Raw genomic sequence first — 144,179 nt, 5'->3', positions numbered from 1 at the left:
TAAAGTTATCCCACATTCATTTTAATTACTTTTTGGAGTGGAAATTAATGATGTAATCAGTGTTGCATCTTTCCGTCTCATTTTTTCTGCTGCATTTGCGTGTGCTGCCCATTGCTGAGTCTTACAGACAGTCGAGGAGGATATGAGATACGTGAGAATCTCCATCTCCTTTTGAATATAATTTTTTAATAACAGTAATAGGCAATTGTAAATGGTATGATCATTTCCATACCGTGGTATACTGTGATACCGGTATACCACGGCTGCAACTCTACCAGCGGTTCGTTTTCCTAACAATAGTGCCGTCTTTAGCTCCTGTGATTCCATTAAGACTGGGATGTGAATATTAATAGATGTTTTAAGCTGGCAAGCTGACAAGGAGAGACTAATGTATTCTGCTAATGATACAGAGTTTGCTGCTTTCACTGAGTGACTGTGAGGGTGGAGTATCAGAGAAAATTAAATGTTTGTTGGCTGGCGTTCAAATTAACTCACCTCATAGTATACACACACTCTCTCTCACAAACACACACACGCACGTCAGTGAACACAGATGTGCACCAGTTTCAGTGAGCATGCGGTGCCAAGACTGACAAACAAGATGTGGTGACAGTCAGATGATAGCAGATGTGATGGCGTGTTTCTCACCTCACCAGACTGACTTTAATGTGGAAGAGACAACATAACTAACACACGCACGCACGCAATTCAGTAGGCCTCCCGTCCAAAGCTGCAAAAAGACTACATTTATTACAAATCCCAAAATCACTAAAGGAGACAGAGGATAAACTAAACACCTGACACACAGAGCAGCAGAGACACGTAGAGGCAGATAGAGAAGCCACCGCTAACTGCTAAACTAGCGGACCTGACATAACATGTTGAGTAAATTTGCAATACAGATTGAGTAAAGAAAACGTGTGTTACAAATCAAAACTGGCCAGAGTACAGACAGCAAAAATGTATGAGCTAAAATGAATCCATGAAGAGCAGCACAGCACAGTGTGTTCGCAACAGGAAGTGACACTTATTACAATGTCTGACATGACATTTCATATGAAGTGAAAAATAATTCATAGTTCCGCCCCGTGATTCAGATCCTTTCCAAAATCTTAATGGGTTCTTCCTTGGCTGATGCATGTTTCTGTGGTGGCAAATGGCATCCTAAGACAGTGCATACGTGTCTGCTTATATTGTTAAATGATATGAAAACATTTCTTTCGCAAAACTCATTAAGAAAGTAAAATGTTAATAAAAAGGTACAAATATAACAATAATATTTTTTTCCTCCTAATTTCAATGATCATCTTTTTTAGTTGTTTCCCTGTTAAATCACCATAATACAGCTACACTAAACTAATAATTATTTCACTAATTTCATCTGAGTTGCAATCAATTCAGTGAAATGGATATTGAATTGAACCAAATTGAAGTGAATTGAATTGAAAGTCTTTCCAGGGTTGCAGTGTCAACAATAGTTTATCCTCTGCAGAAACAACTGACAGAAAGACTTGTTATTACAGAGCAATACAAAGGGATTGAGTGTCTCTTTCTATCCTCTATTTCTCACTCTGTCTTCACTTCCTTTTATTATTTCCTCTCTGTCCATTTCTCTCTCTCCGTCTCTCTCACTGCCCGGCTCCTTGAATTAAATGTGCTATTAATCAAAACTCCAGAAGAGCCGTCGTCTGCCCTGCACACTTTGATTGGGATGGACAAAAAATGAAGGCACAGAGAAGAGGAAGGAAGAAAAAGTGCTGCCAGCTGCAGGTTGCTTACAAAAGAAATAGCACTTTAAACTTTTCTTGTTTCACACGATCCAGGGATAAGATGTGATAGGTTCAAAGCAAAGGATCAGAACTTTAGCAGTCCCACTGGTTTGCAGTCACACGGCATTTCACGTGAAAGGAGAAAACCGAGAAGCACCAAAGACAGTCATCCCGATCTGTACACAGAATTCACAGTGACTGACTTTCCGATGTTACATTATTGTTTGTGAATTGTGACAGCTGCATCTGTTGTAGCAACGCACCAGTCCAAACCTTGATAAAGGCTAACTTTAGCATGTTTAAGGTAACTTAGCTGTGATGGAAATCATGATGCTGATACTCTTACAGGAAGAAGTCTCAGGAAACACACATGATGACTTCAAACAACAATATTTACTGACATGCTCAGCCAAGCAGAGACAAAATGACTGGAAGTCATGGGACTTGCTGTTCCTATTATGAGGTACCTTCAATCGTCTTCCCTTTATTATAGATTTTGCATATTTCCCCATAAAGATAGTTTATCTAGGAACACCACTATCGCCATCCACACTCTTAACTGCCTTGCATAGTAGACCTGCAACCCAAAGTTCATAACGTAATTGTGAGGATCACCTTTTTCCACTGAATTAGAAGAACTTGAGGAAACAGAAAAGCTGATTGACAAAAATTCCTTCACAGTTGTGATGGCTCATAATGAGAACTCAGTGCTGCTCATAACGTAATGTAAGGAAATGTTTCAGTATGTCAAAGTGTAACGTTGAGCATGCTGTATGTGTGGTTACTGATAGAAGCTACCAAATTTCTGGTATTGTGACATTGGCTTTTACCTTGCTGGACTCTTTGGAATAGTATTACCTGCTGGCGCGGATGTTTGAAAATTGAGCTGAGTAATGTGACTGATAGGATAATAACTAATCACCATACCTGAAAATGTATATTTCACGCCACCTTTATCCACACAGCGACCGCCATGTACATGAGTAAAAATAGCCAGTTTTTTTCCACCCCTTCACTATCCCTACATGTATGACCAGGCCCTTAGAGCATGATTTAGGTGCCCTTATTAAAATGGAACCACTAACAACTCTAAAATTCCACACAAAAAAAAAGCACAGTATGCACATGCTCTTGCTCACACCAGCAAAACTGCTCCTTTTGATTTAATGAGAGAAGACTTGAAACTCTGCTTAAAACATCACAAGAAGCAACCCCAAGGCTAAACAACCCCCCCCCCCTACACGCACATACACACACACACATTCAAATTACTTCCCTCTCTGTCCTCGTGCTCATGGTGTCACTCATAATGAAGTATATTTTGCATCATGAAAAAACGACTCCTATATCACAGGAGACTTCCAAATTCATAAAGTCTATACACACGCAAATCACATTACACTGTCTGCGGGAGGAGAGGCCTACAAGCCATGTGTATTTAATGAGAAAAGCAGACAGTGGGATGAGGGAATCTCCTGCCTCCTCTTTTCATGCCAGCTCGCATATTAAAGCAGGCAGCTGCGTAAAGCTACCAGCTTCTCCTCGCTTTCACACATATCAAGCAGAATTTAATCATACATAATACTGCATGTGCACAGATTAAACACAACTTACTGGCACATTAAGAAGTGAACTGCTCGAGGGTCTGCGAGTGTTTATATGTGTGCATATACATTGTGTACGAGAGGCAATCAAAAAGTTGAGAGACTGCTCCTGTTGCACTTGAAAGAACCACAGCACCATGGTGTGCACAGACCAGGTGGAAGCCATAACCTTTGAGAGTTAGTACTACAAGTAGTATCCCTTGATCAACATCAGCACCTGAGTTCACACATTTTTGTAACCACTGGTCGTGGTGCGTCTGCAATGTCTCAATGGACCTGAAACCTTTGTGTCAAATTTTTGGGGAACAGAAAGAACTAACAGGGAGCCAAATCTGGTGAGTAAAGGTGGTGGGGAGCTACGATTATGTTTTCAACACACTGTCAGCGGACGTATTGTCATGTTGAAGAACCAAAGTGCCATCGTGCCACAGTTTAGGTCATTTGCACCAAATGATTTCCGCCAGACGCCTCAGAACATAACAGTAGAGCTCTGTGTTGACAACCTGACCCTGGGGGATGAATTCATTGTGCACAACTCTACAATATCAAAGAAAATCCACCAGGTTGCGCTGCTGACCAGATGCGCCTTCTTTGGTCTTCGACAGTGACATTCTGGCCCCTCTGTAAACATAAATGTTACTCAAAAGACCTCTCCCAGCTCAGTGCTTCACTCTGACATCACAAATGCGCAAACGTCAGTTGTCACAAAAACACCTGTAACTCAGGTACTGATGTTGCTCGGGACTCTGAAAACATATTCATGAAGGTGATAGCTTCCATCTGTTCTGTGCATATCATGGTGCTGCGTCTTGTTCACATGCAACAGGAGCAGTCTGTCTGATTGCCCTCGTATTTGTGCTTGCCATCTTTTGTTGTGGTATGTGTTACCACTATTGTCTCACTAAAGAAGTAAGGTGGTCACAGGAGAAATGATGCCAAATACTACAAAAAAAAACTTTTTCAAAACAGATTTCTTATCTGAGAGAACCAAGGCGAAGAAGGAGAAGGGGAGGAACGCAGCAAAGGAATAAAATCTGGGGTGCAGGGAGCTATGGGGTAAAGTAAATGTGAAAGGAAGAGGCAGAGGATGAAGGGATGGTGAGATAACTCGGGGGAAGGATGCAAAAGAGGAGTTTTATCGTTCCACTGGGTCTCATTAATTCTGCCTAATCAGATAATAAATTGCTGAGGAAACACTGATATCCTGCACAACACGTGGTACACATGCAAGTGTGTACATGTGTGAATTTATTATGAGCTACCCACAGCCTAGTTATGTTTTTTTCTTTTTTTGCAGTTTCCTGTGCAGTGAGGGGCAGGATGGAGGCCTGAGTTCAATTATTCTCAACAGGATTTCCTTTTGTGAGATAAAGTGAGTCACGGCTGTTCTGTTTGTGTTTTGCCTGTGGGTAGAACAAGACAGTCTGGATGACCCTCTGAACACAGTCCTCTCACTGTCTAGATAATCTGTCTGAAAACATCCTGCCCAATCCTGACCGTGGAGGCAACGCTGTCCGAGTAAGACAAAGAGCAAAATAAGAAGAAAAAGGCAGGCAGAGGTCCAGATATTGGGAGACAAAGGAAACAGAGTTCTTCTTGGAAGTCTAACTCGCACTGATCCTTCTTTGTAAAAAAAAATCTTTCTCTGTTTTTCCTTCTTGTCTGACATAAACACATGTAATATTCCTGAAGAGGCCATGCAAGGCCAAAGAAGAGGCAGTAGCGCTAAAGATCGTCACAGATTTCCACGTTAAATACACACTACTCTCCTTCCTGTGAAACAAGCCCACCGAGACACAAGCAAACAAGCAGACACACAAACGTGCAGAAGCTTATATATTGAATTTACACTCACACACGCACACACGCACACACACACACACACACACACACACACACACACACACACACACACACACACACACACACACACACACCACTCTTTGTTCTTCCGAGGCTGTACCCTTTCATGTCAGAATGGTTGGCCTTATTTGTGGGGAGTAAGACTCCTTGCTGAAGCTGACTTGGACTGAACCAATCCAGGAAGGTGGTTGGTGTGTGTGTGTGTGTGTGTGTGTGTGTGTGTGTGTGTGTGTGTGTGTGTGTGTGTGTGTGTGTGTGTGTGTGTGTGTGTGTGAGGGAGGGAAGGATGGCGGGGGGGATTCTTGATGACAGATGAGGGATGCACACTGATACCCATTTGTGGAGAAGGAAAGACTGTGTAGACGGGAGAACTTGGGGTTAATGAGCTGGAGCAGAGAGAGGAACAAGGCAAGGATGGAGTTGGGGGATGTGGAGCAGACTCGGCACCCGACTGATTCACTGAACACACTGGGGAATGAATGACCCTTTAATTCTAAGCCAACATTTAGCCTGGTACACACACTATAACCATGGGCACATATGTGAGAGCCAAGATTGATATTCTACATCTGTCTGCAGAAATTCTGATGAGAGTATACAGACAGTCAAAATAAAACACCAAACCTTGCAAATTAATATAACATCAAAGTATGAGGATGTTAAAAATCACAATAAAAATATTAATTTGCAACAACAATTCTCTAAAGAATCGAGAAACTTATTGCAAAAACAAAATGTAAATCGTAGCCTACAAACCCACATCCACTCAGTCTAGGCTTAGAGGGCATGAAATAGTTGAAAGATGACCCAATTAATAATGACACACGCACGCATACACCTACACACATGCACACAAATGTATGTTTAGCAGGCATGTAAGTGTTCAGAGCACACCCTATTAATTCAGCTCATTTAGCCCCAGTCCAGCCATTAAATATAAGCCTGCCCCAAAGCTCACAATGCAACACCACAGCTCAACCCCCACAGCTTTATCTTTATTCTCTCTCGCGCGTGCGCTCTCACACACACACACACACACACACACACACACGCTGACTCTTTCTTTCTTTATGTGGTTATTTGTCGGCAGCACACCCGCTTTTTTTCTGTGCTTTAATAAATGAGTAAAATTCCAGTAAGGGGTCAGAAGACTAGGGCGCGAGATGGTATGGTTTTTTTAAGGCTGACGTCAGGCAGAAATCAATCTGAATGTGCCCTATGGCTAAACAAAAATGCCAGAGTGTAATGTCACCGGATTCTGTTTAATACGGCGGCCACAATACAAGGGCACACAGCCAGAATCGCAGCTTACATTAGTCATCATTCAGCAAAGGATGTGAGGAGGATAAGTCATTAATATTTCCAAACCACTGGTCCACTTGCAAGTAAAATTTTGGATTTGTGATGGAAAGAAAATGTTGCTCAGTTTAATAGCTGACCAATTCAAAAAGGAAATGAGAGATATAAAGAGACAGGAAGGGTGAGTGACAGTGGAGGGCGGCAGCAGTAGACAAAATTAGGATTAGAGTTGTGTTCATCCCTCCTTTTACGCTGTTTCATTAACACACCTCTGAGGTGCTTTTAGAGGCTGTTGGAAATAAGCCGATTTCCCTGCTCAGGAGGGCTCACCCACTATGCATCAACAGGACTCAGTGTGTCACACAAGAACACACACATATATATATATACACACACACACACACACACACACACACACACACACACACACACACACACACACACACAATTTACTCTCGCTGTCAATCGTGGTGCAGTAAGCGGTAAAATCAGCATACGGAGCCAATGGCTGAATGGAAGCTGGTAGAAAAACAAAACAAAACAAAAGCCAAATGTCACAAGGGGTTGAGTTTTATTTTGATGCAGAGCAACTGATGTCAATTCAATTAGTGTGAAAGGAGACAAGAGCATGTCAGTCTTATCTATGGCCTTTAGACTATCTATAGGCTTTAGTCAGATAGCGCTGGTGAAAAGGGAGTGAATGGATTAATATGTGGAGGCTTGATAGCGAAAGGCAGTCGAGCTATGAAACCCAGATAGTCGTGGAGATAAACTAATAACTAAGATAAGAGCCACCCATACAATAAGTCAGAAGCTCGTACAGTTCACAGGCAGCTACTGGCAGGCTACAGTTAGGGCATCACATTCATCTGCCCCACACAATCAAGAGAATTAAAGAGGAGAGAGGAAAAGACAGAGTGAACGTTCAAGCAAGGGGCTAGGGACAGTCTGATGTCCTCATCTTTTCATTAAGCCTTGGTTAAAGAGGTAGGCAATAATGAAATCTCTTCTTCTAGTAGCCCCGAGGAGAGCCAGTGAGAGAGAGGAGTGGGAGAAGGCAGGGAGAGTGCGATAAAGACGCAGGATGAAATGTGTGGGTGCAGAAGACAGTATAGACCAGATGAAAAGCCGACTACAGTCGACGTACACAGAAGGCCGGAGGCAGAGGACACTGTGAGCCACTTATGATAAAGTGGCTCTGCAGGACTGAGCTGTATACCGGCGTAAAAGCTAAAAGCTGTCTCCAGTCTGTGCCGAGCAGCAGGCCTGACCTAAAGTCTGCCAGTGGGAGGACGCACCGGGAGGAGGCAGTTCAAAGTCACTCTGAAGATACACAACAAAGGAGCGACTGAACAGAAAATACGACAACACAGATCAGGCTGCAGCAGCATCGAGACATCTGTGGATATTTATTCATTACTACCAAATAACCTGCAGTATTCAGTCAAATGCAGCTGAATTAGACACAAGTACAACGCACAGTCTGTGTGATTCAGCACCATGGACAGCTCAATCCTCATGGGGAGATCACAGTACAGACTTTCTCAAATAACTTCTGACTCTAATCCAGCTTTACCTTCATTTAGGCTTAATGACTGCTTGCACATTACAAACAGATTTACCTGAATATAGCAACAATGGGATAACGAGTACAGTTCTAACTTGGATCAGGAGCGCAACTTTAAACAAACAAGTTGCTTGATAGAGCTCCAAGAACACTGGGTCAACACTTACAGTTATATATTTATGTATGCCGACTTTATCATTCACTTTAAGAATATACAATCAAGGCTGGAGAGTTAGCGTGGGAAATATTTAAAATGACATCAACGTTTTTTGTATTTGTCCCTAAAGTAAGTATATATGTGTGAAGAGTGTGATTGTTAACCGGCAGTATTTTCCAATAGTGTCATAAGGGATTGTGTATGCCTTCACCCAACGTATGAAAAGACATATTCTCGTGCTAATATATAAGCATATGCGAACATGTGTGTGTCTTTGTATGCCTATGTGAACTGTTTGTGTTAGAACATAATTACCCGATGCTGGGCATCATCTGACTAGAGATACCAATTTGAGGAGAGGCTAGGACTTTATGAGAGGAGTGCCCAACTGCCCAGACAATCTAAAATGATAAATGTGTGTAAGTTAGTGTCTTCGTGTGCATGGAGGTATGGAATCAGGCAGAAGGACGAGGCAGACAGACAGAATTAGCAGATAGATGAGGAGCAAAATCCTCTCTCACACTCTCACACTCACACGCACACACACACACACACACACACACACACACACACACACACACACACACACACAAACCCCTTACACATGCACAGGGCTGGAGGTGTCGGTCGCCATCAACGGGCTCCACACAGTTGGACAGCAGGCACTGGCTCTACCTCAGCTGTAATCACACAATAGATGGAAATCAAACTGTTAATAACCTGCAAACCTCCATCCAAACACAGATATTAATGCTCAAGGAGAAACAAACATGAAGTGAGAGGAAGAGGGAGATCAGAATGTAAGAAACAAGGAAGCAGAATAACGACAGTGAGGTATTACTATTTTATAGCCTTGTTTCCCTCAAACCTCAACAATTTGCTTGTCTTTCCTCACTGCTGTCTTAGTTTTGAACTGCATGTTGAAAGAGTTGTCTCTTATTTTCAACAACTCGACCAAAAAAATCCACAATAAAACCATTCATTTTTTATTTTCTCATGACGAGCAAAGATCTCTGTCTCACCTCTTAAAAAAAAGTCCACAGAATCAACTGTTATTGGTGCCGTCGGACAACTAAATTTCAGCCCAGCCACAGCATCTCTCTACTGTTCAAAATTAAGCACAGATCTTCATTTTTAGGCAGTTTTAAGTCTGGATGTTAATTATGAGCCTTACTGTAGATCATCAGGCAGGACCCCTATAGCTTATGTACAAAGGTGAGTACACATTTGTCAGAGACCTGGGAACTCCGTCAGATAAAGACAGCAGAATGTGGAGTATCTTTTCATCACTTCTTAAAGCTTGAATTCATAGACTTACACTGTGATCTGTTGTCTCCTTTTAACCTCCTGTCTTAATTTTGATCCCTTTATCTTGTCTGTATTGATTTACTTTTCCTGTTATACCCTGTTAAATTTTTTTATAACTCCATTTTAGCTGAGCAGTGTCCTCTTATTGTGTCTGTACACACTGCAAAAGTCCACTATAAATTACATTATCATTTCTAATTCACTAAACTAGTTGTAACTGAGCAGCACTCATGCACTCATGTAAGTGTGTGTGTGTGTGTGTGTGTGTGTGTGTGTGTGTGTGTGTGTGTGTGTGTGTGTGTGTGTGTGTGTGTGTGTGAGGGGGGGGGGGGCTTCTGGTGTGAAAATGTCTTCGATCAATTCAAACTCCACATTTACAGTGCAGAACTTCCTGTTTAACTAGTCCAATAGAGAAGGAATAAGACAGGGCTATCAGAAAGACACACAGAGCGATGGCAGCTCACCATAAAGGCTTAAAGAAATAGTAAAGGAGCACGGTGTCTGATAATGCAAACCCTCACTGGGGTCTTTAGTAATCAAACATAATTATCCTTGTCACAGTGTTCTCAAACACACTGCTAATCATATTCCTGTCCATGCTCAAACACACACACAGTAATCATGGAAGCCTAGATGGGGATCTTTCTATTGATTCTGTTGCTCTCTGTTATTAAAATGCATGCCTCTGAGAGCCGGTTGACTTTAGAGTAAATGTCCCACTCGTGCAATACCCTGCCCTGCCCTGTCCCAGCTGCCCTTTGTGCCCTTTATTCCTGCTCCTATCTCCCACTTCCATGTGCCTCCCCGCCCCGCTCCTCACTTTCCATCTCCATACATTCACAACTCCCTTTTCCCCATATCTGCTCTATTGATTGTGCTTTCTCCCAGCTCTTCTAACCACCCACTCCCCTCCAACCTACTTTGTCTCCCTCTTTCTTCCCCACTAAAGTCCCATTTTCTATTTCCCAAATCTATCTTTCATCCACCGCCTCTTCCTCCTCCTCCCTCTCCATACATTTAGCGTCTCGCCCGGTCTGTGAGTCGACGAGTCAGTAACCGGCGAGTGGAACGGTAAAGTACCTGCTCAAATGTCATCAGCATCAAGTCTGAATCTCAATCACCTTAAACAGGATGAAAGCAGGGGCTTGTAGAGGAGGGGGGTACGGGGTTGGAGCTCTGAGATAAAGCTGACAGCACATTTCATTGGAGGAGGGGAGTGGTGGTGAATTAGATTACATTTTCTCCATGTCATTTCATTTTCTTCTACCTCCTCCTCCTCCTCTTCCTCCTCGTCTCCCCGCAATCTTATTGTAGATATTAACTAAAAAGCGCCTGGGTGTCTCGCCTGGAGCGCAGCCCGGTCCGGGTGACATTTTGACAGCGTGGCCTCGGGCTTGTTGTGCTAAAGTTTGCCGCAGCTCTGTGCCTACACAGATGGGATCTATAATTGTGGTGAGCTAGCCAGTTAGCTCTCGCTTGAGCCTGTCAAGAAGCACGAAAGACACTTCTGAAGCTGAGTGTCTGCTCTAAGACCCATTGTCTGGTATTATAGCTGGAGGTGACAGGGCTATTAAAATGCACAGAGTCTGAGCACCCGTGTGTGTGTGTGACTCGCAGTGATGGGTGGAGAGAGGTGTCTTTGGTATAATCCACTCTGTGACACAAACCTGAGTGTTCTCTCTTCCTCCTCCTCTGCCTCTAGTCTTCCTCACTCTACCATCCGGCCCTCCCCCCTTCGTCTCCCCAGAATAAATCTTTAATGGAGGTTTCATTGTCCCCGATCAGCATTCAGCATTCAGCACTATGCATGTTTATGCAGGTTTATCACTCACTCTCACACACACACACACACACACACACACACACACACACACACACACACACACACACACACACACACACATACACACACACACCTTACCTGTCCCTCCTTCTGACTTGATTGTCCCAATTTCATATTCTTGCTCTCAACATCTTTCTCATCCATTATTTTCTTCTTTTATCACATTCACAAATCAATTTAACCTCACAAAGAACGCATATGTATTTCTCCAGTTCATCACTTGTTTTCTTACTGTAATTGCATGGAAGAAACGCCACTGTACGTTATTTTTCTCTTTTTGTTAAAAGAGTGCTGTTGTGTTTTTTTTTATTCCCAGTGGGAAGGAGTGTGTTTGGGAGCAGAAAGGTGCTATGCTGTGAATGTAAATCCTGATTGGGGTCTTTATTCGGTGGGCCAGGAGAAGGATGTTTGTATAAGCGACAACACAGACAATGACAGGTGAGCCTGGAGCTATGATTGATGTGCATCCAACTCAAGTGTGCATCTACATGGCCGTGTGTATGCGTGTGTATGCGTGTGTGTGTTACGTGCGTATTAAAGAATCAAAGGTAAAATAGTGGCAATGCGGCTCCTCTGTTCACAGCAGGACAGCTGGGGAATTACGATATCGCTATCCCGCAGTTTACGTGCACGCGCACACGCTCACACACATACACAGCCAACTAAAAGTGCAGTGCTGGATGTACATCAAAGCATTACAAGGACAAAATGTCCCTGTGTGCTATTGAAAATGAAGAATGTTTTGTGTCTTTATACACTCCTGTACACAGTATGTGACACTGAGACAACATATACAACAGTGAATGACTTTACAGCTTTTAAATGTATAAGCGTGTGCATTTGTTTGTGTGTATGTGCGTGTGTGTGTATTGCACTGTGCGCGATTCGTTTTGTCCTCTAACAAAAGCCAGCGTATCTATACATTACAATCAGTGTCGTTTCCCCACAGACGTACACAAAGTCACAGTTGCACACATTCAAGCACAAAAACATGAGCTTAGGCACACACGACACACACCACGACAGATATACACACTCCCACTTTATATTCTGAAGTTACAACCACTGGCTTCACCAGAGACCTGCCTTCAAAAAATTCATTCGGGTAGCATGTGCTCGCTGTGTGTGTGTGTGTTGTGTGTGTGTGTGTGTGTGTGTGTGTGTGTGTGTGTGTGTGTGTGTGTGTGTGTGTGTGTTTCTGTGTGTATGAGAGACAAAAAAAATCTGTTTACACAGGCACATCGTGGGGACTCACCTTCTTTAAGCAAGTCCCCATAATGTAAACCATTAAATATTAGTTCAAAGACTTGGTAATGCAAGTAGTGGTTATGGTTAAGATTAGTATCAAGGAAATAAATAAGTCAATGTCATGTCCTCTGTGGTGAAGGAAACATGAACGAGTGAGTGAGTGAGTGAGTGAGTGAGTGAGTGAGTGAGTGAGTGAGTGAGTGAGTGAGTGAGTGAGTGAGTGAGTGAGAGAGCGAGAGAGAGAGAGAATCATGAAAACTATAAATTTTTCACAGATATGGCCTGAGATGTACTGATGTAGGGAGGACAGGAGAGGAGAGGGGAAGGAGCGACCTTGCTGCAGGGAAAACTTCTCCACAAAGGCTCCCTGTCCACCACACGTCAATACCCCAAGGCTACATACTCACACACACAACAGTAATATATACACATGTAGTCGCACACGGATAGGCAAATTCAGATTTAAGCGGGGCAGAGAAGAAACAGAGGGACCTGAGGGCAACGTCTCCTTCTCTCTCCCTCGATAGAGTTACAGTATTAAAGAGACATTTCATCACTTTAAGCAGTTTAGCGGTTAAGCAGCGATATTCGTGTATGGAAGCAGAGGTAGAAAGACAACAGAAGACAACATACCACAGAGATCTGGTGGTGTTCCTGCTAATCCAACTGAGGAACAAAACTTTTAATGAAGAGAGTGGGGCCTGTTGATGCCAGACTTGGAAACTCTCCATGTATCCATGGATGAGAGTAAAGCCGCTGTATAACAAAATAATCTGATAAACACTGTTGTCTTGGAGCAGCTATCCTCAGCCTCACAAATGTAAACACACTTCCGTGTGTGGATGAATGTGCCGGCTAACCTGACGCAGGGCGATTATGTCAGTCTGCAAGTTGTCCCTGATGGACATCTCAAAAATTCAGCTGGCAAGATGGCTTTTCTCAGGCGGCTAATCACCATTTTTACTTTCAGTCAGAATATAAAGCAAACATCCAGCAATGTAATAAAAAAAAAAATCAGATTAGGTGTAGCATCTGAGGTAACTTTTCTTTGATAAAGACAGAAATGTTGAAATTGTGCTGCACCTTATTATAACCATGTGCACAAAGCCCTGTAAGAGCTGCAAGTCTTAAAATGTGCAGACTATAGGTCTGCAACTATTCATTTATTTTGTGATCAGGTCATCTGCCCAATACAAATAAGTAAATTAAAGTAATTAATTAATCACTTGGCCTTTAAAAAGTTGAGGACAATTGTAAATGTTTGCCCCGATTATCGGCAACCCAACGTTACATCATAAAAGACAAATACAATAAAACAAGGAGATGTTGGAAAATCGTTATATCACGTTTGGTAGGTTTCCTCAAAAAGTGCCAAAGTGTCCTTGAGCAGGACACTGAACCCTAAGTTGCTCCCGATGGCGTACCATCAGTGTGTGAATATGTGTGAATGTACTCCTGATGGCAAGCACCTTGCATGGCAGCTCAGTCTCATTAGTGTGTGAATGTGTGTGTGAATGGAAAACTGTGTAAAAGCGCTTTGAGACCGTATGGTGATAAAGTGTGATATAGGAGTTTTTTCCCTCCCAGCTTATGTGGGAATTGTTGAATTGTTGGGTTTCTCTGTATAATATTGTAAAGTCTTGCTGTAAGGACTTTAATGTGTTAAGTGCCATGAAATAGCCTATGTTGTGATTTGGCACTATATAAATAAAATTGCATTGAATTGAATTGAAAGTGCCGTACAAGTGCAGACCATTTACCATTTAATCAGCTATCAATTTCTCAACTAATTGTTTCAGCAGTGACGGAGATGTACCATATCACACTGTAGTGTTTTTTGCCTTTACCTCATCTACTATATTCATATGTATGAATGTATATTACAAGCATCTTTATGAAGTACAGCATAGGAATAAGGGCTATATTACCAACCTTGCAGCGTGGGCAACTGCCTATAGAGGCCCCAGACCTCCAAGGGCCCCATAAACCCCAGATTTATCTGGCGGTGTCTATTTTAGGTAATTCCATCAACTGCACAAGAATTTGAAGCACTCAATTACAATATGAACTGAAGTGGGCCCTGTTGCTAGCTAGTTCGCTAATTGCATGTCTGTTTGAAAGGCCGTGTGCTCACATACTTCTAAAGAGTCAAATTATCACATTAGGGGACAGCAGAAAGCTTCTGCCCAGGAACTCCAAAAACAGGTTGATCCCAACAATACTGCCTCAATTTTGAATTAAAAATGGGTAAACTTTAAAGCCAAACTACTTTTTTAAAGCAGCAGCACATCTACACAGCATTAGCATAGAAATCTACATGCATGTACTGCAGTTATGCAAGTTTCTGTGTGCACAACACACACACACACACTTGCAGATGCAAACACCTTGGCACATATACACTGCGAGTACAATACCCATTCACACCTTAACTGGGTCAATTCACCATCTACTCTGCTGGGGGAGGGAGGAGACATGGGTTTTGCTGAAATGGAGGAGGCAAACACCAGAAAAAGCAGGCTCACTGGGAACGACTCTGCTGCCGGTAAATCTAGGACAGCTGTATGAAGGAGGGAGGATGGAAGGAAGGAAGGAAGGAAGGGAGGAAACTAAACGAGAACGGGTGCCATGGTACCACGAGGATGTAAGAAAGAATAGAAAGTAAAAGGATACAAGCACAAGGAGGGCAAATGATGAGATGGTAGAGGCCAGAATGAGAGACAAGAGGGAAGAAAGAGGCTGTGGAGAGGACAGGAGTTTCATTAGTGAGATTGATTAGATGAATGGAGAAGCTAACAGCCTCTCTGCTCTTTAGCTAAATGCCATCTCTGGGCCTATCAGCACCAGCTCAAACAACAACATATAAATTAGAGAGAGTGAGTGAGAAAGAGAAAGAGTAAGATAGAGAGAGAGAGAGAGACAGAGAGAGAGAGAGAGAAAGAGAAACAAATAGTGAGCGAGCATAATCATCATCACAAAACACAGCAGTGTGCCTGCAGAGGTCTGGGATCACAAACAATAGCAAATGGCTCATCACCTCATTTCATCGCAGGAGTGTAAGCAACAGCGTGGGGATGTATTCTGTTCGTGAGTTTGCATGTGTGTGTCCGAGTGTGTGTAGGAGAGGCCCCTGATTTCATTCACTTTACTAATCTACCATATGTACTATCCGCCCCCCCCCACACACACACACACAATTACTAATGACATTCACCCATCCTGAGGGCTTCTTTCTAAAATGTTGCCTTTTACATGGAAACTTAACAAGTGTGAAATTAGAAAGGTTACCAAATAATTCACACGCGCACAATAACAAAGCGAGTGGCAGGGATTGGAGCTCAGATGGGGGGGAAGTCCTAATTGAAAAAGCTTCTTCCTTCCAGGAGTTTGCTGCCGAGAAAAGACAGCACAATAAGGTAATTAAAAAAGGACTGTGTGATGCGCTACGGTTTATCTCAGGATTGTCACACATTGACTGATAGGAATTTACATAAACAAATCATATTTTCTGCCTTATTAACTGCATGTGGGAATGGGCTTGTGTTTGTAGAGTATCAGAAGGGGAGCAAAGTACTAAGAACTACAATTACCGTATAAAATAGTCCCATGCATTTCATCTTTTAGTTCTGTGTCAGTAAACACCCATCCTGCTGAAGTGTCAAGGAGTACAACTGCTGATATATCAGGGCTAACTGCTGTTCAATTGGCTTAATGCAACATGTCATTAACCATTTCCTTTACTGGTCTTCCTAAAAGGGTAAAAATCCTGCTTCTGTGATTTACAGTTGATAAGGTCGATCCTAATATTAGAATTGTAATCCTTTGTAGGCAAAATATAACAATATAGGTCACATATATTTTTTCCCCCTGTGCAGCAGTGTGCATATGCTGCCTTCAAATGGGGTCGTGTTTACAGAGTTCAGGAAAAGAGTCCATATGAACGCCTTCCTCTTGGGGTATTCACAACTTCGGACCTTGACAATTTTTGGAGAGCTCCAAGACCCCGTCGCGACACACTTGCTGACATTTTCAGAAATGGCAGAGGATCTAGAAATGCATTTTTCGTTGGATGGTCATTTATTATATTGTAATTTTAGTTGTATAGACTTCTTTTTCGTAATGTAGTAATAGGTCTGAGGAAAATGTTGATGTTCACAACTGCCTCATCTTTTATTATGCCTTTGCAATTCCTACATTATGTTACGTGCCTGCAAGCTTACAAAATTGTTAGCATGTGTGGCTTCCAGTTGCTGTCCCTGTTGCCATCCAGCGATGATCTCAAGACTTTAACACTTTAACACCAAACAAACTGCACATGACTTCCCATGTTGCAATGGTGAGCTCATGAGTTCAATTTGAGAGCAGCAATGGACTCCTTTTACAGAAGATATACTGACTTATTAAATCAGGAAATACAAAGTGTGAATAAGAGATCACAATCTGCAACTATGAAACTATCTCAGCTAAAACTAATGAACCAAACATTAATGTTATTGATATAATTTGTGCCTTTCTTGTTTTGGTCAAAGTGTCTGCCATGAAAAGTTTCAACCTTACTGATTATAGTCCCCTGCACTCTCTTGAAATATCATTGTTCCACATTTTCCACCATAATCCCTGCTTTCTTATCAACACTGTTTATACAGTGTTATACACATTACACTGTTTGACCCTCCTTGTCTATCTGCCATTTGACTGGTCTCAGTCTGTCAACCTTGTAATTTCTGCAACTTTTAGAAACTAGCCAGCTCACCCACTTTAAGCACAGACTGACCTTTTGTTTACAACTATTCCTCTCACTGTCAGCTTGTACAATCAAGTGTTTGAGGAGTGACGGTCATTTTGAACAGACCCGTTGCTTCCATCCAAGAATTTGGCTCATGAGAAATGGTGTTTATTAAAGCCTGCTGCCAATGATTAAAATAAAGAACAATTAAATAAATATCATCTTTGTTTCCCCCCTGTGGACAAATGGAGTGGATTTAATGGCAGACTGTTGAAGAATTTGTGTTAACATAACCTTGCATTAGAATCAGAACCCAAAGGTTCACTTTAGCTTTCTATAAGCTATGAAATTATTATCTGTATTTTTCAAGAATATGGTTAATTTTGGAGCTGCATCGGCTGGGTGGGAGGCAGGGGATATACTCTAACAGCTGCTGGGAGGCACACACAGTCACCAGCAGACTGACTCTCTCCAGCTATCTTCACCTTTCCTCATCCCCCCCCTCATCATTTTCACTCTGGATGGAGCACAGTTTGCTCTATTAAATCTGTAATGATATGCAAATGAGATGCAAATCCCTCCCAGAGCAGTGGACTGCTGGAGGGAGCTATCTGATGTCAGCGTTCAAGAGAGAACCACTGCCTCAGGAAGAAAGAAAGGAGAAAGTGTGTGCGTGTGTCTTAAGAGTGTATGCGTGTGTGTGTGTGTATGTGTGTGTGTGTGTGTGTAAGTGTAAGAGAGAGTGGAAAAAGGCAGAGCTAGCTGTTGAATAGGGGCTCGGGCATTGATTGCAGCTGTAGAAAAATGTTTTTGATTTATCTTGGACACATGAGCAGAATAGGACCTTCAGTATCACCGCGTGGCAGAAAAACTCAGTCGAAGAAAAATAATACCCTCAATCTGTCCTCTGTACCGCTCCAGACAGGAGGCAGGGAGAGGGAGAGAAGGAGGGAGGCAAAGACAGAAAGGAACCAGAGAAATGGGAGAAAAAAGATGGAGATTGGGAGGGGGAGTCAAGGAGAGGCTGATGCAGCCATGGCTGTTGACAAGAGAAAAATACACCTTTCACATAGAAATAAAGCTTCACCTCCCTCACTGCTGCATTCCCTCTGACATAGCAACTCATCTGGCCTCGCCTCGCTCAAACTGCAGAGAGAGAGGGGAGGAGGGGGGAGCGAAAGGCATGAAAAAAAAGAGAAGGAAACTACATCAATCTGCTTTTCTGACATCAGCGGTGAAACTACAGTGGTGTGAAAAAGTGTTTGCCCCCTTCCTGATTTCTTATTTTTTTTGCATGTCTGTCACACTTAAATGTTTCAGATCATCAAACAAATTTAAATATTAGTCAAAGATAACACAAGTAAACACAAAATGCAGTTTTTAAATGAAGGTTTTTATTATTAAGGGAGAAAAAAAATCCAAACCCACATGGCCTTGTGTGAAAAAGTGTTTGCCCCCTAAACCTAATAACTGGTTGGGCCACCCTTAGCAGCAACAACTGCAATCAAGCGTTTGCGATAACTTGCAATGAGTCTTTTACAGCGCTGTGGAGGAATTTTGGCCCACTCATCTTTGTAGAGTTGTTGTAATTCAGCCACATTGGAGGCTTTTCCAGCACAAACCACCGTTTTAAGGTCATGCCACAGCATCTCAATAGGATTCAGGTCAGGACTTTGACTAGGCCACTCCAAAGTCTTCATTTTGTTTTTCTTCAGCCATTCAGAGGTGGACTTGCTGGCGTGTTTTGGATCATTGTCCTGCTGCAGAACCCAAGTTGGCTTCAGCTTGAGGTCACGAACAGACGGCCGGACATTCTCCTTCAGGATTTTTTTGGTAGACAGTAGAATTCATGGTTCCATTTATCACAGCAAGTCTTCCAGGTCCTGAAGCAGCAAAACAGCCTCAGACCATCACACTACCACCACCATATTTTACTGTTGGTATGATGTTCTTTTTCTGAAATGCGGTGTTACTTTTACACCAGATGTAACGGGACACACACCTTCCAAAAAGTTCAACTTTTGTCTCGTCAGTCCACAGAGTATTTTCCCAAAAGTCTTGGGGATCATCAAGTTGTTTTCTGGAAAAAAATGAGACGAGCCTTAATGTTCTTTTTGCTCAGCGGTGGTTTTCGTCTTGGAACTCTGTCATGCAGGCCATTTCTGCCGAGTCTCTTTCTTATGGTGGAGTCATGAACACTGACCTTAACTGAGGCAAGTGAGGCCTGCAGTTCTTTGGGTGTTGTTGTGGGGTCTTTTGTGACCTCTCGGATGAGTCGTCACTGCGCTCTTGGGGTAATTTTGGTCGGCCGGCCGCTCCTGGGAAGGTTCACCGCTGTTCCATGTTTTCTCCATTTGTGGATAATGGCTCTCACTGTGGTTCGCTGGAGTCCCAAAGCTTTAGAAATGGCTTTACAACCTTTTCCAGACTGATAGATCTCAATTACTTTCTTTCTCATTTGTTCCTGAATTTCTTCGGATCTCAGCATGATGTCTAGCTTTTGAGGATCTTCTGGTCTACTTCACTTTGTCAGGCAGGTCCTATTTAAGTGATTTCTTGATTGAGAACAGGTGTGGCAGTAATCAGGCCTGGGTGTGGCTAGAGAAATTGAACTCAGGTGTGATAAACCACAGTTAAGTTATGTTTTAACAGGAGGGGGCAAACACTTTTTCACACAGGGCTATGTGGGTTTGGATTTTTTTTTTTCTCCCTTAATAATAAAAACCTTCATTTAAAAACTGCATTTTGTGTTTACTTGTGTTATCTTTGACTAATATTTAAATTTGTTTGATGATCTGAAACATTTAAGTGTGACAGACATGCAAAAAAAATTGGAAATCAGGAAGGGGGCAAACACTTTTTCACGCCACTGTATGTCTGTAGTTTATTTCTTTCGCGCATGCACGCACACACCTTGTTCCCTCAACATGTACGGTGCTCCATTGCACATGGACCTACTGCGTCTACGTTTGTCAGACATACACACCTTGAGCCAGGCTCTTGGCATCGGTCTTGTGCATGTGCTCTCCTTCATCCAACTCTGTCCGACTGTCAACCTTTTTTTTTTTCCTTCGTCCTAATTCAAGCTCAGCTGAGGCTTCGAGATAAATGCATAAAGTTGGAGCTGGGTACAAAATGCAGTGCCCATTTCTCTCATCTTTGCTCAGTTTCTACAAACAAACACACCAGGGACCATGAGATGGTCATAAACCTGCGCTATTTTTAGCTGAAAACAAAGATAGCAAGTCAAAGCTCCCCAAATTCCACCAGGACTGTAACACTGTAGGTTGTAAGCTTCACTGACCCACTGTGCATGTGAAAGTTGATGCTTTTGGAACTGGCAGCCATTCATTAGCACCTCACCAGCTTCCTGCACTTAACAAAAATAACACTGCACCAGTCAACCAATGAAATCAGAGGTGTGACATCCTGGATAGGCTGGAGATATTACAGCCACATACTCAATATTCATTTCATTGACTATTTGTTCCCCACTGAAATATACAACCTAGACAGACTGGTACTTTTCAGTAATGCCCTGATTCATTACAGGCTACTATTTTGCATTTGTCGATAGTTGTATGTCTAATGTTCAACTATAAACTAAAAAATATTGTTGTGCTCCGTTTGTATAGTTAATCTATATACAGACCTTAACTGTATGCTCACAGGCATGATAAAGGAGAAGTTACACCAAGTATGGTACGAGTAGTCAGGGTGATGTTTGTTTTTGAATGTAGGATCATATATTTCTTTCAAGACCTTAAAAATGGAAATCACATTTACTTCTCTGTCTTCCGACTCACAACTGTCCCACGGTCATTATGGCCACAGCACTAAGTCCAGGTGCAGCGCACACAACTCTTAGACCGGTATGTGGCTAAAAATGTGTTTGAAAAGTCTGAAATAAGGTGTTCCATAGTAAGATTGAGCTACCAAAGTTAAACCTTAGAAATTTTAGGGTGGGCCGCCCAAGCAGAGCCTATGAATGAGATTGGCTCACTGATGAAATTTCCTCCTACATAAATGTCGCAAAAATATGTTTTAAAATAAAAAGTGCGGAGGTAGCCTCAGTATTACAATTTGGCACCAGATGACAAGGCCTTTTTCTGTAATAGAATGTATTGAAGCAATTTGGTCAATGCCGTAAAAGTATCAAAATTTGGTATTCAGACCTACACAGCACTATAGTGTATCAAAGCCATACCGTACCAGCAGCTCATCCTCCATCATCTCAGACCCACATCCGCCTCTCTCTTCCTCCCCTCATAAATATTCAGTATCTCTGATGCAAAGAAAGGGTTTGTATGGATGTTAATTATTCTATTCCCCACTGACAAGAATTTAAACAGTATAAGTGGGGTCACGAGGCAGCCAATCAGTTCTTAAACAGACTGAAATCATGTTGGTAGATCAACAGGGTGGCAGTAGTAAAAGCAGGGGAAGTCAAGTGACTGCTGAGAGAATTAGCAGTGATGCTAGCTCGGGGGTACATATCAGCAAATATTAGCACCAGCAGTAGGGAATGGACAGTGAAGGACGTGGAGAAAGTGTGCGTGTGTATTCAGCTCATTTAACATCTTAAATGAAGCATTTTGTTTTGGACAAAACATTTTTTGTTGAGTGTTAATAGCTATTGATTGGTTAAGTAATTTAGTAATGGTAATTGTGTCTATGATGCTGATTGTGATGATAAGTGTGGCACTGAGCCAAAAATAGTAATACTGAAGCCCTATATATATATATATATATATACTAAGGGGTTGGCAAAGAAATAATATATTAATCATGACAAATTAGCTTGTGCTTGTGTCATATTTTCAGCATTAATGCAGAGATACAGCTGAGGGTGAAATACTGATCACTTTATTCTCAACGTACCTGTTTGGTATAAGTGCCTTCGTTATCAAATCTTGTAAGGAATAGTTGTATATTCGAGGCACATAATCTGCTGCGCTACATTGCACTGCATTGCAACGGACAAGTCACAGAGCCAGAACGGTGCTGTCAGACATGACATCGCAGACAGCACAAAATGCAAAATACAGAACCACTGTACGAGTACACAGTTTCACAAACACACCAACATCCATAAACATAAGTGTAGACAGCTGATAACTGGAACTATTGTGTGTAGCAAAAACTCTTTGCTTCACTTTAGTACTGCGCTATATACTGAAATTACATTTCATATATTTCTGTATTGGCAAGGTAATGCTCCATAATGAGTTTGTGATTCTACAATTATAAACTAAATATGCGAAAACACTCACTCGACAGGGTCTCACTGAGTTCAAACACTGAAAACAGAGTAAGACAATGAAATAACACTCCAGTATCACACTTTTAATGACACATCTAATGTTGCCCTGTTCCTCCCTCTCTTTTATTTCCACTCTCCCCTATCAGCAGTAATGAAAACCCATTAAAATGCTTTGGACTGCGGGCTCTTCCTTTTTTCTGGGAGGATAAAAAAGCTGCACCACTGTGAGGTAGTCCCAGGGTCCATGGTCGAGTGAGCTGCACTCAGACACCTGCTGCTCATTATCCGCAACAGGGAAAGGTGACCACTTCAATCAAGATATTAAGCAAGGAGATGAAATGGACGGAGAGGAGAGGAGAGGAGAGGAGAGGAGAGGAGAGGAGAGGAGAGGAGAGGAGAGGAGAGGAGAGGAGAGGAGAGGATTGAGTGTTATTCTTTGGCTTTACGCCCAGATGTAGTGTTGTGTCCCTCAACCTTCGCATGGCTGCAAATTTCCCAGAGCTCAGGTGTGTGTGCGGGCCTCTGCCCTGTCCACCTGACATCTCTTAACAGTAATAATGTATTCCCTCCTATTAATATGTTATGGATCACAGAGTATATTATCAATCCACCAGCTCAGCCATATTGTTACCCCGGTCCGCTTCGGTTACTGCTTTCTCACTGAGGACTCTCCCATTTAAAACTCCTGATAGACATCCCTTATATTAGAAAGCTCCTCTCTCTTTCTCCCTTTACCTTGTTCCTGTCTTGACGTGGATCTGCACAGTATATTGCTCCCCTATCCTCTTACATTCCCACTCAATGTATATTAATACTATATGAGCCTGCAAGGAGTTCACAAAAAAACGATTAATGAATCAAAATATAGGACATTTTTCAATGGTAAAGATTTACTGTTTCCAGCTGATCAAATGGAAGGATCTAGTGCTTTTCTTTGTTTTTTTTTAAATAATTTTTGATTGAATATCTTTGTTTTATTGACTGCAGTTTGGACAAGACAGCAACATAAAGACATCACTTTGAGTTCTGGATTGTTGTTTCATAGACTGAACAGTTAATTGGAAGGAAATTTCATTAAGTGTCAAAAGCATTGTTAAATTAAAATGTTTAATCCAAAAGATACAGTTTATTTAACGTTTATACTAATCAACCAGTGCATCATACCGGTCATGACATATGCCTCAGAAACATGGACACTGACAACTAAAATGGAAAAGAAACTCTCCTCAGCTCAACACAATATGGAACGCAGCATACTAAATATCACATACAAAGATAGAAAAACAAACAGGTGGATAAGGGAACAAACTAAAGTGGAAGACATCAAGGAAACCATCAAAAACAGAAAGTGGACTTGGGCAGGTCATTTGGCCAGGCGAACAGATGGAAGATGGAGTACAGAAATCACTACATGGACACCAATAGAAGGTAAATGAACTAGAGGAAGACAGCGGAAGAGATGGCGAGATGAAATCCAACACTACTGGGGCACCGCCAACTGGTATAATTTCGCAAGGGACATAAAAGTTGTGGAAACTCCATGTTGAGGCCTTCGTCCTGCAGTGGACTGACAACGGCTGAACATGATGATACTAATCTTTGGCCAAACACCTGTTGGAGTTGCATGCACTGCAGGATCTGGAGGCTTCTCTGTGCGCCGACGGCTAGCGAGCGCCGACAGATCGCTAGCTGTAGCTTGCATGTGAAGCGCTTAGGGGAGATGTGTAAATGGTGGTGTAGCAGGACTGATGTAGCTCCCAGTTATTGAGGCTTTTATTTGACATGGCTGTCCACTCCCCCTGGTATCACTCCCTCCCGTGCACCTACCTGCCTTTCCATATAAGGAAAACGCCAACAGGTTGGCGAGTAATTGGCATCTCTGCACCCCCTTTAAACAGCCAGCTGATCACTGACAGGGAGAGCTGTCATTCTGAGATCTGTCTGTCGGTTGTCGGGATTGCACCAGGAGTCCCCAAAATGTAGCCCACCGGCAGAAAGGAGGACGTGTGGATAATCCCTCTGAGAGGTATGACCTGAGCACGCAGCGCGCAATCAAAGTATCAAATGTTTATGGTTTACTAAAATACAATCTTAATTATGAATGCCAGGTACCAATAGCCCCCGCATTAAGTTGATTGGCAGTTGAGGGAGACAAAAGATCCCATCGGAAGAGGTATGCGCACAAAATCATTTATTATTTGAATTTACTGTGATCAGATGCAGAAATTACAAGCTTTTGTTACGGCACAGGTGAACAGCACTGTGGCTTCTACGCTGGCTGATCATACTGGAGGACAGTTTACTCCTGTTTTGCTTAGGGCTATTAATCGCAACCTTTTTAATCCATAAATTTAGCATTTCCATGTTTTAGCATCACAATCTGTAATTGTTTCATTCATTAAAGGGCATTGTCTTGTTCGATGTATTTCACTGTGTTAAAAAGATTTTAATGCTGGTTCTGCGCTTCCTTTGTTGAGCACCTGGCGGATGTGTTGGGGGCCGGCCAGTTAGTTTGCGGGCTACTGCATGAGGAGAGTGCGCAGCACCGGGGTGGTTGTTTGCTCTGTGTGTGTGTGTGTGTGTGTTGTTTTTACAATGGATGTCATAAAACTGGGACAGAAAAAGTATTGTTCAGGAACTGGTATCAAAGTCAAGGTATTGGTACTGATATCGCACATTTTTTAATGATATCCATGCACTACAGTTTATAGACAAATTGATTGAGAAAATAATCAGCAGGTTAATCAATACAATAATAAGGGTTAGTTGCAGCCCTACATTCATTATTTATCAGCACCAACAAAATCATAAAAAAGAGAAAAATGTTGGTCTAAAAATAATTGCTGTAAGTGTAGATATTGCCTTTCCTCAAAGACGATACTGTGTGTGTTTACCGACAAAATGAACCGTGCCATACTCCATCACCATAATTGATGTTTAAGTTTTTGCTGCATTGCATTTCACTTACAACAGTGTCTTGGATCAGTCTGGGGGAAAAACAGTGACTGTGCACTTTGTTGCTGCACCCACATTATTTCTGAACTTGTCTCTCGGAGGGAGGCCAACCTGCTCTGTTGCAAAGGGGCTTTGTTTAACTTTACAGTAGCTTTCTATAGCACAAAATGTCCCGAGTTCAATTTATTCAACTTCCAACAAGTACACAGAAACCGTGATTAGACAACAATACAATTTAAAAAAAGATAAATAAGTCGTGGAAACTGACAATATGTCCAGACATTCAGCAGCACTTATAACCAAGCTGCCAGACAGCAACAGTGTCACTCACACACGCACGCACGCGTCCACGCACCCAAAAATACGTAGCAGAGCCCATGACATTCATAAGAGGAAATGAAAAAGAGAATTGTCCTGTCCTGGGCACAGGCATGCAAGACAGTGATTGTGTTGAGTCAATGTGATTACCTGGTAGTCACTCTGGAGGCAAACGCTGCTCACTTATCACAGTGTTATTATTCCCAAACTAATATCACAGCCTGCCAATCACTTACAATGCATTTCTTAACCACATGCTGCCTAGTGTGGTGGTACACACATACTGGAGGAGAGGCATACACACACAGAAGTACATCGAGACAGTAACACTACCACGTAGCTCTACACTCACGTTTACACATGTAGAGAAGTCAACAAATGCACACAGAATGAATGACTGAATATACACACACACACACGCACACACACACGCACGCACGCACACACACCACACGCACGTACGCACACACACACATACACTAAACCAAACAGACTGCAAGCCAGCAGCAGACATTCACACACACACACACACACACACACACACACACACACACACACACACACACACACACACACACACACACACACACACACACACACACACAGAAGTACACTGAGACAGTAACACTCCTACATAGATCTACACTCACGTTTACACATGTAGAGAAGTCATCAAATGCACACACAATGAATGACTGAATATACACACACGGACACACTTAACCAAACAGGCTACAAGCCAGCAGCAGACATTGACACACACAGACTTCCTCAGAGGGCCCCACGGCGAGGGGAATCGTCCTCTTTATCTGAAGTAGAGAGGAAGCCCATTGGCCAAATTAGATTGTGCCATTTACTGACGGAGTTCAGCATCAATCTGCAGCACTGTGCCGTGATTCGCAGTGACCTTGGCCTATCACAGCGCAGCGTCTGGGAATGCTCAGAGAGGCTCTTAATCAGACCTGGAGGACATGAGGCCTATGATGACATTACTCAGCTTTTATCTCTCTACACACGTCCCTCTGTTTCTCTGTGTCTGTCTTCCAATCTGCCCTTCTCCTCTTCCATTCACTCTCTCGTAGCTCCGGGGAGAGGAGGTGGCTCCACAGCTCAAATGGATGCTTACTTAACCCGACCTCTGGATGTAATCCATGTTCATTGATCCAATTCTGCGCCGACAGTTGGCCCTCACGATGCTGACCAAACACACAAAACATGGCCCTTTTGTATCAAACGTGACCCGTTTTCACTCACTCTACTCAACAGGTACTTCAACAGGTCAGTTTCTGCATCTCTGATTGCATTCGGGCATCCATCCTCGTGCAATGCACACTTATCCCCTAAACAATATCCACTCATCCTCATTCCAGAGCTACTGCAGTTCTGATGTGAATGATGAGATTGGGCTGAGATGGAGATAAATGAGCCTTCATTACAGCCATGATAGCACCAAGCAGCACCAGAGAGAGGGATGAGAGGAAGAAACGCTCTCCTCCTTTCTTTCCCTCCGTCCCTCATTTACCATGTCCAAGGGTTCTTAACGCAGAAAGGACACAAAAGGACAATGTACATAGTGCGGGCATTTAATAAATATGTGCATTTATATAGCCTGCACTTATATATACATACACACACGCACACACACCACATCAAAGAAATATGTGCATTTATATTGCTCATTCACACACACACATCTACAGAGTGCTTGGAACCAAACTCCAGGCTGTATAGAAAACACCTACATAGATAATGGAATTCTCTGTCAGGATCTATCAAGGAAAAGCTTTTACCTCCACACGGATAACACTTATCTGGAAACATACACACACATTTGTGCACACATAACTTTCTCAGTCCCAGAGCCGCAATGACTGCCAAATGAATACAGTAAAAGCATACCGTTTTAGGTGCATTTGGCCCATCTGATGATTGAAAGAGATTTGTAAAATCAAAGACATAAAGAGCCTGTCTCATTGTTGGCAGACGGTGGAGGGAGAGTGTAATTGGATTTTTCCCCTCTAGGTTTAACAGATGATGTTCTGCTGTGCGGAGGCTAGAAAGTTATGAGTGCGGCACTGCACCTGTACACACATTCAAACACACTCGTATACAGCATATGTACAGCAAACAATGTGGTATTACAATTGCCACTGTGATACAGTAGACCTTATTTCCACAAAAAAAAGTAATATTACCACTCATATCCACTCTATAGCAGTGCCCCTATTCACAGTCAATATTCTGTGCTATAGCAATACAGAAGCAAGACCAGAATTTCAAGAACTTCAAGTCGAGCAAAAACCAGCATGTGTGTATGTGTGAGTGTACAATATATGTGTGTATGAGCCTGCTGCCGAGTCACACAGGGTCCAGAATGAATTGGCCTGACTTAGGCTTAATTCTCAGTTGGTCAATGCCTTGATGTTACCTCAGGAAGATATGATGTGATGTCATGGGAAAAAGGTAACCATACAACAGAGAGAGAGAGAGAGAGAGAGAGAAAGAGAGAGAGAGAGAGAGAGAGAGAGAGAGAGAGAGACCGACCACTCTGACAGCATGCAACCCAAACCCTGACTTGACTCACAAACACACAGTATATTTTCTTCTTTGGCTGTCAAACAAACCAATGCCCACAAACATGTAGACACACCAGCATTCAGAGGCACTCAATTGGCTCAAAGCCATCGTAATGACTTGCAGGTTTCGTCTTAGACATTTTAATTGCTTTCCCATTTTCCTGTCCATTCATCCTCCCACATCCCCGTGTTCTCTACCTTGCTGTCAGTGGTACACACATTCCAGCACGACGGATTATAGACTGATGAGTGTGTCTAAAATGACTAATTTAACCTCTAGAAAATAAGAAAATCTGGTTTCCCAACATATACTAGACAGAATTCATCCTGCTGAGGTGCCCTTAAGCACACAATTTACAAACATGACAAAAGGTGATAGCAGGAAGGTTTAGCAAGAGAGCAATACCACCTGAAGCTATTCACAGTCTGCTTAAGGCTACCTCTTATCTGTCATGTAAAACAGATAGGTCATGATTTTCAAATAGTCTAATAGTTTATGCATCTATTGCCTTCTTTACAAACAATGGCCTTCATCTCAAAGATGACATCTAAATACATACTTCCCATTGGCTTTGGCCAAGGTGAGGGTTTTTAAAGTTTGATGGAATTTGTTGTCCCCAAACTTACAGTATGATTGTGTCTCTCTCTTTGTGTGTGCAAATAATAATCAAACAGTTCAAATAGTATTGTTTGCTTTAAATGCCCCTTCTGGCTGAGTATCAGTCCACCTGCTCAACGGATTTGTTTCAACCTTTGGCAAAAAAATAGTCTGTCTCGTGGCAACAAGTGCTGCATGTAGTGAGGCAGTGTGATATCCTGTAATACATACAGGCGTGGATGGACAGTACGTCACAAAACTACATGCTGCAACTTCCACCTGACCTGCAGGCCAGCTCCTCTGACCACAAACAAAGGACTCCAGCCCATCAGTGCCAGTAAAGAATACACTAATATGATGTAATCCCACACAAGGACAACATGCATTCATTGAAAGACTCAAGGAGATAAAAACACAGAGATTCTCTCAGATATCCGAGAGCACACTTGAGCAACCTTGAGGCACCGCCCAGCCCACAGTGATTGATACTCCAACACAGACATTTGTCTTGCCAAGTCCAAGTCAGTGAGAAAATACACACACAAACATGTCTGTCATCCTCGCTGAGCTCCAGCCGGCACAACATACATCTCCCTGTCTCTCCTGCTCCATCCATCTACAGTATTCTCCATTTATATTTCCTCTCGCTCTCTTCATATCAGCATCTCTATATCTAGCTTATGTGAGGATGTATTCATCTACATGTCATAGAAGAATATCTCTCTCCTGCTTATCGACTTCTCTTACAACTCCTCTCGCTCAGCTTTCTACTTCGTATTTAACTTCAACACTTGCTGTGGATTACAGTATGAAATTACATGTTGCAAAGCATTCAAGTCTGTTCCTCGAACACGTTTCACGACTTCAAGTCAAGCATCCTTCCTACTGTATCCCGCACAGCCACTGAATACAAATTCACAGCAGACTCACTCGTTCTCATCCATTTAAGTGCTGACACACACCTGATGGATCCTACGCTTGTTCCCGTTCCTCCTCCTCTGCTTTGCCACCACGCCACGAAGGTCACTCCTGGCCCGCTGTCGCTCTTCCTTTCCTTTCCTTTCCTTTCCTTTCCTCTCCTTTCCTTTCCTTTCCTTTCCTTTACTCCCCTCTTACTATGTGTGCCTCTCTTTCTCTCTCTGCTTTGGTCAGAAAGAGAGAGAATCCTTCCAGGGGCAGGAAATCCTCAGCTACAGACAGAGACACTTCAAAGAGTGCAGACCCCAGCTGCTGGTGGAACACACTGGAGTTGCCGGCTGACTGAGCAGTGGAAGTAGTGGAGGGAGGCTAACGTGGCTAGGCTATGGTCTGCACCACAGCAGCCTGACAGACACACGCACAACCAGAGAAAGGTTGGAGAGTCGCTAGCTCAAAGCTCGCCGCAGCACAGCTCAGAGTCAGCAACCTAGCCCCCCCCTCCCCGCCCAGCTCTATCTTCCTCTCACTCTGCCTCTACCCCCTCCTCTCCTCTTGCAGTTACCACATTACACCTAATAGCAGAATCCTGTCTCTCTTAACTAAAGCATACATCACTGGCATCCTCAGCTCAGTGATTCCCTTCAATCAGGCACGGAAATGTTGCAGCTGAGATGTCAGGTACACCCTCATCTTCTCACCAATGTGTTCTGTCTCTTCAACGTGAGACCATGTTTGCACACCTGGGAAAGAAAAGAAAGCTTTAAAAGCTTATTCGAGTTTCATACATATTAACATGCAACTACCAACCAACCATCTAATGTGTGTTGTCTGCAAGACCAGTTTCACTTTAGGGAAAATAATACATTTAAAGATGCAGTTAAAACAGGTTTTCATTCAAAGTGGTCACCTTTTCAAGTGAAGTGCTTTTGCCCTCTTCTTAAGTAGTGCTTGCTCGTGGTTGGAATAAAAACCTGCACAATGTTGGCTGTCGATGCCACATATTTGGCCACCCACGACTTAATGGAATCTAGTCCTGCAGGTAGTTTTGGTAATATTTCCCCAGGTTTTGAAATATCTATTTCTGGGATTTTTCGTTTCCACCCTGATAAAATGAAGGTGAATGGAGTTAGGTTAGCACTGCTCAAAGCATGGAAAAATTACATTTGACACAAATTTCACTGCTTTTTAATCAAAACAAGAAATTTCTGCCCAAAAAAACCTCATAAAACTTAACTAACATAGTATGTGTGCTTAGATACCAGAAACAGTAAATACCATGTGTTTTAGCATTTTGATTGAACACACCCTTTAATGTATAAAGGGGCATACAAATCACAGAAATGCACTTATGACAGCACGTGAGACAGAATTGTAAGAGGGACAGAGGTATGAGGATGAATCCAAATCCACCACCTTCACTATTTATCATTTAATGTATTCATCCTCTCCAAACCTAATGCCCTGACAAAGACAGGCTTATTCAGCCCTCCCTAACACTCAGATTAGCCCCAGACAGACTACACACACACACACACACACACACACACACACACACACACACACGCACGCACGCACGCACGCACGCACGCACGCACGCACACACGCGCACCGAGGAGAGGGAAGAGATGAACGCATAAACAGTGGGAAGGGAACTCAAGTGGAGCGTCGCCCATTGGGAGAAGAGAGCAACCCAGGAAATAGAAGAGACTGCAGTAACTGTATCAGACAGGCTTATGTTGGAAAATCATTAACTGAAATCCTAACATGATCCAAAAGTTGAGATGAGGGCTGGGCGATGTGGCCACAAGAGCACTAAACACATTTGATACAATTAATGAGGGAGGAAAGGCATTCAGTCAACCTAAACGATAAAGCGTTTTCAGACAAATAACACTGAATGTAAACATAACCTGTTTGTTTACAAGGAAACACCACAGCGAATCTTTTAATGTAATCCCTCCGCGCCGGCTGCAGGCGTGAGTGGACGCACCACGTTTTCAGGTATTCCGTCCGTCTGTTCCAGGCTCGTGAACACAACACGTATCTTTAAATTTAGCACCAACATTCACTTGGTCCCAAGGATGAACTGATCAGATTGTGAGAGTCAGAGGTCACTGAACTCGCATTTCTACCGTGCTCATAAACGTGATATCTCAGGAATGCCTACAGTCTGGACAGACATGTATACTAACTGAACATTGACTAGTGAACAGTAAGGGCGATGATTCTAGTAATTTCCTTATTTTGGTGCAACATGTGTCCGATATGTAACTCTGCTGCAGTGGCCCAATAAGGTGATTGTGCAAATGAGGGCTAACCTAAATGCAGAACAGATATTTTTATTGAGTTACTCAGTTTATCAATGTAAGGGGATTGTTTTGTTGTAATTAACAAGATTACGTTAATCACCCAGCCCAAGTAAAGATTAAGTGTTATCTGAAAAGATGAACAGCCCTTCTCTACTGTTGTTGCATTGGTATCACACAGTCTCTCCTCATGAAACACCACCAGTGGGTAAAGCCACCGTTCAAGGGGGCAGAGAGAAAATAAACTCAGAGTCTGTCACAGGGCTCCACCAGCTTGTAGAACAAACAGCTAAAAGGATATGAGAGAAAGCCTCCGCTCACTCTTCTCAAAAATGTCTTCCACCCGTCCCTTCTCTCTCTCGCTCTCTCCATCCCTCAGTCTCACTGCGCTTTCAGCCCTCGCTCTCCTCTCTCATCTGAACAAGGACGTGACCACCATCACCACTTTAAAAAAAAAAAAAAAAAAAAAAAAAAAAAAAGTCATCTCCATCCCCACTCATGGCTGTTGCTATGGCCACAGCAATAAACCTGACAGTGCTGCTTCACTCCAAACTAAACGAGTGCCTCTATAGGATGTATTGGATGTGCTTGTGTACTTACATGCTCGCTGTGTCAAATCTATGAGGAAACACACAAACATCTGGCTGATTCCTCACTGCAAACCCGATATACTGTAGTTTTCAACACATCTTTGCAGGAGGATTAACACGAGCACGGGGACATCATTTCATCCAGGAAATTAGTTTCTTCATGAATACGGTTCCCATCTACTTCCTGGTGATTAAGCTGTTATGAGGAGCCACTTGAGCAAACTATTGACAGCTGTCGAGTGTGGCCATAGGGGCAGATTGATAAGCAACTGTGTTAACTGTCATTTGACAAAGAGGAGATGGATTACATTTAGGTAATGACTGTCTGAACGGTATTTAGATGGGAATGCTGTTCCATCTCCCTGCCACTGTCATATGCTCATTAAGACCATCAGAGCATGTCATTAACATACACGCATACGCTCACTAAAGCGTATCATTAAATAGATTTAATTATCTAACTTTCTGAGTCTCTGAATAACGACAACAAGTGAACAGTGCATTCAACTTCCAAACAAATGACTCGTCAGTACATTTCTAATTAGTGCAGAGAAGAGGAAAAAGATTGGTATTAACCTGGGCTTACTCAGTCGGTGTGTGTTTAAGTGCCTGTGTGTGTGTGTGTGTGTGTGTGTGTGTGTGTGTGTGTGTGTGTGTGTGTGTATGTGTGTGTGTGTGTGTGTGTATTCATTCTCAAGTAATTATATTTCCAGGCAGTGCTGAGCAGAGAGGGGCAGGCCTATATTCCATTCGGCTTATCAGACGTGTCCAATCCTGAGGCAGATCAGATCGAACTGTAAAAGCTCATTAATTACGGATGGTTGCTGAGCGACGGAGAAAAAAGGGGGAGGAAGGCTGGAAAGGGTGAGGTGAGGGGACAGATGGGTGAATAAATGGATGAGGTGCCTTATTGGAATGCTGAAGCTGGGAAATAATAATAATATTAAATCATGGTCTCATCGCCCTGCAGCTTGTATTTGTGAAGTAAGCTGTCAGCAAGCACAGCTTTGAAGATCAAAGGTTAAATGTTGTTGACCTTCTCTGCTGATGGAAGCTCACACTGTCTTTCACATACTGCATACACAAAAAGAATACACAGGGTGACTTTAAAAACACACTTTGTCATAACTGTTATTATTATTATATCAAAATAAAATCTGTGGGGGCTATGCTTATAATTAAATAATTGCTGAGTTACACTCCAAAGATTCTGTCTTCATGATTATCCTTCTGCAAAGTCATGCAATTAGCAATAAAGTGTTAATCAGAGTCTTGTTGTGATGCCACAGATGAAGTTAATTTCCTCAAAATAAAAAAAAAGTCATAAGTCCGATGAATAATCGGTTGGTGTGGTACCACTAATTGAGCACTTTGTAAAGCATCTATTACACACAGATCAAAATGTGGACCATCTCCATCTGACCCTGACATCTGGAAACAAAACGGCAAACTCCCCCCACGAAAATCAACAAAAAGTCACATTATGATAAAATCTTAAAGGCCATGTGAAGCAAATTACGAGATGTGTTTCTAAATACATTATATATGTGTGAAATGAGTTGCTGAAAGCCAGCAGTTCACCATCCAGCGCAAGTTCTGTGTGCTTGTGTTATAACTATAGTAGATAACTTTTCCAGTGTTAACTCTGTTACATTTAGTCGGCGGTGCAAACCCCTAATGTGATTTTACTCTGTGTAGAATAACCGTTATTTTCATGAAATGGGAGCTAATGTGCTAATTAGCTTCTATTGAGCTCGTAGCCGAGCAGAGTTCAGAGGAAAATGCTCCGATAACAGCTCCACTGCTGATTTTTTTTTTATCTGTGTCAATATAGCTACGATAAGGAACGATAATGTATGTAACTGCATGTTACATGTCGGGGTGATGGTAAACATGGACCAGAGGAGATCTAGTCTTCCCGATTAATGAGGGTGTTTTTTTTTAGTACTCCAGTGTAACGTTACAATCACCGACCCTCTCGGTTACACCTACCTCGGTCCGGATAAACGAGCCCACCTACATGTGCAGGAGGTTACAGAGAGCAGGTGGAGGTGGTGGAGGAGAAAGACTGTCAGCTCAACCTGAGCAGGTTCAAAGTTTGAACATGACATGTGATATAATGCAGCGTCGTGCATACATGTTGCAGTCATTACAAAACTAAATCAACTCCTCCGCTCTTATTATCTCCACTATTGTAATGCAGGTGCATTAGAAGTAGTTGGAGACTCACTGTCTGCTGTCTCTGGTGTCCAGTTTGACTCCTGTGTTACAGCTCAGGGGGACAAGCTGGATTTGATTGCATCTGTATGTTTCACTCATTGGACAAATAAATTCTGATTCTATTCTGTTTTCCCAAAGCAGGCTGCTCCGTCCACCAGAGAGACAGAGAGACAGAGTACCAGTGTGACATCATCTATAAAATCACCCGAGAGGTTGGATGTCAGACGGACCGCTTAGTGGGGAAAAGAACTGAAGACACACAACTATCATACAGAACACTGAGCAACAGGAATAATGCAGGTATGTGACATGAAACTTTCTTAGTTTGTCTTTATAAATATCTCTCTGATGATAAATATAAGATTGTAGGTACAATCAAGTTGTTGAAGGAAAACACTGCTGAAAGTTGTTGAAAAAATTACAGGTCATCTGTACCAATGTCAGAATATTTTATTATATTGATAAAAAAAAAAAAATTACCAAAAAATAAAATTCTTATGTTTCTTACTGGCAAAGTGGCAAAGAAAAATAATTGCGCTTAGCACACTTATGGATTGTACCTCATGCTGATGTTATTGTTGTAGTTAGAGCCATGAACCTAATAATTATTCATTTACCACAGACTATAAGTTAAAGGACTCCCATACACATACATATGACTGCCTTGCACTTGAGGCACCATACTCAATTCCTAAGATGTAAGTAGTGGCAAAAGAAAAACAATTGAATTATTCTTTTTTTTTTGTAATCAATCTAAATGGGTGGTTTAAATCCACTAGACTCCCCATCTTCATCAGGGTACTCTTGGTGAATGCAGAGCATGACACAAGGGAATGACAACCCGATCGTGCTTTCCCAGATATCCCAGCACCATGATACAAAACATCTGTAGGCCGGGTAGGGAGCACGCCTGTAATGACAAAATAACAGAAACATGTCATCATTTTTGATTTATCCAGGTTTGGCTTTGGAAGGGGGAGGGTGTCTTACATTAATAGATATATTGTTCATCGATAAATTTGTAGAAGACATTGACCTCAAAAAAAGCCTCAGACTTGATTTTGCTCTTTATTTTGGAAATTGTTTGTCAGATGTTGAGTTATTCCTCTGCCTCGGTGAGATTATTGTAAATCCTTGCTGTCAGGATGTCCCAATTACTCTTTGCAGTTCTCCTCACTCATGTAGTTGTGTGCTTGTTTTTTTCCGGTATCCTGGAGCTGCATGTCTCTGCTCTGAAATTACTGCACCCACCAACAGATTGTCTTGGATCACCATGCAGTTCTTTTCTGTCTTCATCTTCCCTCACCCCAAAGGTCAAGGCAGATGTTTATTGAATATTGAATAAAAAACCTATGCGCACCCTCAGTTCTTGGCCTCTACTTATCAGGTCTTATACCTGTTGTATTATATTTACTAGTGGTTCTTTTACAACACCTTATGCATGTACTGTTTAGGCTTTATCAAACAGTGTTAATTGACCAAGTGAAGGCATCTTATCATATTTCAGACTGCTGGTCTGCATTGTGTAATATAAAAGCAACACATGAATATAGTGGTTTTGGTGTGTATTAATCCATAAACTAGAGTAATGAAGTGAGTCATCTAATACTTTATTTTTTATACAGATTATGTGTGGTGATTAATCAGCAACACAAATATGATTGTGTAAACAGTGCGACTTGGTTTTGAGTCATAAACCTTACGAATTTTTAAAAGACAGTCATAGTGTTTCATCAACAAAAATAGAATTTTGACACGTTCAAAATCAATTACGAAATCGCTTTATTAACAAACTTACGCAGTCCTTTCCTTCATCTCGAGCGGCCCGTGTTCTGCCTGGTAGATGTTCAGAGCATCCTGCAGGGAGGTGGGTTCAGGTAGAATACTTCTAGTCCTGGATGGAGTCATGCATCGTGGTGCTTCTGGAAGCTGTGCACATCTATTTAAAGCCCGTTACAAAATAAGTTGTTTCAGTGGAGGCATCTCGTACTCTACTGGTTGTAAATGATCATTGTGGAATATGTGGGTTTTTTTGGGTTTTTTTTTACATACAGCATTAATCTCTGCAGCAGATATTCTCTTCCTCTGTGGCCGACGTCCTGCATTCCCCATCGGTCCACCTGTACATGTACAGTTCAATTAATGGTGTGACTAAAAATACTGTTAACTATTTAATTTATCAATTCTTTATCATGAACAACTAGTCAATAAAGGTATGTAGTTGGTTGACGGCATTGTGTTACTCTCGCTGGTATGATGCAAAGAGAAAGCAATTAACACATAAAACACTCAAGACCTGCAGGTAGGTGTAGTTGAATGAAACTAAGTGTGGAAGATGACTGCAAACTGGATCTCTGACCATGCAGACAATTAAAATGATATGGAATAATGTTAAAATACAGTCTGTTTATTGATATCCTAACTTGATTTAGCTAGTTTATGCTTGTCAGTACTGTTGTTGCTAACTTCAATAAATGAGAGAAATAAATTACCATTCTGTTGAAGACTGAGAAGAACCACATTGGTTTCCAGGTTGGTCCTGCTCAAAACTTGATTCAAGTTCTGGTGCCTCAAACATATCAGGCTGAACGAGTCCTATTTCATTGTTTGAAGAAGCGTCCATTTGTCCAGGTCGTAGGTACTTGAGGGAGCCCACAATTTCCTGCGAGTGGGCGGAGTTTCAGGCCCTTCACACAACACGCCCCCAGGCCACGCCCCCCCAGTCTCTGAACAGAGGAGACTGCTCATTTTTTGACGATTTCAAAGCCTAATTTAACATACTTGTCTGTGTTTTTATTTGTTCAAATTTGGATGGGTGTTATCACACATTTTTCTGTGGTGTGATGAACTTAAAACTCATTTTCATTTTTACTTTACACGCTCTTTAAGCTGTCTGTACTGTTATTTAATTTGATTTCAACAGAGTGGGCATTGATGCAGGCAGTGCCAGTTTACACTAAAGCAAATTGACGAGGGCGTAAGATCTCAGAGCAACGACTCTGTACTTCCGTTTTAACTGTTGGTTTCTCAGACTTCTCGCAGCTGGATATATTTCTTTAGCATCTTAAAACGTGGATGAGGATAGTCATGGTGAGTTACTTGCATCACTTGTGTCACGGCTGTTCCTCAAATAAATTAATGAGGCAATTCTCTCTTTCTTCTGTCAAAATTCTGCCATTTCCATCAGCTGACAGTTTGTTACTGTGACCAGCTAACTTTTCTACAAGCTGTCAAAAGAGGTGACGTGCCCAATTGCGACATAACACTTTGAGATGTTGGCTCATCTAAAAATATATGCTGCATTTAAGTGGATTGTTTTATGTCAGAAATTGTTTCCGTTTAAGATTGACACATTCTCGAAAGGAAAGTTCTTGATTTTGAAGGCCCAGACCTTCTGGGCTAGCAAACACCCCCTCCTAAAGCATATCTACCAAATTTATATAGTTTAACATAACTCAGCACTATGGGTTTCACATTTCAATTAAACTATCCAATGGTGGCCCTTCGCTTACTTTACCCAAGTCAGGATGTCCCTCTGGAAAAAGATGTAAATGGAAAAATGCTGAAATGAATGCTTTATAGATCAGCAATTAGCCATGAGAAATGGAATTACATCTTTGTGGTTAGCAGACTGGTAAAAACCCTCTTGGCTGGTATACTGTATATCCAGACTGTCTTTTCAGAGTTTAAAATGATATTTATTATTAATGTTTTGTAATTTAGAACAAGTGATTCTTTGATAACGTACTGAATGTAGTTCTAAACAGAAATGGTCAAAGTGGACCATTCTAGGATATTAGCCAAAATACTGTAGCTCCTCCGCCTTCCTGCGATAATTTTGTACTCGTGTCTAAATCGTGAATTTAGTGCAGGGTGGAGGACTTTCAGTGATTAAATTCCATAGAAATGAGAAGCAACCTTTAAGCTGTCTCTGCTTCACCATTAGCTGTCACCAGTCTCTGTGCAGTACATACACATGCTCACACCACTGTATACCTCTCTCCTCTCCTCAGTTTCCTTTTTTTGTTTTACACTCCACTCCTCCACTGCTATGGGTTACCTACCAATTCTCCCCAAACAGCTTACAGAGCTCCTATTGTGTATGCACAGTTAATCACAGTAGAGCAGTAGCAGTAAAGACCCAACCAGTTTGACTTAAGCTCCAACCTCACTAATATGTTTTCATTTTAAAAAGCATAACTTTTGCTCCGTTTACGCCAAGCGTCCACACAACTGCAGCATTTTATAACCCCTAAAAATAGACACTTTTGCAAATGCTGGTGACTGATGCAGACACCCACATTTGCTTCCTGATTGGGTCTTATCAGTCTTGACATGTCCTTCCCTGATTCATCCTGCCTAAATCATGTAGCCCGTTTCCAAAAGGAAACGAACAACATCAGCGTTGAACTTGCCTAAGCTGGCCACCGTTGTGCAGTTAAATTCAGCATTTTATAATGCTGCTACTGCCTACGTACAAAAGAGGACACCTACTATTTGAATGATATTTCTGGCAGCGTCATCAGCCCAAGATGGAGAGAAGGGTTTGGGGTAGGCTGGGAAGAACTAATGCCTGGTGGGATAATTTTATCTATGAAGTTGTGGTCCGAGGAATGACGTGTCAACTTTTTAATGTTCAGATCGGCCCTCATCAACCTCAGCGAAAGACTCTGTCCGCATGTGGGAGGAGCAACAACAAAAACACAGGCTGGTGGGTGTACTCACAAAAGGGTGTGCGCTTGTATTATCCGAGTGATGAGCGAAAAACCACTAATGCATTTGGACTCTCCCGACAAGTTGCTTTCAATCATCTTTGACAAGTCTGTAAGGCTGTCACCACCCTTTTGGCTCTAGATTACAACAAAACATAGAATACAGAGCCTGACATTAAAGATCTTGTCAACTTCTACCAAACACATGGTATGCCACAATGCTGCACACATCAGAGTAAAACAACCCCAGATAACAGTAACTATATCAACACAAAGGGAAGGATTATTTGAATGTACAAACACTGCTTCATGGATGTTGTAAATGTAAAATGATCTGTGTTTTCAGGTGTTAGTATGGTCGGAGATTAGTTCTCAAATGGTGCTAAAACGCTTGTGTGGTTTGAGACCGCTTTCATTTTTTAAATGGCATTTTTAAACAAAAGCGTATTAGTGCGGATGCAGACGCACACACACACACACACACACACACACACACACACACACACACACACACACACACACACACACACACACACACAGCCATGTACAAACACACATGCATCTGCACTCATGCACCTCCTTTTTCCATTAGCTGGTGACAGACTCCCAGATGAATAAAACATAGCAGATGATCATGCTGCAGCCTTCCGATTAGAGCGATCGCATACATACATGCAAACACACAGACATTGTACAATCACATTTATGGCAGCAGATGAGAAACCAATTCCTATTCGTCACACCCACCTACGGGTCAGAGATAATCATAAAAAGTAATTGGTACACACTTTTGAATATATTAGTGTTTGATTCAGGTTCCATCGACCTCCCACGTGTTCATTTTCTAGACTGGAAATATGGCATCGAGTGTTAATCAAGATTATCCTCTTCTCCCAAGATTTTCTAAATTATTTCTTTATGGCAAAAAGATGCCTGAACTGTTCTGTGATTCTGTGTATCACTACTCTGATTAGTCACATATAGAAATGATATGACATTGATAAAGTGTCATGTTTTAGATTGATGTTGTACATATTAGCTATGCACCATAATACATATGATGGTTATCCTGCATAACTTGAATTTCTTTGGAGTGTCGATTGTACACTTTGTCTCCATCTGTTATTGATGCTTACATTTAGCTTTAAAGAGAAAGGCCGGTTGTCGCTGCCTCCACTTTATCTGCCAAGATCTTAACATTAGCTTCCTCAAATATCAGCATGTGTGTGGTAAATGGCAACCAGCAGTGATGTCACCCAACAGCCATTATGAAGCCTCGAGTTTAGATTTTGGCCGTCACGATTTTGCTAGTTTGGAGCGGTGTTGAGCCAGAGGTGACCATATTTAGATTTAGGCTGGGGGAGGAGCGAGTGGTGGATCTGACTCTATCTGACTGGAAACCCTATGATACTATGACCCGCCCACCGATCGCCGTGACCTGACTGCACCACATGCCTGTCAAACAGACACTTCCCCAAAAACACTGCTTTTTGAGGCACAACCTTCCCCCTTTATATTAGGTTGTCAACCACTTAACCAATGTTCAAAAGCGGTTTAAAAACGTATTTATTTTCACTGGCCTGTCCACTTTGACCTCTACTTGGTACTTTTGTGTGATTTGTGTTAGTTTGTCTTGATTTTGATGTTACTTATTTCTATTAATTTCAATACATGACTATTTGTCTATGTGCAGCACTTTGGGCAACCTTTGTTTTGTTTTAAATGTGCTATACAAATAAATTTTGACTTGCCAATTTAAATAGGACTGGAGGATTTTGGAGCCAACCCCTAGTCACACTCGGTGGTATTGCAGCTTAAGGCACTTCTGTATCGGCCTCATTTTCAGACCCAGAAGCTACGTCCACTTTTATATGCAGTCTATGGTGCGTACACCGTCTAAAATCTCAAGTTCTCAAGAATAATATTTTAGGCCAGATTTGATAAAGCCCTTATACTGTACAGCAGTGGTTCTCAACTAGAATAGCCTCAGGACCCACATTACTCCTCAACCACTATATTACCAACCCACTCTCGATTCTTTTTCTTGAGGAAACTTCAATCCTTTAATGTGTGCAGCGAGATGTTGGAGATGTTCTACCATCTGTTGTGGCCAGTGAACTGTACTTCTCCGTAGTCTGCTGGGGGAGCAGCATTGGAGCCGGAGACACCAACAGACTTAACAAACTGGTTAAGAAGGCCGGCTCCATCATTGGCTGCAAACTGGACAGCCTGGAAAAGGTGGTGGAGAGGAAGACACTGAACAAACTGTTATTCATATTGGATAATCCGGTCCACCCTCTCCACCACCTGCTGCAGGGACAGAGGACCACTTTCTCCAACAGACTCATTCAGCCCCGCTGTCACAGGGACCGATGCAGAGATCATTCCTGATACAGGAGATCATTCCTGATACAGGAGATCATTCCTGATACAGGAGCTCATTCCTGCCCACTGAGATCAGACTGTACAATAAATCACCTCCTGTCAAATCCATCACCAAACAATAACACCGCTGGTTGTTTGTTTGCTTGTTTGTTTAAATCCTTGCACTATTGTTTCGTTAGTTTAATATTATTCTATTTTATTGTATATAATGTGCATTTTTATATTTCATATTTTTTACTCTGTTATTTCTATTGCTTTACCTATATTTATAATGCTGCTGTAGAAAAAAAATTCCTTGTGGGATCAATAAAGTATCTATCGATCATCTATCCATCCATCTATCTATTGAACAGTAGTCTGTGTTACCCCAGTGAAGTGAAATGCCTTACAGAATGCCAAGTTGGTATTTTGATACCAAATAGGTCTGAACAGGCCGACAAGGCAGTTTTAGTTCAAAGGTTTCTCAAAACACAGACGTGTATTGCTTGAATTTGGAGGACCTACACTAGCCTGGCGTAACCAGACCCAAATTCACTGAGTGGATATATGAGTCTGGGTAATCGCCGTTTGCAGTCGTTCCACCCTACTGGGCGTAGACCTCAGCATGCAGCGAAACCCACTAACACACCACTGCTACCTAGGACCCATGTCCACCTAAGTGTTTTCCCTGTATATATACACACACAACAAATTTTTACACAAAGCATGTTGTAGTTCTAATAATAAAGTATATTTTCCATGTGTGCTGCATGCAGAATGCTAAATAGATAAATATGCACCACATTAATTCTGAGACAGAATGTCCTCATCAGCTTCTAATGTCCTCTGCACGTTATGCTTTGTAGCATCAAGTCCGATTTTGCAGGGAACGAACAGAATCGCAGCACAAAGGGGGCAGAAAGAAGGAAGCAAAGATTTGAGGGAAATGTGTTCGTATTTTGAGAAACACTAGCATTTACAATAGCTCCCATTTATTCATGTCAATTCTACCAAGCCATCATAACACATTTTCCAATGATATATTGATATTTTAAAATGCTATGTGCAGCAGATTTAAGTACCTCTCAGCAATAACTCCCCAAAAGAGCATCTCTGTTTCCCTCTATCTAATCTCTTCCTTCCTTCCCCCTCTTCTTCTTCCCAGTGCCTTCTGCAATGTCTGGGTGTCATTAATCTGATGGTAGTGGAGTGGTACCCATTACAGTCGCACATCCTAAATCAATGACTGATACATGTGGGTGTATGTGTGTCTGCATAGCTGAATATCCCGGTGAAGAATTGGTGATGTTCTTTCTCCTCCACTTTGCACCGTCTTTTGATTCCTCTGCTTGCATACTGCTGATGATCTTACTCTACAGGAGGGCCTAATGAGATGATGTGCCTTCATGAATAAAGAGAGAGAAAGCCCACATAGACATGTGTGCGCACACACACAAACACACAAATGACTCAGACTGTTTGTTTTAAAGAGTGAACAGTGTGATAAATCACAAATGCTAGTTAGAAGTAAATATTTGCATGTGCTAATTGGACTCATTAATGACAGAGATATGAGTGGGGGTGGGGAGGGAAAAGAGATGAGTGACTACTTAAATATACACCACTGATCAGCTATCTAATTGGAGCTTTGTAATGCACATGCACACACTCAGCACAGTTTGTGTATTGGTGTGCTGGGTTGTGGGAGAGGAATGATTAATACCTTTCTTAGACACACATGCTGATGCACCCACTCACACATGCACTCAGGCAAAGACTCCTCACTGAAACCCCCCCTACCCCCCCCCATCTCCAAAGAGGCTTTCAACTAAATTGAGTTTGGGTTTAGGGTCCTGTTTATATTAATGAGTCCACTGCCGGTTGAGTTAGGCCCAGTGCTGTGTGTTATTACCTGCTTGATAATGAATGCCAGCTTGACTAGTAGCAAATGGAGGCTGCCTCACACAGCAGATACTGCTGCAACTTGCCACTGGCCTGCAAGAATAGATTAACTGTGATCTCCCTAGTCTAGAAAATGATAGAAAAAGGCAAGTGCAGAAAGAAACTGTGACGGACCTTGCAGCTCAAAAAGACTTTCACAGTTACAATATACCAGACCTTGATCAAACTGCATTAGGAAATAATTGAACGCATTTGTTTAAGCCTTCCTGGAACAGCAGATTGGTGTCATTTCTCAAACAGGACAATACAATCAGTGCTTGGAGGTAATTTGATAAACAGTTTGGTGACTAACTTATCCCATGGACCGCCTTTCACATCTGTGGTACAAATAAACTATACAGCAGCATTATCAATACCATTAGGGCTGCACCCAAATAGTCAACTAAGCCCCAGTTGATGAGAAAGGTTTTAATCAACCAAGTTTTCATTCAACAACAAACCCTGAAACTGCACCTTGTGAGACATTACAAATAACTTTTGTCACCAACCAAGTCTTCCCCTTTAAAAAAGGTAGACTTGTGTGTCACGTATGACGTATGTCCAGTGGGCCCTTGTTGTGGGAAGTGAGTAACTCTCGCATGAGAAGTAACGTTAGCAGCATGTAGTCCCAGCCACTGTGAAGTGCATGCTGACAGCGATATTTAAGTTTCTGTAATCGTTATCATAGACATAATTCTTGACAAATGGTGAAAGCTGGGTGTTTTTAACCTGCAATGCAGCAGTGACCAATATTGCAAATAGCAGGTGTATGGAGCGGCATGTTTGAGAAGACCACTATATCATGTGACTGGCTATGAGGATGGCACTTAAAAGAACTCAGCTGATCATCAGCTCATTTAAGTGGCACAAATGACTCCATGTTGCTGCCTAAGACTCACACTGTGAGCTCCATTTCAGCAACTTAATTAAACCACTGGGCACGATAAACCGGGCCTCTATTCTCTCGGTGCTTACCATTTCTCAACTGGAAAAATGGACTACAACAGTATGCAGCAGTATATAGCAGAATAGTAATTGCGTTGTCCACCCACATGTTTATAGCACAGAGAAGCCTTTTCTCCCAGTATGGCCAAATGTTATTCAAGGGGAAAAAAAGAAGAAATAATTGACTGAAATTGAACCTGAAACTCCAGGAATTACATAAAATAACATTTTCCACAACAACATACAGTTTATTAGGACAGCTGAGCCTGTGAGAAAACAACTACATCAGTACCTCCAGTGAGGGGCTACAAATACTGCACAGGTACTTTTTTTTTCTGGATTTTAGAGACTGCTAAAAGTCAAAATTGTGCCATGAAATATGCCTTCATGCCCTCAGGGGCAAGGCTGTGTTGTTCTGAGAAGGCAGTTAAGTTCGCAAGTGAACCAAAAGCCAAGGTAAACTACGACAGCAGAGAGTAATGACTCAAAACATGTCAAAACATTACACATGACAAACACAACGGCTTTAATCCACACTTCAGCTGCTGTTATAAACCACGCTAAGAATTATCACTATGTATAGTTCGGAAGAGCATGTCAGAAACACATTTTATGAAAATAGGCAGTGTGAAGGACAAATAGGTTGGTGAGTGTCATTCTTCTACGCACTACATCATTTCACATCTATATTATTCACAGCCAATGCCCATGTTTCACCATACCAGTTTTTACAGAGATAGGTTGCATCCAAGAACTATTTTGTCTTTTATTTTCCATCAACTGTTCATCTAAAAAAAATGCCATCAGAATAAATCTTTAAAAGGTTACAGAGTGCAAGGAAGCAGCAGTTCTTCATAAATCTTGTCTGATTGTGTAGCTGGTTTCAGCCTACAAGCTGCAAATGCAGGTGGGATGATGAATTTTCTTTCTGCCGTAGTGAGCTGTAGTAAGAGTAGCCTATAGCTGGATGTTTTTGAAAGGCGACGGCAGCCCATCTGCAGCTGCAAACAGTGAAATCCACAAGCTTTGCTCAGCATGAACAGTCAACATTCTTCATGTGCAGCGATTGTGAGTACAGTACCCTGTGGGTATTACATTGAACTGGCCTCTCAGTGTGTATGTGTGCATGTGTGTGTTGTGGTGTCTCAGCGGTCTGTTGCTTCTCTATGAGTGAAGCTTCAGCAAGCTTTAATAATTCACCAGTCTCTTTTAGCTCCCAGACAAACTGAGTTTTCACCAACAAGGGATTCAAGGAGCAAGCACAGATGCAGCTTTGATTTAGCTAGAGTCCAGTCTCTCTCTCTCTTACACACACACACACACACACACACACACACACACACACACACACACACACACACAGGTTTGAAACAGTTCTGATATGCTCCCACAAATACTTCCTTGAACAATAGTCCGTGTTACCCCAGTGACGTAAAATGCCTTACAGAATGCCAAGTTGATACCAAATAGATCAGAACAAGCTGACAAGGCGGTTCTAGTTCAAAGGTTTCTCAAAACACAGACGTGTATTGCTTGAATTTGGAGGACTTACACTAGCCTGGCGTAACCAGACCCAAATTCACTGAGTGGATATATGAGTCTGGGTAATCTCTGTTTGCAGTCGTTCCACCCTACTGGGCGTAGACCTCAGCATGCAATGAAACCCGCCAACACACCACTGCTACCTAGGACCCATGTCCACCTAAGTGTTTTCCCTGAGCACAGCGTATTTCTTTGAATTGTTTTTAATGGGAGCACTGCAGGTTTTTTCTAAATCGTTGGTTTCTACTACTATGCATGTGGGCTATGCATCCTTCAAATAGGCACCCAGAGTGCTCGGGAGCTGCCGTGGGGAAAAAAAGGAGCTAACAATCAGGTTTTCATGGTGCAGGGCCGCACTTCCATGTCATTGAGCCTCGCCTCCAATACGGCAAATAAACTATATTATTAAATGTACCATTATTACTAAAGGAAATGTAAAAACGAAACCTAAGACGCACGGAGCAGGAGAGAACAGGAGAGCGTGCGGGAGAAAGAGAAGTCATCACTAACTGCTAAGCTGAAGTACCTAGGAGAGCTGAACAGCTTTTAAAATCAACTGTGGGGTCCGCAAGAAAATCGCTAAAAGAAGGAGAGCTGTGAGAGCTTCAACAGAGCAACAGTTTCCTCAAACTGTTGCTCTGTTGAAGTAAGTAATGGAGAATCCAGCAAATTACCTGGGTTGAGACAGAGCAGCAAAACCACGAGCAGTAACATAGAAATATTGAAATGAGACGGTATGCTTACTGCATCACGTAAGTCTGTTATTGATGTTCAGGACAACCTAAGGAACGTTCTCAGAGATGTACCGATTTTATAACATTTTCATTCCTTATGCTTTGCAGCTATATATTTTCTAATATGGATGGAAATCCCCTCTTTGCATTTAATTTCAAATCAGTTTTAATAAAAGAGCTTGTCCCCGCTCACGTGGCTTCGAACTTCAAAAGAGCATTTAGCCCACTTCATTGGAAATACAAAGATATATATGGTGTATCGGCATTCAGCCAATATATATCAAAGTACGATTTTTGGTCTATATTGCCTAGCCCCAGTTTACATAGTGTTCTTTCTTTTCGTACGTCTTTATAATTTAACTCTTAAAAGTGGCACTGTGTTCCCAATCATGTATACTGGCAACAAACATAGCCCAGCTCTCAAAATCAAAGACACATATGTTAGAAAGAGAAGAAAGAGAAGAGAAGTTCTGTCACATATCTCCCAGTGATCACAGCTTGTACATAAGGATTGGTCCTGAATTTTGAATACTCAAATAGTCGTTTTAATCTCCAAAATTGATTAGTACACACGACTTTCGTTCTTCCCTATTTCCCCTAGCTAGCATACACGCCTTCCACTTCTAAGCACACTCATTAGAGTGAAGCACCGAGCAAACTCCTTATATTGGTGTGCGTGCGTGCGTGCGTGCGTGTTGGACACCAAGAAAAATCCAATAGTGCAGAGCAAATTTCAAATAGGAGTTTTGTTTAAAATTCCCATCCCTACTTGGACATCACAGAGGCTGGAAAATGAGCCACAAACAAACAACAAAACAATATACCAGGAAACAAGCAGACATCCAGCAGAGACTGTTGGCAGCAGTGAATGTCACAGTGCACACTGCATGTCAAAGCCCGAGGGGAAACCCAAACACATGATCACCACAATACACAGCTGTATTAATCTCTGCATCCTCGGTTTTCTTCTCTGGCTCTCAACATCACTGAGAAATTCATTTGTTCAAGTCTCTCTCTGTTACCATTTTTTCAACAATCTCCTTCAGTCATATAGCAAGTCTGCCTTCAAGCATCTCAACATAATGTTGAGCACTGCAAAACAGACACGCAAAAACAGATCATTCCAGACGGGTACGGGGCATAAACCAACAGTATGGTAAACCCACTGTAAGTAGTAAATTTGGCTTGTAAATTGATGGCTCCCTGACAGAACAAAAGAGGATGGAGAGTAGTTAAACTTGGCTTACAGACCCTTGTAGGCCTGAGGCAGCCCTGCATAAAGGAGCATTTTGGCTATACGCTTGAAGCAACAAAAAAAAGGAAAAAGAAAAAAAAATTCTCAGTACAGAAATACACAGTATATGAAAACCGTTTACTCTTAGGTCCTGAATTAAGTTAAACCATTGGAGTTCACTGATTGCTCACAAAAGAATTGAACAGAAAGAGCTACAACTGAGTTTCCTTAAACTCGCTACAGAATAAAACACACAAATACATTCACACACACACACAAACTTGTATGACAGTGATCAGTATTGAAAAGGCTACATTGTAACCCCATGTCTAATTTCACAGATGCTGAACAAATTGTCCTCTAACCTAAAGAACGTATTCGCGTGGGTGGTATAATTTGTGCGAGAGAGAGAGTGTGTGTGTGTGTGTGTGTGTGTGTGTGTGTGTGTGTGTGTGTGTGTGTGTATGTGTGTGTGTATTCATCTCAGATTCAGACAATGAGAGAATGTCAGGGAGGCGTGACGAGAGCACAAGATGCAGGGGGAATGTCTATGTGATTGTGTCTATTCGTACATCTTGAAACTGTGTGTGTGTGTGTGTGTGTGTGTGTGTGTGTGTGTGTGTGTGTGTGTGTGTGTGTGTGTGTGTGTGTGTGTGTGTGTGTGTGTGTGTGTCTCAAAGGGTGGGGGATGCGGCCAGTACAGTACGAGTACATCTCTGCATTAAGCTGCAGTGCAGAACAGCCAACAACACCACCTCCCACCCCTACACACACACACACACACACACACACACACACACACACACACACACACACACACACACACACACACACACACACCTCTTCCAGATTCAGCAGCCATCACGCATCTGTTTGATGCGAGTTGACAGTTTCACTTCTAAACCGATTTACAGTGAAATGACACTCGCACAGCCTCACTCGCTGCTACAGAAGCAATGAATAGCCAAACATATCATTTTTTTCCCTTTAACATCAACATGACATGAAGTTCATTGAACGCGTGTGTGTTTATGTGAATAGGATCAGTATCTTTCTCATATTCTGAGGAGCTAGAAGCGTTTATTGTATGTCACTATAAAAAAAACAATTGCAATCTTCAAAATGATGACATTAGTTCACTGACTCAAGGAAACCTCTGTACATTTGCATTATAACATCCAGGATGTTTAAATAAATCAGCATTTTAGTCTCCAGGAGAAGATTAGAAAATCTCTGCAGGCCTTTCAAGTGACATCAGAGTTCAGGTGAGAGTTTATTACTTTTGTCAAACTGTGTGTCTGTGTGCATGTGTGATGGAAGAGAGGGGATGCCACCAAAAACTGAGAAATCTATTTAGTTTCAATAAGAAAATATGACAGCTGAGGAGCTTACTGTACCTCAGTGACCACAACCAGGGCAAAGTTTAACCTTATTGCAAACAATTGCTCCCTGATGGATTTGTAGCTGGATGTGAAATGGTACTCGTGTGTGTTTGTGTGCGTTTTTCCTCTTTATAGTGTGTATTTTTGGAAATACACTTACACCTCACACACATCAATCTTGCTCCCCATAAATGGACTGTCACAAAAAGTTGTTTGTGCTCAAAGAGAGGCCAGATAGGAAGCAGGAAGGAAGCAGACAGAAGAAAGAGAGTAGAAAAGAGTGTGTGACAGAGGATGGATCAAAAGGAAACGGAGTACAGAGAGAGCAGTGGCTCTGATTCGGCCAAGAGATCCTGCCTGCTGGGTTTGAACCCAATCTGGAGAATACATGTTATCCACTGTTCCTGTTCATGAAATGATTCTGGCACTGTTTTGTCAAGGAAAAAAATGTTTCAATAATCAGATATTAATTGTGTGGAAGGAAATCTGGCATGACACACTTGATTTAATAAAAACTGTCCACAGATTATACTAATTTGTTCATGTGTTCGGCTCACTGTTTTCCTCAATACAAGATGACAACACTGTGACAGGCTGATCTTTACCAGCCTGTTTCCATCCTACCCACACAATCCATCTGTAAAGAGCACAGAGGCAGTCCCCGAATGTTACAGTCAGATGACATTTACGGCATGACGGGACACTTTTAACACATTCTCCACTGTATGTGTATGTGCGTAAGTGTGTGTGTGTGTGTGTGTGTGTGTGTGTGTGTGTGTGTGTGTGTGTGTGTGTGTGTGTGTGTGTGTGTGTTCCCATTCATGTATGCATGTAGGCGCATGCAGGCCCCAGATGTGTTGCTGTCTGGTTAAATGTGACATTTCCGTGGTTAGAGCTTGTGGAGCCAAAGACTCATTAAAGGTTATCTGTTAATTACGAGGACAACTTGGGGTCACGTCGCGGTTACAATGCCCCCTTCTCCTCTTGCTTTCACACACACAGAGTTGCACACAAGAGGTGTTAAGAGTGATTTGTTTTGTCTGACCTGATACAGAATGTAAGGCCACTCGAAGCTAAGAGGAATCACCATGGTAGCTCGATTGTCCCCTCTAACAATAATGTTCACAAACACATCTACAGTACACGTGCTCATCCATCAAACCCTACCACTGAAACCTGATGAGAACACGAAGCCAAACCATAGGATGTCACAGTATCAAGATGATTTGTAAACCTGTGAACGGTGTTCTACTCTCGGCTCGGCGGTATCCGCTGCACATCCAGGAAGGCTCTCAGAGAATATGAGGCCATTAGCCACAACAGACAGGCAGGAGCACAGGGTGAATGTCTCAGAGATACGCTGGAACAAAAACTGGAAACATCCATATGAATCTCAGGCTTACAGAGGCGCAAAATCAACCTGAAGCATTAGCTATCAAACCGGTGTCAGGGGAAAAACTTGGTGTTTTATTGACATTTTGGGCGAATGCGGTTTTCTTTACAAAGTGAAACAATAACTGGAAACTAAAAAGGTAATTTTTTTTTTTTTTATATATTAAACTAATGACGTTCTGGGTAAAAGTAGCTCATTGCATCACCAATTTTGCATAAATAAGGTAAAAACAACAATATTTCTGAGTAAACTAACCTTGAGACTGCTAAACGTGCGTGTTGACTCTTGTGCTGTTTACAGAACATGTCGTCCAATACGTACTCTCACTTCTGAATATTCCAGCCCAGATCATCACTCCGCCGTCTCCTTGTTGGAACATGGTGGCCAATTAATAACCATCCAGAACTCCGTTCATCTGGACCAACCAGTGCTGCACAGGATTCATCAGAGGACTGACTGAGTTTAAAAATGATACTTCATCTATTTCTGAGCCTACTGCTAATATATCTACTTCTAAGCTTTGGTAATGGTGCCCAAAATGCAGATTTCTGCATAAATGTCAAGCTGTGGAAAATTCTTCATCGAGAGGTTCTTCGAACTCCAGAGAGACAGACAGTTTTAAACACCTGTTTGTTACTCAACAGTGGCTTTTTACATCTGACATTTTAATACTATTAATTTCTCTGACAGAAACTTTGAAGAGTACATTTTTACCCAACACACTGAAATGTGTGGGCGTGGAAAGATTGGCGCCGGTAAAGCCCGGGTAAAAGCCAAGGCTAACCAGCCATACGCTGACTCTGCTTGACTATTGCTCATAGCTTCAGCCTTTACAGCGATAATAATCTGGAAACCCTGTTCACTTTAAAGTTTGCTCATGTGGTGGTCAAAGATGATTGGTTAAAGGCTGCTTCAGTTGTTTCAAAAGTAACCCGAGGTTTCCGTCCATTAGGATAAAACAACTGAAAACCATCCTCAATGCAGCGTGAACAGACCCATAGAGGGAATTTGGACGCTAAACACAGAGATCCTGAAGCTAACTGGAAATGATGCCCACAATAACAAGGAGACCAGGATCAGGTTGTCACCTGCAGCTGACTGTCTGCAATGACGGGGAGCTAAACAAGATGCTGCTCGCAAAAAGTGCACTTTCACAACAAATCCAACCTACTCATTACAGTTACATTGAGCATGAGCAGGTGTTAGGGTAGCAAAGTGGTAATATTGCAAATGAAAATCAAAATGATTATAAAACTCTTATTTTAAAAGGTAAAAATGACATTGTGGCCTTAACAACCCATTCTAAGACTGATACCGTTATCTAAAAATATTTTTTTTTTAAATAATGGTAATTTTATTGAAATCCTACTTGAATAATATTTGAGAGAACAGTGTAATGTGTGTCTACATTCAATTTACTTAGCCAATTCTTGTATGTCTTAAAAACAAAATGTGACAGCAGAATGGCACCAATTCTCTGTATAGTGTCCTGTAGGGGTTTGTGTAATATCCATGGAGAAGAGTGTCAATTTAGATCCGTTGCGTCAAGGTTTAGATGGTATGCAAGTTCAAATGCACTTTATAGCCACACCTACAGAGTGTTGCTGCAAAGCTGAAAATACACAGGCGCCACAAGATGTGATGTGTCGGACATCGACTGCCTCCCCTAGCACCAAAAGGACACGGCATGCAGCAACGCGTTAAGACCACACACAGCACCGAAAAAAAATGATACGAGAGATAAGTTGCCCATTGTCCTGGTAATAACGGCATTGCCGGTCGTAAAGCGTGTGATATTTCTCAACCTCTAACTCTTTTCTCCTCATCCACTGTAAGACTGCAACAGAAAGATAAACTGATATGGGAACCGCAGGTACAAAAAGTATTTCTTCTGTGGGGAAAAATTAAAAAAAAAGTGTATTTTAGGCACGGCAACGCTGTAAATGGGACAGTGGTGTGAAGTCTCAGGGTTGTTGTGCATTCAGGGACTGTGTGATTCGGCTTTAAGAGACACAAAAGACTCAACATGCTCTGCACATTATTATTATTATTGAACAACGTTCTGAGAGCAGGTAATAGTGCTAATGATGCTGATCACCAGCATGTTCATCAATAGGAAATGAGGATTGCTGGCTTGGTTGCTCATAGGGCCTCAAGAACTGACCTGAGAGCATCACAAACAGAAACAAGGGCATAAATACCAGTAATAAGGGTCTAAACAAAATAACAATAATAATAACATAATAATAAGGTACAAAATAAAAATACAAAAACAAAACAAATATTGAGCACCTATTTGACACTGGAAGCTGTCCTTCTGTGTTTGCCTTTGTTAAATGCAATGAAGCAGACATTCAGAGAGTAGCCAGTTTGATTTCAGCTTCCTGGGAGCAACTGGCTCCATTCCCCATGTTAATGTAATCATATTACCACAAAGGAAAGCTATTGTCATATGCTTCTGTCAAAAGAGTAATGGAAATGCTAGCAGGCTTTATATAAGTAAGAGGGAGAACAGGGTCTAGTGTAAGAGCAGAGCAGTGTAAAAAGCCTATATGCAGGACCTAATTTCATGCAATCAACAAAGCCACTTTGTGTCAAACCTTTGCTCTTTTTAAATCCCCCTTTAAAGAAGCTGCAGGCCTCTAAATCAAGACTTGGACATGCCTCACAGAAGCTCACAATTTCATTTCACACTGAATGGAATTAGCCAGTGGACCAACCTCACAAAGTGGCTTTAAAAGATTTTAGTTCCACCCCAAAACACTCGGCATGTGGCTGTTGTGAAATGTGAATACGACAATGTGGATGTGAGCGTGTGCGCATTTCTGTTTGGGCATCAGACAGAAATCAGTAAAAGAAATAGATTCATAAAGGTCATGACTAAAACATCCTTTTACTTTCGAAATTACCCAGTAATGCTCCACTGCAGGGCCAGCCTTTAACATCAGTACAGTGCATCCGGAAAGTATTCACAGCGCTTCACTTTTTCCACATTTTGTTATATTACAGCCTTATTCCAAAATGGATTAAATTCATTTTTTTCCCTAAAAATTCTACACACAATACCCCATAATGACAACGTGAAATACATTTTTTGGAAATTTTTGCAAATCTATTAAAAATCTAAAATGTAAAAATCACATACATAAGTATTCACAGCCTTTGCCATGACATTCAAAATTGAGCTCAGGTGCATCCTGTTTCCACTGATCATCCTTGAGATGTTTCTACAACTTGATTGGAGTCCAACTGTGGTAAATTCAGTTGATTGGACATGATTTGGAAAGACACACACTGTCTATATAAGGTCCTACAGTTGACAGTGCATGTCAGAGCACAAACCAAGCCATGAAGTCCAAAGAATTGTCTGTAGACCTCCGAGACAGGATTGTATCGAGGCACAGATCTGGGGAAGGGTACAGAAAAATGTCTGCAGCATTGAAGGTCCCAATGAGCACAGTGGCCTCCATCATCCATAAATGGAAGAAGTTTGGAACCACCAGGACTCTTCCTAGAGTCGGCCGCCCGGCCAAACTGAGCGATCGGGGGAGAAGGGCCTTAGTCAGGGAGGTGACCAAGAACCCGATGGTCACTCTGACAGAGCTCCAACGTTGCTCTGTGAAGAGAGGAGAACCTTCCAGAAGGACAACCATCTCTGCAGCACTCCACCAAGCAGGCCTGGATGGTAGAGTGGCCAGACGGAAGACACTCCTCAGTAAAAGGCACATGACAGCCCACCTGAAGTTTACCAAAAGGCACCTAAAGGACTCTCAGACCATGAGAGACAAAATTATCTGGTCTGATGAAACAAAGATTGAACTCTTTGGCCTGAATTCCAAGCGTCATGTCTGGAGGAAACCAGGCACCGCTCATCACCTGGCCAACACCATCTCTACAGTGAAGCATGGTGGTGGCAGCATCATGCTGTGGGGATGTTTTTCAGCAGCAGGAACTGGGAGACTAGTCAGGATGGAGGGAAAGATGAATGCAGCAATGTACAGAGACATCCTTGATGAAAACCTTCTCCAGAGCGCTCTGGACCTCAGACTGGGGCGAAGGTTCATCTTCCAACAGGACAACGACCCGAAGCACACAGCCAAGATAACAAAGGAATGGCTTCGGGACAACTCTGTGAATGTCTTTGAGAGGCCCAGGTAGAGCCCAGACTTGAACCCGATTGAACATCTCTGGAGAGATCTGAAAATGTCTGTGCACCGACGCTCCCCATCCAACCTGATGGAGCTTGAGAGGTCCTGCAAAGAAGAAAGGGAGAAACTGCCCAAGAATAGGTGCCAAGCTTATAGCATCATACTCAAAAAGACTTGAGGCTGTAATTTCTGCCAAAGGTGCTTCAACAAAGTATTGAGCAAAGGCTGTGAATACTTATGTACGTGTTATATTTTCGTTCTTTATTTTTAATAGATTTGCAAAAATTTTAAACAAACTATTTTCACTTTGTCATTATGGGATATTGCATGTAGAATTTTGAGGGAAAAATGAATTTAATCCATTTTGTAATAAAACTGTAACATAACAAAATGTGAAAAAAGTGAAGCGCTGTGAATACTTTCCGGATGCACTGTATATCCATTTCATCCAAGGCCAGATGTTTGCTTCTCACAATCACTGCTGTGCATGAACATAATCTGTATCTATGTCCATGCTTCACTTTCTCTTTTGCTGTCTCTTAGTTTAGTGACTTTAAACAAGTCAGAAGAAGTTTAGGTAGAGTTGAGTTTTACTGATGCATCATTACTGTAATTGCACTCTTCTGACCTGCTTTGAATTTTTCATGTTTTGATTATGCTGACTTTAATTATTTTTTCTTAATTAAGAAACTTTTAAAGTGGTAAACATTCAAAGTCCCTCTTATTTCATCTATCTCTTCTATCCCTGCAGTATATTATTCATGGTGAGATTGATAGATTAAGAGAAGACACGTGGAAGGAGGATTGAGAAAGCCAGAAAACAACAGAAGTAGAAAGAGGGGGTTGATCCTCTGTGTTTGCTGCTGTGTCGTTCTGGCTGTGGTCCAGCAGGGCCCGAGGACCCAATGTTGCAGCGCTGATGAAGAGAGCTCTGCAGCCACACTCCTTCTCCCTCTGCTTACCCTCCAACACTCCATTCCTCCAACCATTTCTCCAGCCCCCACAGCTCCTCCCTGCCTCCCTTCTCATTCGCCCATACTTGTTAGCTTTCTCCAAACCTCTTGCTCCCTCCCTGCCTGTACCCTGCCAATGTGATCCATGTGTTGTGCTCCTGCAGAGACTTGCTGAGGCAGCAGAAAGAGGTAATATTTACAGATCAGTCAGATGGGGTTGAGCTCTGCTCCTGCTGCACACTCACAGTTGCTCGTCAATCACTGCTGCAACACACAGACAGGGACACGCGTACCGGCATTTTAGGCCTTCTGAATGTAAGCACACACAAACACAAACAAGATCCCCTCCAGACACGTTCTAAGCTACGGAGAAATAATTAGTCAGGGAGAAACTCTAAAAGTGACATCTATGCCTCCTCCCTCACTGGAAAAACCAGAATCTATGAATATGCGATCATTTTTAAATTTAAAAGGTTTTAATTCTGGATACATGATGTCTCTAATTTTCAATTTCTCAATGTCTAGTTTTTTTCGATGCGGGTTTAAAGTTTTCTACATCACTTTTGTTTAAGTTTCCTGTTGGACCAAGAAAAAATTAAACCAGTTGTGATGTCACAAATCCTGCTTGCAGTTGCAAACTTAAACTTTAGGCGAGCTCAGAGAAATGTTCTACTTTAGGTAGATGATATGGATGAGATGGATGTGGTCGGAATGACAATTAAATTAAACTTGAAACTAAAATGTGAAAACATATAGCATTAATTGTCCAGAAAAAATGTACACTGCTGTATGTTCAGACTTTAAGGTCAAACATCTCAGATGTAACAATGATCAACTTAAGTTATGTGCAAACACGTATAACACACACAGGTGCAAGTAAAACTGCACTAAAAAAAGAAAACAAAGATACTCCTGTATTTTCATCCAAGTTATCGGGATTTTTTTTTTTCTCTTAAGATTTCAACTGGTTCTGCTATTTAAACTCTGACAATCAACTGACAACAACCAGACTATTTTAGTCCACGAATTCATCTTCCATGAAGGTTTTTGCATGGATGTATTTATGGGTTTACAAAACTCCCCAATCCAACTGATAATATATAAAAGTATGAACACTCAGTCTGACCATCATCTTAAATTCTTAACAGACAGTGTTCTTAAACACAGAAATTTACATGTCGGGTTTAGAAAATAATTTTTCCACTAACTTTGAAAAATATGAAAAATGTTCTACAAATTCCTTTTGCTCATAAGAACTTAAACAATTTGGGAGCGAGTCAGAATTTGAATGCTGGCTTACACAACTGTCCAAACAGAAGCTTTTTCCTTCAGAAAATACATTTTAAATTTAGTTTGAGATCATTTGAGTAGAATAAACATGACTAAGAATCTGACCAAGCTTGACCTTCAGTAACCAGACCCACAGTCCATGCTCTAAAATCAGCCTTGTCCAACACAAGACTACAGGGCTGAAGCTGCTTCATGAAAAAAGCAAGAACACATCAAAACCATATGAGCCACTTCTCATTGTATGTTGCCTCTTGGGTCGATAAAGACACCGAGCTAACTACTTTCACTGAGGAGCAAACCCACTGACTGAGCGTTCACAGCAGGGATCAAATCAAAGTGGCATTATGAGTGTCGACAGAAGATGTAAAACGATGCAGGTCCAAAAACTACAACTGCATCCAGCATGTGCAGTCTATCAATTTTGCTTTCATCAGCTCAGTTCAAAGATAGAATTGATTAAATGTTTGTACTTTTCTCTCCGATGCCAGAACTACAAGCTTCCTCCAGCATCCACTGCAGGCGTCGGCAGACTAACCGATAACCCACTGTTGCTTTTTATCTTTCTTCCTCCTGTTCTTGTTTTTCCTTGCTCACCTGTGGATACGCAAGAGATGAAACACCAAGTCCGAAGGGAGTTTTATTAAACTACCCTGACAGTGCAGAAATGTACACAGACACACAGTAACACACTGCTCTGCTCTAAGCAAACAGATGATGCTGCCAAAGAGAGGTGTTGCGCCTGCTAACTCTGTCTGCCCAACAAGGTCAACATTCAAAACACAGGCAGCGTGTGCGCGTGCGTGCGTGCGTTAGTCTGGAGTGCGTAAACAACATGGGAGACCTTGACATCCACTTTTAGTATCTACTATCCAGCTGGGGAAGATCTCCTGCGTGCTGATTACCCTGTTGCTGTGCCGACGTCCTGCCAACACCCTGTCACTCACACTGACCCTGCCCACAAATTGCTGCACCTCTTTACCCACCTTCTCCCCCCCACTGTACCTCTGCCTCTTACCTGCCGGTAGGGTCAACAGAAACCATAATGTCAGCAACCTGGCTGGCGTCATGGTAACAGTTCACCCAGCAATGATGTCACTCAAGGATACAGAGTCACACTGAATCAGTGTAGCTGCTGTGACCTATTCAAAACTTTATTTTATTCATCCATTACATTTAAGGTTATCAGCCTTCACGTAGCTGATGTGACACTTAAACTTGCAGGCTTAATGTCACGCTTTAATGCTTTTAAACAATACTTAACACTAATTGGAAATGACAGAAGTTATCAGTCATTTTAATGGTTGAGCCTCCAAACAGCCTGCATAATTTATGTGTAGCAAATCACCAGTGTAGCTAGTGGCACAAGTAGGAGGTTGACTGGGTCCACCTCTTGGGACAAGGACAGACTGACCATGTGACTCTGAAAAAACACTACTTTATTTACTTACCACAGCAATGGTAAACAGCATACAATAAAGAATCCTACCAAAGCTAAATACTTTGCAGAGTTCCAGTTCACATTGAATAATTAGAGAAACCAGTGTGTGGCACGGCTGACTCATTCTGACCTACATTTATTTCCCTCCCAGTTTATATTATAAATATATTACCACACTGATCAAGTAAAACGGACAACTTGTTTTATGTATTTAGGGTCGATGACTCATTTTAAAATCTGTCACAGCAAAAAAAAAAAAAAAAAATCGGAGAGGAGAGGAGAAAAATAATCCATAAATGTGATAAGCTTTGATCGCTAATTTAAAAGTGAAAACCATTACAGTTCAGGGTTTTCTGATTTCAAAATTGTAATAACATACATCATCCTTCATTTTTAACCACCAACCACCTCATTTTAAATGTGATGTACCCAAAGTACCCTAACGCAGCTCCCCCAGTGCTGATTTTCAAAAATGCCCATGAGCTGTAATTTCTCCCACAGCCTTCAAAAAGACTTAATATTAACACATCAGTGACTATGCAGCAGGGTTAGACATAATCGTTGACCAGGGATTTTAATGCACAGCAAGTTTGCCAGTGGTTTGTCAGCCAGTGACGGCCAATCAGAGTCTGTTGTTGAGCATCTTTTAGATGATGTCATTGTTTTCAAGATGCATGACCAATTAAATGTATCGCTGTTCATTGAAATACACGTGGGGGCGATGAATGCATTATAAGCCTACGAGTCTTACCAGTACTCGAAAAAAATGTCTGCTCCGGAAACAAACGAGGCTGCAGAGAGAAAGAGGGGCTCTCTACTTTAGTGGAGGCAACAACACTCCTAGATGTAAAACAGAAACAGGGACATATTATTTTTTTCACAGTTTGCTGGCGATTACCTGCAAAGTAAGGTTTCACTGCCATGAAACTTTTTAAGACGGACTGAAGAAACAACTGCAGTGTAAACACATTGATAAGGTTACTATTCAGTGGCTCATCCAGACAGATAAAACCACTCTGCTCAACTCAAGGTAAAACTTACAATGGAAGGCCTTATCTAACTTTTCAAAGTAAATTTTTGGCCACACACTTGACGCAGTTGCGCTGCAGTAGTGATTTGACACTTCTCTGTGCACAGCTGCTTAGGTACCAATGAGAGGCATTTAGAGAACATTGGTAATTTGTAGGGTCTACTGGTGGTTTGATCGGGAGGCATTTAGGGGACATCTATAAATTATAGCTACAGAAAATAAGCACGGTTACACTGGCCCCCTCAAAATTGCATGAGTTTCTGCATGAATATCTAACACGCGCTCCACCACCCACCACCACAAGTACATTTTCACCATGTGGGTAACACTGAATCCCTCAGCATTGTCTTTCGCTCTGGACACAAGAGTTTATTACAAATGGTATCATCATAAATTCTGTTCTCATATGATAAACAACCGAACTTCACTGTATGTATGTATAATAAATAAACAAAATGACAAAAAAAAGAACTGTTTTCATTTCGTAGCTGAAAATATACAAGGGGCAGAGCAAAGTAAGACAATGACCTGCAGAGGAGTAAAACTGTTAAATTGAACCCTGTGCAGAATAACACACATCTTTGTATCAAACAAGTTTCCTCAAACTACAATGACCTGACATTTACCTCTTCAAGAGCACACACTGTTTATACAGTTTTTTTCAGACACACAGAAATGCATGAAATTGAAAAACGCTGCGTTTCAGAGCGACCTGATAGTCAAGCGGTTAGAGGGCGTACCACGAGGGCGCACATGCCATCAGCAGTGAGTCTCAAATTCAATTCCAGGCCAGCTAAATCTTAACTGCATGTCATCCAACTATTATTTTTTCCCCACATTTACCATCTGTTTAAACTGCACCGTCTGGCATATACTCCTAAAAAAGAATGCTTTCAATTTTGCTTGTATGTCTATATCTAGTAAATAAAGATGATCTACATTACTGCATTTTTCAGGAGCCTGTCATGAGCAGTGTGGTCATGTCTGTGGCTGGTGGTACACACCTTTCCTGTCTTTTGGACTGTTTGGATTGACAGCGCACTGTAGTTCAGGGTGGCGCTGATAAACTAAATTTCTCTTGCAGAAATAAATAATCACAGTTGATGAACCACATCTTTTCATTTCCATCCAATGTGTGCTTATGTCTCCCTGTCTCCTGGGCTCTCTTCCTCTTGCTGTCGTTTATCCATCTGCCCGTGTTCCTCCTGCCTTTTCACGAGTATTGGAGACGAATGCCTCAAGTAAAAGTTGAGCCAACTCTGAGCCAGACATTAATAATTGAGGAGGGCAGGAGAGAATGGCTCCTGAAATATTCATATGTCATATTGACTTGACTGCCAGCCACTCGCCCATGCACCCAGTACTTATGAAGTCTCACAGATGACTGAGGATGCAGTGCTGTGTCCTCCCCCAGCCGCCTCCTCCTCCTTCATCTCCACTATACATTTTCTCATCTTCCACCCATATGCCACCTCCTCTTTCTCCACTCTCTCCCACACTCGGCCATGTCTCCTCGTGTCCCCTTCTCCTTCGCTCTGTCACTTCTTTTCTTCCCCCTCTCATCTGCTGCCATCTCTCAGAAGAGTATGGCATGCCCAGGGGCCAAATTCAATTATAGACCAAATTAAAGAGATGCTTCTCAACTCCCTTAACAGACAAAAGGAACATAGCAGTGCACCAGATACACTCGGGTTACAATCTCTCTCTCTCTCTCACACACACACACACACACACACACACACACACACACACACACACACACACACACACACACAGACCACCACAGACATCCTGCCCACCCAACAACCACATACACATTCTCTCTCTCACACACAGGCAGATATTCACACTGTCCAACCTCTGCAGAGTGTAAAAGAAATTAACAAAAACAATTGACAAGCTGTAATTTCAGACTATGTCCTCGAGTTCGGCCTCCTCCCCAAGTGTTACATCACTGATACAGCTTTCACACTGTTGCCTGAAACCTTTCTGCTTCTCCAGCTCTCCAAGCCCCATATACAGCCATTGAAGAGCCCTACTAATTGTAACATAGCACTGAATAAGTATTGGTCGCCTGAACGTCCCAGATCTAGGAAGACAATCTGATGAATTAGACAGCAAAGCAAGGATAGCCGTCGTTAGTCCAGCTGTCTGTATTTTAGCGTCAGCCATAAAATATCAAATCCTCAAAAAGAGTTGTAGTGTTTCTGAGGTCAACCAATTATCGAGCGCCGCAAGCTACACTGGCTGCCTTTCAACGTGATTAGATCTGAACCCACCGGAGGATATCCGGTCCACTTGTTCTGCTGCACAGAGAGCTGAGATTAAAAAGCTCAGAGTGAAATAAAAAAATTTTTTTTTTAAAAAAGCATTTTGTATGCTGTAAATCCTACATCTGCTGCTCTGAGGAGTAAAGACTATAGAGATGGATGACAGGGAAAGAGGGACTTCTTTTTTTAAAATTTAAGATGCAGAAATGCCCCTGCATCTTAAATAAAAAGCCTCAGGCTGAAGTAGCATGGAGATGTACCATAATATTGCTGCTGTTGTTAAAGCTACTACATCAATTTTAGTGATTTGCATTGTTTTTACTTAGAGCGCTTTAATAGGCAGAACAACTGTCATGACATGTAGGCCAGTAAAATCCACCAAAAACCACTAAGGACTGCTGTTAAAATGCATAAATCATAAACGAGTCCGCTCCATGAAATTCCTGAAAACCGACCTTTTTGAAAATGCATTTTTTTTTTTACTGTGGAATAACACAGTAAAATAAATTAGACACCTCCAATGACTACATGTAAACAGACACAGAGATATAAAATTCAAATGCTTATAACTCCCATGGAAATGTGCCATGATCTTGGTGTTAATGCATGTGCAGGGAAAGATTCCTCAAGTCTGCCTATGTGTGTGTGTGTGTGTGTGTGTGTGTGTGTGTGTGTGTGTGTGTGTGTGTGTGTGTGTGTGTGTAACATGGTAGTGGGTGTTGCTGGATGTCACCTCTGCTCTTCCTGGGGATAAAGCAATAGTAATTCTCCACCAAGCTGAATAGATACATTGTCAGACAAAACATGGAAACAACAGTTCACGCACACATACCACCTTGAAATAGCCATAAACCAACAGCCGCCCACACCGTCCTCCCTGAACCAGGTTTATAACATTAGTCTGCACCAACACAGTTAATCTCCAACACACACACACACACACACACACACACACAATATTATATTTGTGGAGCACAAGCACAGCACAGTAATAAATATGTAAATAAGACCACAGTTTGTGTGCGTGTTTGCTACAGGAAACAAGTGGTACCTTCAAGCAGAGTAGGTGTAACTTTTATGTCATCCTGTGTTAAGATGACATGCACAATACGCGCATACAAAATGACCTATCCATGGCAGATGGATCAACAAATACAAACGGATCGATTGGAAGGCAGCGCCCCCACCCCACCCCCACCAGCCCTTAAACACAAACACACACTATCCATGACTGTGACAGTGGTATTGGGAGAGGGGGTGTCTGTCATTGTCCTGTAAGGGGATATCTCAGCTGATGTTGGTGACTTATCCACACTCTTCATAATCCATTGAGTGTCTATTTTGTGTGCGTGCGTGCGTGTGTGTGCGTGTGTGTGCGTGTGTGTGTGTGTGTGTGTGTGCGTGCGTGCGTGCCTCCGACCAGGCCTGGTGTTGTTGATAAGGGCTGAGGGCTTAGTCCTTAGTCACAGGGACACACTCAGAGCATTAATGAGCCCACAGCACAGAGGAGAGCCTCTGCCAAAAAGGTCTTTATCAGCCACTAGGAGTCTGTGTGTGTGTGTGTGTGTGTGTGTGTGTGTGTGCACGCGTGTGTGACAGTAAAAAGGGGGGAGGGGGGGCGGCTGTGTCTTCATGTGTTCTTTTTTTAACATTGCACAGGGTTTTTGGTAAAAGTATTGATGATCAAATCAAACACTCTCTCCCTCTCCACACACGCAGGGCATTGCCTTGGTAGTGGATATAGCCTGAAGGTGAGGCTGGAGGTTGAGATGCAACACACAGCAGATCTGTCCAAGAAGGCACATCCATCACACTGACAGCTTAAACTCTTGTGTGTGTATACCGTGTGTGTATACTGTGCGTGCGTGTGTATACTGTGCGTGCGTGTGCGTGTGTGTGTGTGTGTATGTGTGTGTGTGATATCAGAAGTTACTTTGTTGGGTAATGGGGGGATTTTGTTAGAGCTACCAAAGCCAAGCAACAAGGTGATTGAATGACAGAGTATTATACTGGTTGTCAACATACGGCCGTGGATAAATGTCAGAAACAAAATGGAGACACGGACAGACTGACAAGAGGAGAGAGGCAGGGCGACGTACATTGCTGAGAGGAAATGTCTGCCTGCACCACATAACACAAGGAGGACAGTATTTCTCGTCCCACAGTTCTCATAAAAAAAACCTAAATACAACAAGTGATGTGCACTTTAAAGTGTACACAAAGCCAAAAAAAAAGAGAAACACTCACCTATGTGCAACACGGCAGAAAAACAATTGTCAGCTCCAACTTTTTTGATAAATGGCTTTTCTTCCATTCTCCCTCTGATTTGTCATGTTTCAGTAACTAGGAGGCATCGCTTTCATCTGCAAAAGGTACAAAGCAGAAGCAGGAAAGATGGTGAAATCAGGAGGTGTGATATACTGTATCTGTTAAGCACCTGAATTTTGTTTTTATCATTTACTTCTGAATTATTAAATAGAATCAATAAACGCATCAAATATGCAGCCAATCAGTTGGGCAACCAAAGAGAGACAGATGAGTGGGAACCAGGCAGAGTGAAACTGGAGGAAGCGGTTTTGACGTATTTCAGGTTTCGGACTGTGCATTAAGAATTTATGGGATCTAATTGATGCTGGTTTGAGATTACAGCAGGGGAGGGGCTCACTCAGCTGTGGAGTGATACTGGTGCTTGGCAGGGGGGGAACTGCTGAGTTATGTGTACCATTTGACAGTGGGGGGATTTCTCAAACACACAAGGAGGAGGAGGAAGCAAAACAGTGGGGGACAGACGAAATATTGGTGTTAACAATGATGATAGTTTACAGCTTATGGTTTACATAGTTACATATATTTGCTTGCTCCTTCAGAAAAAAAAATACTACAGTGTGGTGGTGTTGGCTGACAGAAAATCTGATGAGTTCACATTTAAACAAAGGTAGAAGTCAGTCCCTCATTGTACTTGTAATTAGAAGCCGACAAATTCATCAGTTAGCCAATTTTATCAGCAGATATTGGCTCATCAGTATTGGTGGCCAATAGAAATTGATTTATTTTTTACAGATTTGAATGCAGATAAAGATGCTTGGAGTAATTTAGAAATTGTTCAATTTATATTTGTTTTTACAAATAGTTATGTATACTTTTTGCACCCCCAGTCAAGTTCACATCATTGAAGTCATTATGGACAATAAAGTTTATTGTTGAACTATAAAATATCCCACCTCCATATATCTTTCGACCATAATTCAGTCAATATAGTGACATCAACCTTTTCTTTACCAAGACTGGCATCAGTGCCAAAAATTCAGTTTCAGTCTGGTTCTATTTGTAACAGTTGAAAAGGGATGGATGGATGATTTTCTTTTTTTCTTTTTTTACATGAATGTAAAGGAATTCAGATCATAATTACAAATCAGTCAGTACTAAACTAAGAGTTGAATCAATAAAGTTAATCTGATTATTATTACTTCAACTAATCACACAATCTAACAAGTTCATAGATAAACATATAAATGAGGGATGAAACTGATTAGAACAGCATGAGACGGTCTCACGAAGGACACCTGCTCTACCTTATTTATACAAAACTGAGATAACAAAACTGATAATTTGTCTGTACTGTGGCTTGCATAAAGAAAACATATGCTCGCATAACATGTCTGGTTCCTTGAACAGCGTAATTCTGCTCCCCAAACCCTCGGGTAAAAGCAGTCATTACCGCTCCCGAGCAACACGAGCACACACTCGCACGTGCACGTTGTCCAGCAGGTTATTACAGTGGCAGTGTAGCTTATTACCCTGCCTCAGCACCACTCAATTATTCAGCCAGAGTCCACAGGGAAAGGAGAAGCAGCTCAGTGTGCTACTTACAATATGCCTAAGTAGGCCAAAGAGACTGACTATAGTATGACATGCAGACGCACCGCAGCATCCACAGACACTGGGAACTCCAAAGGATAACATATTTTAGAAGCCGCTTTAGGAATTCAATGCGTGCGTGCGTGTGTGTACTCTCATGTTGTGGGGATATAAATCTGCTTACATCGTCACATTGTCGGGACTTGACTTGACTTTTATGGATAAAAAGCAGGTCCCATAATGCCAATCATTAACTGAAGGGTGAAGATTTAGGTTTAGATTTGAGACTTAGACTCAGTTTGTGGTTAAGTTAGGTTAAGGTCGGGTAAGGGTGAGGCAAATGGATAACTCTCCAGGAGATTAACATACTCGCAGTAATGGAAACACGACTTGTGAATGGGTACAGTCACAGGTAGCCAAGGATGTTCCTGGCTGGAGGGACAGTTAAGATATTAAATCTCAACATGGCCTAATTCTGACTTCACTGTGACCTTCATCACTGAAAACCAAAGGTAGTCCCTCCACAACGTTCTTGTTGATCCTCCTTAATAGTAATAAAACTGGTATATCTCCTGTCATACATAGACCGCTTACGTTCACACAAACCACAGAGGTCGATACAACCTTGCTTGATCCCCCAGTAGTTTATTAAATACTTTTCTGGTGGAGAAATACAGAGACAGGAGGCAGAGAGGGGTGAGGGGAAGAGAAAGGAGGGAGCAGCTCTATTTTAGAGTGAGATTAAGCAGAGCTGTGTTGAAATAGAAGCCCTGACCGACCAAGCCATGATCTGGGGACTTATTAAAGACTCTTATTAAAAGTTAAGGAAGGCCCTAAGAACCTTACAATATGAGAGGGGGTGAGAGAATCACACAGAGGAGGGGGAGATGCGTGTGGCGGAGAAAGGATTGAATTTAAGCCCTCTTTCCTTCGCTCTCTCTTTTCCCCTCTCTTCTGTCTTCACATGCACACACACTTTCCATAACCGTCTTTCTCATCTGCAGTGACTCCTCCTCATTCTCCAACCAGGTCAGCTAAATAAAGTCCACGGTTTTAGCCTAATTTCTCACAGCCTGAAGACTTCACACAAACACAGCACAGGAACACAAAAGCAGTCGTGTGGGTGAGAGTGTGTATGTGTGCCATTGCTTGTTATAGATTTCAGAGCAAATCCTTTTTGCTGTATTGCTAGGCAGTGTGAAGCATAGTCACTGAGCATAAAACAGGTCTGATGCAGGCTGATTTGGTTTGGTGCGGTCCTGTGTAACTGCAGCCGATCCCGTACAGAGCAGAGGGAGTGCTGCACCACCTGCTTATCGATCAGTTAAAAGATGAGGCCTGCTAGAGCTAAACATCCCATGCCAAGGGAAGTGTTGTCATAGAGCTGCCTTTCTACCTTCCCTGGACTCCTGGGGATGTGGGTCGAAGACCACATCGCGTGCGTGTGTGTGTGTGCGTGCATGTGTGCGTGCGTGTGTGTGTGTGTGTGTGTGTGTGTGTGTGTGTGTGTGCGTGCGTGCGTGCGTGCGTGCGTGTGTGCGAGAGATAACCTTAAACAGCCAGTGACAAAAAAAGAAAAAGTGTAGTGTATATACATTTTCCATTCACTGTTTAGTCATTCTGTTTCCGTCTCTCTCTAAATACTACCCATCATCAGTGCTTTGTCCTTCAAACCAGAGCAGCCAGGAAGCATAATGGAAACCACGGCAACGAGACAGCAAATAGACAGTGCTGCTTAGGGTGAGTGAGGATGGATGGATGTATAGATAGACACGGCTTTCTGACGACTCAAAGGACAACTGAAGGGGAAGTTAACTGATATGTGGGAGGGGAAGAAAAACCTGATTCTCAACACTAGTTTTCAACACCCTCCCTCTTACTTGCATGCCTGAATAACACACACACACACACACACACACGCATTGTGGAACTTCATTTTCTTGGCAGATCTGTAGGACTTTGAGGCATAAAGTGAGCCGGTGCTTTGGTTTAATAAGGGCTCTGTGGGGTTTTCTTCACGATCTCCAAGTCTAAGCTATCAAAGTTACTCATTAAACATATACAGCCCACAGAATTGAGCTGGACTCAAACCAAGCATGCAGTTACTCCCAGTCAGCACGGTTTTGGCACAAATTCTATTTTATGAACCTTAGCTAACAGCACGCAGTAGCTTAAGGTTTCCTAAGATGTTATGCTGGTTCCCCCCCAGCAGTAAGCTGGAATTATAAATGTCAAATTTAAAACAAACGTCCCAGAAACAAACGTATAAGGATTAATGTGAATTTATTCTAATTTATTCCAGGCTTAATCCCTCATAATATCCCTCATAAGTAGCTGTAAGCAGACAGATGCACATACACTCACAAACACAGTAATGCCTGCAGTTAGTCCCTTGTCCTGAGTAACCAACACTACCACCAGTCAGATTGTGTCCATCTTGTTCAAACTGATGAAATAACACAATGAATGGACACTGAAGCAAGAACTCAGCTTGTAGATTGTTTTTGTCAACTCAACTGTAGCATGTTTTAATGAAAACGTGTTTAAGCCTAATAAAATAACCCATTACTAATGGCATGTTTTAGCCTAATAAACTACATCTTGTAAGACATTGTAGTAATAGATTAAACAATAACTTGTAGCATGTTTTTGCCAAAAAAAATATTTATGGCACATTTGGACCTTGTTTTTAGCATATTTTAGCTTAACATTATACCATATTAATACTATATCTTGTTGCCAAATAAATATAATTATTGGTGTATATTGTGTTTTAGCTTAAAATTTACTTTTAGCGTGTTTAGTTATATAAATTATAACTTGCATGTTTGCTGCTTATCGAATGTTTTGGCATGTTTAACCAAATAAACTTGAGCTTGTAGCTTTTTCTCTTTATACTCATCATTCTTTAAGTATTTCCTCTTGTAAATATGAAACATTGTTTATAAATAATGATTTAAATTAAAGCACGCATCTCACCTGTGGAGTGTGTCCACTTCATTTCCAGCGTGGTCGGCGGGATTTAAAGCCATGTGGAGCTCATCCCTGCCTCCCTGTGTTCAAAGTGGGAAAACAATTACAACTGTGGTTTTGAAAAGCATTTCAGCAGTTAACTCAACCTTTTTGTTCGTCAATTTGCAAACTACCGTCACACTGTTGCTCTAACAAAACAAAACAAAATGTCCAAACAAGCTGGGTCCTCTATGTTTGTTTATCTGGACGATCCCCCCAAAAATAAACTGCGTCATGCGTTATGCGCAGCTCACCTGTTCCCGTTAGGTGCGGGCTTTTTTTTTTTTTTTTTTTTTTTTTTTTTTTTTTTTTTTTTTTTCCCTGTCTGCGGCTGGTCTAAGTTACATTTACCTTACAGTAATGTTCGCCTTGCTCCAAAAGAGCTTTGATTGTCAAATCCTTCCCGAGAACCAAACACAGGCCGGGAGCAGCAAACTAAGGCGCTGCTGCTCGCAACCTTAGGCCTGTTGATATAATGTTAGACTCGGCAAAAAAAAAAAAAAAAAACACCTGCAGATACAATTCAGTTTAACCCAGAACATACAGTTGCCATTTATCTAATTATGTGAACATAATCATGATGACTAACAGTGTTGTTTGTCTCCTAAAGATGACTCATGCTTGCTGAATTTATGCCATCTTCAATCATTCAAGCAGATAACACAACCCAGTTGTCTGCAATTTCTCTAGTTCACAGGTAAAGTCACCTTTGGTCAGCCGGATGCTGTGACTTCCTGCATCCGTTTCACATTAAGAGCCCTGTAGTTTCTATAGGGTCCAGACATATTCTACAGCCCAGGTCCAATCCAGCCCGACTCCCTTCCTCTCCTGGCACTTATTTTCAAACCATTTCCAGCACTCCTTAGAAGAGCAATAAACCCACAGTAAACTCACTCAGGCGTTTTCTTCTTGGATATCAGTTGGATTTTTAGACCTCTTCTCAGGACAGGTTGAACCCGTTAGTATACCTTAGATGTTACAATATTTGCAAATTATAGACAGCACCTCTAAATTCTTAAATTCCTTATATTATCCAAGAAAAGACCAATACCAAGCAAAGTTTTGACAAAAACTCTTATTTGAGATGATGTCTAATCAGATTAATTTCAATAACACCTGTGTGAATGTGCAAGGCGGGTCCTTTTAGACTAATTATGGCTCATGGGTGCCAAAAAGCCAGTGATGTGTGTTTGGCTTACATTTCTGCTGTGGAGAGGTTAGACGCCTTCACAGATTAACAAAATTATTCTGTGGAAGTAAACACATTTTTAGTTGACTAACAATCTAAAATGTATTAATAAATTCATCATATTGTTGAAAATCTGACACTGAGAGCTGCCCATGCACCAAAGACATAAATTAAATTAATCTTTTGTAAATTAATAGCGTCTGTGTTGCAAGTATTGTTCCAGAGTCAAAACACGCCTGCTGTGTCTGCCAGCTGTACCTTACTTCGTGTCTACATGCACAACCAGGCCCGTCACAGTTTGCTGAATTTGTCTGACATTGACTGACAGTGTTTTGGTCTGAATTCTACTCTCCCATGTTGTTCTGATGGATTCACAGGGATCACAGAGGAGGTGAGAGGAGGAATATAATGCACTGCTGCACTGACGGACACAGAGATGGAAAAAAGGTATGTGAGGGGTGACCACGAAAATGTTCAGACAGGGTTTTAAACCAGTTAAACCAGAACTAGCACATCTTTATCACTAAGAAATAACTGGCAAATGTAGGAACCTAAACTAATGACATACAGCATATTTAAATTGTCTCACTTTTTAAATGTCTTCATTGTTACCAATAATTGTACTTTTTCACTGGCTGAGTAAACTACGCCACTGCATGCTGTTCATTTTCTCATAAAACTAACATGTAGAACACTATCTTAATACGCTTACCCTGAGTTGTGACTTGATGTATGCACTCCAACCCTGAGAGCAACTAGTGTCAAAGCAGCTGAGGAAGACTGATTTAAACAATTTCATCTCGTCTCATTTCCACATCCTCCGGTCCCCCTCCGCTTCTGCAATCTTCCTCCCCTCGTTCCCTTCATTAAACTGAACTGTCTCCTTGTTGAAAGACTGGGTAAGAAAGCTGGTTATTCAAATTTAAATCAACACTGACAGAGAGGCAGATGTAAAAAGAGAGGGAGAGGGGTAAAGAGAGCTACAAAGCTTGTACCTGACGTTGTTAGTATTAATGCGATTCCACTGCAAGGGTTGGGGGATCGATGCAGTCAGATGAGGGACTGTGTTAACATCCTAATCTCTAATAGCATCAGAGCAGCCAGACTATAAAAATCTCTACTAGTTCAACCATGAACCCACACACACACACACACACACACACACACTCTCACACACACACTCTCACACACACACAAGCTCAGATCAAGATGATAAGACAGACAGAGAGGACACGAGGAGCCATTAGAGGAGGACCTGTATCGTGTGCTGAAAGAGAATATCCAGATAGCCTTGATGACCCTGTGTCTGTTCTTCACTGTTGCTCACACTGAAGCTCAAGTTCGCAGAACCAAAACCCATGTTAAAAAAAATGGCCCATTTATTGAAGTCATCTCCTAGTTTTTAACTAGGAAGTGAAGGACCATATTACTTCATAACTGTGCTCATTTCTGAATAAAATGTTGAGCTTTACTGAATGGCACGAGACTCTCACAGGCTACCACTGTTCTGTGTACTGTGACCAATGCAGACTCCAGCATTAGCACACATTAAAGCTGCACGAGACAAGGTTTTTACATGACAGAAAAAAAGGATCAACCTACTTAAATGACACTCGACTGCGCCAGAGACGACCCACCCCAGCCTTCCTGAGTGCCACGGTTTTGCCCTATTTGCTAAAAATACTTTTTTTTGTTGCCAGGTATATTCAGTGAGGAGAAGCGCACAGGAAGTGACAATTTAAAAATGAGGAGTGAAATGTAAGATATGATCGTATTCGGTTGAGAAATCCTTTTAGCCACACTAATGACAGATCAACCTTGTACTGCCGATTTGTCCTCAGACTTTACAAACAAAAAATATCTATCCCCGATTTAAACGGCCACCAAGAAACTAATCTTATGCAGGGAAAACATGTTTCATAAGGTTTATTTTACCATTTCTGCAATCAAACAAACAAAACAATCATGTCTTCTGCCTCTCTTACCCTGATAAAATGCATAATCACATATTTAGATTCACCTGATGCCCCAAGGTGCCCAGTTCTTTCAAAATAAAAGCATTAACAATAACTCAAATTAGTTAAAGTAACGTTATCATTAATGTAGTCAACAAATTAATCTATATTCCTCAAGCAAAATGGTAATGAAATAAATAGATAACTAATAGCTTCAATACTATTACGAATACCTCTAAAAAACTTCATGAGGGCCCTTTTAGTGCTAAAAATAATTTATATTTTGTATTAAGACTCAAGGCTGCACATGATTATAAACACTGACAATAGGCTGTCAGATTTAAGTACAGCAAGCACACTTCATTTAAAGTTTCTCTCTGCCCAACACTCCACATGACCCCAGAGAGTACTTCCATCGTCTGCAGGCTTCTTTGAAAAGCCTTTTTAGCTAATCAAAGTTAGACAGCAACACCATAGAATGAGCAGTCTTTACTTTTCTATGGGCCCCTTTGCTTTAAAACATTCCAAATCTAATTTGGACTCATTAGTAAGCCTCTGGAGTGCTTCTGTCTCATACTGCAGACACAACCTCCGAGACTTGCATGTGAGCGCGTGAGACAGCATCTTTAATTACCCAGGTAACACAGCCAGATGCTCCATCACTCTGGCAATGGCAGTGATTAAAAGCAGTAAAATATTCATTTCAATCAGACACCCACATGCCACATGTATAATTAATGCACAGCGGAAGGACATGGCAACTTTTACCACAAACGCACACATACACACTCTTTTCCATCACCATATTCCCTCCACACATCACAGCCAGCTGCTGTGTCTGCGTGTATCTCTGTGTGTATCTCTGTGTGTATCTCTGTGTGTGTGTGTGTGTGTGTGTATGTGTGTGTGTGTGTGTGTATGTGTGTGTGTGTTGTGTGTGTGTTGTGTCGAGGCGGATCCAAGAAATGGGACTGTGGATGAGCCACTTCGAGCAACACTCCACAGGGAGGTCAGGAGGTAGCCAGACTGCATTCTGGGACATCATTCAGCCACCTACACAGCAGATGTGTTGGGTTGCTCTCTCACTGCCCCCCCGACTCTCTCTGGGAGTGTTTTTGTTGGGGAAACAGCATCTTGAGTTTGCCATCTATCATGCATTCAGCTTTCTCTGGTGTGGGTGTGCTGCCTTCACTGCTCCTTCTTCTACTTTTCAACGGCTCCGCGGCTGTCTATATCTCAAAAATACCTGTGAGCAGTTTGTCGGAGGTCTCGGAAGCCGTCTGATGTCTCCGGTGGGCGGAAGAAGAATACACAAACACAGAACAATCTTGAGACTTGAGGTAGATATACAGACATAAAGTAGACATTTGATTTTTTTTTTAACTCACTTGTTGGAGCTGATCTCATGGGCCCAGAGCGATGTGTGTGAACGCAGAGGAATCACAAGACTTTCCCATCCAGCACCCGAGCTACAACATGTTAAAATTTAAACATCTGATTTAAATGTAAATCACACCAAAAAGATTTGTCTCTTTTCACACTTGAAACACAATCTTTCCTTTTCTCCTGTCAGTCCCAATGGTTCCACTTTGTCTGCCTTCTATTTCTGTCCTTTCAATTTATCTGACTGCTGTCTCTTTGTTTTCCTTGATTAAGCCCTCTGTCGCAGTATTGTTTAGACTCCAGCAGTACGCTACAATTACTCAGCGCAGTGTGTGTATTGTACCACGCTCATTACCATTACCTCTGGGTGTGAGCATGTCATCTGTTGCCTGCTCATGTTCCAATTTCTCTCTGAGTGGTGAGGAAGCTGCATCCAGCTGCTTCAGTAAGTGTGCCCATGACAATGTGGCTAGGGAACAGGAAGTCTCCTTTACAATGAATAGGAGCCATGCATCCTAAAAGACCTGTTTAAAACACATACAACAGATATCACGAGTTGGATCTTATATTCGAAAAGCTTGAACTTGTAACAGTTGGCAAATGTTACGAAAGAGCTGCGGTGCGGCTGACTGTAGTCGCTTTCATTTGATTACAACTGGCTTAGTGTAATATTGTCTGAGATTTCCAAACTTTACATCTTTTTGAGAGGCCAGCAAGAACACTTCCCAGGAGCCTGGCATCAATAAGTACACATATACACATACGAACACTTCAAAAGAAAATTCATCTTTCATCCACTGTCTAATTGGCTGGTGTGACGATGAGAGGGTTTTGATGTTCTTATGCAATGTCACACAGGCTGCTCATTTCACACACATTTGATATCACACTGTGTTTCCATAATCCTCATTTATGTTGTTGATAAATACACCCCTTTGATCCATGTCAATTTATGGATCTTGCAGTCGAAAAGAAGCCAAAATACATATAACATTTTTTCCAGTTTTAAATTTCCCCAAAAATAATATTCCCTTGGCTTTTCACTGTACTGTTTTGCACAAAACCCAACACTGACCTCTTATTCTAATATAGACCACAGACTGTATATAAAAATGGATGTGGCCTCCAAGTTTGAAAGGTGAAGCCAATTGTGGAGCATTAAAGTGCAATACCACTGAGAGCCACTAGGTGCTGGCTCCAAAAAACCTTTGGTGCCAATAGTCTCTCATTCAAAAAGCATCAACTTCTCTCATGAAATACAAAGTCAATGGTCTGCACTCATATAGCACTTTATCAGTTCATCACATTATCAAAGAGCTTTACAGTTTGCCTCCCATTCACTTACTAACGGACACATTCACACCGATGGCGGCAGAGCTGCCATGCAAGGTGTTCGCCTGCCATCGGGAGAGAGTTGGGGTTCAGTGTCTTGCCCATGGACACTTTGGCATGTGGACAGGAGGACCCATAGATCGAACAAGCTGCTCTACCATCTGAGCTATAATCAATACATTATTTCCCCAAGTGGTCAAAATGCCATCTGCTAAATTCACTCGTCATGATCAGTGTTCTGGTGGTTCTTCCGAATATAATTCCATCATTAATTAGATATTAGGCATCAAAGACATGTATTGTAGGGGGCGTTTCTGGTTTGATTTACATGCCTAGGGTACAGTTAGGTTGCCAGCACAGGTGGGCGGGACATAGTGTCCTCGGGTTCTCAGTCTGATCCACCTCTCACTTTTCCCCAACTTGTCCAAATACGGTCACTTCTGGCTCCAAAAGTTGGTGACAGCCAAAGCGCCACACTGCTTGAGGCTTCAAAACAACAGTTCACAGACCAGTGGGCGGTGTCACAGTGGGTTGCCACTTGATACAAACCTACTCTGTCTGCAGTAAAACAAAGCTTCCACAGCGGGTGTTAGACTGTTCACTGTTGTTTTGAAAGCTGATTCAGGCTCAGCACCTAAAAAGCATGACACAAACAAAATCATTTATCTTAAATTACAATACAGCAGTACCATTTTGATTTCACAGTGTAACCAAGTGTACCATTTTACTTCAGCACACACAGAAAAGATTACCAAGATATGAACCATAACTGCCCTCCCCTCTCTATTGTGCGACTGCTCCCGCAGGCTGTTGCTGTAAATAAGAATGTTTTCTCGGTCAACTTGCCTTGTTAAATAAGATTTAAAAAAAATCCCATAAAAGATTTCTCAAAGCTTGACAGTTCATATTGGTATTCTTGTGCAGAGGGCTGTGTTTTAAAACCTGCAAACAACCCGGCATAAATTTACACCATTAAGTCCCTCAGGCTAGAAAATGCATAAAGTGGCGTGTGTGTGGCATGAGAATGCAGTAGTCATAATGAGAATGTAGATGTCCTCTGCCTGCCGTGGACGCAGCCTCCGACATGCACACATACTGTAAGTGCTTACTCTCATCTGTTGCCGTGTGTCAATGAATAATGCACATATTAATCGCATAATGTATGGAAGCTTTACTAATTAATTCAGCTTTTCCTCATTCAAGGTTATCTAATTAACGTGGCATCTTTGTAGTTGCTAGGCATGGATAACATTCTCCTGTTTATTTCTGCTGACATTTTACCCCAATTTTCTCCTGATTTATAAGGAGCCCAGACACTTCTTGTCACATTACCACCTCCAGCTTCACCCTCCATGGTGGTGGTACCCTGACTAACCAGTATGAGTCTCTGCCATGATGTTGGGTGGGAATGTAACCCTTTTACCAGCTGTACACCCGGAGACTCTGAAATTGAATAGGCCAGAGTGAAATGGCTTTTATCAGTAGTAAACAAAATCAGTCAAGTTTGTTGAAGGAAGTTTGTGAGCATATAACACCACAGTCAGCTGATGATGCTCTGTAATGCATGCTGGGATCCCTCCCCAGCAGCAGGAGCGGGGACAGGGGTTGCCACAACTGTTTCTGAAGCTCCAACTGGTAGAGGACCTTTGCTTAACTGATCCACATTTGAGGAAGGAGGAGGTTCAGTTTGGGGAAGCAGTGCTGCAGGCAGTCCTGTGGGGAGTGAGGTGGGTTTGTGGGGCAGGTGGGGTTTGCGTGCCCTCTCTGGCCCTCCTCCCCCCTGGTCCTTTGCATTTTCAAGCAACACACGGACGCTCTTGGAGAAGACGATACGAGGGTCGGTGGAGGGCAGGGCAGGGCAGACGCAGCTTTCCCTCAGCTCCAGAGCCTGGACAGAGACAACAAAGGACAAAAACTTCGAGTATATCTGCAGAAACTTTAACAAAATAAGTAAAACTGTACTCTAAATCCAAAACAAAATTAATTAACTTTAAAACACCCCCAAATCTTTATAATATATAATACTCCTAATAGCATTTTCCCAGGTAACACTTTTATTTCAGGCCATGTCACCTTTCATAGTTACACCTTGTTTTAATCGTTTCACCTTTCATGACAGTAGTGTTGTCATCACCCTCTCACCTTTTAGATAATCATACACCCCCTGCTTTTCTAGACCTTGTAAGCTCAACATGACAAAGTAATTCTGAATCAACCAACAAGAAGCTGCTGCTGTAAATAAACACAATACACAGACACTAACACACAATTTGATTTACTTAACTTGCCAAGGCTGCCAACGCTACCTACCTAGCTGGCTAACTAGTTTACCCTTGTAATACTCGACCCAAATTGAATTTGTGAATATTTGCGTCTAGCCACACTCCATTGAGGGTTGTTTCAAATCCCTATATCATAATAGGAGCAGACCTCGATTTTATTTTGAAACTATCGGAGCAGCCTTTAACCGATCGGCTTTGACCACCAGATAACAGACTTTCTGCACCGAAACGGACCAAGCTGTAAACAACAGATCCTCCCCCAACGTGAGCAGAGTGCAACATCAGGTCAGTAATTGATCGTTGCAGACTTTTTTTTTTTTTTAAATGTAGAGTCCAGCTTCATTTCCTCAATATTTGCCAGCATAGCTACAACTGTACGAACCGCCTCATCGAACTCGACCACCGCCGGCATTGTTGGAACAACATTTCAAAATAAACGCTTGACTTCAACATCATTGTACTTAGCCACTACCATATAGGCACTGATTGGTCGGTCCTTCAGACTGGCTGAGCAGACCTTAACGTAAACAGTTTCCAGACTACAATCACAGCAAAGGCTGAAGATGTGAGCAGCAGGTGGGTGGAGCCAGGCTATAACTGTCACAGTTGCTAAGATATACTACATCTGTGCAACCAACAGATCGACATTACCACGATAAAGTCATGCTGCTAGCTCGGCTAAAAATATTACCGAATGCTGCTTTGCTACAGGTTAAATAAACATAGCTGGTGGAAACTAACAACAGGCACTTCCCAGCAGTTTAATACATTCTCTATATATCTCTCTCTCTCTCTCACACACACACACACACACACACACACACACACACACACACACACACACACACACACACACACACACTCATTAATCTCATACATAGAATCACCTACAAGACTGAGCACATACATGCACTTGGTTTCCAACTCAACACGCTCTCCCTCTCATGCCACCAGTGGACTTAATGCGCTTTGCTTAAGGATGATGAGCGCACTCGTGGAGGTGGAGTGCCCCCAGAAGAGTCGGGTTAAGTAGCTGGAGGCCGCCACCCTTCGCAAGGTTAAAAACATCACATTATGCATCACTTTCACCTGACTGAGCTCAGCTGTTAACTGGCTCATCTGTACTCACCGTGCTGGATCGAACAGTTTGATGTGAGATACCGATGTGAGAAAGTTTTCTCACCTTGCGCGCGCGCGCGCACACACACACACACACACACACACACACACACACACACACACACACACACACACACACACACACACACAGCGGGCCGATTAATCCCCAAACAACAGTCTTCATCACTTGGCTGCCTGTGGCTTCAGCCTGGCCTCGACAACGACTGCTGCTAGAGGTCAATCTACCACACAGGGCTATGATGTGATGTGTGAGCAGATACAAAGAACCGGCACATAGTCAACGACACAGGCACCTGATGGACAATTAGTGGCGTACCCATCTGTTCGGCTTTTGTGCTCAGAGCACCTGACAGTGTACCAACAGTCCAACGAACACTCAAGGTTAAATTCACTGCTCGCTCTCGCTCTCTGCCTCGGACACAAACACACAAACGTAAATTGTGAGGACTGTGGATGCTGACACTTTTCACTGAAAACTGGTGTCTTAGCCGCACGTTGATTTCCTTCTAGCCTTAAGAAACCATTGATTGTCTCGCCACATTGCCAGCACAGTGTCGCGAGCCGGCTGAGATTGAGCTGCTAATGTGGGACGGTTTCCTTTCAGGACCTGAACTCAAACCCTGCCAGACATTTAGTGAAGCAGTCACCCTGGCCCTGGCGCAGCAAAATGTTTTTCCTGTCTTCCTAAAACCCTGCAACTTTTCCTCTCCTCCCCAAGTCTCTCCTTCCTCTCTGCCCTCCTCTCCGTGTCTGCAGGTGGGTATACATCTCTCCAGATGCTTCATTAGCTCCATTAAGACTCCTTCCAACAGCTCCTAAAGCTACCGTTTCTCCTAAACAACAGGAAGGTGCAGGGCTGTCTCCTCCTCACATAGGCATCAAGGATCTTTTTACTTAAATCTTTTACTCGAGACAAACACATGAATAAAGGCTGTGTTTACTTATATGATAAGCAGGGAATCAATCAAGGGGATAATTACTGCGTGTCTGTACCTGTGGTATGAGACGGTCCAGCTGAGTGAATCTGTTCCTGTGTGATGGGTGTGTGGACAGCCACTCAGGGAAAGTGGGCTCTCCTGTCAGTTGATCTCTGATTTCCATTTGCTGCCAGAATACAGGGCCTGCTCGCACATCTGCACACGCCTGGGTAGGGGACACACACACACACACACACACACACACACACACACACACACACACACACACACACCTCATAGAATCAGAAACATGCACTCAATGTGGCATCCCTCTGTCTTGTGCTGAGATAAAAAATTCTTACTGACGAATCACCTGACTGTATTTTAGTTTGACAACAGTGCCCCCTAGTGCCCAGCAGAGAGATTACAAGATGTGAGGGCAGCAACTACATTTCTATAACGTCAAAGTCTCTCGTGGCATTGATTAAACCCATTAAAAACTCATCACCGTTTATCAAAAGTACATATTTAGGAGTTTGTCAATGAAAAAATTCCCAAATGCCTTTAAGCAGCTTGGATGTACCACGAAAACGTTGTCTGTATTTTGTACGTGCGGATCTATAAATATGCAAATATTCCCTGCCTGTCTCTGCACCCAGCCCTCTGCCACTTTGCTACAGCTCAATAATATGGAAAATTTCATGTCTTTAAAATACTAATGATCCTATAAAGAGCAAAAAGGTTTTAAACTCAATTCCTTAATTGTTAAGCATGGCCTCTAAAAATCACCAAGGACTTCACTATCTTCATATTCTGTTAAAAAGGTAGAACTTTAGTCTTGTACTTTAACAAAGTTGGGGACATAAAAATGACACATATCCAGACTTTTTGTCCCTTGTATAAGTAAAGACAAATTGGTGCTCACTATACCTTCGCAGCCAACTGCAGTCCAACTTGATCTGCCTCAGCCTCCAGTTTGCGACTGTAGGGACGACTGAACATCAGCTAAGAGAGACAAAAAGAGATGATTCAGGTGTAGGTGTGTAGAAATTACAAGATTCCTGCACTCTTTTCTCACATAAACTCTCTTCTTTTTTAATTTCTTTCAAACAGTAAACTCACTGTGGCTTCAACAGCCCGTCCCTTCATATATGTTCATTTGATGAATAGTAATGCCTCACCTCTTTAAGCTTGTCCTGCACCCACTGTCCCAGCAGTGCCAGGCTGTCTCGAGGACACATGGCCCAGATGGCTGTCAGCAGAATAAGAGACAGGAGGTCCACGACATGAGACAGACTGGCCTGTTCTGCCTGGAGGGAGGTTAGTGAGAGGGGGGTGGGGGGTGGGTGAGGGGTGACAGAGGAGAAAAGGAAAGGAGAGGAACGTAATGGATCAAAGTACAAAAGGATGAGAACAGGATGAGGAGAGAAAAATAGAGGTAGAAAGTTTTAAAGGGGTGAATGAGGCAACTGGAACATATTGATTGTTCCCATTTTAGTGGAACGTTTACGCTGTAACAGATTTAGAGGTTTTAACAGGCAATCCAATAGAGCATACCTACTGGGTAATACCAAGCCCATCGATGCTCATTCCCTTCATCTAATTAAAATCTCCTTCAAGCATTTCCTCTGAGGACGTTTAAAGTCTTGAAATACCCGCAACTTTATTAGACACTTTTTAAAAAAGAAACAAGAAGAATGAGCTTTTATAGCCGGAGAAAAACAGCCATCTGTTCAGAATTAATAAAGCACGGCAGTGCCCGAGGTCGACGGGACTTTGGTCATCATAGCGCAGACAGGATTAGTGAGCGTTTGGAGGTGATTGTCAGTGAGTCTTTTATCAGCGGCTGATGCAACAACACTGCAACTGATGCCACATCAGCCAATGTTATACTTCTGAGACAGAGTAGGGGTGATGATGGTGAACAGTCAGGGCGTCTCAGCGCATTACACAGCATGTAATGCACCTACAGGAGGTCCACATGCATGTTTTACATCCTTGTGTAGTGGAGACCTGGAAGACTTCCAGCTGTAACTTCTACTCTGAGTGCTTGTAAATGACTACAGTTTGATCTTGAACATTATTTAGCTCTTTAAGTGTTTTCAGTGGCTCATCGTCATGCACAGCAAGGTCTGCTCCTGATCAGCTAAGCCTCTCGAATGTCAGCGTACTGTCTTTGTATGCTGCAGCACTTCAGACTGAGGAACAACTCTGTATGTGTGTGTCATCTAAAATGTTTGAACTATGCGTTGAATGAATAAATACACAAAATCTGGTACAATCAGGTATAATTTGTTTAGATGCAGGTGTAGCAGGTATCAGTTTGCCTATTGTGTAGCTGCACTCACAGAGATGGCCAGTTGTTACTGTGCTGTGAGGCAGCAGGAAAACAATTTCACCAAGTGGATTCTCAATGTGTAACAAGGTCACTGAGACATAAAGAGGAAAGTTTTGTAGGGAAAGCATACATGACGATAGAGCAAGACAAGCCTGCCTTTTTATTTTATTAGGTATTTTAGCCCTATTTGAACTTTTTTTGTACTTATTAGGGCCCGAGCACCGAAGATGCGAAAGCCCTATTGTTATTCGTAAAATTATTATTCTTGTTCCTTATTTTTCTCCGCAAAAAACTGCATTTTTGGCAGCTTTATCATATTCAAAAACTCATGAAAGTTGGTACACATCTCTTCCGGCGAAAAATGTTGTATTCGAGTGGAGTCGCGAGTGGGCGTGGCCAAACGGCTCGCTAGCGCCCCCTAAAGAGATGCCCCGGCGGCTACATTTACGTACATGCCCGAAATTTGGTGGACATGTGTATCACACCTAGACGTGCAAAAAAATTACATTACACCATTACGTCAACTCAACAGGAAGTCCACCATTTTGAATTTAGTTGCCATTTTTGGCAATTTATACATGTACTTTAACGAACTTCTCCTAGGGATTTTGTCGGACCGACTTGAAATTGAGTCAGTTCACTGTTAACATGTTTGGGATGAAAAGTTATCAAAATAATTTGTTTTCATCGATGCGTGTGCCCATGACGTGGCGGCCATTTTGAGCGTCTCGCCTTGAAACTACAAGTTGCTTTAAATCTTATTTACATGGACCGAACTTCTCCAAACATTACGGGTGTGATAACAGTCCTGCCCTGAAGACATCTTTATGGTCATATTTGCTCATAGTCATAGCGCCCCCTGGTGGCAACTGGAAATGAAATATTTCATACTTTCACATGCGTTGTCGACCTGGTTGATCACATGAACCTCAATTCAGGCAAGAATGGCCTTAACATGTTGATGATGATATATTTAGAAACCTGTGCATTATCGTCAAAGGGTGTTGCCATGGTGATGGGGCAAACTTTGATGTTTCGCCACAACAAAGGAAGTTGATGTTTAAGGTCAAAGGATTGTTGAAACCTCACAAAACACAGCACATATATCCAACGTGGTGAGACGATACATCTGATGTGTGTTTTGCGCATGGGCGTGGCCAAACAGCTCGCTAGCGCCCCCTAAACTGCAGCGCCCGCACCTAGTCTCACATTCATGCACCAAATTCGTTGGACAGGTGTATCACACCGGGATGTACAGAAAAGTGATAACTGATAACATTCCTGCCCTGAAGACACCTGTATGGTAATATTCGCTCATAGTTGTAGCTGGTGACAGGAAACGAGCCAAAAATTGCAACTTTAAGCGGGGATATGCGGTCCCTCGCACGCTGCACATCGGGGAGCCGGCAGCCCCGAGGGGCCGCATATCACTGCTTGCAGTTTTAATTTCCTGTTTGTAACAGTACATGTAGGTAATGTGGATTACTATTTTTTTTATGGAATAAACTGAAGCGGCTCACAAATTTCACGTATTTGGCTCGCCGCTTAAAGACTAAGTGAAACTGTGGGTCCTGAGGCTGGACCAGGTGAGAACCACTGAGAGGGGATATAATCAGGCGTAAGAACAATGCCACAACAGCAAACACAGTCTGCAGAGGGTTTTGTACTTACTGAGTGTCCCAATAAGGCATGAGCCATCTCATGTCCCAGGACAATAGTGAGCTGGTGAACATCTGCCACGGTGTCCAGCATCCCCGTAAACATGAACACTTTCCCGTTCTACACAAAGCAAAACAGTGTACAAATCAGAGCCACGTGTTGTTTACAGATCCTGTTTTCAGGTGTGAAAAAGGTTGACAATACTTTTCCTCACTGGCAGGACGAAAGCGTTGACGTTGGGACTTTGCACCACATGGGCGCTCCAGGTGACTTCAGACACTTGAGGGATGTCCTTGTTCCTTTGTGCCAGATGTTGCACCACCCGCTCCACCACCTGGTGACGAGGGTCACTGACTGGAACCAGCAGCTCCGCAAACTCCTCCATGTACTAAAACACAGCGGCAATGATAAATATTTAATAAAGGATTTCATTTCACTCTCATCACATAACATTATCTCCATCCATTTAACTATATAGCATCTTCCTTGTCATTAGTGTTTTCTTTGCCGGCTCTATGAATCCTGTTTAAAATGTGTGTAAAAAGGTTGTTTATAATTTTCCATTTATAACTCCCCGCCCCTCATCCTCTTCCTTCTCTCACCGCCTCTGAAGTCAGAGCTGCCAGCTCCATGTAGTTCTCCCTGCTGAACACCAGGAGGCGGGTCCGTCCTGTCACTGGGGACTCATCCAGGTGGGTTAGGAGGAGGAGGGCTACAATCACCATAGCAACGCCTGCCCCCGCTGCCAGATGCCAGCGACGCTGCCAGGCCCATTGGCGCATGAGCTCCCGGCGGTTGTCTGGTAGAGCCACCCACCACTTCCTGATACTCCTGTACACAGAGGGAGGCCACAAGGTCTGCTGTATCTATGTATGTAGCTCATACAGCCTCATGCAGTAAATATAAAGACATACACTCCCAGCAGTGCTGAATGCTCAAAAGAAAATAATCATCTAAAGCTCCTTTCATGTTGGGAAAATGAACGTGTTTGGTGTTAAAAAGTCAAAACATCAGCAACAGAAGTTTCAGCAGGAATACAGACAGAGATCAATGATCTGATTTTCAAAGAGGCCAGGCCATGAAAAAAGCACCAAAACATTCTAAAACATGCTCACAATGATTTACTATGCATAAAATGTCGAAGTAATTTTGTTTGAGCACTCAAGAGGCACTTAAATATTAAATTAAATAACTGAACCAAAACTTCAGTGAATGACTAAACAAAACAACTGTCTGCATTGAAGAGAGCTCCGTGAAGTTTTTACAATTCAGTTTTCTGATCCAAAATAAATCAAAGTATAGAGATAAGCCTCACTAATGGATGCACAATTTGGTACCCCAAGTTTGCCAAATGATAATTCAAACTAGTTAATTAAACATAAAACACATTTCGAAGGCCTTTTATTTGTAATTATTTAAATGATGTGATTAATATAGTTGCTGATGAAACAATTAGGAATGTGTTTGTTATTTAATTAAATAATATTGCACCAAAAAGTGATATGTGCATTTCTTAATTTGTATGCATTATATTAAAATAAATGTTAAGAATTTCCTTTCTTTTCTATTGGCACAACGTATAAATGTATTAAATAATATATTTTTTAACATTTACATGTTATACATGCTACTGCTGAAGAACTGTTTTGATGTCTTCCAGTCAGGCTTTTGACAGCAACCACAGTACTGAAACTGCTCTTGTTAAGGTTTTCAACGACATCCACTTAAACACAGACAGTGGCAGAATTTCAGTCTTAGTATTACTGGATCTCAGTGCTGCATTCGACACGGTCGACTACGACATACTACTAGACAGACTAGAAAACTGGGTGGGACTCTCTGGCACAGCACTAAACTGGTTTGAATCCTACTTGAAGGATCGAGAATACTTTGTGTCTGTAGCTAATTACACATCAGAGCGGACTAAAAGGACATGTGGTGTTCCCCAAGGTTCAATTCTGGGGCCTCTTCTGTTCAACATCTACATGCTTCCACTGGCTCAGATTATGAAAAGAAACAAAGTGTGTTATCATAATTATGCAGACGGCACACAAATCTACATAACTATATCCCCAGGGGACTATAATCCCATACAAGGGCTGGGTAAATGTATTGAACAAATCAACAACTGGATGTGCCAGAATTTTCTTCAATTAAACAAAGATAAAACAAAAGTCATTGTTTTTGGGGCCAAGGAAGAACAATTGAAAGTCAGCGCTCACCTTCAATCACTGATGTTAAAAACCACAAACCGAACCAGAAATCTTGATGTAGTTATGGATTCAGACCTCAATCTGAACAGCCATATCAAGACAATTACAAAATCAGCCGACTATCACCTGAAGAATATATCAAGGATCAGAGGACTTATGTCTCAACGGGATTTGGAAAAACTTGTCCACGCATTTATCTTCAGTAGACTCGACTACTGTAACGGTGTGTTTAAGGGTCTCTGTAAAAAGTCAATCAGACAGCTGCAGCTCGAGTCCTCACTAAGACTGGCTTCCTGCCCAACAAAGAATTGACTTTAAAATCCTGCTGTTGGTTTATAAAGCACTGAATGGTTTAGGGCCAAAATACATTTGTGATCTGCTGCAACCTTATGAACCCTCCCGGCCCCTCAGGTCGTCTGGGACGAGTCTCCTTTCTGTCCCCAGAGTCAGAACTAAACATGGAGAAGCAGCGTTGTTTTTCTGCTCCACATATCTGGAACAAACTCCCAGAAAGCTGCAGGTCTGCTGAGACTCTCAGCTGCTTCAAATCAAGATTGAAGACTTTTCTGTTTGCTGCCTTTAATTGAACCAGATTCAAGGATGTTGATCAATTTCCTGCATTTCTGCATTTTACTAATGTATGTTATTTCTTAAACTGCACTACAACTTTTATTCTATTTTTAGCTTGTTTAATGTTTTAATGACCGTTTTTAATGTTTCAATGTTCTTAATTGTTTTTAAATTTCCTTTTCTTTTGCCTGATGTTTTGATGCTTTTAATGGTTTTATGTGAAGCACTTTGAATTGCCTTGTTGTTGAAATGTGCTATACAAATAAACGTGCCAACTTGCCTTACTAGTTAGTTTTCATTGTGTATTTTATGTATGCTCCGATTTATCGATACTGATTAAGTACTAAAGTATCTAGAATACTTCATGATACCAGTGCAGAGCTCCGGTGGGTCTCCTACCTGCCCACTATAACAGCCAGAAGTTTCTGCAGAGGTTTGATCACCATCCAGATGAGGGGAACCGGCAGGGCCCTCAGACGGGCCGACGTGTGGAAGCGGTGTGCCCGCGGTGTCCGGACGGGACCGCCGGGCACCGGTGACGTGGTTTGAGAACGAACCTGGACACACGCCGTCCGCCCATTGCCGCAGAATAACAGAGGTGGTCCGGTCGGAGTAGCTCGCCGGCAGCCTTGTTTTCTCGTGTGACAGCTGAAGTGAGAGGACGCAGTGTTCGCAGGACGAGCCGCTTGTCTGCAGAAGGTTCGCGTCAGGTGTGAAGAAAAAGAAGGAAAGCGACTTCTCTTTAAAAGACCACAAAGTAAAGCCATTGTCGTCAAGCAGCTCGTACGCAGACTGACCGAACGCAAGTCAAGTCGACACAGATGTACGTCAGAGCGGCGGGAATGTTCACATCAAAGGAGAAATGACTGCTGAGGACGACGACGATACTTTGTAGCAACTTATTTCGTTTGATCTGAAGCAGTCCGAACTGTTCTCAGCTGTCAATGTCATCGCCAGCTATAATTAACCTTGGTTACCGCCGTCCAGCGGCGGCACGCTGAAATGTTTGCACCGGTCCGAGAGTCACTTTTACAAGACCATTACACGCGGAGCTACAATGTTTTATTACCCTGAAACGCGAAACGTCAAGTCTCTGACAGAAAGAACGGAACTTTGCGTGTTTAACAGTTTGACGCTCCTGCTTCCAAAATGATTCCCCCTAGAAACAAGTCAGTTACAAACGTTCCGGTCACGAATTTACCGTCCCGCCACCAGTAAAGGTTACATAAAGCTGAAAATGATGTAATTAATTGCTTTGGAAGCTATCATTGTTTCCACTGAACGAAAATTCATCATTGCCTTTTATGGAGGCAATAAAGTTAAAACTTTATTGCTTATTGGAAACAAAAGCTCCTTAAAGTGATAACAAAAATATACTATATATCAAAGTGTTACAAAAAAAATTAAATACAAAAGACCACAACATAAGAAAATTAATTTTTATTTCCATGTTTAAACAAAACCAGAACAAATCAGAACATTTTCAACATGACACTCTCTTTCTACCTGACATGAGTCCCCACGGGTTACTGTGCATTCAGTTTAAAGTCCTGACATAACAAACATTGGTAAATTGGGGTTTTTGGTCAATGGAGTCAAAGTAAAATAAGAAAAGGTTAAAAAACTAAATGAGTAAATTGGTAATACTGATACAAAACTTCAATGTATTTATAAAAGATGATATAGTGTAGTACAAGTACAATCTGCTATATGGTTCTTCACAGTAAATAGTCATGTTCAATTGACAGCACAGAGCCCAGATGCAACACAGGACTGCTGTTCATCTCTGAGTCTTGTTTTTCCTGGGGCCTCTCCCTCTCCTGGCTGATCAGTTGGTCAAGCTCAAGGTCCTCTGACTCCACCGGCTTGGACAAGATATTTAAAGATTCTTCTTTGTACTGGTTTGAAGATTGCTGCTTGGAAATAAAGTCTGACCGGAAAAGGGCCTGGATCTGGGTGAGGAAGGAGTGTCCCTCTTCATCTGGCAGGGATTCCAAGTACCTCGCCAGAGACGCCAGCATCTAGAGGGAGGTCGAGTGAAACGAGGTAGACAGTAAAAGCAGGTGTAAAATCAGTTCACAAAGCCATTAGCCAGTGAGATGTGAAAACTGGAAGGACTGACGGGCTAGACTGACCTTCTCTAAACAGGTGAGATGGGAGTCTCTCCGGAATAATCTGTCCATCTGCACGCTCCTGACCAACCAGAGTAGCAAAATAAAAAGTTTACACACCCTACCAAATATTGTTCAACGACACAAAAAGATGAGATCAGACGGTTCAGAATGGCCACGACCGTCTGGTCTCACTCACCCGGGTGTTTGAGAGTATTTGTGGATGATCCACTGAGCCCTCTTCATCGTCTGCTCCCAGTCTGGGATGTCTTGTGATGGCAGGAAGTCAAATCTGTAGGGCAGCTCTGAGGAGGAACAGATGGGAATCAGCCAGAGAATAAAATGTATATGATCACTTGATCACTGTTTTAAGTTATGTCTAATTGTGTAATTGCAAGACATACTCTGGGGTCTTGCTGACTCCTGGCTCTCTTTTACCAACAGGCAGGTAGTTTGGGAGTGGGGGGAGGGGTTGGCTGGGTCATACGGGCTCACAATCATCCCGATAAAAGGCGCTCCGCCACGTGAGAAATAACTCTGGAACATTCAAGACACAAGAGAGTCAGATCATGTGTTCACATGTAGTTAATCCTGTGAGAGCGCCTCCATTCAGTAGACGTTACCTGGAACTGGTCCTGCGTGTTGATGTCCCGCACCGACGGGTTCGGATGGAAGGAAGGATGCGAGTGGTACCAGCCCACCACGCTGAAGCCCAGGGAGGACAGCGCGTCACAGGCCTGTGTCTGAGACACCGAATCCATCTCACACTGCAGACCTGTGCTCACACTGTTACACGGCTCCGCTGCACAGATCTAAAGGCGACAGTACTGGTCACTACATACAGAACATATCGTGAATAAGAGCTTTATCCTTTATTAGTCTGCACTGTTGTCTTCAACTGCTCCTCCTACCTTTAATACTTTCGCTTCTTCATTGAAAGTCCCACCCAGCAGACCGATGACTTCCCCCCGCGACACGTGGGCATGCTGAAGACAGGATCACAGCATATTGGATCATTTTAGGAACATTTGAAGAAAGGAGGCCATTATTTTGAAAAGGAATCTGTTAGAAAAATTACTTAGAGGCTTGGTTCAAAATCAAACACATCGAACATTTATTCTTGCAAGAAGGAACGCATACATGCACCCTCAAAGAGAGGTGCCAGCAAAAAGGGCCCACGTCACGTGACGGGGTTAGGGGTGACAGAGGAGAAAAGGAAAGGCAGGAGGAAAGTAATGGATCAAAGTACAAAAGGGCAGCTTTTATACAGTGGGACAAAACCCAAAGAGACTTTCCGGAGCCACAATGCAAACAAGAGGAAGAGACAAATCGTTTCTTTCCATCAGAATCTAACAAAAGAAGTAATGGCATTGTAGAGTTTCTGGTCTTATAGGAATGCAAAAAAAAAAACTAAAAAAAAAACTAAAAAGAATCCCTGGTTAATCACCTCACCTGGCTGACAGTAAGAATTCTTCGAGGTTGTGTGTATAACATACCATGTCCATGATGAGAAGAGTCTCGGCACACACGATGACCTGGAACGGTTCCTGTGAAAACAAGAAAGAACAGAAACTTCATAAACTTGATGCCTTGGAATGATTCTACAGTTAGGTCCATGTCAGTTCAAGCAATAGTCAGTGAAGATGTTACAAAATAGTTAAATAGATACATATGACACATAAAACATCATGAATAAGGCAGGACTTGTTACGTTCTTTCACAGACCGTCTGATGTGACAGTACTCAACTCATGGTGATAAACCTATGGTCTGTCATTATTCATATGTTAACTGTCTATTTTTTTTTTTATCTTAGTGACAAATTGCTCTACTCAGATACAAGCTGTATGTGCATTTAAAACAGGCTCATGTTAATGTATGTGTGCAACGTGAACTTGGAGAGGAGGTCAAGGTTTTAGTCTGCGTATGAGTTTTTACATGATCAGACTATGGAACAAACCAACCAATGGAAGCTTGAGCTTTTCTGTCTTAAGCTTTGTGATGGTTAAAGATGATGTTTGTCTCAGTATTATGCTGTACAACATAATAAATTATGGAAAGAAAAGATTTGTCTCTTCCTTTTGTTTGCATTGTGGCTCTGGAAAGTCTCTTTGGGTTTTCTCTTTTGTTTGCAAGTGATTCCTTTTGTTTTACTTTCCGGATCTAATTGACGACTCCCCTGTGTCCTTATCTTGTGACCTACAACCAAGTCAGTATTACCATACAAAAGCAGCATAATAAATTATGTTGTTGTTATAAATTATTCATCAACAACCTGAATGTCTTCGATGTTTTTCTTTATGTCTGAAATGTTATGTAGTTTTTCCTCATTCTCCCGTTTTATAATTGTTATGGGAGACACAGCTCCATTAAATATGTGGAGATTCCAATACGGCTGTATGATAGACAGTAGAGGTGGGCAATATGGCCCTAAAATAATATAAATTATATTTCTGCAATAACAATATTCTCAATGATGTGGCAACATGTTGACAAATATTATTTTTTAACTTTTTCTTAAGTGTTATAGTTTTAAATGTCAACATAAACAAAAGCTTGAATAATAATTTTTTATAAAATCAATTAAAAAAACTAACATATTCCTGTGATTTTTGAGCATCTGATCTTTTAAACATACTACTTCCACACTACTGACTTCGTGAACCTTTTTATTTTTTTGTATGCAAATTAGGATGTGTGGTCTCCAGCTCTGCTTTCTTCTTCATGTGGAGCCAAATTAATTGATTGGTGGGGCACTAGTCTGACACATCAACTGTAGGTAAAAGGAAGCACTATCGGTGACTAAACTATGACACAGATGTTCACTGACCTGAACATCCTCTTCAAACGACCGGCAGGGAATCAGCTGGAAGGGATCAAAACCGCTGGTGGACAGAGAGACATTGTGAGTGTTCCTGTGTATATAATTGGATAAGTGTTGCATCAATCCATCGCGCTCACCCTCTGTATCTGGACATCTTGCAGGGTCTGGGCTGCTTCTTCATCTCCCCTCTGTGCAGGGCCAGCTTCTCAGCACTGAGATGCTGGTGAACACACAGACACCGCAGAATAAATAGATATATTATCACCCACTCGTTACCAGCGTAGTGTGTGTGTGTGTGTGTGTGTGTGTGTGTCAGACAGTGTCGAAACCTCAAACGTCTGTCCCTCCAAGTCTTTGGCGTCACACCAGTTCCCCCATATGTCCCGCACACGCCGCTTCCTGGTCCGCTACAACCAATCAGCAGTTAGCTCGAGGCCTGACGCGCAATCTTAATGCTCATAGTCAGGTGTGTGTGGGTTTCTGGGTACCTACCATGCTCTGCAGCCTCTGGGCGAGCTGATAGGCCTCGAGCACATCCTTGCCCTCCTTGTGCTTGGAACGGTCCACCACCTTCGGCCGGTTGTACACAGCTTGCTCTACCAGAAGGAAGTCAGAGCCCCAACATGAACAACAGATAAAGAGAAGAGTAGCAACAGCTGTTATGGACTCAGTAGGGTTACCGCAGCTGAAGTTGATGGCTCCAATGAGCTCCAGGTAGGTGTGTATCCTCCCAATGCAGTTGACGTCTCCACAGTTCTTCAGACCGGGCCGGATCGATGTCTTGTTCAGGTACTTGGGCTTACTCTTCAGCCTAGAGGACAAAGACTGTAATGACAAGACCGTCTGGAAAGCCATGCAGACAGAAGTTCCCGATCGTGTGTGTGTGTGTGTGTGTGTGTGTGTGTGTGTGTGTGTGTGTGTGTGTGTGTGTGTGTGTGTGTGTGTTGTGTGTTGTGTGTGTGTGTCCTACCACTGATCCAGGATGTAGTTTCTGATCTTCAGATATCTCTCGGGGGTTTTGGATGGTCGTCCCTCGAAGAATTCGGGGATGGCTTGTTTCTCGTCCTCACTGATGACCTCTGTGTCCATCTCTATTTCTTGCTCGGGGGCCTTAAGCTCCTCCTCCTCGTCTTCGTCTTCATCCTCTTCCTCCTCCTCCTCCTCCTCCTCCTCCTCCTGGTCTTCATCCGGTCTATCATTTAGATGCTTCTCGATCTTATCAACAAAATCTAGAAAGCAAAAGAGCATGAATACAGTTGCTAAACTACAGAGAAAAACCTGGATGTGATCATGAAGCGTGGATTACCTGTTCCATCACTGCAGACGTCCTCCTGCTGACCAGTCTGCACTGAGAGCTCACTCTGGGAGCTGTGGTCTTCATCACTCTGCTTCGAGCTTATCTGAGGACTTTCTGGCAAAATAGACAGCGTCTTGTTGACTTTCTCGTCCAACCCGGCTTCCTCTGAGCCAACAAAGGAAGACGAGGGCTGAGGATTTTGTAGAGGAAGAAAGCTGCAGCCCGCTTGGTCCTTCATCTCATCGTTGATGCTCTTCACCCGACTCAGACCCTCGTCCTCTGCGGGGCTCTCTGTTTGATTCTCTTCTGACCCACACGGCTCAGTTTTGACCTCGGCCGGCAGTTTGTCGTATCCCGCTTTGTCGTCACTGAGGTCATCAGTGATGTCCACGTCCTCATCCTCATCGTCGGAAAGCTTCTCTATGCGGACAGCATTGGCCAGAGTGGGAGCATGACTGGATGTGGGCTGAGGAGGCTGTAGGTGCAGCTCAGGACCACCAGAGGGAGCTGCAGCTGTGGGTTCTGACTTGGCCTGAAAATAAAGTACAGATGAGGAAGAGGAAGGTTTAACCTTCATTTCTATTACCTTTCCTGAGGAGGCATTGTGGTTGTGAAAGATTTGTTTTTAAATGAGGACACTATAATTATACTTGATTACAAACTGAAAATTGTGTGTACACCCTGCATCCTGAATAGAAGCAGCATAATACAGGCAGAGAGTCTTACCTTGTGTTTGAAATACTGTCTGGCAAAACTCTTGACCTGCAGGACGGTACGGCTGCCCACTAGCTTGGCAATCTTGGTCCACCTTCGACCAAACTGAGCCTGCCGGAAAACACACTTTAGCGTCCAAAGAATTCAGACAACACACTCATAACGTGCATCATGTAAAAAAAGGCGTTGAATCTGTTGGGAGAGCTTACCATTCCTTCCTCAAACAGGTCTTTCTCCTGCTGTGACCAGCGGGAGGATGAAGACGAGGCCGAGCTCTTGACCGGAGACCTGAACATGAAACAGACAGGAAGCGGGACATGAATGCTGACGACATGAGGAATCAGTGTACCGTGTTCATGGTGAACGCTGAGCTGACTTACTTCTTCACTTTGGGCTTTTTGTGAGCATCATCTTGACAAATATGGTCGGGAATCTCCGAACCCGTCAGGTAATATCTGCAAGCAGAGCTCAGGACAACTGCTTCAAGAATCAGAGATGTAGTAGCAGCACCGACACTGTGTGTCTGACCGGTAGACTATATTAGAGCTGAAACAGTGAAGTTTATTAATCTGCAACATTTCTGACAATCATTAATGGCTTTAAGTCATTTTACAAGCAAAATTTGACGCTTCCAGCTTCAGAGTTTTTCCTAAATTTGTGGAACACTAAGGCGTAACACATTTAGTGGAGGATTTGAGTTGTATATATTTTTTCCAATAAAAAATATGCGACCGTACATAATTTTGGACTGTTAATATGACTATGTCTGTGTGAACATTTTCCTATATTCTGAAAAATTAGAGCAGATTAAAAATAAACCTCATCATTGTAAGGCCCCATCGCCCTCCTCCTAGTTGTAACTGTTAGTTATTTGTGTCTCTATTTTCATCCTTCAACATGAGTGAGAGTGATATATCTATAATGCAACATACAGCACAGTAAAAAATGAGTGTGGTGCCTTCAAGACGAACTCATTTAATTAATGAAAGTGTCATCGTTTGGCTTTTAACCTGAAAAGTGTCTGAGGTTTGAATAACACTGCTGCAGGACAGTGTGTCTCTGAATGGAAACTGATTATTGGACACCTCCACATGTACCATCATTACTATATTTGTATACCTGAGTTTCAACTATAAAACGTGCTGTAATGTACACTGCTCAAAAAAATAAAGGGAACACTTAAACAACACAATGTAACTCCAAGTCAATCACACTTCTGGGAAATCAACCTGTCCAGTTAGGAAGCAACACTGATTGTGAATCAATTTCACCTGCTGTTGTGCAAATGGAACAAACAACAGGTGGAAATGAGTCAATTATCAAGACAACCCCTATAAAGGAACGGTTCTGCAGGTGGTGACCACAGACCATTTCTCTGTCTTCATCCTTTCTGGATGATTTTTGGTCACTTTTACATTTTGCCAGTGTCCTCACCACTCGAGGTAGCATGAGGTGTCTACAACCCACAGAAGTTGCTCAGGTAGTGCAGCTCATCCAGGATGACACATCAATACACGCTGTGGCAAGAAGGTTTGCTGTGTCTGTCAGCACAGTGTCAAGAGCATGGAGGACATACCAGGAGACAGGCCGGTCCACCAGGAGACGTGGAGGGGGCCGTAGGAGGACAACAACCCAGCAGCAGGCCCGCTATCTGCTCCTTTGTGCGAGGAGGAACAGGAGGAGCGCTGCCAGAGCCCTACAAAATGACCTCCAGCAGACCACTAATGTGCATGTTTCTGCTCAAACTGTCAGAAACAGACTCCATGAGGGTGGTACGAGGGCCCGACGTCCACAAGTGGGACCTGTGCTTACAGCCCAACACCGTGCAGGGCGATTAGCATTTGCCAGAGAACACCAAGATTGGCAGCTTCTCCATCGGCGCCCTGTGATCTTCACGGATGAGAGCAGGTTCACACTGAGCACATGTGACGGAGTCTGGAGACGCCGTGGAGAACCTTCTGCTGCCTGAAACATCCTCCAGCGTGACCGGTTTGTTTTAGTGCATGTTTACATTAGTCACAGACTACGGAAAGCATAATCAGAAGCACCTCCAACGAACCGGGTGGTGCGTTCAAGGTCTGTAAAAGGATACTGTTCCTCCAGCAGCATCCTCTCTATCACCTCTCTGTTCTCCAGGCTGATGGAGCTGTCCAGCTCCCAGGGCTGTACAGAAGAGAGACGGAGTTAACACCAGTACCCACGGGAGCGACACGGGAGCCCCGTGAAGGACTGAGTATCGGGGAACTCGTACCAGTATCCAGGCGCTGCTCTTCCCCGCAGACTGTATGAGCTGCTCCTGAACTAACCCTCCTCCGTCCATCTTACTGCAAGAGTAAACACCAAATGTGAGAGGACACACACACCTTACACCTGAGACACAGGACGAGCTTGGTGTCTACAGCGGCAGTCGTCTAAATAGTCGTCCAAACAGGGACAGATATCAACATCCGGGTCTCTGATAAGACGCTAAGACCGCAGCAGACGGTGTAAACACGAATCCACCTGAACAGGTGGACATTCTCACCTAACACTGCTCTCAAAGTCGTCTCCCTCGATGTCAACATCCACCTCGTCCTCCATGTTGCTGAATAAAGGTAAACAACGGAGAGGAGCGAGAGGAGGAAGAAAACAGAGTCCAGGTTTACTCACAGCGACACCTGGTGGTCGGATGAACGGATTTATCCGCTTTTCCGGCAGCTGGTGTCCTTGATGATGCTTTACTGCCTCCTTCTGGGCTGAATAGTTGCTTTAGTTTCTAGTTGCATAAACTCGGTACCAGAGTAGCCTTTACATGTGTCCAATTGTCTACAATTCGTATACTAAGAATGGAATTGACATTTCTCCAGTTGTTCAATTATTTTATGCGTGTTATTAAACCCCAAATGTCACATCCACCAGTTGCTGAAATGGTTTAACTGCTCTGACTATAGTTGTAACTTTTCCAACAACACTTGTATGCAAAGTAATGAATGACATCTTCTAAAGATCTCCCGATTTTAAATCCGTTTCAGGGCAGAAAATTCTTCTTTTTAAAACATTCAAATATTTATGCTTTCACTCTGGTTCACAGGGCCTTGGATTCCAGTCGCATCTGCTGTGAACAACCTCGGAGGTATTTTTTGATAATGTCATTTAATTCCTATATAAAGCAAGTCTCTCGGACTGCCTTCTTTCATCTGTGTATTATTGTCAAAATTAGGAACATCCTGTCTCAGCATAATACTCAAAAGTTAATCCATGCATTTGTTACTTCCAGATTGTACAAAAGTAATTCTTTTCAATCAGGACATCCCAGAAACTCTCTGAAAAGCTTCTAGTTGATCCAAAATGCTGCAGCGACAGCACTGATGGGATTTAACAAGAGATATTTTTTTCTTCCATTTTAGCTTCTCTTCATCAGCTCCATGTGATGGAAAAAAAGGATTTGTCTCTTCCTCTTGTTTGCATTGTGGCTCCGGAAAGTCTCTAATTGACGACTCCCTTATCTTGTGACCTACAACCAACTCTGTATTGCCACACAAAAGCAGATACAAAGGGAATGGGGGTGACTGTCAACTGTTAGGGCAGCTTTTATATAGTGTGACAAAGGAAAAGTGCAAAGGAGAATGGAAGACGAGGACTGCTGGGGGAAACCAGGCTGGGTAGAGCCCGGCTGGGGCGAGCCCTGCTGGAAAGCCCTGCTAGAGAACTGCTGGGGGAGCACTGCTGGACACCTCTCTTTGAGGGTGCATATAGTTGCTCCTTCTTGCAAGAATAAAATGTCCGCTGTGTTTGATTTTGAACCAAGCCTCTTGAGTAATTTTTCTAACATGAAGTCAAGAATGTAATTTAAAATCTTTCTCCTTACATAAAGCCCTCAGTGACTATCATCTTACAGACCTCATACGACGATAATATCCCAAGACCTTGCTCTCAGAGGGCTGGCTTACTTGTGGTTCCTACAGTTTCCAAAAGTAAATTGGTAGGCAGAGCCTCTTCTTTTAGACCCCTCAGCTGTGGAACCGGCTCTCAGCTTGGGTACTGGAAGCAGACACCATCTCTACTTTTAAGAGTAAACTTTAAACGGTCTTTGATAAAGGCGAGCCTGAACCATTCCCCAGTTAAGCTCTCTCAATGCTAATGTGCACGGCCCTATGCATGCTGTTTTAACATTTCCTTAACACTGACATTTTAATATGGTTGTTTATTATTTCATTCACTCCAATTGGGTGCACTTTGCGTGTTGATTTTGCAGTGTTTTGCCCCATTCTTGCTGGACTGGGCGGGCTTTAAAAGGCTCAAACAATATCCTCACTGAGGCTGAATACGAAGTTGCACACAATAAATCACAAAAACAAAGCGAAAGACAACAAAAAAAAAAGGTTTTATTTAGAAAGAATTCACAGTTTCTAATGGCACTACAGTTTTTTGTAGTAACTCACTCCTGCTCAAAAATACTGTGCAGCTCTTCAGAGTACTCAGACAAAAAGAGAGGGAGAGAGGAGAAGAGATAGAGCACTTGACACAAGGTAGAAAAACAAAAACAAAAAAAGGCATGAGGAGTCATACAAAGTGCACACTGAGCTCCAAGAATTTCTCTCCAAGTGCTTTTTTTTCCTCCTTGTTTGCTGTGTTATGGGGATAAGTAGATTCAAAGTAGTCTTTTCTCATAACACAGACACACACGCAGGAGACAAAAAATAATCTCACATGCATACAGGTTTACACGCACAAACATCATACACATTCAGAAAGGGTACAAATAAAGTCAGGGTTTGCTTGGCTTCTGGAACATAAATCACATTAATAGTGTTCCAAATCAGACTCATCAATGCTGCGTTCCCTTTATTCAGCGATTCATTTCCTCATTGACGGTGGGGCAAAAACACATGAAGCCAAAGAGCCATGACAAAGTGGAAAAAAAAAGTGAGTGAGGGGAGTGAGCAATGAGAGTGAGGACGCACGGAGAGATCAGCTCAACATGTAGAAAAAAAAGTAAGTATCTCGAGCTCCTGACATCAGTGGTTGATAAAAGCAGGCAGAGAAAGTGGTGCAGTGGGAGGTCAGAGGTGACCCGTATGAATATGTAGAGGAAGAGGAGGTAATGACGGGAGAGGTGTTCTGTCTCTGTCAGGATGCACACGGGAGCAACCGCACCAAGCCAGTCAGAAACTGCATCCATTTAAAAACAAATACATTTAAGTTTCTTTTCTGTTTTTTTTTAAAACAGACAAAAGATAAACATCCATCCTTTTCATACCTGTTTAACCCGTCTGTTATTGTGGGTCAGACATGATTTAAAATCAGTGAGCTCATCCAACAAACTGAAACAGAGAGGACAGGACAATAATAAACAATCACTACTTCCAAAAGCAGCAGCAGTGTGATGATCCTAATAAACATGTGTAACTAAATCAATCCTCACTTATTCTGTTTGATATAAAATGTGACTCCTATCATACTTGTCTGATACCTCAGGCTGAGGTGATGGCAAGCTGTAACAAAATGAGAGCCGGAGATCAAATATAAAATAAGAGTGGGTATGTGGTTGAACCTTCCACCACGACTGTACGAGTCGGTACCGCCGAGTAATATTTCTGTGTAACAACCTTAACATGGATCGACTACTGCAACGCTGTGAGACTGGCAGACCAGCGGCCTGGGTTAGAAAAATCTCTGCTCATTTAAATAAATAAATAGATAAATAAAACTGGTCTGTCAGACTCGGCTGCAGGGTCCTGGTAGCTGTGTGTGTGTGTGTGTGTGTGTGTGTGTGTGTGTGTGTGTGCGCGTGTGTGCGCGCGACATGAGTGTAAACATACTCATGACTGATTTCCCTCCCTCATACAAGTTGGGAGAATAATTCAATTGAACCAAAGCAGCAGAGATTAAAGAGGAAGTGTGGCTCAGTTGTGGATGACAGAAATAAGAACATGTAATAGAAACAGTAGAGTGCAGCTCGCCTGCGGTCCCTTTACCTTCATCACAGTGACAGAATCCAATGTGACAGCATCACTTCTCTTCACGTGAGCAGTGTTTCTGGGCCCAGCCCAAACTAACTGGTTCCTTGTGCACTTGTAGGATCGACACACTGCTGCTGCTGCTGTATGTGTAGTAAGAGGCTAAACTAAACGTACACATTCAGGCTGTTTGACGCCTTGCGCAGCCATTTTCTTCATTCAGCTTTGGTTGGTTTGCAACACACACTGACAGAGACAGAGAGGTGCACAATGAACACTCTGGTCCCATACAAACACCTGCAGTCACATCAGGACAGGGTAGAGAAATGAGGACTGAATGGATGAAGACAGAAGGAAGTGAAAGGCTGAGAGAAAGTCGTTTGTCATGCTCCAAAGCTCTCTCACATTTTATCCTAAAGAGCAGCCGAATACTTGTTGAAGTTTGTCGAGTTGAGGCCAGCGCCTCTCCTCACTGTGCTCGGAGTGGGGAATTAAACTCACGGGTGCTCAACGGTCTTGGGACGATGTGCTTCTTCAGTAGAAATAAAAAAACATCTTGAAGAGGATCTGACTTGTACTGATGTTTCACTCCACCACATTGTCTCTCAGCACTTCTTTCAATGTCATGTTTTCAGAATTCAAAAAGGTCTACAACAGATATAAAGGCACATAACCGTAAACAGGTCTTTGACAGGAGTGGAGAAGGTCTGGATGATGTCGAGCTATTGCTGCCATCGCCTCTTCAGTTCCACGGTGCGCCTGGGTGCTCATGGGAAATGTGGTTCTTTGGGATGTGGTAAGACCTCGTCGCCTCTCGAGTCTGCTACCGTGTAGTGTGGGTTACGGTCGGGAACAGAAAACTTGTGTAAAGTGTGATGTATTCAGACGTGTCCTGTGACGGCGGTCACCCCGATGGTCCCGACACTCATCTCCTTGTTTCCCTTAATGAGCTGCTGCAGGCTGGGCAGAGAGCCGATGCCCCCACCCGGCATGTGGGGGAACTGCAGCTCCGTCTGTCGAGACTTCCGCCGCTTCACCGAGCGCTTCTCCTGACGGGACTTAGTGGGCAGCTGGCTGAGGGGGAAGGAAAGGCCGTGGCCGTTGCACATGTCGGCGGAGGAGTAGATGGGGGAGGGAGGGGTGAGGCGGCTGGTGTACGACTCCTCTGAGTGGCTGGAAGAGCTGCAGCTGCTTGTCTCTGAAGGGAACTCCTTGGAAGTGCATGTGGGCAATAAGGACACCTCCTGTGAAGCCGGAGGGAGAGGTGGCGCAGGAGGAGGAGGAGGAGGAGGAGGGGGGGGGAGGAAGAGGAGGGGGCGGGGGCGGGGGAGGGAGGGCAGGGAGGCAGGGGTGGAAGCCGTTACACTTGGGATCCCCGTTTGTGAGGGGAGCAGAGGGATCGAACGCCTTCAGAGTCTCAACTTTGTCCAGCGACTTTGTCTTGCAGCGCTTTTTCTGCAGGAAAAATAAAACATAAAAGGGGTGGAGAAATTATTTTAAAAAGATTTAAAAAGGCCAAGAAACATCTAATAATGTGAGACCATATTAACCACTTTTGTGCTGGACACAAACTAGTCAGAGAAGGGCGGGAAAGTTGAATCGGGAATGATGGAATAAATGATTTGGAGGAAGAAAATATTGCTGAAACTCTTAATTAAAGTATTTACAGCTGATCCCAGTGATTTAAACCACAGTGTTTTATTCACCTCACCAAAACCATTAGATGAGGAGAATAAAGCAGTGACGTATGAGAACACACATTGTCAGCAAAGAAGTGGTTAATGGATATTTCTCCGCTGACCTTTCATCTTGTCTACTTCTCTGAGCTCAGAAATCGGTGACTGATCAAGAAGTTGTTCCCTGCTCTGACTGTACAGATTAGACTGACTGACACTGGAAAACACACAGCACTTATATAAGGCGGCCGTCACAGCCAACAGACACTGTACCTTTTTCTCTGGAGAAAACCTTAGAGGTTCTACAATGTACAAGTCATCTGGACCTACTGGGGAGGGGAGAGAGGGGCCAGGTTAATGATGGAATGGAGAACAGGAATACATACATGTAACAAGCATGAAGTGACCTTGCAAGTAGTTTTATTAAGGAGAGTAAAATCCATCTTATCGTGAACTAGCGTCCAAACAGGAAGTCGCATAAACAGTTTGACTAAAAACTAACATTAAGATGAAATCAGAGGAAAAAAAAGCATTATTATTGATCACTACTTGCAAATGTCTAGCATGAGCCAGCAAAGCATTGTGCTCTATTATTACAGTCCTTAAGCCTGCATGTGGATACAAGCTGGCAATGACAGCCTCTCAGCCTCAAGGGCAAACACACACACTCATACACACATAGTTGAAGGATAATGAACAGCAGGGGGAGTTTTCGGTTTCATGAATCAAAGACTTGATTCTGTTATTGCTCGCACCAGCCTCTCCCCGCGGGGCGTGCGGTGCCTTTAACGCACTGGCAACACCGCAGATGTCAGCCACTAAAGCCTGGCAACATTCGAGAGAGGAAAACAGTGAAGGTAGAGAAAGCGAGAGATGGGAAGAATGAATAAAGATTGGGCGTGTTTGGTTATGTGGTACGAGCTGCATCGTTCGAAAGCAGCGAGCCTCAAAGAGACTGCAATAATGTGATGTTTGCTGCACGCTATGACTGTAGTATCAAGTCTTATGCTGCTTCAGTGACAGGCAAGGGGAGAGAAACTACATGGAAAAGCAGAGAGGGCAGGTTGAAGAGGAGACTTGGGGTGTAGTGTGTGTGTGTGTGTGTGCGTGTGCGTGCGTGCGTGCGTGCGTGTGTGTGTGTGTGTGTGCGTGTTGAGGAGGAGGGCTCCTACCTTCTGTAGAGGACAGGTGGAACGACTTGGAGCGAACAAGCGGGCAGGTCACCCTGCGCTTCAGGCTCATATCGTCATAGGAGGAGAAGCATCTGACAAGGAAAACACGAGTGACATTCACACCGTGTTGTTTACACTGAGACTACAGAAAGAAAATGTCCTTTTTATTGGCAGGAGTGTTTGTGTGTGTTTGTGTGTGTGTGTGTGTGTGTGTGTGTGTGTGTGTGTGTGTGTGTGTGTGTGTGTGTGTGTGTGTGAGACAAACCTCTTGGGGCTGGGGTAGTGGTTGCTCTTGGGCAGGGCAGCACTGTTGGAGTTGGGGCTGGGAGAAGAGCTGCGGCAGCACTGCAGACACAGCAGGAGTCCCAGAGAAAGACACAGGACCAGAGAAACCACCAGGTAGCTCTGACGGTCGGACACCTGCGGAGGAAAAGTGCAACAGACAGCAGCGAAACGCTGTATGAATGAGGAAGTCTCATACTTTTAAAAACATCTAAAGGGTGTGAACATATTGTGTAGTTTTAAATCATTTCCCTAAGTAAGGATGTTTTGTAGTGTGTGACTTTATTCGAAAAGGCCTTTAAGAGAGTGCAAAAGATCTGACACACAAAATCAGTCAAAATGAACCACAAGTGTTTGTGGTAAAGACTGCAGACTCTGAAACATAAACTCTATCCTCTTTCTTTTTGAATATCATGGTGCATTTTTGGTGAACGTAACAGAAATTCCTTTCCAGGTGTTGGCAGCTGCCTGACAGTCAGCTCTTCCCACTGCATTTATTTTTCATAAGCCTCATGTATTTAATCTTTGTGGGCACAGATAATGTCCTTGTGGTGAAAAGCCTTTCTAGTCAAACAAGCTGAGAGTGTGCTGTAAGCTTCCAGTGAAGGTCAGTAGCATATTTTCCTTTAAAGTGAAATACGACATGAGGCATGTTTTGGAGTACAAGAGCCCACAGGCTGGAAAAAAGGTGAATTCTGTGACTGACCACCATAAATATTTGTGGTTTTGAATGATCTTTAAGTAGATTTTAAATCTGTGCAAGAATCTTCAAACTGTTGCCATGTGTTTGACTTGGTTTGATGACTTCTTGCTCTTTTTTACTTTTACTTGACCAAACACCACATCCCACTCTCCGTCTCTCTCAGCAGTGAGTGAATGTGAAAACTGCTGTTTAACAACTTTAACAAACTGCATTTCATCTCAGGTCCTGGTTAACAGGAATTATGCTCAAGCTCAAACATTTCTTTTTCACTAAAAAACCCATCCGGAACACCCCATTTTATTTTCTACAGAAAAATATTGCTTAACTGAACATGGTGCACGAATTATTTGACTGACTGAATATTACAATGTTCCATCCCCAAACTAACACAACAAACAGAATTGAATTACAAACTAAGATACAGGCAGTCACCAGCAGCAGGTGTGTTACCTCTCTCTGCAGCTGGCTGACTGTAGCTGTGAGGTTGAGCATCAGTTTGGTGACGTTCTCCAGCTGGCTCTGGAGGACCTGGATGGAATCAGTCTGCTTCTGGTCCTGAAAACACACACAGAAGAAAAGAAGCTACATCAGCTGCTCAGTTGTCCGTCAATACTAGAAATACAACGATAACTGTGAATGGGTCGACTTCTTTTCCTCATTAAGTTATAGTGACCTGCTCCTCAGCGATGCGGGACGTGTTCTGCAGTTTGATGATGGTCTTGTTGAACGCTCTCTGCATCTCTTCCATCTGTTTACGATACCTGGAAAACACAGGTACAAAAAAAAAATCACAATTTCTGAGAACCTCTTCCACATTACAAATGGCTGAAACATTTGGAAAATAGGATTAGTCAAGTGATTTGAAGTTGAATGTTATGCTTTTTACTACTATTTAAATTTAAGATTCAGCAGCTTCACCTCTGGCTCAGCTCCTCCAGGTATCTGCTGGACAGACTCATGTTCATCTCCAGAGCTTTGATCCGGTTGTTCAGCCTCATGAAGACACTCTCTTTCTGGCTAGACCCGTGAACCGCTCCTCCGTTTGACAACAGGCCGTTCCCGTTCACTGCTCCGCCGTTATAATCTCCCGAGTTCTGCAGCTCCGCGTAGAAGTCCGTCGCTGTCCGGTGGACGTTGTCGTTCCCGTTAGCGCTCAACAGGTCCTCTTCCACTGTGTCGTCCACCCGGTGGGGCTCTCCTGTCTGAGACAGAGACTCCCCCTGCTCCCCGATGATCAGTGGAACATTTTGTCTCTGCGAGTCCCCGCTGTCTGCACCGGACTTAACCGCGTCCGTGTGGGTGTCAGTTGGTGGGAAAGGTGTCAGCAGTTCAGTGGGAGGGGGGATAAGGTCTTCGGGCCTTGATGCAGTGGGGAGAGGCTGAACTGGCTGTTCCTTGACAGGAGAAACAACAACACCGGGAGAGGCAGAGGACAGCGGCTGTGGGGGAGAGCTGACTGACAGGGTAGGGGTGGCGCTGCTGGCCTGCTGCGTCTCTGGGATGGAGACGGCTTGGAGGGGTGGAGTGAGGACAGTGTCCAGAGCTTCGTCTTTGACTGGAGGTAACAGCTTCTCCTCATGGGTGGGGGTGGGCTGTGTCAGGGAGCTGTGGATGTCTGAGAAACTGTGAGAGGGGATGGTGGAGGTTCTGCTCGGCTCGAGGAGGATGTTGATCTCTGGAGTGTGTGCAGCAGGTGTGTGTGTGAGATGTGTGTCAGCGGTGTGAACCTCACCTGGAGGTTTGCCCTCATTTTTGCCCTTCACGGGCACCTCGGGCTCTGGAGCTGTTTCTGTGAGGGGAAGAGCTTCTTGTGGAGGCGTTGGGGAAGGAGCAGGGAGCGGTGGAGGGGGGTGTGTGAGGACAGGGGTGCTCCCATCAGGGTGAGTCTGTGTTTGAGTGCCGAGCTGCTTCCTCTTGAGGCTGCGCAGCCTCTCCTTGGCCAGCCGGGCGGAGCACCAGCGGTGGAGCAGCTCGGGCAGCGTGGCCATGCAGGACAGAGACAAGGAGGAGAAGGCGGAGAAAGGACAGTACGTCTGGCTGTCCCACTGGTTCCTGTCTGCCTCCTTCCTCGTCTCCTCCTCCCTCTTCTCGTCTTCCTCCTCTCCCTCCTCCTCCATCAGAGTGACGGTCGACTGTCTGGGCTCTTCATCGTCCTCTTCATCCTCTTCCTCTACCAGAGTGACTATCTGTCTGTCCTCATGGGATGATGACGGGGAAGGTGTGGAAGAGTCACTGGAGACATTGGAGTCCTCCTCGGCTGCTGGCTGTTCTGGCTTTACAGGCTCCAGTCTGAGGCAGGGACAGAGTGACAAATTTAGAAACATTATTTTGGGTTTTTTGTTGGGTTACGAAAAAGAAGTAATGCAAATTAAAACACCAACTTAATTGTATCCTTACTTGACTTATACTTATGTGATACATAACTCATTTTACATTGATAATAGTTTGTCTTTGAATGTTCTTACACAGCAGAGTCACGAGGTGCTTCAGCTTGCTTCGCTGTAACGTCTGTGCTTCCCTTTTTCTCGTTCACCCCTCCTGTTATGTTTCCTGAGAGTTGAACAAATGCACAACAATTTAAAACAGTCATAACAGGACATGGATAACACCCAGACACTGTTTTAGGATAGCACAGAAACACATAGCTTAGCAGGGTCCTTTTATCCTACCAATTCTGTGTGAGTGGTACGCCCATTTTTCAGAAAGGGAGGAATACAGTGAACCAGTCTGGTCCAGTTCGTACTGCTCTACAGTCTCTCTTACTGCTAGGGTGTGAATGGAAATCAGAACTGTAACTGAGGAGCGCTAGCAGCAGGAGAGAAACTTTGTCGAGTTGCTCCGGCAGCAATAAATGGAAACCTGAATTCTTGGACATCCATACAAATAAAGTTTTTGTTTTTGTTTTTACAAAGTTCACCTTTCCAAATGGATCTTGTTATTAGTTTAAGGGGAGACACGGGAATCTAAAAAGAAATATAAGAGTATAAAAACAGAAGTAGGTTAAATCAGATTTTGTTTCTTTCATTGGATCCCACTGGAGAAAATGTGAGTAAGAGAGTGTTTTTGATGCAGCTCTCTGTGGGGTGAACAGAACTATGAGCATCACAGGCCCCCTCAGTCCGTATTTAGCCAAGCTCTCTGCCAAGAAGTAAAACACTGATAGCCAAAGTTCTGCTAAAACCCTGCAGGAGACCTCTTGCCAACAGCCAAATAAACATCAGGCTTCTCCCAGCACATACACACATGGACCTTCAGGCTATGCATGTGCTTGCACTTTTGAGAGGGGAATAAAGTGACCCAGTTTTCGAAGAACTTAATCTAAACAATATGTGGACAGACCGACAGGCCGGTGGTTAGAGACGGAGAGAAGGAGGGAAAGAAAGGCAGCCCAACAGTGTGAGTATGAGCAGAGGGAAGGAGAAGAAGAATGGACTTCTTTTAATGCACAAAAACAAAATGGGTATAAAAATAGATTAATGAAAAAAGATTTTATGCTCCTTGTTTTTAGGAAAGAGCGAATCCCCAGTGCTCTTAATAACAAGTATGTTATAGCATCAAAACAGGATGGATAACTCATCCTAAACAATTTCAGTGAAAGTTGACGCTGATCTGCAAATAATTGATTGCTTTATATGGATAAACCAGTTCTACTTCATATTGCCTTGAGATAAGGTGTCTTTGCTGAAAGAGAAAGAAGAGGAGTTTTGGTCAGGGCCTCAATCTTCTAACAAAAGAGAATGCGTAGAGAGGCTGAGTCAACATGACGTTATTACTTTGACTAAAATGAAGCCGGTTACTGTTACCAAGCATCTCTGAAAGCTACAGCCTTGTAAGTAGCTTGCTAGACTGCAGTACTTTTACAAGTTCAGTTCACTCATAGAAGTTATGGTAGGTAGATCAGTTTCTCCTACAACCTACAGTTCCATAACATGTATATTTTAGCTTCAGAGTGTCAAAAGGGGGAAAAAAAAGAAAGACATCAGAAACAGGAAATCAGAAGGAGTTGGCTGTGATCTGTTGAGGGAAACAAAATTTTCTTAAAAGACTCATTCATCTAAAAAGTTGATACGAAACTGGAAACCAAAGCTTCCTCTTAGGAAGCAAACAGGAAGCTTGTCTCTTCAAGCAGAACTGAGCTTATAAATCCGAACAACTTGATATCTCTGGAGACTACATTTGTAATCATTTGTCAGACTTTTGTTTTTGTACATTTGGTATCTTTGGTAATTGATTGAACACATGACAGATCGTTTAATTGTATAAAATGAAACAGGTAACAGCTTCAAACACCCTGATGAAGGTGAGATACAGTAGCTCTGAACATTTAAAAGCGGGAGCTGTGTTTGAGGGGTGAGTACCTCCTGTTTCTGCTCCACCTTCCAGCTCTGGCTTCCCACCGAGCACATTAGCAGCAATGTTGTTTACCATGTTGAGGATGGCATCTGAAATTAAAGGAACACACACACAATACATGTATTTTGAAAGACATGAGGTTTCTGACAGACAGCAGCTTGAGGCCTAACAAAGAAACCACAAGTGTTGCCATTTGTTTTTCTTTTTTCCCCTCTGATTAGTTTTCTGTCATGAATTTTCTTTTGCAGCTTTTCCTCCAGGCTTTCCCACCTCGTTCTCTTCTCCTTCGAGTAGTCTGCTTGACTAAGGAAACAACCGTCTGTTGTTCTTAATGGTTTTATGGTTACAGCCATGAAGATGTGTGTGTACCGTGTGTTTGTGGGAAGCACCAGTCTTCCCTTTGCTCATTCAGGAGACAAACAGGCACCAGTGTATTTGTGCATGTGTGTGTGGTTTGAGAAAAATCTAAAAGTGGAGCAGCAAAATATTTGAAAGCCCAAAACTGCAACCTGTGTTTATGTGTGATACCAAGTGGTTAAAAAAGGAAACCGTCAAGTCTGCCACCATCGGAATGAGTCTATATCGGAGCCCAAAGTAGCTAGTGGTGTTTGCTTGGGTTGCACCACCAACAACTCCATGAATCTCCTTCTACCTGGAAAACTATGCTTTCTTCTTTTGGATAGAAATAGTATGACAGTATGGGAGCCACCAGAATACAGCAGTTAACATTAATACGTACTGGATTTTTGAGGCCGATAGTAGCATTCTTTTCATCGATGCCTCAAATGTGGTTGTCAAACAGTTGCTAATACCAATACATCAGTAATAGGCAAACATCGGTCTAGTTGGAAGTCAAAGTGTGTACACTGCTGCTGCACGCTGCCATAGCACGGTGGAGTATTCACAACTTGTCCATGTCAAAATAGCCCTTCTAGAGCTGTATAAACGTTTTCTTAACTATCCGTTCTTCAATTGTCCTAAAATAATCATGCAAACTACGTTGGTTTTTTTCATTCTTGCAAATTTGCTGTCATTTTTTCCTTTTATAAAGTCCCTGCGTGTGTGTGTGTGTGTGTGTGTGTGTACGTGTGTGTGTGTGTGTGTGTGTGTGTACGTGTGTGTGTGTGTGTGTGTGTGTACGTGTACATACTGGTTGCTGAACCAAGCAGGTTTTTAGATGCCTTGTCCTCTGATGGTTGGTAGCCGGGAGGATAGTCTGAAGAGAAACACATAGCAGGTTACATTTGGATAATTACATACCTCTACTTACAAAGTAAGTTCAAATTACATCTTACATTTCAACTGAAAACACAGGTAACTAATATAGGAAACTGCTGCAAAAGCCCAGTGGATGTCAATAGTCCACTCTGGCTCATGGTATTTGGTAACTCATTTGAAAAGCAAGAATGTAGCTTCAGTACTTTTCTGGGTCATTTGTTTAGCAGAGTGAGGCAGATTTTTAATATTCATACTAATAGATGCATTATTCTGTTGGTTAAATAAAAAACATACATTGGCACCGAAAAAACAAAACAAACAAACAAAAAAACTTAGACCGCATATCAACCTCTTACCATAGTCTTCATCCAAGTACTCGAGCCTCTCTGAGGGGTACTGGGAATCTGCTATCTCCTCATACTCCTCCACCATGCTGGTACCAAACACCCTGCACAGAAAACACACACACACACTGTGTTACACAACACAGACTACAGAAAAAGGTTAAAGGTTGAAATTACCACACAGTAGAGGCAGAGCAATGTTTTGATGGGGAACGTAGCTCTACAAAAAAAGCTGTTCAAAACACATTGTGAGAAAAACACAAGGACAATTTAAGTAGATTAAGTACCGTGTTGTTTATTCCTGGACTCAAAAGTGTCTAAATGTAAAAATCCTGTCTCGGTTAAATCGACAGTTAAAGTTCTCCATATTCCTCCATTGTTTTCATGGTTCAGTTAAGTTCTTTACTGCAGACAATCTTTGCCCACCTCCTTGTAAAAAAAAAGTGCTGGAGGGTTTTACAGCCACTTTAACCAGCAGCAGAACATGGACCTGATGACCTTAAGGACGAACATGTATGTACAAGTGTGCCTGAAAAGAAAACAATTAGTCTGAGCCTCAGAAAGCACGAGGAAGTCCTGTCTTTTGAGGTGCACTATAAATGCAAAAAGATCAAAATCAAATTCTGACTTCTACTTTATGTAATGCAGTTTATTGGATGGCTGTGACTACTGTTTAAGAGAACGCACATTAGTTATTGTTATTAGCAAATTACCACTGAGAAAGTCAAGAATGTGAGACTGACGCACACAAGACACAGAACAAGACTTCTTGCACAATTTAACAGCAAGCTTGACTAACTTTTCTAGACTGAGCAGAATTCTAAGAAATACAGTAGAGAGCAGCTTGAACTGCAACACTGGAGTAAAGATTCTGGAAAATAAATCAACATTTCCACCAGCGTAAAATCAAAGTCAACTGGTTTGTTAATCTTGGCTGAAATGAAGCAGCGGGTGGTTTGAAGTTCAGTTGCCCCGAAGAAATAAAGGCTAGTAACTTTAAAAGGTTCTGAACAAGGTCAAATGTACCAAACGACACTATTTTCATTATTCCAATGAGTTCAAGCAAGAGTTGGACCTTTAGGGAAAATTTCAATTTCCCACAGTGGCTGTTGAAATCAACATATAATGTGATTTTAAAATTTAAAAGAGCTAAAAGTTTGTATGATTCAATATGAATTTGGATGACTGTCTTACCTGATGAGACTGAGGGGACAGAAATGTTCGGATCCAAAATGAGAGAGGAGCTCAACCTGCAGTGAAAACAGACAAACTATAAATATCTGAAAACATTATCTACAAATAAACAATAGTGTCAGTCCCAAACATATAAAGTATATATGCCCACTTCAGAAACCCATAATCCACCAAGTAAACTCTAAAAGCGCCAAGCTTTGACAATACAGTTTGTGCGCATTTTCTACTCGTTTAATATTTTTCACATGCATATAAACATGATGCTCTGCTAAAGCTCACCCTCTACAGTGTATGACCATTACAAGAGTGTTTTTTTAAGCACATCATAACCTCTGACAGAGAGAGAAGAGTGCTAACCTTTATGTACTTGATGAACATCTGATGCAAGAGGAAGACAAGAGAGGGACAGAAGGAGAGAGAAATAAAACAAGAAAAAGAAATCAGTAAGGACTGATTCAAGCTACAAGCAAGTCAAGAATCTGCATACAGTTCAGCTCTCATATAAGACATACAGATCACTCTTCTGTAAACAGTGAACAGGAAAGATACTACAGAGATGATTCTAACAGGCAGGAAGACGCACGAGCAAGACAAACAGATGGATGAGTTCAGGACAGGTATTAAAACATCAGAAGACATAACAGCTTTGAGATGCTTGAATCTGAGTAGTGATCCAAGCAGATCATCCTGAAAGCCTTCTAGACGGTTTATGTAATAAAAACACAATGGTCTCAGAATAGAGCACATTAATCACAGTAAGCTCCCACACCTAACACCCACACTCTTCACATAAAAAGGATAATTATCTAAGCATTAATCAACTGCTGAACAAGTCTGCACAGAGAATATTTAGTGAGAAGCATCCAGGGTAGAAGAGTGAGTGGAGAGACAGTTTCAACCTTTATTGCATCCACACACATTTAAATAAAGACAGCCCAGTCATGTATCATGGACACTAACATTCCTTGTGTGAATTTGTGTGAAAACTCATGAATTGGTTTAACAATAACGGAAACTTAAAAAGATGGGAAACCCAACACATAATTCAGTCAGTCTGAGTGGAGCACACACTGAATATATAACAGTGATTTTAGCCGCAGGGAGGCTTTGTGTGTGCCCACAAAGGAAAAGGATGTCCATCAGTGACCAACTTGACGGGTTAATTTATGCCACAGCTTAAACTAAAAGGAGACCCATTTGGGTGAAATGATGGATGCAGAATTTCAGGCAGCAATGACTAAACTCTGCGGTCAGAGTCAGAGGTGGGAGAGCTTAACAAGAGGGATGAATACAACACTGTAACTCGGTAAACTGGATTATAAAATAAAAGCCTCACTGAGGGCCCAACGCACTACTTTTAAATCTGCAGTGTGGAACTTTTGTCTCTACTGCCAGTCAGAGCAATAAAAAAACACTGTCAACATCTGCTAATGCCCACCGTAGCCTACTCTGTTACTACTAAACTAAACTAGTGGATAAGTGTTATGAGCGTCACAACCCCCACAAAATAACAGAATTTGATCCAATCAGTTTGATACATTTGGAAAGTCTAGCAGAGCCGCACAATTCAAATATTTGATATCTTTTAAAGTTAGCATAGGGCTAAACTGGAGGTTAGTTAGTAAATCCCCAGTGCTCATGTTCTGCCCAAACAGCATACTCGGTATGCATTCACCCAGCCAGGGTGGGAATGTCTCACTAGACACCAGATAAAATACAGGGAGATTTGGCTGCCGGTGATAGGTGTGAATGTAACAGACTTTCATTTATATGTGACAGTTGCTGCACTAAAGCCTTAGGATTGCTTGTCTGTTTATTTAGTGCAACGCAGCTTGTGACACTCAAATCTTACATATAATCAACCTAGTCCTAATGTGTATCTGCCCTTCAAGTCGAACAAGTGAAACTCTGTCACACCCTACAAGTCACCATTCTTCATTAATTCAAGGGAGGGGTTACAAGTAGCCCTGATGACATGGCTAACCCACCATGAAGTCATAAAACAGTTCCCAGAGATTAAAACATAGGTTTAATGTATGCGTGTGAATGTGTCTTTGTATGTATATTTTTGTCTAAAAGCTGTAACAATGTGTCCTTGTGATATAATACTGTCCTAGCAGCAAGAAAACGGGAGTACCTTCACATATTTAGCATAAAGCTGTTCATCCAGTGGGAAACTCTGGACTATCCGCTCATCCCGGGCATGGAAAGTACCCAGCTTCACCCACTTGTTGGTAGGATATCTGAAAACAGAGCAAGGGAAAAGTAAGAAGCATGTATATGAGCGTCATGGATGATGTAAACATTCTTTGGCATGTTCTCACAGCATGACTGTAAATGTCACTGTATTCATAATAACTGAAGGTCTGTCATTCCATGTCAACAGATGGATGCAATTTATGAGTTGTGGAAAAAGATGAAGCTAGAAATATATCCAGAAGATTAAATTCTCAACAAAGGCAACTCCAGCTGTGACTGCAGTAAAGTTAGGAGTGATATTACAACAGGAAAAAAGTGATTTTGGAGGACTGGAATTAAATGATATTGTGCTGTACAAGAGGATGTGAATGTGCCAAATGATGATTTCAAGAATGACAATGAGGGATAATTTTCTTAAAAATGTTTATATTTATTATTTATATACCTAAGGAAAAGTTACTTGTAGGTGCATTTTAAAATTTGTGCAAGTGCTTTAAATTAAACATAAAACACCAATGCAGCCTAAATTCTAGCTCAGACATACATGCTGAATTTGATAACCTATTCTTATTCCTTTCTTGGCTCCCTGGAAAGATTTTAAGCCCTATTTTACAGTTCTTTAATTACAGTGGGTATGGAAAGTATTCAGACCCCTTTACATTTTTCACTCTTTGTTTCATTGCAGCCATTTGCTAAAATCAAAAAAGTTCATTTTATTTCTCATTAATGTACACTCAGCACCCCATCTTGACAGAAAAAAAAACAGAAATGTAGAAATTTTTGCAAATTTATTAAAAAAGAAAAACTGAAATATCACATGGTCATAAGTATTCAGAGCCTTTGCTGTGACACTCATATTTAATTCACATGCTGTCCATTTCTTCTGATACTCCTTGAGATGGTTCTACTCCTTCATTGGAGTCCAGCTGTGTTTAATTAAACTGATTGGACTTGATTAGGAAAGGCACACACCTGTCTATATAAGACCTTACAGCTCACAGTGCATGTCAGAGCAAATGAGAATCATGAGGTCGAAGGAACTGTCCAAGGAGCTCAGAGACAGAATTGTGGCAAGACACAGATCTGGCCAAGGTTACAAAATAATTTCTGCAGCACTCAAGGTTCCTAAGAGCACAGTGGCCTCCATAATCCTTAAATGGAAGAAGTTTGGGACGACCAGAACTCTTCCTATACCTGGCCGTCCAGCCAAACTGAGCAATCGTGGGAGAAGAGCCTTGGTGAGAGAGGTAAAGAAGAACCCAAAGATCACTGTGGCTGAGCTCCAGAGATGCAGTCGGGAGATGGGAGAAAGTTCCACAAAGTCAACTATCACTGCAGCCCTCCACCAGTCGGGGCTTTATGGCAGAGTGGCCCAACGGAAGCCTCTCCTCAGTGCAAGACATATGAAAGCCCTCATAGAGTTTGCCAAAAAAACACATGAAAGACTCCCAGACTATGAGAAATAAGATTCTCTGGTCTGATGAGACCAAGATTGAACTTGTTGGTGTTAATTCTAAGCGGTATGTGTGGAGAAAACCAGGCACTGTTCATCATCTGCCCAATACAATCCCAACAGTGAAACATGGTGGTGGCAGCATCATGCTATGGGGGTGTTTTTCAGCTGCAGGGACAGGACGACTGGTTGCAACTGAAGGAAAGATGAATGCGGCCAAGTACAGAGATATCCTGGAAGAAAACCTCTTCCAGAGTGCTCTGGACCTCAGACTGGGCCGAAGGTTCACCTTCCAACAAGACAATGACCCTAAGCACACAGCTAAAATAACAAAGGAGTGGCTTCGGAACAATTCTGTGACCATTCTTGACTGGCCCAGCCAGAGCCCTGACCTAAACCCAATTGAGCATCTCTGGAGAGACCTGAAAATGGCTGTCCACCAACGTTCACCATCCAACCTGACGGAACTGGAGAGGATCTGCAAGGAAGAATGGCAGAGGATCCCCAAATCCAGGTGTGAAAAGCTTGTTGCATCATTCCCAAGAAGACTCATGGCTGTACGAGCTCAAAAGGGTGCTTCTACTCAATACTGAGCAAAGGGTCTGAATACTTATGACCATGTGATATTTCAGTTTTTCTTTTTTAATACATTTGCGCAAATTTCTACATTTCTGTTTTTTTCTGTCAAGATGGGGTGCTGAGTGTACATTAATGAGAAATAAAATGAACTTTTTTGATTTTAGCAAATGGCTGCAATGAAACAAAGAGTGAAAAATTTAAAGGGGTCTGAATACTTTCCGTACCCACTGTATATATTAATCCTAATGCAGGGCTCTGTGTTTGTCCACCATACTGCCTGTGAGAACATGCTGATTTCAGTGTAGTTTGAAACATATGCCAGGCCATGAGGGACCATGTACCTGCAAGGAACAAAGAGTTTTACCTGTCGCTGATGGAAACTAGAAAATCTTTAGGTGTAGATGAAAAGAGCTCAAAGTTCGCTATGTCCAACTGCTTGACTTGAATAGGTTCACAAAGCTCTATCACAAACCTGCAGAAAGGTAAACATGAAACGTATATGAAAGACGGACTTTTGTACCTACAGTCAGGCTCTGTTACTAACAAACTTCATACTGATAGTGTGTACAGCTGAGACGATATGCTTATCTCCTGATTCAATGCAATCTCAATACTTGGGTGATTCTACAAGTATTGAGATTCCACATCATGTTTTAATACATTATTTGTAAAACTTTTTTAACACCAGACTATTGGAAAAAGTTAAATAATATTTAAAAAAAGAGCGCACATCATATTTCGGTCTTTATGAGCGTTATCTCAGCAGAGACATTGCTATGAAGTCTTTGGCTCTGCCTTAAAGCCATGCTTATGAAAAATCGGTCATTAAGAAATTCTAATGACATTTTCCATGGAGGTAAATAAAGCACTGCAAAAATGTAATTGAATCAAAGCAGAACCACTGATGCTTTTATTTTGAAGCACACAGCCGGTCTCAGGCTGAAAGTCTTGATATTGTTGCCGCTTCTGGTCAATACACGGTCGGACATAAACAGTTATCTGTTAGTGGAAAGTTAAACCATTGACAGTCAGCATCGTTGTTAAATATAAAGATTCAATCTGAGTGGGAAACTGGCGACTTTCACCTGCTGTTTAAACAAACTAACAGCTCTCTACTTTTGCTCACTTGCTGATGCTAACAGGCTAACATAAAATAAATATAAATTCAGAAATTAGCATATCAATTTAAAAATCAGAAAACAAAGAGTACAGATACTTGAGTGAATAGATTTTTTTTTTCCACCCCTTCCAGTGTGTCTTGGTGCACCTACCAGATTTTGTTGCTGCATGGATTTAACATGTACAGGTCCATATTCTCCATGAGAATAGCTGACGTGCTCTGAAAAAAGACAGAGTGAATGGTAAAAAGGCATCCACCATCATCATCATCATCATCACATCTTTAATTTAATGTATTTCCTTACAGATTTACCAGCCAAAAGCAGCAAACACATGTCTCACATGTGACCAAACATCTGCCTGAGGTTTAGCTTTAATGCTGAGCTTACATGTAAGCTCAGGTTGCATCACTCTGCTAATGCAATATGACAGCATGACACGTGTATCCTTGTGAGTGCGAGTACATGTGTGTTTTGTGTGTAGGATACAGGAGACTGGGGGGATGTGTGTTTCACCTTCGCCTCATTGTTGGCAGAAAGTATCTTGGCACCACACTCCACCGAAGCGTAGTTATTCTTGAAACTTTTCTGGACCTTCTTCACTGGATGCGGGCTGCCGCTGGTTGATGTATGAAGAGACTGACCTGGACAGACAGAGTAATACATTAGGCCCATTACAGACACTGGGGGAAAAAAAGAGAGTTGCCTGAAAGGAACAAGTAAAGAGGTTACGCAACGCATCAACACACGCGCTCGGCTGAACACTGCACATGCGTGTACAGCTAGACAAAGAGCGAAGCGAGAGGGAGATGAAGAGAGCGATAGACAGGAATAGAGCATTAGGAAAGAAATCACAGAGGAAGAGACAAAAAGCACAAAAACTAGTAGAAAGAAGGACAAAGCAGCAAAAAGATGAGATGGAGATTAAAACTGACATGTGAGGCCTCGTTTGTCTACAGAAGCAGTGCTGCATACTGCGGCTGAGCGCGAGTCACAGCGTCCGATTAACATCATCAAGCTGTCTTTATGGCTTTATGTTTCCTGCTTTGTGACACCAAACGCCTCGAAGCAAGCCTCTGCACCCAGGCTTACAACTTAATGGAAAATTGCCTTCAGTTGTTGATGAGATGTCTCCGCTTCCCTTAATCCACATGTATGTAAAGGTGTGTATTAATAATGCATGCACATACTTTTCTCCTTCTCCACCTCCATGACTTGCTTCTTCCATTCATCGAAGGTGGGGATGTCCTCTTTGCTGGGCACAGAGGGATCATTCTCCTTGGCAACACTGGCATCCCCTGTCTGAAACAAACACACACACACACGCACGTCAAAATCTGTATATCAAAACTACAGTCACCTTCCTAATCTGCCTACATCTTAACATGCAGGAGAACAGATTGTATCTAATCTTCTATTGCTGCATTAAATATGACTGACTAACTTGTCAACCCTGTCACTAATAACATGCAAGCATAGTGTTTGGGGGAAGAATAAAGACACTCCCATCCACAGTTCATGGTAGTCAGCCAGCCCGTGGCGACTAAAGCATTGAGATGCACTGAGTTGTAAATAATGTTTTGATGGATTACGTAATCACTCCTTTGGACCTCACGAGATCAGAAAGAAATGCACCAACTCAGAGGGACTCTTATGTAAACACGCCAACAGCCAGATAAGAGTCAACACCAGCCTCGTGCAGATTAGCTGTCCGATCCAAATCAGCAAAATAAATGTACACATTCACAATGAACACAATCCCCTCCTCCTTCATTAGCCTTCAACCATGACTGAAGGCAAGCTGACTCCGTATTTTAAACATTTTAAAGCGACCCTCTGCTAGAACGGATGTGAACAATTCATATTTACAACATTCGTGACCAGCTACCCATCAGGTGTGAGGACGTTTTGACGTCTCTCTGGAAAAATGGACTGAACAGTTGACCCACAGCATCCTTAGACCACTGATCATACTTTTATTCTCCCATACGTTTTTCATGCTGCATTATGTCTGCTGCATTTATTTGTTTTTTAAACCACTGAAACATGTGAGAGATACGTGGGATCCTGCACAGCTGCTGACCTGCTGTTCCTGGTGGTGGTCGGACGCGTTGCCCTCCAAGTCCAAATCTGACAGCCCATCTTCCAGCTCCTGCCGCTGCTGTTGTTGTTCCTGGTCCACTGGGGCTGGAGTGGACTGCACTTCTGCTTCGGGACCAGAATTGTGGCTCTGGTCCGAGCGCTGGTCCTCTACGACAGCCTCATCCACTCTACGTCACAGACATGGGGCCAATGAGGTGGACAGGGAAGAGATAGAGGGGAGGGAGAAGAATAAAAAAGAGTGAAGAAAACAAATAAGTGCGCAGTAATGATTGGCATTTGATGATGCAAAAAAGACAAATATTCCGTTTATTTGACAGTTCTAACAGTCCTTGGTTGGAGCAGGCAAACCAATGGAAAAGGAAATTTAAAAATAAAACAAAGCAGAAGTGAGTGGAGAGCAAGGCCAGCGGTCGACAGTTGCGCACAGCAGAGAGGTGCATCTTGTACCTTGATTACCTGTCTCTGTGCTTTGTTTTGGCCTCTGGTGGTTAGAAACTCACCTGAGGAGAGGGCTGCCAAAAGGGGAGTTTTCACAGATTGCCAGTTCGGGGGGAATGACCCCGCACTGTGCATCAGAGTGCTCAGCAAAGACAAAGCTGTCTACTGGGAGTTCATCTCCTGCACTGGCAACCCACACTGCACTGAGGGAAAGAAAGGACATGGTGTTTACCACACCTCCCTACACTGAGGGGGAGAGGGGGGGAGGACAGAGACAGAGGGGTGGGGTGGGAGGGAAGAAGGGATGGGGACAAGGAAGAGGAGATAAACGACACAGAGCAGGAGAGAAAGAGAGAGAGATAGAGAGAGAGGGGCAGAGAAAGAGACAAAGAGAGAGAGAGAGAGAGAGAGAGAGCGAGAGCGAGAGAGAGAGAGAGAGAGAGAGAGAGCGAGCGAGGTGGACAAAGGGATGGAGAGGTTGCCCTCTGGCAGGGCAGGTGATCGCGCTCATCTTGAGATGTTGACTGAAATGTCCTGGAGAACTTTGAGAAAGTCGCTGAATACAAAAGATGCCGGGGGATGAACATATTCTTCTTGAAGGATCAAGCCAGAAGATATTTAGGCTATTAATAGTCACAGTTCCACGTCCACACAGGTGACTCTCCACGATTTTTCATGCACTTCCATTAGACAAAATCCATCAGAGAAAAGTGTCACTTTAACTTCCCAAAGCCTGCTGACCTCCTCCATGAAAGGTGACTTTAAAATGTCCAGGATGTCAACTCTCCTTGGAGCTTCTCTTTCAGTTTGTGATCAGTCATTTCATGATTAAATTAGAAAACAAAATAATTGAAATAAAACAGACAACTGAGGGGAACAAAGGTTAACCAACAAAAATATCAACGAAAACGTGCAATGTCTGACATGATGGTGGCAACAGTGGAACACTTTCTTACTACACCTGGTCTGGGCTGAACTTGGCTTTAACCATTATAAGAGGAACATGCAGTATATGTGTTAGCCATCTAGGATAATCATTTCATTCCCCCAATATGAATTCTCTGTGGTTAGAGCCAACTTCTAAGGCCAGAAACCAGGTCTCTGGAATGGGAGCTTACCCTGTGTGGGTCGGGCCAGCACTCTGTGAGGTAGGTGTGTTTTCAGCTTCATCTTGGGATGCGGCTGGGGTTGAGTCCAGGCTGGGATGTGCAGCATGGGCATCACTGGAGGTCTCTGGTAGGGCTGGGGCTTCTGTGGACACTTGGCCCTGTGTTGGAACTGCTTCTGGAGTGTGGGACGCAGGGGCTTCCTGGTCATGGTCCTGGGAGTGAGTCTGCGGTACCAAGTAAGCCTGGGGGTCTGGGGTGGGTTCTGGCTCAGGGGTAACAGGTACAGAACCGGACTCTGGGTCTGGCTTTGTGTCCTCCACCTCAGCTTCCTGTGGATTCACAGTCTGGAGAGAGAAAACACAAAAGCACTCACACAAGTGTCTCATCTCCTGATGGAGACCAACATGATTCATCATTTCCCTCCTTCCTTCCCAGTTTCTATTGCCCCATTTATTTAGTGGCATCATAGTGGACAGTCATCCTATATAATTGCTCAGGCTTTTGATAAAGAAAAAATATATATCAGCTAATTAAAATGCACTGCCCTCTGTCTCAGTTTCTGTCTTTCACATGCCATTTTATTTTGTGATATTCCTCTTTTTTTGCACAAAGCAGAAACCTGACTTAACATTCAGTATATTGCAATTTTAATTTTGTCACTACTTCACAGCCATATTCTGTAAATCTGTCAGTTGATAAATGTATGTTGTTACCTGTTCGTTGTGTATGCTGTTTTTTGTTAGCTTCTCTAGCGCTGCTCTTTCTGTCTCTAGTCCCATATCGTATGATGTGTGTGTCGTCCATTCTTCCACCACCTAAAGAAACAAAACAGTTACAGTGTACGAAATATGTCAATAAACAACCATGGGAGCACAACAATTAAACAATTTAAATTCTTTGCAAGGCATTATTAATAGATGTGCATGTTTAGTTTTATGCATTTCTATGTAAAAATGTCAGATGCAAAAGGTCTTTACATGTCAGTGTTTGAAAAAGCCTTTTGTTGAAGGACAACGGCAGTGTTATAAGGCTGGTGACAGACTGCCAGGCCTGCTCAACTGCCCGGGCAGGCCTGTTAGTTGTTGGACCTTAAACAATGATTTCCTTCTTCTCGGCTAACAAACGCATACCAAAACACACTCACTTCCCCCAAATTATCATTCATTCTGATACTCATCCACACGTAAACACAAAGACATGACTTGGAGAGCCCCTTCATAAGAACAGAGGGTATCTAATATCTAGCCCTGTAGAGCCTGAGCTTGAACCCCACAGGGCAGGTCCTAACCTAAATCACCTCAACCTGTAAGACTCATTCTTCAAAGAGGCCTATGTTCCTGACAACGTGTAACTGGGCTGCTTTCTAAGAAGTGGCTCTAATCTTATTGTACTGAACATCATTTTCTCTCTTTGTGAGGGCTCCTCGACAAGATTATCAGCGGTAAAGTGAGAGCGATGAGGTGAAATAACCGATATGTTGTTTTCCTCGTCAATACCTCCTACCTTGACAGGAGTACCAAACACTTGCGTAACACCCTCCTCCTCCCACCATCCACAGGCTGGCCTCCATAATCCAGGACCTCCGGGACCATTCACTTCCACTTCTTTCTGGGTACGCCTTCTCTCTCTAAGCCTCCTACTTTTCACCAGGGGTTAGTGGGTCACAAGTGCATGACTGACCTCCCACCGCTACCCTACTGGTGTTCTGCTAACTCATAGTTTTCAAGGTGGGTCTAATAATACTGGCCTTCATCCCACAGCTGAGCCAGCAATGTTAACCACACTGAATATTTAAACTTTTTTTTTGTTGTGACCATGGCAGTTAGAAAATCATTTTTAGGGTCTGTGGTTGGAATTTTTTAGATATTATGAAGTTAGTGTTTTCTAGGATTGTATAATTAATCCAACACCGGTGTTCAGATGCTCATTAAAAGAAATGCTGCAGGTGCCAAACTTGAACACACCTGGTTTTGCGTGGAGTCATGTTCCGGCTCGTGGCTGTCAGGGTCTTTGTCCTGGGCAGACTGACCTGGGCCGGACAAGCTCTGCTCTGAACAATACACATGTTGATTGGGGTACCTGAAACACACACAGGGGAGCAATTTGTTAGCAAAGCTATAATTATCATCTTCATACAAAAAGGGACATCAAGACAAGTTACTGTACAAAGAAGTTTCACAAAACATAAACCCTCCAACTAGTTCTACATTGTGTCAAGGACGGAAAACAAAGATGAACAATTGAGCATCAACAGTACAACGATATGCTATAAGTAACGGGTCCTTAGGCTGTACTACATCACATCCTCCACAGTAAGTGCAGCTCCTTTCCTCCGGGGAGGGCCACTGACACGAGCTCATTGGACACAGGCAATGAAAGCATTGATTGTAGGAGGGCAAAGAGGGCTGTAAGTGCATGAGCAAACGCATGAGAGGCACAGGGAGAGCTAAAACCAAAGGAAAGAGCGTAAATTAAGTTGACAAGGAGAGGCAGAGTGCACGAGAAAGGCTGAGAGTGAATAAACTATGAGTAAATAATCAGCGCAAACAACATTCCCCTCCTTATGTGATTTCTTACAAGCTGCTCGAGGCAAACTGCATTCTTTGATTCAATCTTCTCAACCCCCTCCCGTTTTCTCTCTCCAGTTCTACACTTTTGTGGTCAAAAGCAGGACTCGAGATATCGCTGCAGTTCTTTAACCAAATCCAAGTCAAAGTAAACACGGTCCAATCTGAGTTTCCTTTCAGCCTCCATATTTCATATCATGTATATTCAGTGCTTAGTTGCCCATCCTCTCAATTGTATTAAAATACTTCCAAAGGTTCCCATAATGTACAAAAATATAGCTGCTCTTTAACTGCAGCGTGCTCAAGACCAACTGGGCCTGGAGCACAAATTAACCCACAATATCTCTCCCAGACAACTGGGAGACTGTAAAAACATGAGGACTACTGCTTTAATATGCATGTTAATATTGAGTTGAGTTTACTTTCCTTGGGAAAAAAATGTACTTTTAATCATATGTATGTTTGAATAGGGGCGGCACAGTGGTTAGCGTTGACACCTCACAGCGGAAAGGTTCCGGGTTATATTCTGGGCCTTTCTGCTCGGAGTTTGCATGTTCTCCTTGTGCCTGCGTGGGTTCTCTCTCCAGGTACTCCGGCTTCCTCCCATCATCCAAAAACATGCATCTCAGGTTAATTGGTGGTTCTAGAAATGTTTGTCCCTTAGGTGTGAATGAGAGCGTGAATAGTCTTTGTTTCCGTCTGTCTCTACGTGTTGGCCCTGTGATGGACTGGCGACCTGTCCAGGTTGTACCCTGCCTTCGTCCAAAGTGAGCTGGGATAGACTCCAGCCCCCCCGTGACCCTGTTCAGGATAAAGCGGGTCGATAATGGATGGATGTCTCAATAGTAGCACAGATTGAATAAAAGAGGGTAAATAAGGATGTAAAGATTTAGATAAAATAAAAAATAAAAAACAGAGCTAACTTATCAGACAAGGCAGGTAGAGGTGGGAGGAAATATAGTTACAGCATAGTGGCATGATATTTTGTGTGGCAATGTTGTATCAATACTCAGATGCCAATGAATATTTGACAAAACAAATAAATTTGTCAGGTCGCTGCAACATGTATTAGGGTTCTTTATGAGTGTTGGGAAGTCTGACTGTTTGACAATCACATTTTAATGCAATAAAAATGATTTAAGTCAGATGAACTGATTGGATACTTTTTTTTAAGATTACATAAAAATCAATGGCGACAAAAGTTTCTCTTTGGGGACATGATGAGGAGTTGACAAAAAGTAATAAATCACAACATTTATCACAATACTCAGTATAATGTTAAATGTTGAAAATCACAATAACATTATATTGTGACTAAAGTGACATGGTTATATCATATTGTGATACTAATGTATCACGGTGCCTTTAACGAGTCCCACTACAAGTAAAGGACTGGTAAAGAAACAGAGCAGACCAAGACAGTGACACAGGAGAGAGAAGGACAGCTGTTTCTCAGTTGGTTCAGTGGAGTCGAAATGAAGTGAATAATTACAAACTATACCTGCGTTATAAGTCAGTCAGCAGACAACTTTGGAGCTCAAACAAATCAAATGAGAACTCTTCACACACTGGCCCTTAGCCAGGCAAACACAACTGGACACTCAAAAACATGAAATTACTTAATCAGTGTTTCAGTAGATCAAAGATCTGTGTAATAGCTTTACGCTGCTTCTATTTTGGGAGACCACAGGCAATAACAATGGCAATTACAATCAGATCCAAAGACACAAAGACACTGCACAGCACGCAAGACACCATGTGATTCTCAAACTGGAACTGTTCCTCTTCAGTGATCAAATATCAATGTCAGGAAGGAGCGAGGCACATGGACATTCATGTTAGCACCCTGTCAGCCCGGCAATCAGGAGGAGGGAGATGAGCAGGGAGCCCACATACCCACAGAGACAACCATCTGTGCAATGCAGCGTCCCGTCACTCAGACAGCCTCTACTTCTGTATTCTGTTCATTAACATTTGAGGGGATTGGATGATGAAATAAAATATGACAAGAGCATCCGACACTGTAAGAGGATCTTTTAAAAGCTGCGATGAAAATGCCATCAGATTTATGAACAAATCAGGACCCAAGATGATAAAGTGTTAATCCCAATATTGAGGCTACGTCTAATAAGGTTGACATGCCATTTACCAAATAAGACTTCATGAGCCTCTACTCAATACACCATATTGTCTGGCAGTGTTGCAGAAAAAAACAACCCAACTTATTCATATATTTGCTTCCTCTATGATGGATGGATTCATTCCTGTCTGAATGTTGAACATAGGTTCAAAATATTCTGCGTGTAGGGAGAAGTCTGTGCTCCTAAATTCTGAGGGACAGCTGACTCTGACACCAAACTGTGATATTTACCGTTGTCGTTTTGGATGCCTGCTGATGAACTACATGCATGGTTCCTACATACGTTAACACCTCATAATACATGCTTTTTCCAAAAGGTCTAAAAGGAGCCACAAAGCCAGTGACGGAAACCTAATAGCCAGGGGCTAATGTAGGTTCCTGGCTAAACTTGGATCCATAGCTTCAAGCTAAATTGCCCCCCCTCCACTTTTAACCCTTCAAACAAGCATGGATGGTACAGGGAAGACATGTACCACATAGACACACGATGTCATGAGGTTATGCAACAGACTATCAGCTTTTAATGACCACAACCTGAAACCTCTGGTAGATGCAACAAAGATGATTTATGGTTCTGTTTTGCTGTCTTTTTCTTCTTTCTTTTTCTTTTTTTTTTTTTTACCTCAAATTGAAACAAAAAATGTAAAGTCAAATGTTTAAGTGAAAATACTGAGTCATGAACGGAGTCTTGACAATCACAGGCTGATATAAGAAAAGAAAAAAAATAATCATATTACATGTTGAGTCATGTCAGATCTACCACTTTCTTTTCGCAGGCAAAATCATGTAAGACAACACACCAAAGGGTAATAACTGCCTACAATATCAAATACATAAGCTTATTGCACAAACATCAAGGAAAAAGGACAACAGCACTAAACAGCAGTGAAAAGATTGTGTAAAAATACGTGAAAACATTTATTTGACAACAGCAAACACACCTCTCGCCTCGCTTTCAATTGCTTCAACCTCATGCACCTTGTAAAACCTGACCTGACGTATCCAAAAATGATTCATAGCTTAGCCTGCCCGCACATGTGAAGTGAGTTCATCCTAAAACAAACAGACGGTCACAAGATAGAAGATTCAAGAATAGAGTTGGAACTTGAAGCATTACAGAGATAGCCCAGGAAAACACAAATAATACAGTAAAACGGAGAGTTGTGAAAATGGTAATAAATATTAAAGTTAATGCTTTATGTATATCTTATATCGATTCTCAGTATGAACCAATTGTAAGTGCGGCTACAGGAGCAGCGTCTGTCAAAATAATAGGCGTGCATATCACTATCCCATAATAAAAAAATAAATTAAAAAAACCCCGATTTATTTGTATCCTAACCGAGTTACTCGATAATTGTGAGTTGATTTTTGAGTTTGAACTGCATCCGTTCCTCACAAGAACCAACGTGGTGCTAGAATGTATAACTTGATGGTTATAACTCGGCAGCTGTAAGGTGCTTACAGCATTATTAGTGTTGTCCTTGGATGGCTTGACTGTTTACATGATCTGTTTACTCGAGGCTTTCAGAACAATACTGCTGGCCTTTTCACACAGGATGACACAAAACCGCAGAATTGACTCACAATTTTCTAAAGGTCTGGTACGCTCTGAATATTTAGCCAAGTGGAGATATTTTATTATATCGAGGCCGTTTAGTCGCTCCATGCTTTTTGAAACAAATGGTAGCCGTTTCCTTGAATAATTTCACAGTTTAGTTTCAGATCAACATTCACGTAATCATGCAAATAATTTACTACAATCTCATCTCCAAATGTATGTTCACAGTTACTGTTATTAACATACAATAATCAAAAGTGTCTTCAATCATTGAATTATTGATCCATTTCTGAAGCTTGGCTTTTTTTGTCTTCTTCCAAACGTGCCTTTAATCACTCAGATAAGAGAGCACTTGTGTAAATAGATATTGGCGACAAACAGATCACATACCACAGCGCAGGTCTAGTTGAACACGTCACTAAGTAAACTGTGCTGTATAAACTTCCTGATGACAGACGCAAAATGATGGATTTCTGCAGTGTGACTCATTGAGCTAATATTTAACTGTAATTTGCCAAGTCACAAAGCTCTACACACATGATAGATTATAAAATACAAAGATTAAAATACGTGGAGCAATTCAAGACCGCAAATGCCCTGTTCTCACTGAGCAACATGTAAGATCGGGACAAAATGTGAGACAACATGAGGCTCTGTTTGGGCCTCTTCAGCATTATCTCCAGGAATGAATGGAAAGACCCGAGTGTTGACATTCCTTTCAGAAGGTAGATAAAGGAGAGCTGATGAAAGAAGGGGGCAAAAAAAAAAAAAAAATGTAAGGAGTCGAGCTAAGGAGATCTGCTTTGGGGGGTGAACAGTGACCGACTGTTTAATTAAAATAATGATGCAACTGCAGGAGCGAAGAGTGCACGACTCAAAAATGGAGAGAATTACAGAAAGCACAGGAAAAAAAAGTTTTTTAAGTGTGCCATGCACGTTACATACCAGTGATGGGTTAAAGCTAACGAAGGAGGAGCCTGAGGCAAGACTAATGACTCAGCAGTCTGAAAATATCTTCTTCCTCATTCTGCCTCTATCCCTGCTTCCTGTCCCACTTCAGAGGCACCTGGGGATTTGCAAGAAGTCTTTCTGTCTTTTGCATTTCCCTCTAAAAGCTACAAATGGCTCAGTTATTTAGTCCTACGCCTATAAGTGTTATCACCGTTGGACAGATGCCCATAAACACACGGGCTGCATGTCCTATTACACTGTCTGTGTCTAATACCCAGTCTGTGCTGGTTCCGAGCAACCAAATCCCCTGATATTTCCTGTTGGCTTTAGGACCATTCAGAATCAAAGGACGCGATACAGCGCTACCAAATAAACACCACTGAACTATACTAACGTCCTTAGTTAACACAGAGGAGACAGGACCCCAGAGCCAACAGGTTGAGGACTGATTAATCTGCCAACAGCGAGCCAAACAATGCTTGGACATCCTGACTCAAACCACATCAAAAACTACAAGAGAGTTGTCATCGTGCCGTCTCACGCAAACTCATCATGCTGTGATCCAGCATGACACTGCAGCACATGCAGTGTATAACATGAGCCACAGCAGATAAGTTGCTGCCTTTCCCTCCTTTGCTCTAAATCTCAGAACAGCTTGTTACTCTTCATTACAGTGTGTACACACACACACACACACACACACACACACACACACACACACACACACACACAGACACACACCACTGAGAGGACACAAATAAATTAAAAAAGAGTCGGAGAGTATTTCACATATTATTAAGTTGCTGTGTGGCGTTATGGTGTTGATGATGAATTTACCATTTACCAGCAGAGTGAATACTACATCTGTCTGTCCTCTGTCCTGAGGGAGAGGAGAGTCTTGTGATGTTTGTCACTAACGTTCAGATTATTCTTGAGGTGCTGGCAGGAGAGTGAATGGTGCCACTGATGCATTGAATTAGCTCAACTTTTAAACTGGGCTCACCTAAACTAACCCTGATCATGTGCTTTGAGAGACCAAACGACAGAGCCAATAAAAAGGACAAAATAATGCAGCAGTTTACTCACAGAAGGATTTAGTTCCCTCTCTGAGAATAAGTCACACATTTACTATTTGAATTACATTCACATAGCTGAGAGAAAGGAAAAAACAGAGGGGGGAGATGAAGAGGAAAAAGAGCTGAGGAGAAAATCCAGGATCCACGTGGTCAGAGGTGGATTGTGGCGCAGGGAGATGTGCCAGGACTCGCCGGGGAAAAAGTAGGCCAGCGCATCTGCCCAGCAGACAAAAACATGCCGTCAGTGTTTGGAGAAAAAGGGGAGGGCAGAGCCTGAAAGCCCAGCCTTCAGAGGACTGACCGTGGGTGTGTCTACACTTGCGTGTGCGCTCTAGTTTTTCTCTACATCGAAGCATGAAATAATGTAGAGCAGCAGTTTGTTCTAAAGCCTGCTGATCCTCCATAATCCTCTCCGCTGGTGCATCCTCATGGCAGCCACGATGGGGTGGCTGAACTGGTAAATACCCCGCCAGCTTACACAGACACGGTCCTGAACCCGACCCGATCTGCAACCGTACCACTGGGACAAAGAAAAATCAAATAACCTGACCCGTGTTAGCCTCTCCTCGCTGGTTAGCACTTTTATTTGGCCTTAAAGCATTGCATGGACTTGCACCAGGTGACGCTGCTGAACTCCTCCTCTCCTCCCTAATTTGTTGGTTTGTTAGTCAACATCAGAACTTCCCCGTACTGATAATCTTAAAAACCCATCTAAAGAATCATCTGTTCTTTAGCCTTTAATAGCCTTCAAAGGACATGATTGATCACATTTTGTCTTATTTGCTTTTTTGCTCACATCTACTTGATCCTTAATCAAAACTATATAATAATTTCAGCTCTCTGTAAAACACTTATGCATTTGCTGCTTAAATGTGCTCTATAAATACATTTTACTTTGACACTACCTGGGACACATTTGACAAGCAAATGTGGTCAGTCACTCGTGACGGGTAAAGATCGTTTACTCAATCCGCTTTCACCACAGTTCAGATATGCAAATCCAGTTTGAGGCATGAGATTTTCTGTGGAACAGCAAAGGCTCTGACTTCTGTCAGGGATTGAAATGGATAAAATCTACATCCAAAGATCGTCAAATTCAAAACACAGATTCAGGAATGAGATGTCAGATGTTCTGCCGACTGGTGCAAATTTGCAAGAAGCTTTGTTGTTAAAGACCCACTACCAGAAACTTCACCGGCAGACAAACAGCGGTGTCGAAGAGAGGATTTGAAGAAATGGATGTTCATGTTTTCTACCATACTGCAGCAGACACATTAACCCCCAGGCATTAGCATTGCTGCTCCACTTCCTCCTCTTGCTCTGGATGGACTGACCCACTGCGCTGCAAGTGGTGAAGACTGTGGTCTGAGTACAGGGCTCATTTCCTTAAGTGCCTCGATGCTGTATTGGATTCATCTCCTATGAAGAATCATGACCCAGGCCTGTTTTTGCCATGATAATGGAAAATCAAATAAAGGCCTTCAGATTAGCTTCATATGAACATGCGTTTTAAATGTACTCGATAGGAAATTTTATGATTTGAATACTTTGTCTTTCTTTGGGAAGAAACCAGTGGATCCAGATTTGTCATGATCAGATTAGTTTTTTAAAAAGTGCTATGAAATACCAAGATTATTTGGTGTTTGAATAGATGCATCAAACTAAATGTGTATTTTTCAAAATAAAATACACAGATACCGAAGCACTTTTGATTGTGTATATATAATTGTATGATATTATATCAGCTTAAAATAATGACGTTTTGTTGAAACAACGGAAAGGCTTTGACCCAAAACAATTACATTAAAGTTCTGCTTTAAGAACTTGATCGTAGCTTTCTGATTACTCTTGTTAAAATGCTATGATAGTACACGCACTTATTTTTGACACAATACCACCAGTACATCCGGTTTCTTCTTCATACCAGGTGGCTACAATTTAATAAAACTCTTGAGTACACTTTATGTACTTAAAGACCACATATTCATGTAATCCACACCACTTCAGCTATTTGTGAAGTTTGTTTGACTTCCTGATCCGTGAGAATTTCTCACCAGCTCTCTGACGCATTTACAGCCAGCAAAATTTACACAGGAGCTTTTCTCTAGGATGTGGTGTGCATGAACAGACACACCTTTATTTGGGATAAAGTACCAAGTAGGCCCAGTCAGCAGGTGAAAGACGGACTGATGCTGCTCCTGTGGGGTTAAGTTCACCCAACATGTCCGCAGCCAACGGATGGAAAGGGGAGTTTCAAGAACCAAAGCTGAATAGCAGTCTCGGGGGGGGAGGGGGGGGCGCCTTATTATGTTAAGCTGAAATAAAGAGCTACAGTCACAGCATGTGTGGTGAAGCCTCGCAGTGGTCCCGGGCAGACGGGGATCAAAGGGGTTGGGAATACGACATCAGGAACATCGGCGCGGGACAATGGGCCTGAAGGACGCAGTCATGTGATATAATGTAATTTGATAGGAAAAGCCACATTGCCAGTGAGTGGTGAGCATGGGCGGGTGTGGATACAACAATGCATGTGCATTCTTCTTCAGTATGTATGCATCAGTCGGCACAGTGGGAGAGCAAAAGCTCATCAAACACTCACCTCGGTACATAGTGTACCAAAGTGCTACAGCGTGGTGAAACGTTTACATCCCCCCCCCCCCCCCCCCCCCCCCACACACACACACACCGATGTCAACAGCAACAAGAAAGGACACACCATGCTTTTTAAAATTAAAACACTGGAAACCGACATGAATACGGTAATATTTCTCAGTACGATACAAAAGCTCCTTCATATTGAACAATGTATACTGCCCATTTGGTTCGGATTATTTCAGCCTGCAATATAAGCATCTTGCATTTAGAAGGCAGCTTAAGGAAAGTAGATTTAATGGCACTGGAAGGTCTGCACGCCCACGCTTCAGTATAACATGCCCTGATGAGCTTTAGTACATAATGTTCCTTAGCCACCCTGTGTGTCAGCTGTGGACAGGGCCTCTTTCTGTTAATCACCCCCACATAGACCGGTAGGAAAGGTTTACATACGCAGAGCTATACGCTGTCTTCATTCTAAGACTGTATCATACCAACAAAGAAAAAGAGAGAAATGCCCCCCCCCCCCCCCCCCCCCCCCCCCACACACACACACACACACACACACTTCACTCGTGGAAGCAAATCGGTAGCTGCAAAAGGTAAACAGTAAAGAGCAGTGTGTGAGAGAGAGAGGGGCCAGGGGGGGGGGAGAGAGAGAGAGAGAGAGAGAGAGAGGAGAGAGAGAGAGAGAGAGAGAGAGAGAGAGAGAGAGAGAGAAGAAACCACAGCATTTTCAGGAAGAGGAAAAAATAGTCCCATTATGTCAGAGTGCAGGAAAAAGCAGAGCAAATGTAATCCAAAACTTGGAGTGTTTTCAGTATTGAGCGAAAATGAATGTCTTTAGATGCATTAAAACTGAAGATGCTACAATTTCATGCATTCATTATTTTAGAGTCGTGATATACGAATAAAAAAACTGGTAAACAACTTGTAGTGTTAATTACTCAAGAAGTACGTTTACTGTGCTCAAGCTGAACGCTCAGTTGTTAAATAGTCTCTTCTCCTTGCCATACCTGCTTCTCAAACAGCCAAACAGTCACTTTAGTTTTCTGACGCAGGTCTCCACCCTTAAAACCTAACAATCTCCACCATCATAAGATGATTCACTAACGCTGTAAACGGTAGTATTTTCTTTCCAGCTACTGACAGCCTCAAGCTACTGGCCTGCATTCAACTCTACCTGCAGAACTACCTATTCCCAGAAAAATATTACATGAGCAACAGGATTCTGTGAAGAAGTTCCTGCTACCAGAAAAAAAGAGAAAGAAGTATCATTAGCCAAGAGAAATTTACTACGCACGAGATTTAGCTTTGGACAGCATGCTTTAAATGAGATTACTGAATCCTTTAAGAGCAAAGCAAGTAAGAGATGAGCACAAAAGTGAAACCGAGGCGGCTCAATCCTTTTTGCATCTTTTTTAAATTTGTCTTTAAGGGAGCCTTTATCTGAGGCAGCTAGTAGAGAGATAAAGATAGACCACGTGCCTCTGCTTTGTACTACTCAAGTCATAATGATCTTCATTTACTTTACTCAAGATACTGTTCTATCAAACCTGAGATCTGTTTTGTTGGTCTGTTATCCAGCCATTACTTCAACACTTCCGAAAGAGAGTGCAGCTATTTTCAAGTGAACAAATAAAGAGTAGACTGATGAAGTAGGAGTTTCATCGACCAATCACTTCTTTTAACAAGAGCTGTGAGAGGAGCAAACTCACTGCAGCCTTACTGGCTATGTCGTATAAACGGCCATGTGACTGCACTATGAACACTACACAAACCACACTCGCTACAACCCATCTTCATTATCTACAGAAATTCTGTTGCAATTAGAAATTGAGGTTGTTTTGACGACGACGCTCTGCCTCCTGAGCGCCCCCCTTCAATACACAGTTCATCTAACATCTACAGCAGGTGTTGGCTCACTTTGACTACCAAAAAGGTGCCCGTGTGAAAGCATTAAGATACAGAGGGCTGTGTGCAGCGGGCACACAGGAAGGCCAGCGGGCCAAAGAGCTCTGTGCTCTCTTCAGTCTCCATGGCCAGTGGGCAGGAACAATGGTGTGTGCCCGAGAGCCAGTCCAGCTCCGTCTCCTCGCATAAAACTAGAGCTGCCAACCCACAGTGCTAAACCCTGGCCTGCTACAAAAACAACAGTAAGATGGACTCTCAGTTACTGAGCCTCTAGTTTCAGCCAACAGTTGAGGAAAATTAAAGCAGTGTGAAAACACACATTTTTAAGAGTTGTACAAAGAACAATACACACGCTGGCAGCCGATTAGATCCAGTCTCTCAGCCGTAACTATCATTTACAACACAACTGTACATTTCACAACCTGCTAATCATTGAAAAATATATGTGATTTAGGTATGTGATCATTTTGTTATATTTCCGTTGATCAACAGATTGATAGCTTCCACAATGTGAAACCTAATGACAGTTGTTTTTATTTCCAGAGTGATCAACTTACATTTAAAATAATTAACAAGCCAGAGACAAGCAAATGTTTGGCATTTTTGTTTTGATATTTGAGTTAAACGATAAATTCTCTGTTGATCAAATATTATTTATTTTTTTTAATCTTTTTGGCTCTGAACTGTTTCTCAAATTTAACTTTGAAAGGAGAAGCAGGAGACACATTAAGCGGAAAGCTTTGTGTAACTTCGAGGAAAGACAACGTGGCCAAGAACACGAGGCCTGGCTCTGGTTCGCCTGTTTGTTTGTTTTTATCTCAGAGATATACCCGGCTTTAGAAACATACAGTACTCTATTCTATACACGTTAATCATTGCTGTAAGTTCCTATGTTTAACAAAACAGGATCTTAGGTACCCTCCAGGTGAGTGTTGAGGTATGCTGTGAAAAAATTTCCCCTCGGGGATGAATAAAGTAACTACCTTACCTTACCTTACCTTCTTGGGTCAGAAAGTCAAGAAAGAACAATATGGTTGGCTTGTTTGCAAGCTTGTTTGCCAACCATAAAACCACTTAAACTACAATATGGGCGCACTTCAACCTCTTCACTGTATATGTGTGTGTGTGTGTGTGTGTGTGTGTGTGTGTGTGTGTGTGTGTGTGTGTGTGTGTGTGTGTGTGTGTGTGTGTGTGTGTGTTTTCTTTCCTAAATACTGAGATCATTTTATATTACAGGATAAAACGATTAACTGTGTATATTTATGCACTTTGAAGAACACAGTTTATATCTCTATAGAAATGAATTACTGATGCCTGAACCTCTTTGATACTAATTTATGGATTATTCACTCACAAACTGCACTGTAACACAGTGAAGGTTTGTGCATGTGGACAGACTAACAGATAAGACTAACAAACATGATCTCATGACAGTGTTAAAGTCTGACCAAATGTTGCGTACTACCAAGTCAATGTTTTTTCTTCCAACGTACAAAGATTTTATCGCAGCGAAACTAAATAGAGCTGTGCACTACACCTGCAACAATTAGTCAATCAATCAATTAGTTTATAGACAGAAAAATGATCACCAACTATTTTACTAATCAATTAGATAATTAAATAATTAATTTAATGATTAAATAAGTCATTTTTGATGGAAAAACTGCTAAAGATCTGTTATTCCAGCTTCTTGAATGTGTATCCTCTCTGGTTCCTTTAATCCTCCTTGATAACAAACTAAATATGTTTTGGTTGCTGACTGTAAACAAAACTAGATATTTTATAATGTACCTTCAGCTTTGGGAAACAATGGTTGACATCTTTCACTATTTTCTGACATTTTAAAAACTAATGAACTAATTGACTAATCAATAAAATAAAATAATATAGCATAATATAAAACCCAAAATAAAAGTAGTCATTAGTTGCAGCCCTACTCCACACATACAGCGAAGAGTGCATCCATGACTCAACATGAAGTCAGCGTGTGGCAATGTCCTGCTGATATAACTGAAATGTGTTAGACACGAGGTGAATACATTTCCTACGCCGTTCAGTCGGAGACGGACGCATCCACGAGACAAAGGTGTTCATGAGGATAACACCAGAATAACAACAACAAAGCCGTAATCGAATGAAGGCGGACTAAAGAGGAGAGACACAAAATAAGCACGTGTACGGACACGCATGCAGTAACTCACAGCCGCCGCATGTTATTACAGGAGTGTAAAAGTTACAACAAGCCGGCTGGACAAAATGTATAGCGGGGAGGTGTTGAGCTTCCGGAAAAAGCTCAAGTAAGCAATGCTGTCTTCTCCCTAGTCGCGTTTTGTAACCTTTCAATTTGCCTCCCGTCCGGCCTCCCCTCTCATAGCTGACATTGCCAAAACACACAGACAGAGGCCTCTCTGGGTCTCTGTCGTTGACTCTCCAGTACAGTTGCTGTGAGTGTCTGCTGGTGGGAGATGCAAGCACCAACTATTCGTGACAACGGTCTCCCCAACCACATGAGCACAAGGGCATCGAAAGGAGGATCTGCTTATGCAACAACTTCCCCCAAAAGGGGAACTTTTACGATGTGGGCAGAACGCATAGTTCTTTTAATAAGAGGGTCCTTCAGCTACATCCTGGCTTCAGTCTTTGTAAAGCGCTCACATTGCTTCCAGCAAACTATAAAGAACAGTATTCAGACATTGGAGCACACCGTGAAGAAATATTTTAAAGCCTTTGTCTACTATAAACACTTTCAAATGTGTGTGTGTGTGTGTGTGTGTGTGTGTGTGTGTGTGTGTGTGTGTGTGTGTGTGTGTGTGTGTGTGTGTAGTGAAGGGGAATGTACCTGATGTTTTATTTACCTCCATTAGCCTGCTAACTCATTGGGAGCTTTCTTTTTTTCTTGGGAAAACATTTGTGCTGCCAAACAGAGCCTCACACACCCGAAGCTGCTCGAGAACTGAGGCTGTGAGTTGCGTTTCTGCGAACACAGTGCAAGCGAAATCCCATATAGTTCACCTCATCCTATAGACGGTTGGGCAAGCAAAGCCCTGGTGTCCTTTTGCCGGGCTGCTGTCAAAACATACAGCACGAGCATCAAAATGCCTCTTTTGCTGTCATAAGCGGGAAGAAACGGCACACCACAATACCCTGACGTCATTTCAACTGCATTCAGAATTACATAAAAGACTAAAGAACAGCCCAATCAACAAATTAAACATGAATCAGGTGAGCCAACTAGAGCTGAAGCTCAACAGCATTGGGCAGACAACTAGTTTTGTTATGCTATGGATGATTATAAAGTATCTGTAGGCTAATGAAATATAATTTAAAATCCCCAACAGGTCATTTGAGTTATCTCATGAGCACTAATCATGTTACGTAATAACAATAATCTTCAAAAAAGGCTGCGAAACTAATAAGCCTATGATACAGGGACACAATGAGACGATGACAAGACATCACGGATGGAACAAACAAACTCTGTTTTAGGTGGTTTCACGTAATAAACAATTTACATAAAGATGCCACTTGTCTGAGAAACAAGTTCAAACAGCAGTAAGTGCAAACAACATCACACTCTGCCAACATCTCTGCAGTCACGTTAACATCTAAATGGGGAGCAGCTATATGTCTGTGGTAAAGCTATCATTACCGACAATCGGCCTGGCTGGAAATGTGCACCCTCATGCAAACATTCTCAACGGCACATGGAGCCTACACACTTTCTCCAGGGATGCTGATGTCAACAGCCTGAGCGAGCACACCGTCACACAGTAAGATCCCTGTTGCTGACTACGTGAGTGAACACACACACACACACACACACACACACACACACACACACACACACACACACACACACACACACACACACACACACACACACACACACCACTTTCTGCTGGGCCTCTCTGAGCACTGGAGCAACACAGAGCTCCAGCAGCTTCAAATTAAAACACAAAGGATGGGAATTCACATAAAAACATGGAATCTGAACACATCAACATTACTCCTGGCAGATACTCCAGCTGTTTCAAAAAAAAAACAAAAAAAAAAACTACATGACCCCTCGTAGTCATCTACCACCAGCCTCCTACCACAGAGCCCCTTTTCAGTGCCTAAAAACACTGCTGCCTTGGAAACCTTTGGATTACTGCGAGGTCTGCATTCCCCCATTTCTCTGCTCCTACTGGGAGGCGTGAGAGTTGGCACCGAAGAGTGAGGAGCCAACAGCGGCACGCTAAAAAGGGTTTGCATTAGTAATGAGGCCTGTGTGTGTACTAGCACGGTCATTATTCAGTTTGTGGGAAAGTGAAAACCAAAGTTTTAGACACGCAAACACCCGATTTGCACGGCTGTAATCAAATCAATTCTTATCAGGGATTGAAAGCTGCCTCGCTCGTGGGTTTAATTTATAATTCAATATTTCTGGAGACACTTTTTTATTTATTAAAACGACTAACTAGGAATATGTTGACCCCTCAGTCTGTATCCCTTTTTCACTGGTCTTCGGGAGGCAGAGGACACCACCCTGTTCTGCTCCCTGCTGTTTTCACGTTCTCCAACTCTCTTTTTTTCCTGCTATAAAGAAGAAAAAGTTTGCTAAATCTTATCTGTGCAATAACTCACCCCTTTTTAAAAAAAAAAAATAATCTAACCTTTGAGAATGAGTTCTTTAGAGAAAACAAAGGTACAAGGGTTACGATCTGTAACAGAGAGGTGGGTTTATCATAGTTAGTTTTAGTTTGTCATTCAAGAGCTGATGAAATAGTCAAAACATGATCAAATATTGTACTTAACTGCATCTCTTTTGCAAAGCATGGACACTATGAAGGTATTACACTAGACTATGTACTGGATATAAGTTGCACTTATTGATGAGGAAATTATATAACACTGATGCCTGGTATGATCAATAACACATGAGCACTAAAATCAGTCTCCAATGCTATGAGGGAACAAAAAGAAGCATGACTTGTTTTAGACTATAATGATCAGTAACCTCAGGTATGAAAGAAATGGATATAATCATTGGATCATGTTACCACTTGTGAATCACTACTGGCATTAAGTGATTATTTCCTGGAGACATTTTAATAAAACAAGTGACGACACATCTGAAATGATATAAAGCTATCGAGCAAGGCTAAGCTGTTGGGCTTTTACAAGCAGAAGTTGTAAATGTTACCTTCCACCAACTACAAATCTACCCCCAAAAAAGTGTTTTGTATTTATTTGTTTCAACCACTACAATGAGTAGAATTATTCAGTCTGCCAAAGAACAAACTAATCTAACCCTCAAGAAAAGCAACGGTAAGTGATTATCGCAACCAAATAACAACAGAGAAATCAACAGCAGCACTGGACAGTTAGCTGCTCCTCACTCAGCAAGCTGGATATAGGTGGCATGTTACCTGAACTCTTAATCCCATTCCTCAAACCCCGCGTATTGTCACCTGCTCCGTGCCACCGAGATTAAACGAATTCACCAGCTCAGTTAATCTACCAGATCTCTGTGCACACGTACTCTGGAGAAGGATTACAATCATCGCTTAAAGAGTGCGGCGTATACGTGACTGAACATATTACGTCTGTACTTTACACATCGCAAACCCTTAACTCATCAGTGCTTTTTTTTTTTTGCTGTTACACATGTAATGATGAGTCAGACTATAGCCATGATCACAATATGACGTTTTTAAATCACATACAACACAACAATAATGATATTATCGTAAACAATACAATATGGCACACCCCAAGCATTAACACAAGGTCAGTTTGTTTTGATGTTGACCATTTTGCATATGATAATATCATAGTGTGGATGTCACCCTGGGATTATACCACTTGCCCAGACTAACTGAGCAACGTCAGGACGTACATTTGGTCTTTACGAGATGATGTTGTGGTTTGGCATTGAAAAATATCCCAAAGTAAAATAATCTTGAGTGACAGGAATGCTGCATTATAAATCTTGTAGAAAAAGGACACGAGGTTTGCCACTTTCAGTATTCAAATGGTCAAACACGAGTGTTTACCAGCCAGCACACAGACATGTAAACCGGTCATCACAGCCACAACTTCTCTGGTTGAAGCTAGCTCGCTGTGCTGCTATTCAACAGCTGGCTTACCTGACCTACTAACCCAATAAAAGCCATTTCAATAACAAACTTCACCAGTTATGTCAAGTAGCAACAAAACCACACCGAGGCTCTGTCTTCTTCTAGAGTAAACACCGGAGGCTGGAGGGAGCTGATCATGTTAGCTCCAGTCTGTTAGCGGAGGGGGATTCTTGTGACAACATTGATGACTGACGGAAATTATGCGGCAAAAGACATCGAGCAAAACGAAGTGACCGACAGGGCAATTATCGGGGAAAACGCAGTTCACCTTGTTGTTGTGACTGATATATACTTGCGACATGTCGTTAATGATGTGAATGGAGACGGTCGGGCCAAGCTTACCAGCACAGGAGAGCTACGATGAGGCACACCAACAAAACGCGCAGCCTCTTCATTATCTTCCCGCGGGGACCAACATCCTCGCTCTTTGAGGGTTGTTTTTCTTTTTTTTCTGATCACTCGCGGCTACACAATACACCGAAGGCAAGCTTTGTATGTCGGCTGAGTGCCCGTGTTAATTAAAAATATAACAAACGACTGTTTTCTAAGGTTAAAACCTACACTTGCGGAGCGCTATTTCTCATTATGCGGACAGCTGTCCGCCTCCTTTTCAGCTTCTGTCGCCACTGCTGCTGACGAGGAGCAGGCTCCGGCTAAGTTCAACCCCCCTCCACGGTGGACCAATCAAATCAGTGCTGAGCATCTCGTCGACCAATCATCGGAGACGTAGCAACACCGTCTCGTCAGCAAACCCCGCCCACCGGACAGAAGTTGAGTTGGTCGCCGTGGAGCAGCGCGCGTCACCTGTTTCTAGATAAGTAAATTGCTAAAGCGCGCAATATTTTTAAGTTGTTGTACAGTCGCCTGATGTCAGAAGTTTCAGTATAATTGACCAGCGTTGATACCTCTTGTTTTTGTAATGGCACTTATGTTCACTTTGCATATCACGAGATGAGGTGTTGTGGTGAACGCTTGAATTTGAATACGAGTTTTTTTTTTTTCCTTCAGCATCGCAAAAACACACTTCAAAAACATTCAGTCATTATCAAAGTTAAAGGCTCGGTGCAAGCCCATATTATATTATTTGTGTTATTTTAGACTGGTAAGAGCTAAAAAAAAAAAAAAAAAATCGTTTAACATTTACAGATTGTCTTCATGCTTTAAATTTAAATTAGGCACGAGTGTTAGGTGTTGGTCAATTACACCTTTGTTATCAAAGGAGAACAAGACCTGGTCAAAGACTAATAGCTATATGACTGGACCAAGTATGAAATAATGGAGGACTTTTAATTCAAAAATATAAACCTTATGGAGCATTTGGCTGACCAATGGTGTAACTTCATCATTCACTAACTCGCTCCCTCAGTGACATACATGTGTTTCCAGGGCTGACCCCACCGGTACAGACGGACATATATTTTACCACCTGCTTCGGGTCCTTCCATTCAGCCCACGTTGAACTAAAGAACTACACATCCCAAAGTGCAATTCACTGGTCACTGAAAAAATGTGCCTGATATTTGTTCTATTCAGTATATACGGTTGATGAATATAATATAAAAACACACCTGGAACAGAATAACTTAAAATACCACAACAAATTATTCCGATATTGTTTTGCGTATTAAATTAAAAAATAAAAAATCGTTGTTTTTTTTTAAACCGGCGGGGTCCTGAACTGCTGACAGCCTCCAGAGTATTTCAACAGAAGTCAACTTTGGGTGAACGCAGCTGAAGTGCTCTGCCGCCTACTAACCTACACAGTAGTCCGGCGGCTGTAACACGGTTTTCTGTTGGTTTTTTTGTCTCTTTTGGACTTTTAGAACAGCGAGTTTAGACTATGGGGCTAGTCCGAGTATTTGCGTGTGTCCTGTCCGTGTTTGTTTCGCTCGTCGCGGACAGGTTTGTGGTGCTGGCTGCCTTCTCCCAGTCTGTGGACAACGACTTCACGTTCACTCTACCTGCGGGTCGAAAGGAGTGTTTCTACCAGACCATGAAGAAAGATGCCTCGCTGGAGATTGAATATCAGGTAATAAGCCGATCAATAACACTCAGGCTGGAGTCAGCGTTGACGGACAACATTACACGTGTCAAGTCTGTTGATGAGCTCTTTTATTATGATTACTGTCCACGTTCTTTGCATGTCATCTGGCTGTCTATAACATTCATTCAAATTAAATGCAAACCCACTCTGGTATACTCCTGTGTTTGAATTATCAAGTGCCAGAGGGCCAACAGGTTATGTGGGTCACGCCTCAATTTCCATATAGCTGGGAACCTGTTTTGTAGGTCAGTGTGCAGACGTCAGCATTTTTCCTGGTGAGGAAGTTGCCACTTTTTATGTATCTTGTGGTGTACACCGACGAAGGACAAAGTTACAGGCTTATTATACTCCCACTAGAGAAGGTGGGAAACCTCGAGAGGAAAAACATTACTCGCATTTAATGTGTCAAATAAATCGACACTCAAATTACATGCTGCACCATTTTCTGGATAAAACCAGCGCAGGCTTGCTGGACTGTAACGTTCACCTGTCACCGACTGTATTTCCATCCACAGGTATTAGACGGCGCAGGTCTCGATGTCGATTTCTCCATCTCCTCTCCTTCTGGCCAACTGCTGTTCAGTGACTACCGCAAGTCTGACGGCGTCCACACGTAAGCGTCTCCGATCATCTATGAACCGACCCTTCGTGACTCGGCTGCCTGTGCAAGCTCTTACCGCCCGTGCTTTCCTTCCAGCGTAGAAACTGAGGATGGCGACTACATGTTCTGCTTCGACAACACGTTCAGCGCCGTCTCAGAGAAGCTCATCTTCTTCGAGTTGATCCTGGACAACATGGATACAGATGAAGACCCGGACGACTGGAAGGAGTACGTCCATGGAACGGACATGCTGGACATGAAGCTGGAGGACATTATGGTGAGTTGGTGAAATTTGACATGCAGCACATCCCAGACCTCTTGTTTAAAACATTTGTGTGTGTGTGTGTGTGTGTGTGTGTGTATTGAGAGGTTCAAAACTGATTCTCACTTGGTGTTTTTAGACTTTGTCCCTCAGTTGTGTGACTTGTCACGGGGCCATCTCTGCTCATAGGATGACACAGTGGGTGCAAAGTGACCCAGCAGGGTGCCAACTAAATGGTATGCAATCCGCCAACAGGGAGAGTGTCACAATAATAGACAATGTCATGAACTCTCACCTATTGACCGGGGGCAGCCAATTGTCTCAGCTTGCACCACAATAGCCTACACCGCCCTCTCAATGCAAACAGCTTATATTTGTGTCAGAAGTCACACAGGCATCACTTGGTAAAAGGCAGGAAATGAGTCTTTCAGCTGTAGAGGAAGTTGCCTTTTCAAGGAGGAAGGAAAGCTTTTGATTGAGCTGCTTTGTTTACAAACTTAAAAGCAATCTGACTGAATTTGATTACCCTGCTTGTGCAGTTGTATAATGCCCACATATTAGCGAAGCTGTGTCTGACCTGCTCGTCTCCTCTCCTTCAGGACACCATCAACAGCGTGAAGTCTCGGCTGGGCAAAAGTGTGCAGATCCAGACGGTGCTGCGAGCGTTCGAGGCTCGCGACCGAAACCTCCAGGAGAGCAACTTTGACCGGGTGAACTTCTGGTCGGTGTTCAACCTCATCCTCATGATGTTGGTGTCGGCGGTGCAGGTCTACCTCGTCCGCTCGCTGTTTGAAGATAAAAGGAAAATTCGTACATAACACCACCCGAAGCGGAGGGAAAGAGAGACGGAGAGAAACTAACACATTTTCCACAAATACCTTTTGGGATTTGTTTCAGCTGATCTCCTGACATGAGACATCTGCATACGTTACAGATGCACACACGCGTACACAGACACTACTGGAGACGTTTATTAAGAACAAATTCACCGCAGTTGTTGCTCTGGTCTTCAGTCCACTGATGTGTGATGGACAGCGGGAGTCCCAGGTTTGGAGCTACATTGGTCTCTGTCTCTTTTCCGCAGAGGGGAAAAAAGTCTCTTTTGTCTGTCTTTAAAACTTGATTTATGGTCCTCCACAGCTGCTGTAGTTCTTTTACTCAAGGTAACATAACATTCACGTTTACGATGCGGCTATTTTTCTGACACAGCCTAAAGTTACCAGGCCAGTGACCACTTGCAAAGATTTCCTTTTGTTTCTCTTTGGACGTGTTTTTCTGAGTGTTGATCTCAACCAGATGAAGAAATGATGTGGTGTCTGGAGATCTTACTTCTGCCAAACAGGAGTGGGAGGTGTACCCAACCTGTCCGCATGTCTTCCCTATACATTAGTTTAAAAGCTGCGGTATGTAAGAAGCCTTAGTGATTTGGATTAAGCTGCCAGTCTGTGAGGCCTTTTAAATATTTCTCTCATTGCCACAGACATTTACATTGTCACGCTTTTCCTTCCATGCCAATACTGAAAAGTCAGGTGTTTAGGGTTAGGCTGTGCTGCTAATGCTGCTCTTTGGCACCCAAAGGAGCGTGAAGTGGAAGAAAAGGAAACAGGCCATCTACTGCCCTCCTCTCCTCTGCTGTGATTTGTGGACCTAAACGGCTGCCAGCTCGGCTGTGAAGCCTCCCAGCTGCTGGCGGGTGTCCGCTTACAGCCACCTACTGTGTGAAGATGTTGAGCCTGCCCGTCTCTCTGGTGACAGAAGTCTATTTCTATCTTACTGACATCTGGAAGGTCATCACCACTACGACATTGCACTGCTCAGTTTAATATGCACAAGCCATCCACTGCCTTAGCCGTACGTCAGCATTCTTTTGAATTCTAGTTTCTGTGTATTTTATCTGACAATCACACCTTTTTTTTTTTTTTTTAGCCAGTGTTACAAACTAACATCTGATCATTGCACTGCCTCTGACACCACAGAGCAACATTTTGTCTTCGTATTCTTTGGCCGTACTGTAACATTTTGGGCTCTGAAGTATTTTTTTTAGGGGGGGTACATGGGCCCAGCAGAAAGTCAGAACTCGTCTTCATATAGTGAAGGAGCGCATCGGTTGCTTTTATTAAGGTCCTGCTGTTATTTGTGGTTTTTATCGGTATTTACTCAGCTCCACTGTTGAAACCTGGCGGCTCACAACTCTGGCTGGCAGCTCCGTGTTGCCATCGTCGCCATGTGCTGTAAAGATGAAGATCACAGTGAGTTCATGCCTACAGAATTTACACAGCCTTTGGTTGGAAGTGCGTGAAACCAAACTTTGAGTCATCTAATTGTTTTTAAGTGATAAAGTTTTGCCCTACAGTATGTGCATATATCCCAGATTTTGTGGATGCCTGTATTAACACAGGATGTCTGGTTGTTGAAATTGAGATTTATAAGTCTTATAAGTGATGGATTAGTATTAAAACCATTTTCTGATCTGTTATAAAGTGCTTTCTAAATTCTACAAATACAAAAGACATTTTTAAAAGTATTTCTATGTTACCGAGAAGGAGATTATTCAAGTTTTCTGAGTCACTGTCTCTGAAAAAATATTTTCTACTAACCTGATGGAGCAGTTGGTGAAGGGGGACTGTTACATGCTATTTATTAATCTGATGTCCTGTAGTTGTAAATGTGTATAAATAAAACATTTCTGGCCTTTCTGTGTTCTGTTGCCTGCCTACTGAACAAACCTGCATCATTTTACTGCATATGGAGAAAGTGTTTGAACCAGAGGCCTGTAGAAAAGCTCGCGCTTCTACAACAATGCTGCAGCCCAGTCAATCACAGAGTTATTGGGCTCTTTGGTGTCTGGGGGTGCAGAGATCTGATGATGAGACAGTCCTTCAGTGCAGAATCACTTCTTACATGAAGCGGACGCGGGCCAGGAGAGCTGAAAGGAAGGTAACCAGTGCTGGGGCTGCTTTGTTTTGGTCTTCCTCAGTATTCCACTTTGATTTATGATACTTACCAGCTCATCAGACACTGTGTGATTGTTACGGTCCCTCTGGAAACACTGGTCAGGCACAATGTTCTCTGTAAAGTCAAATATAAGAGATATGTTCACAAACACCTAATCATAAAATAACAAAAAGACAAGTGTTATATGTGGATGAGTTAAAAGAAGCAGATGCGTTGT

The 144,179-nt window shown here is 42.5% G+C and overlaps 5 protein-coding genes across 8 annotated transcripts in view; 1 reads left to right on the top strand and 4 right to left on the bottom strand.

Annotated features, from left to right (window-relative positions):
• Positions 1–30,430, bottom strand: part of dab1a (DAB adaptor protein 1a) — a 213,620-nt gene extending 183,190 nt beyond the window's left edge. Inside the window, exons 1-2 of one of the 2 annotated variants that reach the window (XM_069150590.1) lie at positions 30,057–30,430; positions 8,862–8,939 (exon numbers count right to left, since the gene is read on the bottom strand). The gene's annotated coding sequence lies outside the window, so the exon portion shown is untranslated. The remainder of the gene's footprint in view (positions 1–8,861; positions 8,940–30,056) is intronic. The other variant, XM_069150591.1, reaches the window with a different exon arrangement.
• A 44,066-nt stretch (positions 30,431–74,496) lies between these two features.
• oma1 (OMA1 zinc metallopeptidase) lies at positions 74,497–87,474 on the bottom strand. Of its 2 annotated transcripts, XM_069150586.1 has the most exons (8): positions 86,752–87,474; positions 84,172–84,400; positions 83,784–83,957; positions 83,582–83,689; positions 80,754–80,882; positions 80,503–80,577; positions 79,649–79,798; positions 74,497–77,121 (listed from the first exon to the last, which is right to left on the bottom strand). In XM_069150586.1, exons 1-8 carry the CDS (start codon positions 87,117–87,119, stop codon positions 76,774–76,776), a joined length of 1,581 nt encoding a protein of 526 aa, XP_069006687.1. In that variant the 5' UTR covers positions 87,120–87,474; the 3' UTR covers positions 74,497–76,773. The 2 variants fall into 2 exon arrangements, with proteins under 2 accessions (XP_069006687.1, XP_069006688.1); XM_069150587.1 differs by lacking the exon at positions 74,497–77,121 and having other exon boundaries at positions 79,651–79,788.
• Positions 87,475–87,777: 303 nt separating this feature from the next.
• mysm1 (Myb-like, SWIRM and MPN domains 1) lies at positions 87,778–95,885 on the bottom strand. Of its 2 annotated transcripts, XM_069150584.1 has the most exons (20): positions 95,822–95,885; positions 95,549–95,621; positions 95,390–95,460; positions 93,678–93,752; positions 93,507–93,585; positions 93,310–93,408; positions 92,593–93,115; positions 92,257–92,515; positions 91,967–92,097; positions 91,779–91,882; positions 91,616–91,693; positions 91,424–91,506; positions 91,293–91,347; positions 89,960–90,010; positions 89,375–89,449; positions 89,087–89,275; positions 88,868–89,000; positions 88,663–88,768; positions 88,488–88,545; positions 87,778–88,373 (listed from the first exon to the last, which is right to left on the bottom strand). In XM_069150584.1, the coding sequence occupies exons 1-20, from the start codon at positions 95,875–95,877 to the stop codon at positions 88,071–88,073; spliced, it is 2,601 nt and encodes an 866-aa protein (XP_069006685.1). In that variant the 5' UTR covers positions 95,878–95,885; the 3' UTR covers positions 87,778–88,070. The 2 variants fall into 2 exon arrangements, with proteins under 2 accessions (XP_069006685.1, XP_069006686.1); XM_069150585.1 differs by lacking the exon at positions 91,616–91,693.
• Positions 95,886–97,641: 1,756 nt separating this feature from the next.
• suco (SUN domain containing ossification factor) lies at positions 97,642–138,718 on the bottom strand. The gene is given in 25 exon segments (XM_069150581.1): positions 97,642–100,537; positions 100,539–100,691; positions 101,186–101,241; positions 102,085–102,176; positions 102,350–102,504; positions 103,520–103,624; positions 103,743–103,830; positions 103,988–105,358; positions 105,535–105,619; positions 107,428–107,511; positions 108,573–108,638; positions 108,997–109,088; positions 110,179–110,234; positions 110,536–110,556; positions 112,316–112,421; positions 114,774–114,881; positions 115,681–115,748; positions 116,044–116,171; positions 116,718–116,829; positions 117,611–117,797; positions 118,131–118,271; positions 119,187–119,521; positions 119,891–119,992; positions 121,142–121,256; positions 138,443–138,718. Coding segments are annotated over 25 exon segments (4,299 nt in total). The 5' UTR covers positions 138,496–138,718; the 3' UTR covers positions 97,642–100,117.
• Positions 138,719–138,913: 195 nt separating this feature from the next.
• tmed5 (transmembrane p24 trafficking protein 5) lies at positions 138,914–143,703 on the top strand. Its single transcript, XM_069150580.1, has 4 exons — positions 138,914–140,129; positions 140,660–140,757; positions 140,842–141,022; positions 141,607–143,703. The coding sequence occupies exons 1-4, from the start codon at positions 139,941–139,943 to the stop codon at positions 141,823–141,825; spliced, it is 687 nt and encodes a 228-aa protein (XP_069006681.1). The 5' UTR covers positions 138,914–139,940; the 3' UTR covers positions 141,826–143,703.
• Positions 143,704–144,179: the final 476 nt, after the last annotated feature.

This window comes from Embiotoca jacksoni, unplaced genomic scaffold (genome assembly GCF_022577435.1).
Source record: "Embiotoca jacksoni isolate LCO1_2020_lvr unplaced genomic scaffold, fEmbJac1.0.p SCAF_16, whole genome shotgun sequence".
NCBI classification, from domain to species: Eukaryota; Metazoa; Chordata; class Actinopteri; family Embiotocidae; genus Embiotoca; species Embiotoca jacksoni.
This window is presented reverse-complemented; position numbering and strand designations above follow the sequence as displayed.

What these genes read in the sequence shown, in the direction of transcription:
- mysm1 (XM_069150584.1), bottom strand. Translation starts at nt 95,877, where the DNA reads ATGGAGGACGAGGTGGATGTTGACATCGAGGGAGACGACTTTGAGAGC. An exon ending in CGTTTGAAGAGGATGTTCAG is followed by an intron (nt 90,011 to 91,292) that starts GTCAGTGAACAT and finishes TTGTTTTCACAG; the next exon opens with GAACCGTTCCAGGTCATCGT. An exon ending in AAGAAGCGAAAGTATTAAAG is followed by an intron (nt 89,276 to 89,374) that starts GTAGGAGGAGCA and finishes TGTCGCCTTTAG; the next exon opens with ATCTGTGCAGCGGAGCCGTG.
- tmed5 (XM_069150580.1), top strand. Translation starts at nt 139,941, where the DNA reads ATGGGGCTAGTCCGAGTATTTGCGTGTGTCCTGTCCGTGTTTGTTTCG. An exon ending in CGCTGGAGATTGAATATCAG is followed by an intron (nt 140,130 to 140,659) that starts GTAATAAGCCGA and finishes TTCCATCCACAG; the next exon opens with GTATTAGACGGCGCAGGTCT. An exon ending in TGAAGCTGGAGGACATTATG is followed by an intron (nt 141,023 to 141,606) that starts GTGAGTTGGTGA and finishes CCTCTCCTTCAG; the next exon opens with GACACCATCAACAGCGTGAA.
- oma1 (XM_069150586.1), bottom strand. Translation starts at nt 87,119, where the DNA reads ATGGCTTTACTTTGTGGTCTTTTAAAGAGAAGTCGCTTTCCTTCTTTT. An exon ending in CTGGCTGTTATAGTGGGCAG is followed by an intron (nt 84,401 to 86,751) that starts GTAGGAGACCCA and finishes CTCTGTGTACAG; the next exon opens with GAGTATCAGGAAGTGGTGGG. An exon ending in GACTGCAGTTGGCTGCGAAG is followed by an intron (nt 79,799 to 80,502) that starts GTATAGTGAGCA and finishes TCCCCTACCCAG; the next exon opens with GCGTGTGCAGATGTGCGAGC.